The following is a 136,232-nucleotide window of genomic DNA, read 5'->3' on the forward strand; positions in this document are numbered from 1 at the left end:
GCGGTCGCAGGTTCGAACCATGCCTCTAGCATAGATGTGTGTGTCGTCCTTAGGTTAGTTAGGTTTACGTAGTTCTAAGTTCTAAAGGACTGATGACCTCAGATGTTAAGTCCCATAGTGCTCAGAGCCATTCTGGAAGAATTTTTTTCAGAAGACTTTTTAAACGAATGATATTTAATCTTTGTATGAAACACACTGTAATTAGTGCAAAGGGCCCATTTCGTCATTTCGCTATTGGAAGATTATATTCATTGTAAGCATTTGCTTTTCTTTGGCTTTTTGTCAGGTTTTGATGCGGAACCAGAACCGACCCTATTAGGTAAATGTAGGCTTTTGCTCTGACTCTTCTCAAGTAACCAACAAAATGTTGATTCGAGGAACAACTTAAAAGGAGAATGGAAACTTTGGGCCGGGATTGTCGTTCTCGGAAACACAAAGAACTCGTTTGCCCAGAGGTATGCATGCGGTCTGCTATCTGAAAAGGAATGTGCGGAATTCGTGTAAGAGGCTCAGTTAATCCTTTGAATAGCAGAATTCGTGAGCGGTCATTAGCGAGAACCGTTAGAGCCAGGTAGTCGAGGGGTCATTAATGGCACGGTTAGCATTGAGGCAGCCTTGGCGCTGTCAACTTTTCCGACGTTTTAAGTCACGCCTTAGAAACATTTCACTTAGCTAAAGGAACTTCCTGATTGTCTACCGCAGGCCAAATAGCCCTTGCCGCTAAACTGAATTCGTTTCGAACGACGAATTTCGAGATTGTTTTGAATTCTTCAGTACAAGTAATCTCATCTCCTAAAGCATAAAAGTTTCAGCTGCACTTAAATTCTGCTGAACTAATCGCGTTGTACATACAGAGTTTGTTCCTATTTTTATTGAGAGCATCAACAAGCTTATCAGTTTTAACAATAAAATTTAAATCAGTCAAATGCTCTCTTAAATTCCTTAATGACTATCCAATTTCAGGTGACTGGTACACCCATTAAAGAGTTTGCGTGAGCGTTTACTGAAATCAACTTAATGGATACTTGACACATGACACGATAGCCGTAAACGTTTGGCTCTAAAGGCTTCGGGATGTTCCAGTGAGTTTAATTCCCCACTTCAAATGACACAACACTGAAAAATACAAAATATATTTATTTACAAAATAACAAAGTCGGTGGAAATGGTAACTAGGCCATCTAGTGAATCATCTCAAACTGTCTTGTAGCGTGTTTTTAGTACCGTGTACGTTTTGTTACGAAAATTTATATTAATTTTTTATTGATTTCTTAGATGAAAACAATCGAGAGGAAGAAATGGTTGTGTGTTCATGATCTTACACGATTCATTGTCCAGCACTCGAAAATTCAAAACTGCGAAAGAGCAGATCAATAAGATAAAGTATGGTTAGCTCGGAATCTATTACATTGTAAACTCAGCTTCCAGACTCCATTACCTTACGAATATTCCATGACATATCGAATAAATATTTCTGCTAATTGCTCTTGGAAGAGTTTCTGCATTTAAAACAAAACTTTCAAAACTGTATATACTCAGCCGCAATTTGTCTTGCTCTTCCACGAACATTCAAAGAGCACAGGAACACAAAAGCGTTCTAGGAAAATCTCTGGGGAAATTAAATACCACTTCCGAAAGAACTACGACCACATATAATTTAGTTTAAATATTATGAAATGTTAATTTTGATCTTTGAATCAGACTTCGATCTGCATAATCAAATCAGCGGGAATCTAATTTCTGCAAAAGACTTTAACGTTCGTATCAGTAGCACGGTTGAACCCAATAATGACTATGAAATCGTACATGATTTAACTACACAAGGTAATGTATTTAGTAAATTATTTCAAAGCACCCACAATAAGGTGGCAATATATATTGCACATTTATCAACATGAATACCAGTCTGTATACGAGACAATAGTAGGTTGCATAATGGCGGATAATTCCTTTTATAAGAAACGTTGTAGCCGCAAGAAAGCATACGGTGGACTGCGATTTTAAACGAATTGATATCAGCGAAGCTGGTTATCTATTTATTATTTCCGTGATACTACAAGTATCAAATGTTCAAATGGCTCCAAGCACTATGAGACTTAACATCTGAGGTCATCAGTCCCCTAGACTTAGAACTACTTGAACCTAACTAACTTAAGGACATTACATACATCCATGCGCGAGTCAGGATTCGAACCTGCGACCGTAGCAGGCGCGCGGTTCCGAACTGAAGCGCCTAGAACCGCTCGGCCGCATCGGCCGGCACTACAAGTATCAAACGTATGGAAATGTATGGAAAAGTTTGGAGAAGACTTTTATCCAACAGCGAATGTCAACTAAGAAATGATAATGATTAAGATATTTACCATAAGTCTGAAAATCATTGCTTCACTTAGATACTGATTTCACACTAGCATCTAGGCTGTCTGACACTGGAAGAACGAGATCTCTTATTAGTATAAAAATACATTGTTCGACAATTGCTAAGAAACAACTGACACTTCTAAGGAACAACTGCCAATTGCTACAGAAAAACTGTAACTGCTAAGGGCCGGTCGCGGTGGTCTAGCGGTTCAGGCGCTCAGTCCGGAACCGCGGGTTCGAATCCTGCCTCGGGCATGGATGTGTGTGATGTCCTTAGGTTAGTTAGGTTCAAGTAGTTCTAAGTCTAGGGGACTGATGACCACAGATGTTAAGTCCATAGTGCTCAGAGCCATTTTTTTTAAACTGCTAAGGAATACCCGACGAACGACAGTACAAGGAAAGATAGAGGGTGGAACGAGTTAACTGCAGCGAAGCCTGTACACGAACGTTCTGAATACATTCCAGAGATCGTGCAGTACAGTGTTTGACGAAGTCTGGTGTGGAACCGATTAGTGCGACAGTCTTTGTGGCACGTCAATATGTCTGCAAGACATCATTTGGACTGCCCAAAGCTGGTCAAAGTGCCACAGTAAAGAGTGCGTCCAAAAGTGACATTTTGCAATTAAAAAAGGCCGCTGAAGGTGGAAGTGTTATGAGGAATCATGCCGTGGTATTAGACGGACAACCACACCGCACGAGTATCGATATGTACTCAGTGGCGAAAAGGAAGAGACATCTCACACACAGGCAGATCGCTGTAGACCTTCCAGGTGCTACTGGTACACTTCGCAGCAGTTGAATCAGGTTGGCTTCTATGCTCGGAAGCATGTTAAGGGTATCCCACTTCAAACACACCGTCGTTGAGAAGGTGTTCGTTGATGTACGGAGCATGTTGGTTGAGGCCAGCAACAGTGGTCCTGAGCGATTTCCTCCAACAAATTCCGCTTTATTGTGGAATATGCATGAACGTCATCTACATAGCGTATGCGTTATGGTGTGCACAGGTATTATGCACCATGGCCAAAAGTCGCTGCATACCATACCTCTGCGCAACCTACCGTTGCAGCACAGCGGTGTTGCTGGGAGATTATTCTGGACCACGTCCGTGTGTTTAGGGGTGCGGTAGGTCCCGAATTTCTGTTTATGGATGACAGTTCCCGCCCACACAGGATCTCTGATGTTTCGGACACATTGGAAGGTGAAGATATTGAATGTATGAAGTCGCCTGCTAACTCCTCAGAGCTAAACCCCGTAGAGCATGCCTGACATGCGTGGCGAACGTGTTTCTCAACGAACACCCCCTCCCCGAACCGCACAAGAACTGAAAACCGTGGAGTGGGACAATATTCTCCAGGGACTCCTCAACAATTTGGTAGCCAACACGAATAACAGACGCAAAATATACACTAGTGCCAGAGGAGGGCATATTCCTCACTGAGAGTCAGATATCGACCTTTATGTTATGAGTCGGCCCTGTGTCCAACATGTCCATTATTTATGTCCGTTATGCTGCTTTCTCATGTAGTAAAATCTGTACCATTTTTCTTCGTAAATATGCAACTCCACCCCTATTACGAATGTGCTGTGTATCATGTCGTTCAGTAACTGCCTCTATTATTCCTGTCCAACGACATCTCTGATCCTTAGCAACTGTCCAGTACTGTATAAAGCATCAAGGCTTTCTTCGAACCACAAAAGTAAATCTTCGCCTTGCAAATAATTAGGCGCTGTCTTTAATGCTTACCGATCACGTATTAGGTAAAATTTTTTGTAAACCATTTTGTATGTGATGGTGGCAGTGGGACCTTACTTGAAGGTTCAACAGTTTCAGCACCTAAGCCGAAATGATAATACTGCGTTTCATTCCATCGCAATGAGTCATTCCGCAGACAACATTCTTCTGACGGGAGGTATGGGACAAAGTAAGGAATCGATGAAACGCAGACTAACATGCAGCAGGAACCATGTGAAAGTAAACTGCTGGCACGAACTAACTGCCAGTTTTCTGTTGAATTTTAAAACTACAATTTTTTCTTGCAAGCACACAGACCAATACGATGTAGCGTTTAAGTCACTGGACTTCTGTTGTGAATAAGTGATGTTCAAACATCGCCCAAATATCCTAATTTAGGTTTTCCGTGTTTTCAACTAGACTGCTTCAGGGCACATTCGAAACCTCAGGTCAGTTTTCCTCCGCTATCCTCGAGTTGCATTTCTAACGCGTCAGAGTCTACCTTTCTAGATTTCGACGGCGTTCAATTTCGCTTTCCTTCTGTTTTAAAAGCATACCTCTTGCAATTTTTCTCCGTGTTTTCGATAGTTTATTTCTAACAAAAGCAATCTACGAGTATAAAAGTTATTTATTTAAGTACTTTGGGCCTCTTTCACAAGAAAAGTGGCTCATTTCAGTATTCGGTCAAACTGTTTTGTATTTGCACAGTATAATATATGATACCTCCTCTGGCAGAGAAGTGACTCTTCCCACTTAGTTTTGTGGCTTTACGCATCGTTTTCGTCGATTTTTTTCTCGTTAAGTGTTATTTGTCATCGATTAGGCGCTGACATGAGCAATTCCAACCATTCCCCGTCTCATTTTCAGCTGTCTTAAAGTAAATGAAGAAAGGCAGGCCTAATATGTCTTCAGCTGGTAGTTGTGAAACTGAGAGGACGCAAAGACTGACACGCCCGTGTTTTTGTATCTTATTTGTTAAAATAAATGGCGAGTTTCAAAATATATTGGTGTGGATCACATTATTCACTAAACTAGTTAATAATTTTGTATCTATATTTGAAAACAGACAGGGGAGCTGAGAATGTCGAACTAAGCAACCAAAAGATTTATTCTGGGAATCTCAGCAACAGCAGTAGAAAATATATATGAGAACATATACTTGGAATAATTTAGAAATATGTTAGAAAAAACTGTCCTTTTTATCATGAGTGACAGGAAGTACTAGTTCCAACACAGAGGCACGTTTCCGAAAACATAACTTCACTATTCCAAAATTCCTACCGAGCTGTGTGGAACAGTTGAGAGACTGGAAGCACATTCAGATGGAGAGCTATTGAACTCTTCCAAGTAGCCAACAAAAGATTTAGCTTCCCCCCAGTTTCCGTGAATCCTTCGAGGCAATTACCAGCGGCCGGCCGTGGTGGCCGAGCGGTTCTAGGCGCTACAGTCTGGGACCGCGCGACCGCTACGGTCGCAGGTTCGAATCCTGCCTCGGGCATGGATGTGTGTGATATCCTTAGGTTGGTTAGGTTTAAGTATTTCTAAGTTCTAGGGGACTGATGACCTCAGAAGTTAAGTCCCATAATGCTCAGAGCCATTTGAACCATTTGAATTACCAGGATGGTCCTTCTGAAAATGACTCAGCCGATTTCCTTCTCCACCTTTCCGAATCATGCGATTGCTGTCGTCCGCTACACACTTCGCCGCCGGCGGGCTTTTTAACCCTGTCTTCCCTGAGTATTCCTGATTTACAAGACAGTACTTCGCTTTGTCGCATTTTCTGGCTGCGCCTGTGTGTCCTTGTGGCTGCTGCCTGCGCTTGAGGGAGTAAACTTTCTCCAGCTCGTTAACGACCTGGTATTTCTCTAATCCTCTTAAACGAATTGTAGAGGAGGCCTAAGTGGCTGGCTCAAGAGTAAGTGGTTTTCCCAGGGTGGGTAGTTCCATAGACCTTGTTGAAAATAAACCTTTGAAACTCCCTGACAGAAGTAGTGGTGAGTACCCAGCGTTGCCCAGGTATGTATTTATTCCTATTCTATAACCCCTCTTTCTTCTTACCCCTCTTTTTGTCTATCTGCTCAGCCCCCTCTCTGCGCATCTCCTCTGGCATTTCTCCTCAGAGACCATCTCTTCCTGCCCCTTTGTCTCCTCCTCACACCCTTTATCTTCTCCTCCCCATCTCTTCATCACTTACTTTCCATCTCTGTGTCCATCTCCTCTCCCTTTCTTCCCTCCTCCCCACCTCTCATTTCTGTCCACCTCTTCCTCCCCCTTCCCCTCTCCCTCTCTCTGTACATCTCCTCCCCTCCTTTCTCTGTCCATTTTCCCTCTCCCCTTCACTGTGTCCATCTCCTCTTCCCTCATATCTATGTCCATATCCTATTTACTCCACTCTGTCTGTCCAGACAGCTCCCCACTTCTCTCTTCTCGTTATAGCCCCCATCCCAATAGGAGGTTGCTGGTTGCTCCAACAGTATTTCATTCGTGATAGTGAGTAATAGTTGTATCAAGTTTAGTTGAAATCGATCTCTGGGTTTCTGAGAAGCTTTCTACTCTCAGATTTACCAGAGTACACGTACCTCACACATATTTCACATATACCAGGTGATCAAAATGTCAGTATAGATATGAAAACTTAATAAACCACGGAATAATATGGATAGAGAAGTAAAAATTGACACAAATGCTTGGAATGACATGGGGTTTTATTAGAACAAAAAAAACAAAAACAAAGTATTGATAGACGCGTGAAAGATCTCTTGCGCGCGTCGTTTGGTGATGATCGTGTGCTCAGCCGTCATTTTCGTCATGCTTGGCCTCCCGGTCCCCAGACCTCAGTCCGTGCGATTATTGGCTTTGGGGTACCTGAAGTCGATCGTGATCGACTGACATCTCTGCTGAAAGACAACATCCGACGCCAATGCCTCACCTTAACTCCGGACATGCTTTACAGTGCTGTTCACAACATTATTCCTAAACTACAGCTATTGTTGAGGAAAGATGGTGGACATATTGAGCATTTCCTGTAAAGGACATCATCGTTTGCTTTGTTTTACTTTGTTATGCTAATTATCGCTATTCTGATCAGATGAAGCGCCATCTGTCGGACATTTTTTCAACTTTTGTATTTTTTTGGTTCTAATAAAACCCCATGTCATTCCAAACATGTGTGTCAATTTGTACCTCTCTATCTACATTATTCCGTGATTTATTCTGTTTTCAAATTTATACTGACTTTTTGATTACCCGGTACTTAACATATTTCTCGCATATTTGTTAACATGTATCTCCTGTATCTGTAGCGAACTTCGGTCTGCAGTTTCGTTTTATGTAGCTCAAACTCTGTGACGTCATATCTCCTGCACTGTGACATAATTCTGTAGGAACATTACATAGTATACTTGAACACTGTCTGCAAAATGTGTGGTGAATACAACCATTAGTAAAGTAGTAATAAAGTAAAATGTCAAACGTGGTGCGGCACCTTTACTCCATGAACAGCGAAAATATAGTAAATATGAACTTCTTTCCTTTCACCATACTGTGCCGGTTATCAAAGAGAAAATTTTTGGAAAGGTCTGGAATTGTCAGTAAAATTTGTTGCAAGTAACTAAATGGTCTCATTCTCAAATACGAGGGTTGGAACTTAAATAATGGCAACTACACTCCTGGAAATGGAAAAAAGAACACATTGACGCCGGTGTGTCAGACCCACCATACTTGCTCCGGACACTGCGAGAGGGCTGTACAAGCAATGATCACACGCACGGCACAGCGGACACACCAGGAACCGCGGTGTTGGCCGTCGAATGGCGCTAGCTGCGCAGCATTTGTGCACCGACGCCGTCAGTGTCAGCCAGTTTGCCGTGGCATACGGAGCTCCATCGCAGTCTTTAACACTGGTAGCATGCCGCGACAGCATGGACGTGAACCGTATGTGCAGTTGACGGACTTTGAGCGAGGGCGTATAGTGGGCATGCGGGAGGCCGGGTGGACGTACCGCCGAATTGCTCAACACGTGGGGCATGAGGTCTCCACAGTACATCGATGTTGTCGCCAGTGGTCGGCGGAAGGTGCACGTGCCCGTCGACCTGGGACCGGACCGCAGAGACGCACGGATGCACGCAAAAACCGTAGGATCCTACACAGTGCCGTAGGGGACCGCACCGCCGCTTCCCAGCAAATTAGGGACACTGTTGCTCCTGGGGTATCGGCGAGGACCATTCGCAATCGTCTCCATGAAGCTGGGCTACGGTCCCGCACACCGTTAGGCCGTCTTCCGCTCACGCTCCAACATCGTGCAGCCCGCCTCCACTCGTGTCGCGACAGGCGTGAATGGAGGGACGAATGGAGACGTGTCGTCTTCAGCGATGAGAGTCGCTTCTGCCTTGGTGCCAATGATGGTCGTATGCGTGTTTGGCGCCTTGCAGGTGAGCGCCACAATCAGGACTGCATACGACCGAGGCACACAGGGCCAACACCCGGCATCATGGTGTGTGGAGAGATCTCCTACACTGGCCGTACACCTCTGGTGATCGTCGAGGGGACACTGAATAGTGCATGGTACATCCAAACCGTCATCGAACCCATCGTTCTACCTTTCCTAGACCGGCAAGGGAACTTGCTGTTCCAACAGGACAATGCACGTCCCCATGTATCCCGTGCCACCCAACGTGGTCTAGAAGGTGTAAGTCAACTACCCTGGTCAGCAAGATCTCCGGATCTGTCCCCCATTGAACATGTTTGGGACTGGATGAAGCGTCGTCTCACGCGGTCTGCACATCCAGCACGAACGCTGATCCAACTGAGGCGCCAGGTGGAAATGGCATGGCAAGCCGTTCCACAGGACTACATCCAGCATCTCTACGATCGTCTCCATGGGAGAATAGCAGCCTGCATTGCTGCGAAAGGTGGATATACACTGTACTAGTGCCGACATTGTGCATGCTCTGTTGCCTGTGTCTATGTGCCTGTGGTTCTGTCAGTGTGATCATGTGATGTATCTGACCCCAGGAATGTGTCAATAAAGTTTCCCCTTCCTGGGACAATGAATTCACGGTGTTCTTATTTCAATTTCCAGGAGTGTATATAAAAGAGCTTCTTCATTTTGTTAGTTCGGTGTTTATTAAACTATTATCCTACACCTTGATTCTGAAACAGAACTTTTAACGTATTACCAAAGTTTTTTTGTTGGTCATTTTTGTTGTACATTTGTCGGAGGGGGGGGGGGGGTGCACAATAATGTAACAGCTTTTTTCTCGACCAATTTAGGTTGAAATAATGTAGAATTTATTGTGGAACATCGTGGAATACTTCCGCTTCACCTCCTACATAGTCATGAAGTTCCGACAGGTGGCGAATTTATGTGTAGCCTTCAAAATGGTGTCTGTAATGGAGGTGAATTCCAAGCAATGGCCCGTCATTTTCTTTCGGAGGAAAACCAGAGCATCATCTAGGCGCTTGCAGATCGTCTATGGAGTCCTGGCAATGAACAAAAGCACGGTGAGTCGTTGGGCGAGGCGCTTGTCGTCATCAAAAACCTGTCCGATCTGGGGAGTGCCGAACGGCCGAACACAACTGTGACTCCTACAGTGTTGGAACGTGCAAGACACTCTTCTTCGAGGTGATCGATGAACCACAATGAAACATCTTGTTGCTCAACTAGACGTCTCTGTTGATAGAGTCGACACTCTCGTCAACCAGTTGGGATACTCAAAGACGTGTGCCCACTAGATTCCTCGCCGCCCAACAGAAGACCCTAAAGAGTAACGAACGACCATCTGTGCTGGATTGCATACGCGTTACAAATTTGATCGTGACAGTTGTTTGTCAAACATCATCATAGGTTATGCAACATGTGTTCATCACTTCGAACCGGAAAAGAAACGGCAATCCATAGAGTGCCGCCATATCACCTGTCCTACGAAGAAAAAGTTCAAAGCCGCATTCAGAGCGGATAAAGGAATGGCGGGCGGTCCTCTGGGAGTCTGAAGGGATTTTTCTATTTGATGTCCTACCTCATGGGGCAACGATTAACTATAAAATACATTGTGCTTGCTCCAGGGAACTGAAGAAACGACTCCAGTGTGTTCGTCGCCCCAAAAATGAAAACGAACTTCTCCTTCTCCATGACAATGTAAGACCTCACACTGTGCACCCGAGAAGAGCTCACAAAACTTCATTGGACTCTTCTTCCTTACCCACCCTACAGCCCGGATCTCGCACCTTCCGACTTCCATTTGTTCGGCCCAAATGAAGGATGCACTCCACGGGAAGTAGTACGTGGATGGTGAGAAGGTTTCTGATGTTGACTCCGACGCCGACCAGTAGAGTAGTACCGTGAGAACGTACAGGCCCTCCCAGGAAAGTGGCATAAGACCGTCACATTGAACGGTGGTTATATTGAGTCAAAGGGTTTTGTAGCGAAAAGAGTGGGGAATAATATGGTATGTCGAAATTCTGAATAAAACCAACCTGCTTTCAGAGAGGAATGTGTTGCATTACTTATTGAACGCCCTCGCATAACACCCTTCTTTCACATACTCTCTATGTTCTTCTACAGTGTCATTTACCTATTTGTTTATAACATAATTGATGTAATTTCCTTACTTCCACAATATTATTTTTTTTGTGTTCGGAAATAAAGTTCTCCCGCAAAAAATAACGTACTCATAGTTACTTCTCCTCCACCGCTACGTTTTCAGAAAACGACCTGCATTGCAACTTCCTTAGATATGTTTGTATGCTTCACAAATGAAGCCATGATTTAATGAGTCGAGTTTATTGCACTGAGTCCTGTTGAGACTAGTTTTTCGTTGGTACTACTAACAATATTATTTATGACTCTGTGTAATGCCACTTGCACATTTACTGTTATTAATTTATTATTTATACTTTTACCTGCTATTTTATAGTTATTGTTGAGAAATTTTACTTCCATCTTGTTTCGATTATTTTTATTAAATCTGATCACTATATAAAGATAGTTCGTCTAGTTTTTGTCCTCTGTAATACATGTAAAGTAGTTCATTTCTAAATAAAAATGTCTAATGTGTTTCAACTTTTAATTTATTCTGCTGACGTTTACCGGTGGCTCAACCTTTCAGATTTGTGAATTTCAAATAAAGTGACAATAATGCTGTCCGGAATACCCTCAGCGAATTGCGGTGTTCTTTTGATGAAGACGGCCGCATATTTTTTCGAATGTCTGTCAGACCTAGGCCTCCCACCTCAGGTTTTGAGGTACGAAGGCGTGCTGAAAAGTATTGCCTCCGATTTGTATGTGTGTGGTGTGTGTGTGTGTGTGTGTGTGTGTGTGTGTGTGTGTGTGTGTGTGTGTGTGTGTGAGAGAGAGAGAGAGAGAGAGAGAGAGAGAGAGAGAGTGTGAAAGCTCTTAAAACCTTTTTAGATAAAACATACATTAATTTTCTACATTTTTGTTGTTCACGTCTACATATTTATTTCTCAACATAATCATCCTGGTGAGACCACATTTTTCCGAACGAGAGACCAGTTTGTTGATAATGTCACTTGAGAATATTTGACTTTGTTGACCGACCTACAACCTCATCTCTGTTTGCACCACTCCATCACTCTCAAAGTGAAGTCTTCGAAGGCATTCTTTAAATTTTGGAAACATCAAAATCGGATGGAGTCAATTCCGGAGTTTGTGGAGGACGAGCGGTGACAGTGAACCCAAAGCGTCAGATTGTTGCAGTTGACACAGCGCTGCATTTGGTCTGGCGTTGTAAAACTGGAAGAGAGGGTGCTCCATGTGTGGACGAACAAATCGAATTCATGCTTTCAATTTTCTCACGCACCGAGATAGTTACGTTGTACACCACCATGTTACACCCTACAATTCGGAGTCATCTAGCGGCAAAGGGGTGTAACTTTCGTCAGCGAAGCGGGAAAGTAGACCAAGAAATATGCATGACATGTAATTCGTCAACCGAAATTGAAACAGAAGAAACAATTCGGAGGCAACGTGACTCGTTGTGGGCCCTGCACGACGGAGTTTGTGTTTCAGAACGTTTGACTGAAACCAGGAGCCTTCTTGAAGAAGGGTAGCATTCATCTCACGCTAGGTGAGGAGAACCCTGCGTCCTAATGAGGTAACGCTACGTCACCGTGACGTAAATAAGCTAAATCGACTAAATGAGTACGTATATCGATCTTTGCAGTTGTACCGATAACGTCAAAGCTAAATGATAAATACATGTGGAAAAAACGAAGTGGCAGGAGTTGTGTGATATGCTCATCCCATCTGAATGAATTGTTGAATGTAATCCCAACTATTTGCGATGTCATTGTGTATTTAATGAACATAATTCATATCTGAGCGAAGGAGCCATAACGAAATAAAAAAAGCTTGTCATTCTTTTTAAATCCGACGAATCGTGGATAAATCGTGTAGACAGAAAAGTGAAGTAATTAATTATTTAAGCTGCAGTCCAAAGAATGTGGGATGTTATTGTGTGTTTCGTGAACGTAACGAATATCTGAATGAAGGAACCATAAGCATAACGAAACGTGGGTAAAAACGTGAAATAGGAAGAAATTAGTGTTTCGTATTTTTATACAATCCAATGGATTGTACATAATTCATGTGGGCAGAAACGTTAAACTGAGAAATTCAAATGGTACTGAATATAATTACCAATATTGCTAGAAACTAGCGTTCCATTTAATTTTGCCTTCGTGTTGTAAATCAACTAAGAAAGATAGTGAAATCTTTCAGACTATCTTCATGGATCTGCTCGAAAGTTCTCTCATCTCCGTTAGAGCCCATGTTCAGAACGACGTACACGCTAGCAACACCGGACAATGAAAGCACATAAGCAAATAACAATGCAGATTCAAGACGCACACAACAGTCGATATATACAGAATGTACACAACAGTCGATAGGACAACTCGTGAAACTCATGATGACGGGAGCCTACGTCACTATGACGTGGGCCTCTCCTCTCCTAGCGGGAGATGATTGCTACCCCTTGAAGAACTCCCCCTGAGTCATTTTGCTTTCCCCTCGACTGCCTTCACTCCTCGCGTCCGCCCAGCCGCCCCCCCCCCCCCCCTTTTTCTGTGTCCTCTCCCACCATCGGCTGCCCCCTTTTTTTTGTTTTTCCTCTCCTCCCCATCTTTTCTTTCCCTCAACCTCACCCCCCCCCCCCCCCCCCCACCACCACCATATGCCTTCGTACACTACGTGCACTGTTTTTGTGAGTGTTCAGTGTTGTGCGTCCCCCTTTTTAAGTGTTGCTAACGGCTACCATACTGTCGCTAGGTGTGCTTTTAACTGTTGCGAACAGAAACCAGACTGTTGCCGTGTTTTTTTAATTGTGCCTGTCTATTTGCTACGTGTTTTAATCAGCACTGACCCTTTGCTTTATATTCTCTTCGCAAATTTTTCGCCATGTTTGAGTTGCTAACAGTCACCGTTTTATTGCCTGCTTTTCCTGTTATGATATCTTCTCATTCTGTTTTTTGTTTTTTTGTGTAGGCTGCAGAGTGGCATATTATGCTGCTGTCCCTCCCCCCCCCCCCCCGGCCACCCCCCACCCCCCGCCATCTCCATCTGGCTCTCTGGAGGGGAGGAAGGGGTAGGGGAATAAATCGAAATCCAACGAAGGAAAAGAACTTCTTGAAGAACAAAGTTATTTTCAAGTAAAGAAAGACCACAAGAACTGGAAATGCATGCGCCAGCGTGGAATTCTGTTTAGTCCTTTTCCGGTAATCTAGTGGGCTGCTACCTTTCAATGTAGGCTGGACAGCAAGATACGCTTTATACAAGAGCTTCAAGTGATTAGCTACCTGGAGGTTGTGTTCACTCAACGAAACGGACTTTGCAATGTTTAACAGATGCAAACAAATTACATTTGTTTTCGTGAAAACTGAGTTTAGTGTTTTTGTGGGGCTTTTTCCTTTAATGACATGGGACTGTACAGAGGTGGGACAAAAGTATGAAAACACCGTGACAAATGCATGCCTGAACATAAATGTAGATGCTAGCCAAGTCTGCAGGTTCCTCTATTCTATCTGACCATGTGCGACATCCGTGTAATATTCTTAACACGTTGCAAGTATCAGACTTGGTCGGAACGGTGTTCTATGTAGTTGTGAATGCATTTTGTTGGTATTCGTAAGGTGGATGCTTCCGTACCGAAGGTAGCCGAAGTGTTTGGTGTTTCAAGAGGCACCCTGATGAAACTTTACACCGTATACAGGGAAAGTGGAAAAACATAATTTGCTGAGACACAACGCGACAAAAGTGTGTGTTGAACGATCGTAACAGATGGTCACTAAAGAGGACTGTGACGAAAAGTAAGGGGACGGCTGATGCAAATGCCTCTGCGGAACTAAATGTCGCACTCATGAACCCAGTCAGCACCGCAACAAAACTGAGCTTTATAACCAGGGAATTGCAGGACGCGCTGGATTCGAAAACCACTCGTCAGGACTGCAACGCCAGTAATAGAACTTCGCAGTGCCTCATCCATAAACACTGGACTATGCAGCTATGGAAGGAAGCCGTTCGGTCACGTGAGTCTTATTTCAGGCTGTCTGGCCGAATTTACGTCCAAAGAGTGAAATGTGGGGGCGGTTCGGTGATGATTTCAGCAGCCATATCATGGTATTACATGGTCCCCGTGATTACTCTACAAAATCGAGTTACTGCCAATGGTTATGTGACCACTCCGGCTAATCAGGCACATCTCAAGGTACCATGTTTTCTTTCCCAATGGTGATGCTGTGTTCCAAGATGACAGGGTAATTGTTCACACAGCTCGAATATTCCAAGACCGGTTTCGTGAGCATGAGGATTAGTTGTCCACTTCTCCTCTGGCTATGACAGTCACCAGGTCACAATATTATTAAGCTTTCGTGGTCTGTTTTGGAGAGAAGGGTGTGTGTTCACTATCCACTTACATCACCGTTATGTGAACTTGCCATTATTTTGCAGCAACAATGGTTCAAGATTCCTTTGAGAGCCGTACAGGACCTGTATTTATCCATTAAAAAACGACTGGCAGCTGTTTCGAAAGCCAGCGGTTTTCCTACAATTTATCATTGTAATGTGTTGTGTGCTTGATGTTTGCATATTTTTGTCCAGTTGTATTGTATGTTAACCGGGGACCTAGAAACGACGGAGAGGCTCCGTCCCCGCCGCAGTCACAGTGGTCCACAAGCCCACGACAACTACTGCAGTATACGTCACCCCTCCGCCGCCCCACACCGAACCAGGGTTATTGTGCGATTCGGCCCCCGGTGGACCCCCCCAGGTAACGTCTCACACCAGACGAGTGTAACCCCTATGTTTGCGTGATAGAGTAATGATGGTGTACGCGTACGTGGAGAACTTGTTTGCGGAGCAATCGCCGACAGAGTGTAACTGAGGCGGAATAAGAGGAACCAGCCCGCATTCGCCGAGGCAGATGGAAAAGCGCCTAAAAACCATTGACAGACTGGCCGGTTCACCGGACCTCGACTCAAATCCGCCGGGCGGATTCGTGCCGGGGCCAGGCGCTCCTTCCCGCGTTAGACTTCACGGCCAACCGGGCGGACTTTTTCCAGTTACTTTATTATTCTTTTGTTGTGTTGAAATTAGCTATGGGTGCTGTCAGAATCCATTTAGAGGTGGCGCGTGAACTGCCAGAGGTGGAGATATTCCAGTCCTGTGGCTGGACCTCAGAATATTTCGTGAAAGTAGTTTTTTTTGTCTCTTTTTTTTCCACAATTTTTACATTCTACAGCTCCGTCTAGGCCAATGTATTTTATTCCCCGAGTCGTAACACATCATCCTTTTCCTTCTTTTGTCAGTGTTTTCCACAGTTTCCTTTCTTCATCGAGGGTGCGCAGAACCTCCTAATTCCTTCTCTTATCAGTCCACTTCATTATGAACATTCTTCTGTAGCACCACATCTTAAACGCTTCAGTTCTCTTCTGCTCCGGTTTGCCCATTCTCCACTACCAGACAATACTACACTCCAAACGTATGCCAATATCTTCAGAAATTTCTTCCTCAAATTAAGATCTATGATGATAATAGTAGATTTCTCCTGGCCACTAATTCTCTATTTGCCATGCTAGTCTGCTTTTTATATCCCCCTTTCATCGTCCTTCATGGGATATTTTGCTTCCAAGGTAGCAGAGTTCTTTAATTTCGTCTACTTCGTGACCACCAATTTTGATGTTAAGTTTCTTTCTCTTCTCATACATGCTACATCTGATTACCTTTGTCCTTTGCGGTTTACTCTGATTCAGTCTTCTGTACTCATTAGACTGTTCATTCCATTCAATAGGCCATGTAATTCTTCTTTACTTTCACTAAGGATAGCAATGGCATCAGCGAATGATATCACTCACATCCTTGCATCCTAAATATTAATCCCATTCTTGAACTAGCTTTTGTTTCCGTCATTCCTTCTTCTACGAATAGACTGAACAGTAGCAGCGAAAGGCTGTATCCTTGTCTTACACCCTAAATGGTACGAACACTTCGTTCTTGAACTTCCAATCTTATTGTTCCCTCTTGTTCCTTGTACAGATTGTATACTACCCGTTTTTTCCAATAGCTTACTCCTGTTTTCTCAGAATTTCGAACATCCTGCATCATTCTACATTGTCGAATGCTTTTTCTTGGTCGAAGACTGCTATGACCCTGCCTAGATTTTTCTTCAGTTTTATTTTCAATATCAAGTGCAATGTCGGAACTGCCTCCCTGGTGTGTTTACCTTCCCTAAAACCAAACTGATCGTCATGTAATACAGCATCAATTTTCTTTTACATTATTTCCTATATTATTTTTGTCAAAAACTTGGATGCATAAGCTGTTAAACATATTGTGCGATAGTTTTTGCACTTTTTTGCCCTTGCTACCTTTGGAATTGCATGGATGATATTTTTCCGGAAGTCTGATGGAACGTCGACAGTCTTATAGATTCTACACAGCAGCTTGTATAGTCGTCTGATTGTCACTTTCCCCAATGATTTTAGAAATACCGATGGGATGTTATCGATCCCTTCTGCCTTATCGAGTCTCAAGTCTTCCAGAGCTCTATTAAATTCGGACTCTAATACTGAGTCTGTTATGTCATCCATATCGACTCCAATTTCTTTTTCTTTCAGGTCATCAGACAACTCCCTTCTGCGTTTAAGACTGGAATTTCAAATACGCTCTTACTGTTACTAACCTTGCTTCTAATTTTTCCCTAGATTGTTTTGATTTTTCAAATGCCGAGTAAGTCTTCGCGTCGATTATTTCTTTTTCGATTTCTTCACATGTGCTCTGGAGCTATTTAACCTCGGCTGTCCTGCACTTGCTGTTTATTTCATTCCTAAGCGGTTTATATTGCTGTATTTCTGTCGTTCCCTGGACATTTTTGTACTTCCTTTCCTTCGTTAATTTAAGTATTTCAACTATGAGCCAGGGTTTCCTCTCAGTTACCTTCCTTGTACCAAACTTTGTCTTTCCAACAACTGTGATTGCTCTCTTTAGAGATTTCGACTCTTCTTCAACTGATCTTCCTATTCTGTTGTTCCTTATCGCAGTATCTAAATCCTTAGCGAACTTCAGAAGCGTCTCGTTATTCCTCAGTACTTCAGTATACCACTTCCTTTCCCAATTCTCTTAAACTTCATTTAACTCTTCATCATTAGCAATTAGTGATCTAAGTCCGTATATTCCCCTGAGTACGCCTAACAATCCAATATCTGATTTCGGAATCTCTGTCTGACCATGACGTAAACCAGCTCGAACTTTCCCATGTATGTTGCTCTTTTCCAGGTATACCTCCTCCCATTATCATTCTTGAATAGAGTATTCGCTATTACCATCTGTAATTTATTTTAGAAATCAATTAGTCTTTCTCCTCTCTCGTTCCTACTACCAAAGTCATGTTATCCCGTAACGCTTTTTTCTGTTCAGCGTTCCAGTCCCCCATAACCATTAAATTTCGTCTCCCTTTAGACACTGAAATATCCGTTCAGTGTGCTCGTGAATTTTTTCTTTTCATCTGCTGCTTGCGACTTTGGCATCTACACCTAAACTACCGTTGACGGCTTTTGTTTGCCGTCGAATCTGATGGAACAGCCCTATCACTGAACTGTTCACAGTGGCTCACCTTTTGCCCTACTTTCCTATTCATAAAAAAACCCTTACTTCCGTTACACCATTTTCTGCTACTGTTGATATTACCTTGTATTCGTCTGTCGAGAAATCCTTTTTTTCCGTTTGACTTCACTGACCCTACTACGTCTAGACTGCGCCTTTGCATTTCCATTTTCAGATTTTCCAGCTTTCCTACTACTTTAAAAATTCTAATATTCTATGTCCGAGTAGTAGAATGTTATCCAGTAGTTGGTTATTCCATCTTATTCCCAGGGTCACCTTCCACTTGGTAGCTCTCCTCGGAGATCCGAATGAGGGCCTGATCCGGAATCTTTTGTCAATAGTAAGATCATCATGACAGTTTTTCAGTTGAAGGCCACACATGTCCTGTGGATACACATTGTGTCTTTAATGTAGCCGTATCCATTGCGTTCTGCATTCTCATGTCGTCGATCATTGCTGTTTCTTCTGCTGTGTAGGGGCCGTTTCCCACCCCGAGGGCAAGAGAGTGCCCTGAACCTCTGCCCTCTCCTCTGCCCTCTTTGACAAGGCCGCTGGCAGAAAGAGGTTGTCTTCTTATATTAGAAGTCTTCGGGAGCCATTGCTGATGATTTAGATTCAAAATATTAACAGTAAATGGATTCGGATCCGGGGCCAAAGATGTTTTGATTAGTATTCAAAGACACTAATCGTAGAATAGAGGTGACATAATGACTACAGTACTCGTAATAATTGACTTTGGAGTTGTGAGAAGTTTTACCATGTTTCGCGGTTCGAATAGTGGCTGGTGGCCTATATTTAGAATAATTAATAGTACAGCAGAGCAGATAATTAATCCGGGTCCGCGAACCAAAGTTACCAATTGAATTCGCACAGCACCTGATCATGAATATGTCTCACACCCTGCACATCACTATAGGATGGTCTAAGCCCGGCTTCCGATATCAGTGATTTCTACGAATGTCACTTTTCGATAACTGCGGTTTTTGGTTGGACTCACAGTTTAGGATTTCACAACTTGTATCCCTCCGGAACGTTAAAATCTGACTTCTGTGATTTATCAGAGTAGATGTTATACTGTGAAGAGTCGCAAGTAACACCAAACAGGTACAATAAAATATGTATGCTAACTGCTGTTTCCAGTAGGGTGAACTGTTAATGGATCGAATGTGATATGTTCTCGCCTGTACGCTATGAAAACCGAGTATTTCAACAGTGTGTCGTTGAAGTCATTATGCGATTTGAAAATTATTATAAATGACTGGGAAATACACAGAGAGTGAAAATTTGATTCTCTTGTTAAAGCCGTCCCATACACCTAAATTTTGTGCTCTGTAGTTATTGATAAAGACTCGATATGTGTTTCATGGACATCAATACGCAACTGAAAAGAGTGGGAAGCACAGAGCTTCTTATCTAAAGTTCTTGTCGTGAATAGTTTAAGTGGAATACTTGAAGATACACACAGAAGCTTAGCTATGACTTGAGAATAAAAAGAAATTAAACAGGCTGGTACGAAATATTATCTATTGAAGCGTATGCGTCATATTCAGATGTTCCTAACATGGTGATGGTATGTTAAAGTTGTGCCCATTTCTATTCTCCTGGGTACTTCGTATTCATTACTTAGTGATTGTGAATGACGGACGTGTAACACAGCAGAACTACATAAAATTTCACAAATGTTTTGGTTTATTCATAAGCGAATGGCAAACAATAAATAAAGATCAACATCAACCGGATGGCGGAATATAATTGGGGCACAGCAGAAGCAATCATTTCTCGTCCGACAACTGTAAGCAGTTTACGTCCTTGTATTAAAGCATGGGCTATGCAGCGTGGTTTGTTTGCTTTTATGTTTAGCAAACAATCAAATTAGCTTTTAATTCTAGATTACGAAACCCTCGTAAAATTTACGACTGCTGTTTGTACCCACTCGCGGTACCCGCCAATCTAGTATTGCCAGTACAGAGTGTAAAATAGGACATCTGGAACTTTTTCGTATTAGACATATCATTGGAAACCATATAATTGTAATTAACTAGTGCATAAACAATAAATTGTGACTTGATTTGAACGAAATTTGGAACAGTAAAAATTTAGATGGTTTACGAAGAAAGTAACATTTACCCCGTTTAGTCTTCTAGGGTTTAACAAAAAAATATTTCGTTCTCTGAGTTCAATATGACGCTGCATACAGCATGCTTACGTGAACATAATTTAATTGCAGTGCTGTATTCAGTTTGCAAACTTTCACTGATTTCGTGGAAATTTGTGCTGTGTCCATAAAATATTTAACATTTGCTACGAAGAATCAGTTATGTTGGAAAAGGACTTCCAACGATATAGCGTTTTTTACTTTTATTTCAGGGCCTTGGCAGAATCTACGGTAGACGTCTTCTACGCCAGATTTGGGTGTACACCTTTTATTGTTGTTATGATACAAACTGCTGTTACAGGGACAGAGAGCACTTGAGTGTCTCAGAAGAGACCAATGATACTATCCAGGGAAGTTTCCTTCACCAATCAGAGCGCCAGGGCTCAGGAAGGATATCCGCTCTGGACACAAGTCACTTCCGGGTGTTTACTTTTGCTGTCTTTGGGCAGGCAGTTGTCTTGTACCCTGGCCGTGGAAGCAAGGCGCTGTTTTGTTGTTGTCTAGCCAGTGTTCGTCACGGCGTGCTGTCGCAAGTTCCGGAGAGACAGTGCTGAGCGTGTTTCACATGCGGCCATTACGCTTCTGGAGTTGTTGACAGTGCATTAATAGACGCAAGAGGTAATCGACAAGGACTGCATTTCGTCAACACTATGGTGAGTATTGTCTCGATACGGAGAGTTTCCCCATTAACGGAATCCGACCGCTTTTAAATAATCAATTTGCACTGCTTTCTTATCCATTTAGTAGTTAAACATGTAATGAAAGTTTGTACTGTCGCGTTAAAGCGTCTTAATGACATTCTAGCATTAACATCGTTTTCATTTGGTGAGGTGTGCAGTTTTAAAACTTAACTCTTTTTTGGCGATTGTGAGAACGGGCCGGTTTTGTCAGCAAAAGTCTTAAACGTGAACTTAAACATTCAGGCGTTTAAGCTTATGTGGGTATGAATAATTGTGGTTTGGAACAGATACTGTAAATGTTTTTCCTTGGCTGGAGGACGTAAAAAATAAATTGTCCACGTGTGAATAGGTCTCGCGCACTGAGGGCTCTCTGCAAACTTAATTATGCGTATAAACAGTTTCATTCCGGGATCAATAATCTCGACCATTTTTGACTTATGTGGATACTGAAAGATCTTGGTCCCAGGGATCCCAAGATTTTGGAGAATGTTTTGATGTAGAGAACGACGAAATAATTTGTCGTATAATATAGAGATTAACAAAATACTCATTTCTCCCCCCCCCCCCCTCTCTTTACTTGTACTTTGAAACCTTGCTTCTTACCAAATTTCATGATACGATGTTAACGGAAAGTACCCTATAGACTTGGAGAAGTGTTTGCGAGTATCAAAGTGACACGAATGGCCGTATCTTTTGGCTGCATTGAGTCAGCTTACATTAATTACACCGTAAAGGGACTATAGACCTTGATATGTGGTTTAAATTTCAATTTCATCTACCCGTTCCTGAGGAAAGGGTTTTTGACAGACATAAACAGATGGTCAATAACTGATCCTTTGTGTTTAGATTTTACATACTGAGGTACGGAACTCTAATAAGTGACGCAGATCCCATAAATAAAAATCCCCAAGTATCTTTGTCTTTCAAAGCGGTTTAGAAGCGAAGAAAAGGGCAACAAAAACACGTGCTTTTCGTTAATGTTTTCTTTAAAAAAAATTCTCTGAAGATTGTTTAGGTTTGTAATTGAGATGCAGTGAAGTTAACGATAACTTTTTTCGTTGTGCTAGATGGTATTACCATCTACAATATTTTTCATGATGGTTGTGGTGACGGTCTGTTGCTCAGACGTCTGGGTTAGACTGGATTGTCATAGTGTGTGGGTGTGTTGGCAAAAGAAACGATGTGCCATGGGAATGTTTATGTATACTGCGAATTTCGTAGTTAAGTTTGCACCCCCATTGAAAATACCTGTTATCCTTCCATGGTTTGAATCTTTTTGCGTTTGAGTCTAGTGAAAAAGCCCATCCCATCGGGAGGGGAGGAAGGGGGCGGGCAGGTTACTACTAGTAGTAGTGTTGTATACAAATGTCGTTCTGATTTGATTAGTGATACCTTCGGCAAACAGAGATCCACTAGAAAAACAAGCAGCGGTGCGTAGGCCACAAGGATAGGCCTGAGGTCACCAGCTCAGCAAAGTAACTGCGTTTTCAATCGTGTTAAGTTGTAACTATTTACGTACAAACAATAACTGCATGTTCTATTGGAATCCACTATTACGCAGTCTTATCAGTTCCTAGGACTGAAACGACCAGAAGTCCTTAGGTGTACTAATTTGTTGTTTCTGCACTAGGTACAATAAAACGAAAATAATGCTAAAATCGTTATCGGTTGCTTGCGTGTTGTATGGAATGGAGGCGGTTAAGAAGGGACCGAATTCTATAAACAAGCCGTTATACAATTTATATCTAGCGTAGTAGATATTACATTACAGTGTATCGCGAAGTTGTGCGTTTCGTGTTAGTGCTAGTAATCAGTAAGACCTCATAGCAGCGGAAGTACTACTGCAAGTACCATCACTGTAGCAATCACCGAATATCTTCGACTTTATTTTTGGTCAGCCACACTGACAATTTGTCTGCCACCAGACGCGGTACCTATTTCGGCGCTGTTTTGCTGTCGAGATAGATGCAGAAACTTTTCAGAACTGCTTAGAAATACTGCTCTCAATCTTTCCTCCGCTACTTTCGGGTATGACGACTTGTTGAATAGACATTGTTTTGGACTAAAAGACTTGTTACAGCTGCCATCAAAGTTGAATAACTATTACTTCTTGTTTGTCCACTTCGCCGAACATGCATTTCTTCTTGTTTAATTATGTTGTATCAACAGGTTTTCCTCAATCATTGTGAAATTTGTATTTCAGATTTCAGTGGCAGCCTGAATTACTGGAATATAATTATTTTTGTTAATATTTTCTACTTTTCTTGACTCATTGGTTACCGTGGACGTAATTATAATTCCAGGTAGTCGAATAAAATAGCAGCATCCATATTCATCTTAAAACCTAGAATGAAACATACTCCTGTGATAACACGAAAAAGAATGTCCTGGGCAGACATATGGATGTAAACAACGGAACCAGATTTTTTACTTATCTGAAAGCTGCAAAGATATTTAATTCAAAACAACTTGACATATTCGCGGTTTTTTACTAGTTACTTTTAGACCATTGTCATATAATACTATGTCAACCAATGCAAAATGAATATCTTATATGAAATTTGGCTTAATGTTATTAAACATGGCATTTGTCTTGTCGTGCAGTATGACAGTGTTATTCAAGTTTATGATACATGCATCCCCACTCTGGCATACTTCCCATTGTAGATGCATCACACTATCTAGAAACATAAGTTTGTTCTCATACCCATCACCATGTATGTATCACGAGTGGGGAGGGGGTTTGGGGAGAAATCGTTCCTTCTGGGACAAAAATAAACCTTGCGCCTGCGCAGAAATGAAAAGTTTTTGCGTCCCCCAGGAACATACACCCCTAGAAATTTTGCCACTCCAAAAAAATTTTTTTAGCTATTACGTTCAGCCTACGCCCGTCAGCCATATGATACATATCGTTTACAGTGGTTGTCGAATTTCTGGATTTTTCGCGCAGGATAAGGAACCTCAACCTACAAATTGCAAGATGCAGGTATACCAACATCTTTGACCTCGCTGCGCTGGGGTATTAGGATTAACTCCTTATAGAAGAACGAACATGTGAAGATGTTTTCATTTAAAGGTCTTTGAAGCTGCCAGATAATTCGAAAAGCTGGTCCCCTCCATCTACATCTCTAACTCTGCCCAGGACGCATTCGCCTTTGTGCGCTATGATAGTATTTTCCATTCTAGCTCCCAACTTTTGCGCTACCATAATTTTGACATTAGCCTGCCATAGCTTAACTGATGTAGATTTTTGATACGGACTAAAACTGATCCAGCATAGGGCTTTTGCCTTTCGAACCACTTTGCTTAAATCGTTGCAACGAATAAGGGTTTCACAAAACAATAGGCCAACAAAAAACGTGTATTTTGCACGTAAAATCCGACTACAGCTAGATTTTGAAAGCTAGTTTGTATTTGTATCTTAAAAATGTATTTTTCATTCATTTCATTTAAGAACCAATTTTACGTGCTACATTTACATGTTAAACCATCGTATCTCGACAACGGATAAGGACTGTTGAACAAAAAGGTTTGACTTTGTAAATTCATCTACCTTCGTGCAAATTTTTAACCGATTCGTACAAGTGTTACGTATAGAAGTGCCGCGATTCAGAATCTTCCCAGGAAAACGTGTTTCCTGCATGTTTCTGCAAGTAAAATCTGAAAGATGCTCTTAGAAATGGTGCCATTAGCTGAGCGTTAATTTCAGCCCAAGTAAAGTCTCTTAAAGTAATCGGTTCCACAATCTGCCTGGGCGCCAACTCCGGTTTGTCGTTGAAACTTTGCTTCATATATTGTAACATATCTACAGTAAGAAGATTCGAATGGCTATAAAAATGGTCGCTGGTTCCGGCAAAACCAAAAGTTTTTATCCTATGTTGCTCGATCAAATAGGAACAGAGCTCCAGGATACCCCTCCAACCCAACCACGATTCTGCGTGCGGTCTTCACAGGCACTTTTCTTACAGCGCCTCCGCGCTGTAACAATATAAAAAAATTTAAATATACTCAACAGAAAAGTATTAACGCGATATACCTTAAAGCTAGGAAATGGTTAATTATCAGTCACTTGAGATGGAATTGTATTGTATACCTCCTGTCAAAATTAGTACTAAGGACACATGTCCTTAAATACACAGAATCAGCTATAACAAAAATCATAATCTTGGAGTATTGCATTGTCGTGGACAGATGTATGCGGATGAACTTAGTTCACTCCTTCCCCAAATTCTTCTAACCTTTCATTCCCTTTGGCTTTCATAACTGCAGTTCGGCTTCTGTAAAAGTTATACTAAACTCTTCCGTCCTTGTATTTTATCCCTACCACTTACAGATTTTCAAAGACTGTAGTCCAGTCAACATTGTCAAAAGCTTTTTGTAAATTACGAATTCTGTAAGCGTAGACTTGCCATAATGAAACGTTTTTCTCTGAGAAATACTGCCTCGCGTTTTTATATATATCTTTGGAAACCAAATGGATCTTCCTCGACGTTGACTTTTGTCAGTTTCTGGTCAAACGTTTGAGCAGAGAGAAAACAAGATTTCCTACAAATTACAAAACAGATTTCTGTTTGAATTTTCGCATTCAGACGAAGAATGTGAAAACGGCAGAGCGCATCTCGAATTGACCAGCGAGAGATCTGGATTTGAAGAACATTAAATTGGTTGAAAGTAAACAGGTTAATTTAGAAAAAAAAATATTCCAGGTAAAACTGGAATATATCATCACTTGCTCCTTCCTGAACAAAATTGGGAAATAAAAAAGAGAAAACCGGTAATTTATCTGACAAAATAGATTGGAAAACCATTTGAAATGCATAATTTGCTGCAGATATTTGAGCCTCATTCAAAGGCGCGTCATATGTTTCACAGTTTTATTTCTTTTCGACAAATCATTTCACAAAACATTTGATCGTTTTATAATTCCAGTTGCCTGTAAAAAAAATTAGTGTTTGATCCAGTGTTGGTGATCCAGTAACACAATTTACTAAGCTTTGGAAGACTTGTGATCAAATGAGGAAGGCATCAAAAACTTCGCTTTAAAATTTCTAAAATCATTGAGAAATTTGCAACCAAACGACTGTTTAAGATGATTAATAGTCTTTGAACATAGACGTACCACCACACTTTCCGTGTAATATCATCCACCAAATCTCGAAGATAGCGAGCACAGATAAATCTCTATCAGGAACCATCGCATAATCAACCAATCAGCCCACGCTTCCAATTTTTGGACTAGACTGCTATGCAGAAGAATGGAAAAGAAAATAGGGTTTGTTAGATGATGAGTTTGGCTTTCAGAAAGTAAAAGTTTAGACAGTTAGTTGCACTTGAAAATGCAGGTAACACTTGACAAACCTCAACATACTTCCGTAGGATTTGTCAACCTAGAGAAAGTGTTCGGCAATGAAAAATGGTGACACAAGCTCGAAATTCTATATGTAAAAGTACCAAGAAATGGAACAACAGTTACTCAGACATATATAAAATTATGGTGAGCACAGATGCACATTTTTTGTAGCAAAAAGCGTCATACGTAGTACTTCCTCAGTAAGAAATGACACTTCATATGCACGCTGTCCCCAACGAGTGCAAAGTTCGGACTAAGTAATTTAAAAATTTAAAAATTTATAAATTTCTTTTAAAATAAGATGACAATAGTGACAGAGTACAAGGAATTGTCACCGGTCCCTCCGTACGTTTCTAGGGAGGTGTGACCTGAGGTGTAAACATTCACCTGAGGCGGGAGTGCCCTGTGAGGGGATCCCCACAATGAAGGAGCGCGCCATCGGAGAAGCTGGCAATCATGGGGGATTCCTCTGCAATGGATTTCTCTTCTTCTCTCTCGACTTCTGCCCACAAACGGAAACTTGACTAGCCACCAGTGACAAAAGTACTATCGCCTGCCCCAAAGTTAATCGTAGTTTCTTGATCTGAGGACGGAAAGGATTTTTTCTCTGTCAACCCTTTCGTTATCCAGAAGGGCGTAGATGCCATAGCAGGATCGGTCAAGTCTTGTACCAGGATGTGTAACCGTACCTCGTTATTAGAAACTGAGAACGCCTTCCAGGCACAAAACTTGCTTGAGGCCACACTCCTGTACATGTTCCCTGTCCGGGTGGAGGCTCACCGCACTTTGAATTCGTCTCGTGGTGTGGTATATACTAGATCACTCGACGGATTGACTGACGAGGAGATTGTCTTTCCTCGCTGAGCACCGCGTGACGGCTGTCCATAGTCGTGAGTCAACAAAGGCCTTGTACCAACCTGGACACTTTCCTTGACCTTCGTGTTCAGCTGCCGTCGCGCATGAAAACGGGCTATGGGGTTATTTCTGTTCGCCCCTATGTCCCGACACCTACGCGCTGCTACCAGTGTCAGCGTTTTAATCACACTCGCCAGTCCTGTTCTAATACGGCTAAATGTCACTTGACGCAGGGATGCCCATGAGGGTGACTGTCCACCTCCGTCTCCTCGTTGTGTGAACTGTCAGGGTGACCATGCAGCGTCCTCCCACGACTGTCCCATCAACAAGGAAGAACGCTGTATACAGGAAATTCGGGTCAAAGAGAAAGTGTACATCTCGGCTGCTCGCAAGCTATTTGCTAGTAGGAAGCCCACGCTGCTAACAGCGCGGAAATACAGTACTGTCCTCGCCTCTCCTCGGACTACCAGGGAGGTGGCGACGCAGACATGCGATCTGACCTTCAGCACTACGGTCGTCCGTTCGGCCAGTGCTAAGATCGCCCGGTCGACGTCTCCTCTTCCTCCCGTCACCTCGCCGACACAAGCACCTTTATCAGCTTCTGCCAAGGCGAAGACCCAGAAGTCAGATGCACGGGCCTTCAAGAAGGAACCGTCCCGTGCAGACTTCCTACGTACCTCGAACTCCCAGCCATCGACCAATACTTCCACAAAACGACCGTCCAAGAAGGCTCATAGGAAGCACAGTTCTTCTCCGACACGGCGCATTTCTTCTCCTGCGCCACCGATTCCTAAGGTGGGGAAGGACAAGCACTTGCCTTCCAGTTATCGACCCATCTCGCTTACCAGCTCTCTCTCTGTAAGGTGATGGAGCGTATGGTTAACTCTCGTTTGGTTTGGCTGCTCGAATCTCGACGCCTACTTATCAATGTACAATGTGGATTTCGTAGACGGCGCTCTGCTGTTGACCATCTGGTTACCTTGTCGACCTTCATTATGAATAACTTCTTGCGGAAGCGCCCGACCGCGGCTGTGTTCTTTGATGTGGAGAAGGCTTACGACACTTGTTGGAGGACGGGCATTCTCCGCACGATGCATACATGGGGCCTTCGCGGTCGCCTGCCTCTCTTTATTCGTTCCTTTTTAATGGATCGACAGTTCAGGGTACGTGTGGGTTCTGTCCTGTCAGACACCTTTCGCCAGGAGAATGGGGTGCCACAGGGCTCCATTTTGAGCGTCGCTCTCTTCGCCATAGCGATCAATCCAATAATGGATTGCCTCCCAGATGATGTATCAGGCTCCCTTTTCGTGGACGATTTTGCCATCTATTGCAGCGCGCAGCGTACATGTTTCCTGGAGTGCTGTCTTCAGCGTTCTCTTAACCGTCTTTACTCCTGGAGTGTCGCCAATGGCTTCCGTTTTTCTGCCGAGAAGACGGTCTGTATTAACTTCTGGCGCTACAAAGAGTTTCTCCCACCGTCCTTAATACTCGGTGCCGTTGCTCTCCCATTCGTGGCGACAACAATTTTTAGGTCTTCCATTTGACAGGAAACTTAGCTGGTCTCCACATGTATCATATTTGGCTGCCCGTTCTACCCGTTCTCTAAATGTTCTCCGTGGTATGTCGTGGGGAGCGGATCGAACCGTCCTACTTCGCCTATATCGGTCGATCGTCCGCTCCAAGCTGGATTATGGGAGCTTCGCATACTTCTCTGCACGGCCGTCCATCTTACGCCGCCTCATCTCCATACAATATTGGGGTTTACGTCTTGCGATCTCAGCGTTTTATACTAGTCCCGTCGAGAGTCTTCATGCTGAAGCCGGTGAATTGCCACTCACCTACCGGCGCGATATACTGCCCTGTCGTTATGCCTGTCGGCTACTGTCAATGCCCGACCACCCATCGTATCGTTCCTTTTTTGACGACTCTCTCAACCGTCAATACGGGTTGTATGTCTCTGCCCTGCTATCCCCTGGAGTTCGCTTTCGTCACCTCCTTCAACACCTTGATTTTTCACTCCCTGCTACCTTTCGCGTGACAGTGAGCCAAACGCCACCTTGGCTCCAGGCTCAGGTTCGCGTTCACCTTGACCTCAGTTCGCTCCCAAAGGAGGTTATCCCCGTTTCAGTATGCCACTCCCGTTTTGTCGAACTTCGTTGGAAGTTCATTAATATGATCATCATTTATACAGATGGCTCTAAGACCAATGACGGTTCCTGGTGTTCTTTTATTGTCAGGGCATACAGTTTCAAATACCGGCCCCATGGCCATTGTTCGGTCTTCACAGCTGAGCTCTTTGCTGTGTACCAGGCTGTTCTTTACATCTGCCGCCACCGACATTCTGCTTATGTCATCTGCTCAGATTCCCTGAGCGCCATCCAGAGGCTCAGTGATCCGTATCCGATTCACCCTTTCGTGCACCGGGTCCAACGCTCTCTTGAGCAGCTGGTGGACGACGGGTCTCCAGTTAGCTTTATGTGGGTTCCTGGCTATGTCGGTATCCCTGGGAACGAAGCTGCAGATGCCGCGGCCAAGGCTGCGGTCCTCCAGCCTCGGACGCCTTCTTGTTGTGTCCCTTCATCAGATTGTAGCACGGTCATTTGTCGGCGCATTTTATCGCTGTGGCATGCCGATTGGGCTGCACTTACGGACAACAAGCTTCGGGCCTTGAAACCTCTTCCCGCTGCTTGGACGACCTCTTCACGCCCTTCTCGGCGGGAGGAAGTTGTTTTGGCCCGATTACGAATTGGACACGGCCGGTTCCGCCATCGCCATCTGCTGACGGCTGCGCCGGCTCCGTTTTGTCCATGTGGGTAATTGCTGACGGTACGCCACATTTTAACGTCCTGTCCGAATTTTAATACACTGAGCGTTGATCTTGGCCTGCCATGTACTCTGGATGCCATTTTAGCGGATGACCCAAGAACAGCTGCTCGCGTTCTTCGTTTTATCAACTTGACAAACTTCTCTAAGGACATTTTATTATGCTGTTTTATCCGCTGCCTGTCTTTTATAGTATTGTCCCTTTTAGTTGCCTTTTTAACTTTGGGCCTAGCGGTGCATTCCCAACGTCGTCTGGGCGCTAATGACGATTGTAGTTGTGCGCCCTAAAACCACAAAAAAATTCAATATATATTTCCCACAATGATTTTATGGGAGATGTGGCCACAGAATCCACCAATGCCGCACAGTTTTTGTGTCGTGTTGATAGTCGAACTGTCCTCTTTCCATTCAAAAATGGATCTGGTTCTGAAGAGTCTCTCTTGCTATCGTTGTATCGTTCGCTTTGTTAGAGCTTTCTTATGGAATCCCGTTGCGCATCTCCTAGGTGGTTTTTCCGGTATCCGTGCATATTCACGAGCTAGAGCACTGCTTGGTTGAATTTGGGGAATGGATCAGAGGTCATCGATCCTATCGGAATAGGGAATGACGGGGAAGGAGGTAGGCCATGCCCTGTCAAACAAATGATCCCGACATTTCCCTGAACTGATTTACGGAAAGCAAAGAAAATCCAAATCAGGATGGCCGAACGCGGGGTTGAAGAGTCGTCCTCCCGAAAGAGAGTCCAGTGTGCTACCCATGCACTTGCCAGAACACGTTCTTCCGCACTGTAGGTACTCCTCTCCGTCATCTGAAAAGAAAGAAGACATTTGTAGTATAAATATGAAATATGACCAAAAAATAGCGGGATGACAGGACTTCCGAACCTTACTGTATCTAATATTGTGGACTATGAATTTACGCTACGACCAAAAACAGTAAAATTTCCAGATCACACTTGCGCCCTCGTCTTGTAAGTGGTGAACGCTGCGGGGCCGTTTGAGATAGCTGATGGAATGAGTGGGGTTTTGTTCAGGCTAGAGTATATGGGGCAGTGTCTTCTTAAGCCTCCTAAATGTTATGGTCCGGTCGTCTGTGATCAGCTTAAGGCAGTACCTGTTGCAGCGAAACTTCTAAAAGTCTGTAAAGGAGCTTTATAAGCGACATCAGGAATTGATCGAAGTTCATTCGCATCTGAATTCTTACCTAGTGGGAGACCTAAATGTGAATAGTTTGGAGGCCGTAGAATAGAGGGCTAGGACAGTAGCATTCGTGTGGCTGTGATGGCAAGCCGCGGGCCTATGGTGCCGAATTTATTTCAAAATGGTAACTATTTTGGAATGAAGTCAACTATGAATTGAATTTTGCAGTATAGCGAGCTTTATTTTTTGCCTCCATTCATTCGTTCCCTCTTGGACAACAATTATGACGTATGTGCTCGTAAAGCTGTTAAAGTTAAGGTTGTGAAGCTCTTGAGGTATCCTTTGTCATCCTTTGTCATCCTTGGAATGACTTAAGTGTTTCGTGCAGGACAGTACATTCCAAGTGACTATCAATTCTGCAGCGTATATGGAAGCACATTGTAAAAATATTTTTTTTTGAACTCCGAAGTTTGAGTATAATTTAACACAGTTTATAAATAAAACATGTCAATAAGTCTGTTGAAATTCAGTGGGAATAGATTAACGTAGTACCAGCTTCAGTGCTGTACTCGTCTTCATGAACAAATCAGACAAAATTAATACGTTTTATAGTTAAAAACATTATGCAAAACACAGTATTTCGGAAGGATGACGTATGATCTCTAACCACGAGACTAGACTCTGGTGGAAAGCGGATGGTACATACGAGTTAAATTTTCCATTCTGATGTTAGTGGTTAGTTTAGACTAGCATGTTTGAAGATGGGCATAAAAGTGCTACTGGTAACATACCGTTAAACCAGTTAACCACAAATGCATAATACCATAAAGTGCACTTTTAATCTGAATATTATGGTACTCGGACACAACAACGTTAGTGCAACATCATCCTCAGTGTTCTATTTTAGAACCCTCCGTCTATATATCAATTAGGAGAGGATGTGACTAAGTGGGCCACCGTCAGGCGGCATCTGTATCGGAAGTTAGGAGGATCCTCACGTCTGAGTGTGTGACCATGGGTCAGCCAAGTGTGGCCAATACAGAATCTACAGAGGATGGTGGATTCCCTTCGTGAAGCATGCAGGGAAGACTGCCTCATTGTAGTGGTTTTCTTAATTGTTCTCAGTTTCTTAGGGGAGATCAGGGCAGACCAACCTGAGTTCCACGTTTCATACAACTGATGGCATATAAACGAACAAAAGTCTGGGACCCTCATTTCCAGAATCGGCATCTTGGTGGCCAGCTTGGCCAACTAGTCAGCTCGTTCATTTCCTGAAATCCCAACATGACCAGGGGTCCAAACGAAAACTAGTGGCCGCCCAGCTTGATGCTGGTCAGAGATAATATCCTAGATAGCTGTAACTAGTGAGTAAGGAGACTAGTACTCGTCTATAGCCTGAAGGCTGCTAATGGACACACTACACATTACAATAATGTCAGTGCAAGAATGAACACGGTTAAGGGCTAACTTAAGGGCCATCCTTTCAGCAGTGAAGACAATGCAGCCATTTGTTAGTGTATTTCACTGCACCATGCAAGTGTGTATGCAAAGCCTGTACATCCCTCTACTGTTGAACCATCGATAAATAACACTTCCAAAACGGATAATTCTGAAGGACAGGCGGTAAAAATCGCTGGATTAACGGAATCCTTAGGACCAAAGGAGAGAAATTGGACGTCAGGGCACAAGCCATGGGGCCAGATGCAATGCCTCCCTGCCCAGAGAAGACAGTGGAAGAAGTTGCAGCTCTGAACAGACACTGAAGTTGTCGAATGACCGTTCTCGTCTTATCACGGAATAGTCCTCCTGGAGCACCCTGCATAGACAAACGTTTAGCAGTTACACATGGCAATTATTCGGAAACTATAGTGGCAGAAGACGAAAAGAAGCGCATAAATCTCAATGTCGTTTTCTAGGTATAAAAGTTCCACATGGATTTCTCAAATTTTTTACTTCTTAAATACAATAAACTTGTCAGTCTACTGGCGGTCAATAATACCGGTTTTGTCGATGTGAACATTCCGGAACGTTGTTAATAGTGTTTGTATCTTCAATTAAGTATCCTAATCACAAAATGAAAAATCACATGGATTATCATCCGATTGTAAATGTCAGAAATGTCACTACATGTGAGAAGATAAATGTCATCAAAAATATTCACTAAATAATAATTTATTAAGCCTAGCATTAAGCTAGATATTTACTGCAGAATTCACCGCAGACAAAAACCCTTTCAACCAAGAATATTACTTGACACTAAGGTAATCTTTTAATTTCGATTTGCGTGAATAAAGATCGAACTAACGGTTAGAACTATGATACCATAGACGATGTTTGTGACAAGGCCGACAATCCTTTCGTCGTTGGAACGTGTGCCCCCACAAGATGCCATCAGCTACGAGTAGTTGGTGCTTACCTAAAATGTTTGGTCCCATTATGTAAAAGTGAGTTTACGGCTTTGAATAATCATTAGTACAGTCGTGCTCGTTGTATATACAGGGTGAAACGAAATTCGCGCACTTGGGCTTCGCAGCGCGACTCCTCACATGCCAGAGATAAAAATGTCTGTCAGGAATTTTCGTTCAGCGAGTACATCCGGTAGAAAAAGGACGTTAAAGAGTGGCAATCTGGCAACACTGTAACCGCATGTATAGTAACTACCCCGTTCACGTGATACCAGTTCTACTGTACAATTGGTGCAGTGGGCAGAGTTTTGGGTTAACACTCAAGACGTCGAGGGTTCGAATCCGGGTTGGAGTGCACTTTATTTACTAATTTCATTGTGAAGTTTCATGCTGTAATACAGAACGTTTCCTAGTTCACATGTGTCCTAAATTTACGACATTTTGTAACGCTGAACATTAGAAATACATGATCCACCCCTATTAGCTGATTGGTCATTGTGGTGGAATGTCACGCCAAGGGGTCCGGGTTCGATTCCCGGCTGGGGCAGGAGATTTTCTCTGCTCAGGGACTGGGTGTTGTGTTGCCATTATTTCATCCCCGTTTCCGACTTGCAAGTCACACAATGTGGCATTGAATCCAATTAGTATTTCCGCTGCCGAACGTCCTCGAATGGGGGGGGGGGGGGGGAGAGAAGAGAGAGAGAGACTCCTGGCCTGCAATGTCATACGCTCATTTCCATTTTCACAAATACGTGGTTAGACAGATAAGAAACACAGCTGAAACAAATGACCTGCCAGAGGATAGAATAGCTACAAAAGCATTATCAGTTTCGAGATGCTAAAGATGATAGCACAGTGCAATAACACATCTACTTGTTATTTGTACGACATGTAATATGAGCGCTCAGATGTCGTGCATTAGCGACCAGTGACAATAATAATGTCGATGTTAATGACCACATGACCTTCACAACGGAATACGTTGTCCTCAGAACAAGAGATGATCAAACCGATCTCCCTGCACGTCCAAAGACTGCGCAACGCGCCAGATCACACAGCACTGGACCCTTCGCAGCAAAGCTGCATCCACAGTAACAAGAGTAGCATGAACGCTCCCTACCAATTCTTCAACATTCTTAGGCGGAGTAGAGTACACGTGCTCGTTCAGATGTCCGCACAGGAAGAAATCACGGGATTTAGGTCAGGCGAAAGAGGTGGGCCATACAATTGTACGTCCACGTCAGATCCATTTACCTCGAAATGTTGTGTCCAAATACTGTCTCACATTAATTCCAGAGCGTGGAGGTGCACCATCATGTCGGAACCATATCCTCTGCCGAACATGTAGTGGAAAAACTTCCAGCACATCAGGCAGATAGTATGAGAGAAATGCATGATACTTTCGTGCAGTCAACCGGTCAGGCAATGTGAGGGGCCCAAACACCTGTCGCCCAGTATTCCGGCCCAGACGTTGATACCAAGCAAACTCGATAGCGACGATTGTGGGTGACGTGCGGGTTAACCTCACATAAATGGCGGGCATTGTGCATATTGACGACACCCTCATGAGTGACTGCTGCTTCATCCGACCATATTTGCAGTGTTCACGAAGTCATAGTTGTCTTCCTGTTGTTGGAGCGATTCACAGAATTGCATCCGCTGATAACGATCTGCAGAATGCGGGTGTTGCATGAAAGCATAATGATAGGGGTGTAGCTCATGGCAGTGCAGTACGTTAATGAGCATGCCTTGCGAGACACGCAGCTGTCTTGCTAAGCTACGTTTACTTCGCTGAGGTTGTTGGTGTAAGACGTCCAGAATAGTTTCCTCACTAGCTAGAGTATGGCGAGTCGGTGGAATACCTCTGTCACACAATTGTTGAAGAAAAGAACCTGACTCCCGAAGGTGTAGCTTTATCTCGATCGTGTCGACTAGGATATCTAGCTGCATATTCAAGAGTTGAAACACCAACCCGGTTATCAGATGCACCAAGGCACAAACATATCCACATATACGTCTGCCACACTGGTTTAGAGGTTTACAATGAGAAAATTCGATACGTGTACGCATGTACATTGGAATGTCACAGGAGCATTACTCCACTGGCATCTACTCCGTCTGGCGGACAGTGCATGCCGTATAAACACGTCGTCAGTCCTGCACACTGTTGCACCTAACACGCATAACCCCTCTGACAGATATTGTTCTGCATGATTCCCCCGACACCGCTAATTGTGAAATGTTCAGTTTTGAATTACACTGTTTCCCTAACAGTAACAGACCTGATGTTTCCACAATCCCATTGATTATGCATTGAAACACGTACTGAACAGCATGCGGTTAACAGACTCAATGTTGAAAGGCATAATTAATGGGACTATGGTGATAACACATACAAATAGTAACTGAGTTTGGACATTATTTTCAAAGTGTGTTGCTAGTCCCAATGGTCCTAACGAAATGTAATGGACCTCAAGGAGGCAAGAATAATAGTTGGTACTAATCTATGGGACCACTGAAGAAGGGTACAAAGAAAACAGGTCTCGCATCTAGTAGATGAGGTAGTGCGAATAAATTCACGGCCACGACGTGGAAGAGGCTTCTTTCAAAGCTGACCATTCGATCATTTCTACGATTGTAGTATGTGAGTGCAAATGTTTTCTAGAGGACCTGCTGCAGTCGCTGTTATCGATTAAGATGCCAGATACCGTACCACCTGGACTACTTACCAAATAAAAAAACGCATACTTCAACCTGGAATCGAACCTTCGACCTACTGCATGCTAACCCAAAACTTTATCCACTGCAGCAACTGTACAGCACAAGCAGTATGAGATGGCAGAGGTAGTTACCATATATGTGGTTACAGTGTTGCCAGATTGCCACTCTTTAACATCCTTTTAATTGCCACATGCACTCGGTGGACGAAAATTTGTGACGGGCATTTTTTGTCGCTGGAATGAGGAATTGCACTGCGAAGATATTGCGCGAATTTCGCTTCACCCAATATATAAAGTCCACAGGACATGCGAAGTTTGTGAATAGAGCTTCACGGTAATTACATCTTTTACGTTCAATGATAATTGTACAATATGGCGTGAAATGAATTTGAAATTATCTATTAGCTTAAATCACCAATGTTTGAATGACATATCTCTATAAAACAACTTAAAATTTATTACCTGTACGAACATGGCTTTCAGTACTTCGGTTCAAAAAGGGGTTATCTAATACGTTATCCTTGATCGCGAGTGTTCATCAGAGGTAAGGATATCAACAGGAGTGCCCCAAGCAAATGTGTTACGACAGCTGTTACTTCCTAGATACATAAATGTGGGTATTACAGGCAGCAAGCTGCAGCTGTTTGCTGATGACGCTGTGGTGTACGGGAAGGTGTGCTCCTTGAGTTACTTTAGGAAGATAAAAGATGACTTAAACAGAATTTCTAGTTGGTGTGATTAATGGCTGGCTCTAAATATAGAAAAATTTAGGCAACAGAAACACACGATGTTAGGATACAGCAATAAGCGTACCTCTTGATAGTAAAGTCGATTAAACGCCTCTGAGGTGTGGGGGGTTGATCTGTTATTCTGCACAACAGATTAATCTGAGATGTACCCTTCACCCTGTGGCTCCTGCAAGATGCAATTTGCACCCCCACACTACTACAGAAGTCAGGCGCTCCTAACGTTCTAAAAAGAAATACCTGAAAAACTTTCAGCAATAAATCTTCTGGAGTCGTCTGCTGTAAGGAAATTACACAAAAATTCACAATTTCTTACGTAACTAGTGGGATACTTGGGTACTGGAGTAGTGCTAGTTAGTGTAAGAAAAACATGAAACTAATGAAAGTTATTATTTATTTTGCAAGAATTCTGAGAAATCACAATGACACTTTGTTATGAATTGAACAAGTTATATCCTGGTTCTTTTCGGAATGTGAAGTTATCTTTCAAGGATAGGATTCACTAATGACATTTTTACATAAAGTTTAAGACGCTTGTTGCCTTGGAAGAATGGCTGAGAGGTGCGCCTACTCAACTTGAATAATTATCCTTTTAGAATCTTGTTAGGTACGGTCGAGGCTGTCATGTGTGAAATACAGTGATGTGTGCTGTTGAGGAAATATGGCGCTCGCAATAGCTGTAGCGCACAATACCGTAAGCTGCGATGACTGCTGTCTGTGCTGCTCGCTGCTCGCTGCTGACCTTCGCCAATCACTCTCTCCCTATGCCTTGAAGTAGTCAAGGATTCCTATTCGCCCCTAGTCTAACGGTTGGCGTGGTACACCGGTCACATAACCAGTACACCACAATGCCACAAAATTCGCTCGCAGGCGTTTAACTATAGCTCTGTCCGTTCACACCGCACAAGAAGTGTCGGCCAACACAGTGAACAACGCTTAATCGCAAGGACTCAATGTAGAGTTGCACTTCGATAAGCCCTTGACAGAGGTGATCTCCCAGTGAAGTACTGAGGGGAGATTTGTTCCTCTCTCAAAGAGCGACAACAGAACAGCACCTCTTCACGCCAGACGTGAAGGGGTATATCTTTCGGTCTCTTTCATTATTGTCAGCTCAAGGCGTTAGAAATATCGTCTGCCAATCAGGATTGCTCTTCTAAAACGGGAGAATGACGTTTCGTTTAAGACGACCAAACCGTAAACCTGTGGCTTTGGCGTTTGCTGTCTCGCTGTGAAAGTATCTGCGTGCTGTGTGTAAAGAATGTGTAGGTTGTACGCTCCCACACAATGTAGCGGAATTTGCTTTTAAGCCAAAAATGGGGTGTCCCCCCCTTTCCACTTGGGCGCATGCTGTCAACTACGGGCGGTCACCGGCCCACATGGGCTGGGTCGTCCTCTGAAGGGTCTGGCGCCCCTTTGTGTGGCCTCTCCTGAACTAAAAGCATCTGTGACCGTCGTGTCTGGAATGTATGTGTGCACGCCAGCCTCGAGTATTTCAACCACAGTGAGCTCACTTGTCAATTGCATATTGTTTACATGAATTCATACAACATTGATTTAATCTTATCGAGTTTGGGTTCGAATGAAGCGTCTTGATTTGCAGAACAGGATTGTGAGGTCGGAATATGTAAGCAATGAAGGTCAGGAGACCACGACGTCTTACACGCCTAAGTGTATCTCTGCAAACTCATAAAGTGGAACGAGCATGTGAGGATTGTAGTATGGAAGGCGAACGGTCGACTTCGGTTTATTTTAGGAAAGTGGGGTTCATCTGTACACGATACTGCATACAGGACACTAGTGCGATCCCTTCTTGAAGACGGCTGGAATGTTAAAGATCTGCACTAGGTCAGATTAAAGGAAGTCGTCGAATCAGTTTAGAGTTAGGCTGCTACCGGTCGGCTCAAACAGTACACAAGTGTTACGAAGATGCTTTGGGAAATCAAATGGGAATTCCTGGAGGGATGGCGACATTCTCGTCTAGGAACACTATCGATAAAGTTTAGAGAACCGCTATTTGAAGCTGACAGCATAACGATTCTACTGCTTCCAGCCTACATTTGGCGTAAGACCACGAAAATAAGTTAGTTCTCGTACGGAGTCAAATGAACAATTGTTTTCCCGGAGTTCACTTTGCGGTGGAACAGGAAAAGAAATGACTTCAGATACGGCATTGTTGGCTGGGAGACCCCATGATGAATGTTCGGCCGCCGAAATTGCAAGTCCTTTTTAGCTGACGCCACTTCGGCGACTTGCGAGTCAATGATTGACACATAAGACATCTCGAGGTAGAGAAAATCTGACCCCGCTGGGAATCGAACCCAGGACCCCGTGCGCGGGAAGCGAGGACGCCACCGCAAGACCACGAGTTACACAAGTGATATGATAGGTTGCACTCACTTCTGTATTTAACTTCCGAAAGTCTGCTTGCAAATCGCTTGTGCCAGTTCGGAGATCTAACATGTTACTGGGATTGGTTTCTGCCATTTTGTCCAACGAAATCACTCGATTACGGGAAAAGTTGTTAGAAATTCATGACTCCTTCAGAACTGCAGCCAAATTTGAGAACAAGCTGAATTGTATCGGTGCGGTACAATAATACGCAAACATCTCGTAAGTTACCTCCATTAGTTTATTCAAAAAGATTAACTCAGATTCTACACCAATCGATCATTATTGTCACTCTAGCACTGGATAATTATGGACTCACCGAGGCTCCATTGTGCCCCAAGAAAGAAATTTATTCCGCATCTGTGCCACGCTAGTTAAGCAATCTTTGCTGCATGTAGGCGGTTGCTTGTACTGGGATAGTAATTAGTTAGCATTCCGGAATTGTGACAACACAAGTGCACGCAAGAGTCCGCTGGTTGCAAGCTTCTAGCCCTTAGTGTCATGTAGGTGTTACTTAAATTGTAGAGCGACAATTAATAAATATTTGGCCCACCCTAATGAGTAATTTACTTGTTATGCCGCCTCGAACCATGTGGATGACGAACTGTTGGGATTATAAGCCAGAAAAAGTTTTCTGTAACCAACATAACAAATTACTTCGGGACTTCAGACTTCGAACAGAACGAAAGCTGGAACACAAGACGCCAGAAATTACAGAGAAAATGTAAATCATTAACATTGTCATCTCAGATGATACCAATGTCACATCCAAACTGGGATCGCTTTCTTATCACGAGATCGAGCAGAATGGGGCTGAGTGACCCAGTAGAGTAGACACTGCTTCCCCCTACCAAAGTATTCACCAAACACGTTGCATGTATCTGATTGGCTGGTGTCTTCTAGCCTCATTGCAAACACAACACTACGTGCGAAATGCTTCAACATATGTCGAATTGGCACGAAAACAAATCAACAAGTAATGAGAAAATAACTTCAGTAAAAACACAAATATAGAAAAAGATGAATCAAATAAAGGAATGACTTCTGTCTCGCTGTTAATTGTAGCACTGATTGGGAATGAGGAGGACTGGGTCAAAAGTTACAGGGTTTGCAGATTTATAAAGTTTATAGCGAAAATATGTAATTAACAAAGCAGTTTTTCATTATTTGACAGTTACTGAGAAATGTAGTTAAAATCCTTTGCAACATTACTCATAGGAATAGTTATTGAAGTTAACTCTATTTCCAAGTTTTCTCCACTTTAACAGGTAATATCAGAGGGTCGTACACGTCCGAACTGTTGGTCCATAATCCTTGGACGTGCGGTGCAGTAATTATCGGCGTCTTGGTGTTTCTCTTGATTGTAGCCACCCGTTGTGAATGCTGCAGGAAAGAGCGGTGTTTGTAGAACTACCTTCGACGCATCTACACGCAGCGACGAGACTGACATTTCATTCAATTCAAGCGTTACGTATCCTGATGTTAAAATGTTTGTTGACCGTTACCACTCAGTTTTAGATTTATAAAAAAGTCAGTAGTACGCATCAAAGAATCCGTACTACGCACAATAGTCACCTACACTCAACATCAGTTGCGGCCGATCGGCATACCGTACACTAACATTCTTCATACCAGTTCAAGACAAGGAAATGCGTTATCCTACATCTACGTAATTTTACAGCCCGCGGCACGCACTATGCAGTAAAGTGGCCATATTTTTGGAACAAGAAAACGGGACATTCAATGTTTTCTCCGTGAAGCAAGGGCAAAACAGAATCCGTAAAATTGTTTAGTCATGAATACGGTTTCGAAACTAATAACAAATGGTTACTGTACGTATATAGTAGCTCTGAATTCTCTCCAGCCAATCCTGTAGAATTATTAGTGCACGATTTATTCCTCATTGATATTTACTGATGAATGGATGTTCATTAAGTTCGCTTCACTAGACTAAATTTTGCAAAAATTTACACAAGTTTGATTGAAGTTCTTTATTAATCAACACAGATTTCAAAGTCTGGAGTGAAATAGCTTTTTCCATTTGTCCACAGACGATTCATATGAGGAAACACCCGTTCAATGGAGGCATTAGTTCCAGGTAAACAAAGAAGAAACTGATAGTTTAAGGGGGTAAAGTCATGAAATTGATCGAAAATGTCATTTCCAATTTATTTTTTATTATTAGAACTCTTGGAAAATATATTTCCAAAGTGCCTGAAATGTGATACGACCCTCCTGCCATACTACTTTCTGCAGCATCACTTCAATACTCGTTCGGTGAAAAATGATTTTTTTGTATGAATTTTCAAGCAAACTTCTACAGGTCACATGTAGAAGGTTAAGAGATATAGTTTTTGATTTTATAGACTTGTTACCCTGTTCTGTATGTTAGAAACAAAACCCAGATTTCAAATGAGTTTAACTCATATAGCGATGCCTTATACCACATTTTCATCTTGCTGCAGTTGTCAGATTTCAAACCTATGATGCAATTCTTGTATTTAATGATAGGAACGTGTGGAGGATGAAGGTATTAGAGAGAATGGGCTTTAAGATGGCCTATTTCTCTAAAGGCATCTCTAGAAAATATTTACAGCGCGTTTGTGCAGATGAAAAGTTAGTTGAAGACCTGGTAATGCAAAGAAAACAGAAAACAAAAACCTGAAGAGGAGCCTTGAAGGAAAGGTGGACTCTGAGTACAAATCTGGCGCCTTCTGAAGAGATCACGTACGAAAAAAAACTTAAGGTTGAAATTCAGATTGCATTTCTGAAAATAAAGCCTACCAGTCTTTCTCATCTATGATGGTTGGAATTCTCAAATTTTCAAATTGAGATGTAGGGCAAAGTGCTTGGAATTTTGCATGATTTCATGTAATACTTACAGAAGTATGATTAAAAATTCTTAAAACACCTTCGAAAAAATAAAGGTTACTATATGCAACGAGATTAAACAGAAAAAATTTAATCTCTCGAATAGTTTCTGAGAAAGATGCATATATTTTTGGATATAAAATATTTAAATTCCATAAAAACTTGTATATATACAATCCAAGGAACTTCACGGTAAATGTATTAATTTCTTTTGAAGCTTTACAAGAGTGACCAATATCGTCTATTATAGCACAAGGAGCCATGAGATGAATGAAATCCTAAATCTTTTGTATATACTTCTATTGGGGTACTCCTTAAGTGTTACTTAACTGCAGCCCCCAATCTCTTAATGGGTTCAAGCCACTTACTTATTCACATCCATTTTGATGTATGGACAAACTGTTCAAATTCTGATTCTGCAGTCTGACTATAAATCATCTTTATCGAGGTTACCATGAATTGTTGGACAGCGACTGTTGACATGGCAACCGTGGTTAAAACATTTAATATAACTGCCATGGTTGCACTACAGTCAGCAGTAAATTTTGGTTCAGAGGTGCATTGGATAAGTTAACCAGTACAGTACACAAATCTGAATGAATGGTTCTGGTGGAATGTATGGCAAGCAAACGCTCTCGCAACAGCTGCTAATTGCATGTCTTTATTTTCAAAATTTTCACTTTTAAAACATCAGTCAATAGGGTGCTAGAATAAGCTTTTGCATGCACCATTCTTTTGTGTTTACCACTGTGTTGTGATAAATCAGATATGTCCTCCCCCCTCCCCTCCTCGCTCTAACACCATGGCTTATACTGAAAATAGATGCACACGTGTTGCATCGAACACCTGAACCACACATTTTTTGTATGTGGGTATTCCTTGTGTAGGTCACTATTAAAAACGCACTCCCTTTTAGACGGTGGCGTATTATTAAAATAAAGCTTTTACCCTCGCAGTTTACGAAAGTTCACAGTATTTTACTATTTAACAAGTGTAGAACACAATAAGCCTACTGTCTTCTGCCGAAGTCACATTTGTAACGAATATCCATTGATTCACTAAAAATGCGTTTGCGGTTTATTATCGGCAGCATTCACATCAGACTTGAGTGATTACGATTTGTTAGATGATGGCGCAGATTAGCAGGTGTGTGGTCAGGAACTGTACTTCTTGAAGTGGAATCTTCACACGGTTTCAGGTGCATATGTATTGCATACCCATAGCACTAACAGCTGTTTGCCTTGTCAGTTTCTAGTATGTTTAAATTTTCCATCGAACTGACGCAAAACATGTTTTTGAGAACTATAGTTAAATGGGTTTCATGCCGATAAATCATAAGAGACAAAAATGGGATCTTCTGGCGCACCTTTCTACCTTAAATGACACTCAAAAAGGGACTATCCAGTAACTTGGGACGTCTGGTCACCCTAACTTACAGAGGGGCTTTCCTACCTCTTGGCTTACCTGGGCCACATTGAAGGAAGTGAGGGAAGTGTGTTGTCGAGCCGCACATAATAGACAAAGATTTCATCAGTAATTTTATATAAAAATAATCACAAATCCTGGAATTAATTTGACAGTTTACTTCGAATTACAGAAACTAATGAATCACTATCAGGTTCGATCGAAGTGATTGCAATGCTCAGGATGTTATCAAGGTGTTCATGTGCGAAATTGGTTCTATTTTTACTCTTAGTGTGCCTTAGCCTTGAAAACAACTGTTTACGAACGTACGTGCTTCCAAAATATATATATATATAACTCATGGCTGTGTAACAAGGGATACTTGTCTCTGCACAGGTATGATTTCTAGAAGTCCAACGGAGATGATCAAATATTTTAGTTGGTTGTGAGACTGTAATTGTATGCATTCCACCTGAAAATCTTCTGCCAACTTACCTATATTGTTTGTAAAGGATGTCACATAAATAAATGTTAATATTTTCAAAAATACTGAATTGGTTTTAAAAATTCCTGCTTCAACTCGAAAATTATGGTTGCGTGTTTCATCACATCTAGGATTATGTTTCAGTTCATCATACCTCCACGTAAAGGGAATTTTATGGATTTTTTTACCGATCATGTGCTGTTCACTCGAGTTTGGGACGCTTACGGTCAGCATTCATGCAGCTTGGAGATTGTGCGTCTTAGTTTCTAAGATCGAGACGCCTATGGTTGTAGTTCTATGAAAGACCTGCACTTTTACATCAACGACGACACACAATACATCACTCAAGCGCCACTGCAATCACTTGTCTGTTCTCGCACAAGGCTAGTGGTCCCTGAGGGGTGAAAATAATTGTTCAGTAGTGTTTCGGTCAAGAAACTAAATTGCTTTTAACACACCATTACTATTATCACTATTTCATAAGACTATAATGCTGCCTGCATAAGCTACTAACAATTACTTTCTCTTTTCAAATATTAGCTTTAACGAATGACAATACACACATGGTGTGAACAATGCACGTGTGATAGTAAAATTGACATATACACTACACATGTTGTTTTCAGCCAAAGACTGGTTTGATGTAGCTGTCCATGCTACACTGCACACACAAGCTTAAATATCTCAAGAAAATATCTTTAAGGTGCAAGTAGTTCTCGCAATATACCAGAAATTTTCATTATTCATTTCACAATAGTAAATTAACTGATCTACTACTAGCAGTATTATTATTATTATTATTATTATTATTATTATTATTATTATTATTATTATTATTATTATTATTATTATTTAGTAGTAGTAATTAGCAGCAAAGCATTGGCAGCCTCAAGTCTTCGGATTTCTTCCAGTCAAAAGTAAGAAGTCTAACAATCAAGTGATTTATAAACAGTAACTATAATGCACGAATATTAACTTCCATGCATTTTCATTTTAAGTGGGGGTAAAGGGTGTGGGTGAAACAAGTTTCTAGGGAGAGAGGTGGTGCTGCAGAAACATTTAGTAACAAAACCCTATCCTTAAAATATTCCTGATATGGATAGCTGGCTTTCTTTTCTGTGGAGGATTGTGAAGGTAACATCTGCAGTATACTGAATTCTTTTACCATTCTGTAAAAGGTTGTTAGAAATACATAGAACCAATTGTCATTGCCTCATTAGTTCGTGGTTTAATAAAACACAAAAATTATATATCATTTATCTTGTCATTTTAAAAATAACTGTTCAAAGAAAATTAGAAAGAAAAATAAATCTTAGTTAGGCATTAATTTTGTTGATGGTAGGTGGAGGGAAGGGATACTAGCTAATATCCTATTGCACTCATGGTAATGGCCTCAGAAAGGGTGGAAACCACTGCTTTAGGTTCTATGTTGCTGCTTTTGTTTCTCATCCTTAGATATTCACTGAATGTGGAAAAGTTGCAATGCCAAAAAATAATTAATCTTGAGTAATGAAATTTTGGGACTACATTTGCGTAGTTAACACATTTAAGTGATCAACGTGGGGATTACAGGTTAATGTAAACACGAGATAAGGCACTGCAAATGTGAAATGCTTTAAATTAATAAGACGTAACCACAGGACTGCTGAATGTAGGCATGCAATTGTACATGCATTTTGTTGTCCAGATGACAGTTTCCTGTTTGTGGGATGAAGTTCCATGCCTGGCGCACATTCTTAGCCAATATATATACGTTAATGGTGCTTGTCCATGATACTGGAGTTGCATATCCAATGATATGCCGTATGTGCATCATTGGAGACGGATCTCGTGGTCGAGCAAGCCAAGGCAACATGTTGACACTCTGTAGAGCATGTTGGGTTACATCAGTGGTATGTGGACGAGCGTTACCCTGTGGAATGCTGTTCACGAATGGCAGCACAACACGTAGATCACCAGGTTGATCTACATATTTGCAGTCAGGGTGTGTGGGACAACCACACGAGTGCACCTGCTGTCATACAAAATTGCACTGCTGACCAGGTATAGGTCCAATGTCTTCCCCCAGGGGGTCACAACTTTTTAGTATGTATGTTAGGCTACCATGGCACTCCAGCCCTTGCAGCATTAGTTCCTTTCCATGCTCTAAGCTAATACTTCCACTGTTCCTTTCCTCCTCTGCCTCTCCGTCGGATGGTTTTTCCAGTGTATATCCTTCTTGGCTCTGGTTTATGATGTAAGACTCAAGTTTCCAATTCTGGCGTTTCCACAACTTTTCATTAAATTACATGGTCCCCTTTGTTCGGTTTGACCTGCCGCCAGTTTCCAGACTTTTGGAAAAGTGCAGGTCGTTCAGGGAAGGTCGTCCAGTGTGGCGTAGGCTCCACCTTTGTGCCTTTTCATCTTTGCTTCTTTCCCTTTAATAAGGCAGTACAGTAGCCATTCCATTGTGAGGGCAAAGAGTTGTCAAGTAACTGCACAGTTGTAGCCCTCCCTGCCCATACAAGGATAACACTGTTTGTGCCTGACCTGCAAACTCCAAATGTATGCCAAGGAGTATGTTCTCATCAAGACTGGGGTACCGTTTCTCAGAGAGAAGGAAATACAAAAATGACTCTGAACAATCTAACTTATCAAGAGGTGAAGTAACAGCACGAGCAGTAGCACACAGCATCATGTATAACAGTGTCATGTGCTACAACCATGATATCGCCTCATTTGGCGATTGTACCCCATTCCATTACATCGGCTACACTGGGCCCTCAAGGCCACTCGACCATGCCTCCCCCTCCCTGCAATGGTTGAGGACACTCTTCTGCTTCCCTCACTCCTACATTGGGATCGTTCGGTTCCAAACCATTTTGACATTGGTCCATACCACCCAGCTGGACACAATTACCTTCCTCCGGCTCCCGTATCCTGGAAGGAGTCCCTACGAACATTACCTACCAAGGTTTCTCACTATTTACAACTAGAAACCAGCCAGCGACTGAAGGAGCCCCAGGCTGCTAGTTGCAGGACTTTGTGATCATCATTAACTGAAACTGATTCAGAAACTCCCTCACAATAATAAAGATTCCTTAAGCAGAGACAAGTCCTCCAAGAAGAGAGATCCCAGTTGCCCTAATGACACCAGATCCTACCTGTTTCTCTTGTGTGACTGAGGCGGAGATTATGGCAGCCCCTGACCCTGGATCGCACCACGTAAACCCAGAACCTAGGTGTGTTGATGCCTTACTCCTTCATCCAGTGGCAGCATGTTACCTCAGGGAATAACCTAACTCCTTGGTCCCTTGATGCCTAACAGTACATCCAAAACATTGTTGTAGTTTTTGCACCACCTGGCTGAGCAGTAACATCTTTAAAACACTTCCCCTGCCTTCTGCATTGCCCATCAGGAGAAGTGGTTTCCAGCAACGTGGACCGTGTCCCTTTGTGCATACTGGAGATATTATAAGAGCAATGCTAACGACAGTGTGTCTGGTGGAGTCTGCATATATGTTCTGGACGCACTATGTAGCGAACTTGTACCTCTTAATACACCTATGGAGGCTTTGGCTGTTCAGCTAAGAGCATTTCAAGACATTACCATCTGCAGTGTTTACCTCCCTCCCTGACAGAGAAGTGTCTCAGAACAAGCCTACATTTCCTAATTTGGGACTCGCATTCGGGAAGACGACAGTTCAATACCGCGTCCAGCCAGCCTGATTTAGGTTTTCCGTGATTTCCCTAAATCGTTCCAGGCAAATGCCGGGATGGTTCCTTTGAAAGGGCACCACCGACTTCCTTCCCCATCCTTCCCTAATCCAATGAGATCGATGACATCACTGTCTGGTCTCCTCCCCCAAACAACCCAACCTAACCCCCTAATTTGGGTGATTTAAATGCCTCTGGTACCGAGTGCCGCGGGTTTCGAATCCGCGCCAGACGACATGGAACTCAATGACCACTAGAATTCTCTGCAGTAGTCGCATCATAAGTCATGGCTGCGCGCGCTCCTGGCCCGAGTCTAATGTGAAGGCGCCACTACGGAGCACGTGGTCCCAGCGCCCAATAGCGAAATACCCTGTCGTGTATTTAGGTGGGTGCCTCTCACTTAGCGAGTCAGTCTGGTATTCGCGTTGAGTCACTTGATATCTCCCTTACAGACATCCTGTTTACGTTGTGTGCGCTTACTTAGTTCACGAATGGACGTTCAGTTGATTTCGTGAGGTTCTCTTGTGACACCATTGGTTAATACTTTGTCGTTGATCTTGGTGTCTTGCTCGGTTATGTCTTCGTGCTTGTCCTTCCATTCCGGATCGTCAGTCTTGTTTGGCGCGGGCCGTTCCCATTCGGTCCCACCGCGTTTTCGTTAGCAGCAACCCCATAACCATTACTGTCGCGGTTATAACAAATACCCATAACCATTTATGGTGTGCAGCAATGATGACTGGCCTCAGCAAAGACCTCATTAACTTCATGGCAAAACACTTGAATATTGGTGACTCCACACACTTCAGTGTGGTGCAGAGAACTTTGTTGGCCATTGAACGTTCCATCTGCAGCCCTTGTCTTATCTCATCCACTGGATGATTAAAGGAGGCCTTTGTTGTAGTGAACACTTCCTGATCTTCCTGTACCTTTCTCAATGTCACTCCCTTCTGCGCCTGCCCAGATGGGCTTTGAAGAGTTGACTGGGGTGCATTAGCTTCTTGTGTCGCCGGTCTCACCTTTAATGGAGGTGTAGATGAGGCAGTCTAGAGTAAAACTACAGCCATTCTTTTGGCAGCTGATTGAGCGATCTTCTGTTTCTTGACACTGCCCTGACAAGAGGACGTTGGTGATTACAAATCAGAGGCCATTGCAGATCATAATAGGATCTTCAATAATATTAGCCGCACCCATCGATAGAGCTCCTCATTCGCTTTGTGTCTGCAAGCCTGGGTCCGAAACTAATAAAAGGATGGAAGCAAGAATTCTGGGAACGGTGTTTTTCTAGGTGTGCCTGGTATTACTTGAATGGCGCTCTTTACACTGACCCAGACATGCTCACCCAACAGGTTTCTCTACATTATGCTAGAGTCTGTGTCTGAGAATAATCAGCCTGCCTTTCATGTCCTAAAACAGCAGGTGGAGCGAAGGCAGTTACCTCCTTCTACATGCCACTTGGTGTCTCACATTTCTTCATTCAGTGAATGGGAATTCGTCAGTGTCCTAGCCCACTGCCTTGATACAGCTCCAGGGACAGACTGCACCCACAACCTAATGCTCTAGCACCTATTTGCGGAAACTCAGCGTCATTTCCTTGCCATCTCTGACTGCATATGGAGTGAGGGCGGGTTCCAATCGAAATAGCGAGATAGCATCATTGTCCCAGTACTGAAGCCAGGTAAGCACCCTCTAGAGATTGACAGCACCCAATCAGTATCATCAATGTTCTCTGTAAGTTGGTTGAAAGTGTGATGAGCCACTGACTGTGTCAGCTCCTTGAGTCTCGAGGTTTTCTGGCTCACGCCCCAGGATGGTTTTCACCAAGGCTGTTTCACTAATAATAATAATCCGGTTTACCTGGAGTCTGTCATCTGAACAGCTTTTGCCCAATATCAGCACCTTATAGCAGTCTTCTTCGTCCTGAAAAGACTTATGACACCATATGGCTACACAACATTCTTGTTATCTTAAACGAGTTGGATCTCTGGGGTCGGCTCCCAGTTTTTATCCAGAACTTTTCTCGTCATATTTTCTGGGTTCCAGTTGGTACGTTCAACAGTTCTTCCCATGTCCAAGGGTATGGGGTCAAGCTGGTGTCTGAACTTAGTGTCCCATTCCTTGTAGTATACAGAAATGGTCTAGTAGCAACTGCAGGGTCCTCAGTATCATGCTACTTGTGTGCTGACGACTTCTGCCTCTACTATTGCTCCTCTAGCGTAGGTGTTGCTGATCGACTGCAAGGCGCTTTACGAAAGACGCAGGTATGGGCACTGATCCATAGTTTCCAGTTTTCAGCTGCCAAGACATGTCACACACTTTCATTGATGCTGTACCATTCACTGACAACTAGAACTTAATCACAGTGACCAACTTTTGAATCTGGTGGAGACTTTTTAGGACTGTTCTGAGATTCTCAGTTGACAGATCCCCTTCTTCGCCAGCTTAAGCGAAAATGCCGGCTGAAACTTAATACACTTCATTACCAAAGTAATGTCAGCTGGGCTGCAGATTGAATTACTCTCCTGTAGCTTTCCGAATCCCAAATATAATCCTGTGGATGATGGAGTCTGACATATGGTTCAGCCTCATCCACAGCATTGTCAATACTGGATCCGATACACCACTGCAGGTTTCGACCTGACAGGAGCCTTTTGAATTAGCCCTGTGAACAGCTTCCTTGTGGAGGCCCCCCTACGGGTCCGGGGTTTATAATAGGCCCGAGGTATTCCTGCCTGTCGTAAGAGGCGACTAAAAGGAGTCCCTCCCCCTCAAGGGGTAGTTAGCGAATGCGTCCAGAGACGGACGGTTCCACGGCCTATATTGGCAGTCGTTCTGGTTTTTCACTTCTTCGGGTTCCTTCCTTCCTTCCTTGCTTCGGTTGGTTCCTTTCATTGTTCTTCTCCATCTCACTGTCCCACTTACTCTACCCCTTGCCTCTTTCCCCTTGCCTCTTTCCCCTTGCCTCTTTCCCCTTGCCTCTTTCCCCTTGCCTCTTTCCCCTTGCCTCTTTCCCCTTGCCTCTTTCCCCTTGCCTCTTTCCCCTTGCCTCTTTCCCCTTGCCTCTTTCCCCTTGCCTCTTTCCCCTTGCCTCTTTCCCCTTGCCTCTTTCCCCTTGCCTCTTTCCCCTTGCCTCTTTCCCCTTGCCTCTTTCCCCTTGCCTCTTTCCCCTTGCCTCTTTCCCCTTGCCTCTTTCCCCTTGCCTCTTTCCCCTTGCCTCTTTCCCCTTGCCTCTTTCCCCTTGCCTCTTTCCCCTTGCCTCTTTCCCCTTGCCTCTTTCCCCTTGCCTCTTTCCCCTTGCCTCTTTCCCCTTGCCTCTTTCCCCTTGCCTCTTTCCCCTTGCCTCTTTCCCCTTGCCTCTTTCCCCTTGCCTCTTTCCCCTTGCCTCTTTCCCCTTGCCTCTTTCCCCTTGCCTCTTTCCCCTTGCCTCTTTCCCCTTGCCTCTTTCCCCTTGCCTCTTTCCCCTTGCCTCTTTCCCCTTGCCTCTTTCCCCTTGCCTCTTTCCCCTTGCCTCTTTCCCCTTGCCTCTTTCCCCTTGCCTCTTTCCCCTTGCCTCTTTCCCCTTGCCTCTTTCCCCTTGCCTCTTTCCCCTTGCCTCTTTCCCCTTGCCTCTTTCCCCTTGCCTCTTTCCCCTTGCCTCTTTCCCCTTGCCTCTTTCCCCTTGCCTCTTTCCCCTTGCCTCTTTCCCCTTGCCTCTTTCCCCTTGCCTCTTTCCCCTTGCCTCTTTCCCCTTGCCTCTTTCCCCTTGCCTCTTTCCCCTTGCCTCTTTCCCCTTGCCTCTTTCCCCTTGCCTCTTTCCCCTTGCCTCTTTCCCCTTGCCTCTTTCCCCTTGCCTCTTTCCCCTTGCCTCTTTCCCCTTGCCTCTTTCCCCTTGCCTCTTTCCCCTTGCCTCTTTCCCCTTGCCTCTTTCCCCTTGCCTCTTTCCCCTTGCCTCTTTCCCCTTGCCTCTTTCCCCTTGCCTCTTTCCCCTTGCCTCTTTCCCCTTGCCTCTTTCCCCTTGCCTCTTTCCCCACCCATGCGTTTGCACGTGTAATTCCCTGCCCTGGGTACACAAACACACGCATGTACCACCTGGTAAAGGCCAGGCCCAGGGACGGGTGATTGTTTGAGCTGACACCTTCCGACCATGCCTATTGGTCCCTCCGTACGTTTCTAGGGAGGTTTGACCTGAGGTGTAAACATGCACCTAAAGCGGGAGTGCCCTCTGAGAGGGCCCCCACAAGGAAGGAGCGCACCATCGGAGATGCTAGCAATCATGGGGGATTCATCCGCAATGGATTTCTCTTCTTCTCTCTCGACTCCTGCCCACAAACGGAAACTTGACTAGCCACCAGTGACAAAAGTACTATCGCCTGCCCCAAAGTTAATCGTAGTTTCTCGATCTAAGGATGGAAAGGATTTTTCCTCTGTCAACCCTTTAGTTATCCAGAAGGGCGTAGATGCCATAGCCGGATCAGTCAAGTCTTGTACCAGGTTGCGTATGGTACCTTGTTACTAGAAACTGAGAGCGCCTTTCAGGCACAAAAGCTGCTGTGCGGGTGGAGGCGGGTGGAGGCTCATTGAACTTTGAATTCGTCTCGTGGTGTGGTATATACTAGATCACTCGACGGATTGACTGACGAGAAGATTCTTTCCTCGCTGAGCACCGCGTGACGGCTGTCCATAGGGTCATGAGAAAGGTCAGCAATGACCTTGTGCCAACCTCTACACTTTCCTTGACCTTTGACTGTGTTCAGCTGCCGTCGCGCATCAAAGCGGCTTACGAGGTTATTTCTGTTCGCCTCTGTCCCGACACCTACGCGCTGCTACCAGTGTCAGCGTTTTAATCACTCGCCAGTCTTGTTCTAATGCGGCTAAATGTCACTTCAGGCAGGGATGCCCATGAGGGTGACTGTCCACCTCCGTCTCCTCGTTGTGTGAACTGTCAGGGTGACCATGCAGCGTCCTCTCGCGACTGTCCTATCTACAAGGACGAACGCTGTATTCAGGAAATCCGGGTCAAAGAGAAAGTGTCCACCTCGGCTGCTCGCAAGCTATTTGCAAGTAAGAAGCCCTCACTGCTCCCAGCGGGGAAATACAGTACTGTCCTCGCATCTCCTCGGACTACCAGGGAGGTGGCGACGCAGACATGCGATCTGACCTTCAGCACTACGGTCGTCCGTTCGGCCAGTGTTAAGATCGCCCGGTCGACGTCTCCTCTTCCTCCCGTCACCTCGCCGACACAAGCACCTTTATCAGCTTCTGCCAAGGCGAAGACCCAGAAGTCAGATGCATGGGCCTTCAAGAAGGAACCGTCCCATGCAGACTTCCTACGTACCTCGAACTCCCAGCCATCGACCAATACTTCCACAAAACTACCTTCCAAGAAGGCTCATAGGGAGCACAGTTCTTCTCCGCCACGGCGCATTTCTTGTCCTGCGCCACCCAGCGGTTGCCGCCCCAGGCCGTCATCCGTTTCGCCTGGCCGCACCGCTGGTAACCGAACATCTGGCAACTCACCAGCGGAGGAAGCTTCCCCTCCCGGCTATCTTAACAAGATGGCCTATGAACCTACAGAACCAATGGACGATGACTGTCCGCCTACTGCTAGGGGCGGCAGTGCTCGCTCGAAGCCAGGCGCTCAGCGGCCTTCGAGGTGACCCCTTCTTGCATCTTCTTCTCACGATGGCACTTATTCACTGGAGTATTCGCAGAATTCGCTCCAACCGAGAGGACTTAAAGCTGCTGCTCCGCTTGCATCGTCCGCTCGTCGTAGCCTTCCACGATACGAAACTACGCCCATGCGATCACATTGCCTTGGCACACTACACCTCTGTGCGTTTTTACCTACCCCCTGTGGCAGGTATTCGGGCTAACGGAGGGGTTATGTTGCTGGTCCGGGATGATATCTACTACGATCTCATCACATTGCTCACCGGCCTGCCGGCAGTTGCCGTCCGCATTACTCTCCCTACTTTTACATTTCCCATTTTACCTTTTACACTCCATCGTCTGCCGTTACCAGGGCAGATACGATGCAAATTATTGCTAAGCTACGTGCACCATCTTTGTTAACTGGAGACTTCAATGCTCACCATCCTCTTTGGGGCTCTCCAGCATTCTGTCAGAGGTTCTCCCTGTCACCAGACGTTTTCAACCAGCTCAATCTTGTCTGCCTCAATACTGGCGCCCCTACTTTTGTTTCAGACACATCTCACACCTATTCCCATTTAGACCTCTCTGTATGTACTACCCAACTTGCACGCCGGTTTGAGTTGTATGCACTTTGATACATATTCGAGCGACCACTTCCCGTGTGTTATCCATCTCCTGCATTATACCCCCTCTCTGTGCTCAACTAGTTGGAACATCTCCAAAGCAGACTGGGGGCTCTTCTCTTCGAGGGCGACCTTTCAGGATCAAACCTTCACAAGCTGCGATAGTTAGGTCGCACACCTCACGGAAGTCATTCTCACTGCTGCTGAATATTCCATTCCTCACACTACTTCTCCACGTCGCGTACCAGTCCCCTGGTGGACCGCAGCATGTAGAGACGCCTTACGTGCTCGTCGACGTGCTTTACGCACCTTTAAACGCCACCCTACAGTGGCGTATTGTATCAATTACAAACGAATACGTGCGCAGTGTCGTCGTATTTTTAAAGAAAGCAAGAAAACCAGCTGGGCTGCTTTCACAAGCTCCTTCAACAGTTTTAATCCTTCTGTTGTCTGGGGTAGCCTGCGCCGGCTATCTGCCACTAAGGTCCACTCACCAGTTTCTGGCTTGACGGTCGCGAATGACGTCCTTGTGCCCCTTAGGTTGTCTCCAATGCCTTCGGCCGCTTTTTCGCAGAGGTTTCGAACTCCGCTCATTACCACCTTGCCTTCCTCCCCCGAAAACAGCCAGAGGAGGTTAGGCCACCTAACTTCCGCTCTTCGAATCGTGAAAGTTACAATGCCCCATTCACCATGCGGGAACTCGAAAATGCACTTGCCCGGTCATGGTCCTCTGCTCCAGGGCCTGATTCTATTCATATTCCGATGCTGAAGAACCTTCCTTCAGCGGGTAAAGGTTTCCTTCTTCGTACTTACAATCGCATCTGGATTGAGAGACATGTTCCCGCATGCTGACTCGAGTCTATCGTTATACCGATTCCTAAGCCGGAGAAGGACAAGCACTTACCTTCCAGTTATAGACCCATCTCGCTTACCAGCTCTCTCTGTAAGGTGATGGAGCGTATGGTTAACTCTCGTTTGGTTTGGCTGCTCGAATCTCGACGCCTACTTACCAATGTACAATGTGGATTTCGTAGGCGCCGCTCTGCTGTTGACCATCTGGTTACCTTGTCGACCTTCATTATGAATAACTTCTTGCGGAAGCGCCCGACCGCGGCTGTGTTCTTTGATTTGGAGAAGGCTTACGACACATGTTGGAGGGCGGGCATTCTCCGCACCATGCATACATGGGGCTTTCGCGGTCGCCTGCCTCATTTTATTCGTTCCTTTCTAATGGATCGACAGTACAGGGTACGTGTGGGTTCTGTCCTGTCAGACACCTTTCGCCAGGAGAATGGGGTGCCACAGGGCTCCGTTTTGAGTGTCGCTCTCTTCGCCATAGCGATCAATCCAATAATGGATTGCCTCCCAGCTGATGTATCAGGCTCCCTTTTCGTGGACGATTTTACCATCTATTGCAGCGCGCAGCGTACATGTTTCCTGGAGCGCTGTCTTCGGCGTTCTCTTGAGCGTCTTTACTCCATGAGTGTCGCCAACGGCTTCAGTTTTTCTGCCGAGAAGACAGTCTGTATTAACTTCTGGCCCTACAAAGAGTTTCTCCCACCGTCCTTACGACTCGGCTCCGTCGCTCTCCCATTCGTGGAGACAACAATATTTTTAGGTCTTACATTTGACAGGAAACTTAGCTGGTCTCCACATGTATCATATTTGGCTGCCCGTTCTGCCCATTCTCTAAATGTCCTCCGTGTTCTTAGTGGCACGTCGTGGGGAGCGGATCGAACCGTCCTACTTCGCCTATATCGGTCGATCGTCCGCTCCAAGCTGGATTATGGGTGCTTTGTATACTCCTCTGCACGGCCGTCCATCTTACGCCGCCTCAACTCCATACAACGTCGGGGTTTACGGTTTGGGATCGGAGCGTTTTATACTAGTCCCGTCGAGAGTCTTCATGCTGAAGCCGGTGAATTGCCGCTCACCTACTGGCGCGATATACTGCTTTGTCGTTATGCCTGTCGGCTACTGTCAATGCCCGACCACCCATCGTATAGTTCCTTTTTTGACGACTCTCTCGACCGTCAATACGACCTGCTACCCCCTGGAGTTCGCTTTCGTCACCTCCTTCAACACCTTGATTTTTCACTCCTTGCAACCTTTCGCGTGGGCGAGAGCCAAACGCCACCTTGGCTCCAGGCCCAGGTTCGCGTTCACCTTGACCTCAGCTCGTTCCCAAAGGAGGTTACCCCGGTTCAGTATACCGCTCCCGTTTTGTCTAACTTCGTTCGAAGTTCATTAATATGATCTTAATTTATATAGATGGCTCTAAGGCCAATGACGGTTTCTGGTGTTCTTTTATTGTCGGGCACAATGTTTCAAATACCGGCTCCATGGCCATTGTTCGGTCTCCACAGCTGAGCTCTTTGCCCTCTACCAGGCTGTTCTTTACATCTGCCGCCACCGACATTCTGCTTATGTCATCTGCTCTGATTCTCTGAACGCCATCCAGAGCCTCAGTTATCTGTATCCGGTTCACCCTTTCGTGCACAAGATCCAACGCTCTCTTAAGCAGCTGGTGGACGACGGGTCTCCAGTTAGCTTTATGTGGGTTCCTGGCCATGTCGGTATCCCTGGGAACGAAGCTGCAGATGCCGCGGCCAAGGCTGCGGTCCTCCAGCCTCGGACGGCTTCTCGTTGTGTCCCTTCATCAGATTGTAGCACGGTCATTTGTCGGCGCATTTTATCGCTGTGGCATGCCGAATGGGCTGCACTTCCGGACAACAAGCTTCGGGCCTTGAAACCTCTTCCCGCGGCTTGGACGTCCTCCTCACGTCCTTCTGGGCTGGAGAAGGTCGTTTTGCCCCGGCTAGGAATTGGACACTGCCGGTTCAGCCATCTCCATCTGCTGACGGCTGCGCCAGCGCCGTTCTGTCCATGTGGGCAATTGCTCACGGTCGGGCACATTTTAACGTCCTGTCCGGATTTTACTACACTGCGTCTTGATCTGGGATTGCCATATACTCTCGATGCCATTTTAGCGGATGACCCAAGAACAGCTGCTCGCGTTCTTCGTTTTATCAACTTGACAAACCTGTCTAAGGACGTTTGACTATTCTTTTTTTTTAATTCCATGCCTGTTAATACATCTTTTAGTGTTGTCCCTTCTAGTTGCTGTTTTAACCTTGTACCTCGCGGTGCGTTCCTAACTTCGTCTGGGCGCTAATGACCATTGTAGTTGTGCGCCCTAAAACCACAAAAAAAAATACTTGTGGTGGCTGGGATCCCTCCATTGTAGACAGGGCGCCAACATCTTGTCAATTAAGACACACACATGCACAGCTCCCCTAAGTGTCTGAACTTAGTCTCCTCTATCCAAATCCAGAAACCCATCTGCCACAATGGTGGCCCTAATCAGGGATTATGTTCAGTAGGTGTCTGGCCCCTTCCATCTAAACGCCATCTCTTTCTTGTACTACTTGTCCTCCATGCCCAGACACGTACACTTCCTTGGTGCATCCCTCAGCCACTACTTCATCTTGACCTATCACAAGGTCTGAAAGACTCAGTTCGTCGTAAGGCTTTCTGCCACCAATTTTTCGCTATCCTTCGCACATCCCAGTATTCAGAAGTAGTCTATGCTGATGGTTCGGTGTTTGCTGGTCACGCTTATTCTCATGTCATACTGAACTGAGTTCCTTGGTGGATGGCTGTAGTGTTCCCACTGGAGAGTTGGTAGCAATCTTTCATGCACCTGGGCCGAGTTCTTTCTTATATTCAACGACTCCTTGAGCAGTCTGCAAGCTCTTTACCAGTGATAATCTTGTCATCCACAATGTGGACGCTGTGACCTTCATGTGGACACTGGGCCTCGTTGGGATCTCAAGGAATGAACTCGCTGATAGCCTGACAAAACTGGCTGGCAGTAAGCCGACATTTTGAAATCGATATTCTGGAAATGGATCTCATAGGTTTTATGCTGTCGACTTTTGGGGATCTGGAATACAGAAAGGCGCGATGTGACTTTACCATACTATAGGTGATAAAGAACACAAATGTGTAGATCCCCATGCAGCCTTTTGTAAAGGCTCTACCATCCTTCATTGGCTCCATTTCCCAAACTTGACTTATTCGTGGTCATTTCTTCCATTGCGATGATTTGCTTCACTGCCATTGTGGTACCTATTTGACGGTAGTCCACATTTTGTTGGACTGTCCCCACCTAGCTGCCTGCAACTGATTTTTAATCTCCATGACTCGCGAACCTTGGTGCTAGGAGGTGATGCCTCAGCAGTTGACTTAGTTTTACATTTTACTTGGGAAGGGGGCTTCTACTGCTCTTTCAGTCCCCCTGTGGGTTCGGGGGTAAGAATAGGCCCACGGTATTCCTGCCTGTCGTAAACCCTAACGGGTTTGACCTCCATCCTTCTAAATTTTCCGAAGAGCGAGCCGATTGGGGAAGGGCGCCTTACAAGGAGCGATGTGTCCATCATGCATTACCATCTCTAGCCAGGTTTGTCGTCATCGCTTAGCAGTCCCGCTCACCTACCATCTCTTGGGCGTGGATTTGTTCTTGGGTGCAGTTTATTGCAGTCTGCTATGCTGTGTCGCTTTATGCGCCAATGACGATATTGGACTCCATCACCTGAAATCCAGCACGGTAGCCAGTCCGTTGTGGTGGGGCCGCCATGTACCCTGTTTGTTGTAGCCCCCTGACTACACAGGGATCGCTCTGCTGATGCCAGCGCCGTTAACTCCCCACGTATGCCAAGGAGTAGATGCATATCTCCTTGGGGCATTGGGACTCCCGGCAATGGCCATCCTGCCAGGTGGTCGTTGCTGAGGCTGGGTGGCGCCCGTGGGGAGGGCCCTTGGTTGGAGTAGGTGGCATCAGGGCGGATGACACGCAATGAAGTGTGGTACATCATCTCTTGCTGGCGGCCAGCCGCCAGCAGTCTCTAAGCGTTCCAGGGCTCAATACAACGCAACTACATATGACCCCAAATCGTTCCCCTCCCTGGCTACACCATGGGAGGAACGAAAGACTAAGGATGCCAGCGAAACATACTCGCCCCGCTACCTGGTGTGTACGAGAGCTGATGGTGAATCCTTTACATCCATGAAGCCTCAGTTCTTCGTCAAGCACTTAGAGGACAAGTTCGGGGAGGTGGAGGGCTTGTCCAAAATGCGCTCGGGCTCGGTTTTGATCAAATCGGCGTCTTCCGCCCAGTCCCGCCGGTTACTCGATTGTAACAAGCTGGGGGACGTTCCGGTTACAATCACGCCCCATAAGAGTCTTAACATGGTCCAGGGCATAATATTCCATCGGGACCTTCTATTGCAGTCCGATAACGAGCTTCGCGCCAATTTAGAGCGGCGAGGTGTTCACTTCGTCCGGCGCGTACATCGTGGTCCAACGGATAAGCAGGTTGCCACCGGTACCTTCATCTTGGCCTTCGAGGGTGATACTTTACCTGAGAAGGTCAAGGTGATGGTCTATCGTTGTGACGTCAAGCCTTATATCCCTCCCCCGATGCGGTGTTTTAAGTGCTGGAAGTTCGGGCATAAGTCTTCCCGCTGTACTTCCAGCCTCACATGTCGAGATTGTGGACGCCCATCACATCCCAATACTCCATGTGCTCCGCCTCCCATCTGTGTAAACTGCGGAGAGCACCACTCGCCTTGCTCGCCGGACTGCAGGATCTTCCAGAAAGAGCGCAAAATAATGGAGTATAAGACCCTGGACTGCCTGACATACACTGAGGCCAGGCGGAAGTTCGAACGCCTCCATCCTGTTCGAATGACTGCCTCTTACGCTGCGGCTACTACTGTTATGGCCCCATTAGCTCTCCCTCAGACTGCCACCTCTCAGAGCCGGAATGCTACACCTGCCCCCTTGATGGTGGGGGGCACTTCACTCCCTGCTGCTCCTGCACTACCTGCCTCAGGAGCAGCAACCCCTCAACCATCGGGGACATCAGTCCCCACTTCTAAGCTGGGGAAGCCTCAAACTTCCCCGGATCGAATAGCACGGAAAGGGTCCCTTGGGTCCCTTGGGTCCCTTCCTTCCCAGGTTTCCGCCTCTGGGAAGGGTGACGTCAGCCAGTGGAAGAAAAGCAGACCAGCGGCTGGTCGCAGGGCTTCTCGCTCCTCCTCCGTCCCGGAGACTGACTCGCTGGAGCCCTCCCAGCCAATGAAACCCAAGGACCAGAGAGACAAGACGAAGAAGAAGACCTCTAAGGCCAAGGAACACGCGGTGGCATCCACCCCACTGCTCCCTACAGGCTCTGCGTCAGAGGATAAGGTGGAGATCCGGGCGTCCGCTGAGGACCTGGATCTCGCCGGAACCTCAGACACCATGGAAGCAGATTGTACTGGTCCTCCATCGGTGGCAGCAGGTGACCCAGTGGCGTGATCTGCCTCCTCGGCCTCTTCACGCCTTTTTCGGACATGGACAAAGCGATACTCCAGTGGAACTGCAGCGCTTTTTTCCACCATCTTGCTGAGCTTCGCCAACTCATCAGCAGTCAGCCTTTCCTCTGCATTGCCCTACAGGAAACTTGGTTTCCGGCAATGCGGACCCCTGCCCTACGTGGGTATCGGGGTTATTAAAAGAACTGGGCAGCTTATGAGAGGGTATCTGGTGGAGTCTGCGTCTACATCCTTAACTCTGTCCACAGCGAATGTGTACCTCTTCACACACCTTTAGAGGCTGTCGCTGTAAGGATGTGGACGCCTCAGCCTATTACTGTCTGCAGTTTGTATCTTCCGCCAGATGTCTCGCGTCATGTGTTGGCTGCATTGATAGCACAACTGCCTCCTCCTTTTGTGTTACTGGGCGACCTTAACGCCCATAACCCCCTATGGGGTAGCGCCGCGATTACTGGCCGGGGTAGAGATGTCGAGACTCTTCTCTCGCAGCTTGACCTCTGCCTCTTAAACACGGGAGAGCCGACACATTTCAGCGTAGTCCATGGCACATTTTCGGCCATCGACCTTTCTATCTGCAGCCCCGGACTTCCACCATCCATCCACTGGAGTGTCCATGACGACTTATGTGGTAGTGACCATTTCCCCATCTTTCTGTCACTGCCACAGCGTCACTCTTCTGAACGCCCCTCCAGATGGGCTCTGAATAAGGCTGATTGGGGCTTGTTCTCCTCTCTCGCCACTATCGCACCTCCTTCCCATGACACCATTGATGCAGTGGTTCAGTCGGTCACCACCGGCATCTTTTCTGCGGCGACATCTGCGATTCCCTGTTCATCCGGGTCCCCTCGGCGGAGGACTGTGCCTTGGTGGGCGCCCGAGATCGCAGAGGCGATTAGAGATCGCAGAGGCGATTAGAGATCGCCGGCGGGCTCTTCAACGCCATAAGCGGCACCCGTCCTTGGAGAACCTCATCGTTTTTAAACAGCTCCGTGCCCGTGCCCGACGCCTTATTCGCCAACGGAAGCAGGAGTGCTGGGAACGATATGTTTCCACCATTGGCGTCCGTACCTCTGCATCGCAGGTTTGGGCTAAGATTAGGCGACTCCATGGCTATCGGCCGCCTGTCTCTGTCCCTGGGCTTTCGCTGAATGGGGTGGTGTGTCCTGACTCCGACACGATTGCGGACCGGTTAGCAGCGCATTTTGCTCAGTGTTCCGCATCTACGAATTACCCACTGGCCTTCCGCTCCCGGAAAGAGCGGTTGGAAAGTTGGAGGCTTTCCTTTCACACGCGCCACGCGGAGTCGTACAATGCTCCTTTCAGCGACTGGGAATTCCAGAGTGCACTATCTGATTGCCCTGATACGGCTCCTGGGCCAGACCGCATCCACAGCCAGATGCTGAAACACCTCTCTGTGAATTGCCAGCGACGCCTCCTAGATGTTTTCAACCGCATCTGGGTTGAGGGTGTGTTCCCGTCTCAATGGCGAGAAAGCATCGTCCTCCCCGTGTTGAAACCTGGCAAGAACCCGCTGGAGGTGGACAGCTACCGCCCCATAAGCATCACCAACGTTCTTTGCAAGTTGCTAGAACGTATGGTGAGCCGGAGGTTGAGTTGGCTCCTCGAGTCTCGAGGCCTTCTGGCTCCGTCTCAGGGTGGGTTCTGTAAAGGCCGCTCTGCCGTCGATAATCTGGTCTCCCTAGAGTCTGCCGTCCGTACAGCCTTTGCACGCCGCCAACATCTGGTTGCCGTCTTCTTCGACATGCGGAAGGCGTACAATACGACTTGGCGATATCACATCCTGGCCACACTTCATGGGTGGGGTCTTAGGGGCCCACTCCCGATTTTTATTCAGAATTTTCTGTCTTCTCGTTCCTTCCGCGTGCAAGTTGCTGCGTTCCGTAGTTCCTCCCGGGTCCAGGAGAACGGGGTCCCACAGGGGTCTGTCCTCAGTGTCTCCCTGTTTTTAATTGCGATCAATGGGCTCGCTGAGGCGGTGGGATCGTCCGTCGCAGCTTCGTTGTATGCAGACGACTTCTGCCTCTACTACAGCTCCGCTGGCATTGCAGTTGCTGAGCGCCAGCTGCAGGACGCTATCCGCAAGGCGCAGTCGTGGGCTGTAGCGCACGGCTTCTAGTTTTCGGCCGCTAAGACCTGCGTTCTGCATTTCTGCCGGCGTCGCACGGTTCACCCTGAGCTACGCCTTTACCTTGACGGTGAACCTCTTGCTGTGGTAGAGACGCATCGGTTCTTGGGACTGGTATTTGATGCCCGGTTGACTTGGCTGCCTCATATTAGGCAGCTTAAACAAACATGCTGGCGGCATTTAAACGCTCTCCGTTGCCTTATCACACCGGATGGGGTGCCGATCGGTCCACCCTTCTCCGGCTGTATCAAGCGCTGATCCAGTCCCGCCTTGATTATGGGTGTGTGGCTTATGGTTCGGCATCGCCATCAGCATTGCAATTGCTGGATCCCATCCATCACTGCGGGATCCGACTCGCCACAGGAGCATTTCGGACAAGCCCTGTTGACAGCTTGCTTGTGGAGGCTGGTGTTCCTCCATTGCGGATCCGGCGCGACCGACTTCTGGCCGCTTATGCTGCCCACGTTTGTAGCTTGCCAGGGCATCCCAACTACCGTCTCCTGTTCCCGCACTCGATCGTCCATCTTCCAGACAGGCGGCCCCGGTCAGGGTGTACGATCGCGGTTCGCATCCGGGCTCTACTGTGTGGGATTGTGTTTTTTCCTCTCCCGCCTGTTTTCCGGGCCAATCTCCGTCTGCCCCCTTGGTGTGTGCGCCGACCATGCATTCGGCTGGATTTGGCACAGGGTCCGAAAGACTCGGTCCCTCCTCCGGCCCTCCGCCGCCGCTTTGTTTCTCTCCTTGCCGAGTTTCCCGGATCTGCCGTGGCCTATACCGACGGTTCGATGGTCTCTGGTCGCACTGGTTACGCTCTTACTCTAGAGGATCATTGTGAGCAACGGTCGCTGGCACCCGGGAACAGTGTATACACTGCCGAGTTGGTTGCCATCTATCGCGCCCTAGAGTATATCCGCTCCCGCTCAGGTGAGTCCTTTGTCATCTGTAGTGACTCCCTGAGTGGTTTACGAGCTCTTGACCAGTGCTTTCCTCGTTCCCGGCTGGTGATGGCCATCCACGAGTAGCTCCATGCTCTTGCCCGTTGCGGCCGCTCCGTGGTCTTTGTTTGGACCCCAGGTCATGTCAGCATCCCGGGCAATGAGCGGGTTGACACGCTGGCTAAACAGGCAGTGAGTTCACCGGCTCTGGAACTCGGCCTTATGGAGTGTGATCTCCTGTCGCTTTTGCGCCAGAAAGTGCTTGGTGCCTGGGGTGACGAGTGGCGCACCCTGCCCACGCCCAACAAACTTCGGGCGGTGAAGGAGACGGCCGGTGTGTGGCGCTCCTCCATGCGGGCCTTTCGGAAGGACTCTGTCGTCCTCTGCCGGCTGCGCGTTGGCCACACGTGGCTGACGCACGGCCATTTGTTGCGCCGGGAGGACCCACCGCTATGTCGCTGCGAGGCAGCTCTGACGGTGGTCCACATTTTGGTGGACTGCCCGCTTTTAACAGGACTCAGGCGGACGTTTGCGCTCCCTGATACCCTCCCTGCCCTTTTATGTGATGACGTTGGTATGGCGGACCTCGTGTTGAGTTTTATTCGGGCAGGGGGTTTTTATCGTATGATTTGAGTGTTTGTCCATTTATTTTCTGTATTGACTTGGGCCTTTGGCCTGTGGTTTTAAGCTGTGGGTTTTAATGTCATTTGGTGGTTGGCTTTTCCTTATTTTCATGGTCGGCCAACCACCTTCACACTCGGTGTGATTTTAGTTCCGTTTGTCTGGTCTTTGTCTGTATTTCTTGTATTGTGTCGTACCTTGTCCCAGTTCTCCGTTTTTAACGACTGACAGTTTTTATTTCGTGTGATTTTATCGTGGAACAAGGGACCGATGACCTTAGCAGTCTGGTCCCTTCAATCCCACACCCAACCCCAGCTCTTTCAGGAATACCACTTAACTTATTGGCCCATTGAGGGGGTGGCAGAACACTGTTACTTCTATATCCAGACCAAGTGCAGATGTCTGGGCTTGATAGTTTACCCAGTTCCTTTACTCTTCCTCCCCCTTTTATGTGGTCTATTAAACTTGTTCATATTTTGTCTATCTGTGCTTCTCTTCCTTTCTCTATGTTGCTACTATTTCCTAGGCAGTTTCTGAGTGGAGTACTTCTGGTTGTAAGGTGTCAGGCAAATCCAACACCTTACATGAAAACCCTGACATGATAAGCAAATCCAGTAGTATGTCATATAGCTCCGAATAAATCGTGACATTAAATTAACCAAAGTAATACGAGTAACGAGTGAGCAAATGGAATACCACAGACTAACACAAGAATGCCTAAATGCATGTCGTACCTTCCCACCGTGAGGCAGACGCAGTTGCGAGGGGAGAAACGAGAACAGAAGCCGAGAGCAGAACAGTGTTAAGCTAGAAGGCCCTACGATAAGGGAGGGGCTGGACACCCACGCCGCCAGACTACCTGTACGACTATACAACCCGCACGTTTTAGCGTGAGGCTTTTTCGCGTCTCAGGTACGTCAAGGACCATCCCCAGCCCATGTTAAAAGCTAGAGCCCTCCAGAACAACAGTATAGATCTCACGATAACGCTAAAAGGACCACACCAGCTGCAGGTTTTAGCGTGAGACTTTTTAGCGTCTCTGTTACTTTAAACTTTAAAAAAAAAATTGCCCCACCACGAAAAGTATAACGTTTCTCATTGGATAAACAGAATTTTTGTAGGCGGAGCTTAAGGTTAACATTGAGACTCTGATTGGTCAGATGAAAACACAGCCAGATAGTTTTTTTAAACCAACTTCGGTAAATTGTAGTAAGGAGAAGTTAGAGGAGAGTTAGATCCGAGACGGCGAGCTGGATGGCTGGTGCGCCGGCCGCTGTCGCCCTGACGCTGCCTAAACACCGACAAGGTAATGAACGCACGAGATGCCGCATTTTTGAGCGCATAAGGCTTCACTCAGAACTGCAGAAGACTCATCTGTTACACCCCCTTTTTGCGTAATACTAGTGTCGATCGTTAATTAAAACTCATGGTGTTCACATTTGCCACTTGAAGTAAAGATCTGAAACTCGATTTTTCTATTTTATATTTTTTGAGAAGCCACATCAGCCACTGTAATTTATGACAGGTTAGATAAGTAATTAAAGATAATTGAGGGTCACTGTAGACCATTTTGATAGTTTTCTCTTTTGTGAAACTTAATTTAAACCTAGATTATAGATGTGATATGGCATAGATCATCCTTCGATCGATTGTAGAACTTGGAAACCCATTTAGGGAATATTCGTTCACATTTTTGTTGAACGCAGTTGATTTTTACCATCCTGTATTAAAACATTTCCTTTTATCAATAGTGCAATTTATAAACGACGTTTTGTGAGTAGAATAAAATTTCCAATGGTAAACTTAACTGATTTTTCGACGTTATTTTACCAGCTAACTAAAAGTAGGAAAGGCTTGAACCCTTTCCACTAAATTTAGTTAGTATTAAGATTCTTTTACAGGGAGTGCAGTGGAGCTGACGCTGAGATTATTTAGTATTTGGTTATATCATCGATAGTCTCACTGAACTCTTCTGAATTCTACATGTCATGTGTGGTCTGGCGTCTCCTTACCAGCAACAGGTCCCAGGTTCAAACTAGTTAATTCCCTAAAAAACACACTCAGAGCGTCGTTGCGCGAAAGTGGTAGGGAGACACGATATAGAACAGACACCACCATGAATGTTTAGATGGTAAGTAGGAAATTTCTCCCCTTATTGCACTCTGTTTCTAGGTGCTTCAAGCTGCTACCTAGATGAACCTCGCCTTTGTTCTGTTGTCCCTTATCTAACCTTCGTTGAGCTTTGGTAGACAATGGTGGTTTCCTTCCCGTAGGTTTTGCGTGGCAGGTCATCTGATCTACAGTCATGTAGACCTGTTGAAGTGGACTGATTACCTAGTAGTATGGTCCCTTTAATCACCCATCCTACCACTATGTATAGCATGCAGACAGATAGGTTGCAGGCCCTCAACTGAATTCCTTCTAACCAACACAAGGCCATCACTGGCATGTCAGGACCAGCTTCCATCGGAAAACACGAGATCTCTGCCCTGTCCTCTGATGCCCTCTCGCTTGACATCAGTGAAGTCACAAATGGCGGTGGTTTGGGATACGTGAAACGTATGCTAAGTGGAATCTGGATCATGGCTGCCCTTTAAGTAACATATTTGTAACAGTTCGTTGTTACAACTGCTGCTCACAGCTGTTGAAGATGCAGTATGAAGCGCCAAAGCAATACGTCAACATGGTCTTCCTTCTCGGCAGAGCCTCATGGCCATCCGGTGCCATGTCTGCTTGCGACGGTACACTGTCATGACCACCCCTACCAGAGATTGTGCAATGGCTAATTTGCAGCCAAGTCATTCTGCAATATCGCAAAGGAACATCTAGCTTCTCGTAGCCCAATTTCACCATAGTGTTCAAACACAGTGAGTTGTTAGTGGCGTCTTCGTCACCTTAAAACATTCTTGACTAACATCAACTCACCACGTCCAGTCTCAAAGTTAGCTAACGTTCAAGATCGTTGCAGTATGTATATGAAGCAAGCCTGATTTGCATTGTCATAGGGGTGCTACTACTGCCACTCACACGACTGGTGCGAAATTTGAACAGATACTGTCTTTCGTGTGCACAGACACTCCTAACTTCAATTTGTCGCACAACTCCTTGTTGTTAAGATTTATCCCCGTCAGTGTATTTAGACACCACTCAACACATACCGATCAGCATTTCACTATGATTTATGGTTTCATTTAAAATGTAGTATTAGTAGTAATAGCCTTTCTTTCTATTTGCAGTCTAATTCTCCACGTTCATCGAGCGATGTTCCTGGTGATCGGTCTAGAGAAAGCGCCGTCGAAGGTGGCGATGAAAGCGGCAGAACATCTGCAGCCTTCTTGCCGACCAGTCGGTCGGAACCGGAGGACGCAGGAGCAGCCGCGAGTGCCAGAAGTCCCGCTCAGAAAGAGAAGACCTCTCCAAGTCGGCAGCCGGTGCAGCGACCGCACTCCCTGAGTCTGTCGCCGGCATTTCTGCCGCCTCTGAAGCCACACACATCGTCGCCAGTAGCGCTGCCTCTGGCGCAATCGACGCCCACTGGCTCTACGGTGTCACCACTTCCGTCAGCAACCTGGGGTTCTCCATCGCCTCAACTGCTGTCTCCGCCGATGTTGACACCTTCGTCAACAGATGGGGAGTCACTACTGCCATCTGCAGAACACTCTGCTAGGCTACAAGGAGTCCTGCCACTGTACACGCAGTTTAAGAATGTGGTGGCGGAAGCTCAAAGGGAGGCATCTGAGGGCGTGGCTGGGAGCCGCACAAAGACTCTTAGACCCCGGAGTTCTCTCTCGCCCTCTTTTCGCAAGGAGTTCTCCACAGATTACAAGGTATACATCGCGATTATCGATAGGCGCTTAGAGCTATGACATTGTAAATTCGGTAGAAAATACTCTAATAAAAAATTACGTACCACGAAGGAACTTCCCGAATGAGACAGAAATCAGTGGATGTGATATACATATACATGTACATGCACATATGCAAACAATTACTAATTAGCAAAGAGAAAGAAAGAGCTTCACCATTTGAGTGAGTCAGTAAAGTGTTAATCCACCTCTGGCCCTTACACAAGCAATTGCTCGGCCTGGTGTTGACTGATAGTTGTCTGATGTCGTCCTGAGGACACACTTCCAGATTCTATCCAATTGGCAAGTTAGATGGTCAAAATCCCGAGCTGGCTGCCCATAATGTTCCAAACGTCGTCAATTGGGGGGGGGGGGGGGGGGAGAGATCCGGCGACCTTGATGGCCAAGCTATGGTTTGACAGTAGAAACTCACGGCATGTGTGAATGGGCACTGTCTTGCTGAAATGTAAGCCCAGGATGGCTTGTAGTGAAGAGCAAAAAAAACGGGTCTATAATATCGTCGACGTACCGCTGTTCTGTAAGGATGCCGCAGATGACAAAGGTCCTGCTATGGAAATAAATGGCAATCCTGACCGTCACTCTTGGTTGTCGGGCCATACGGCGGGCGACGTCGGTTGGTATTCCATCGCTGTCTGGGGCGTCTCCAAACTCGTCTTCCGTAAGGAATCTTATTGAACGGAATAGGATTGTATTCAGTGATGAGGCCTGCTTAGAACTGAGCCCTACCGACCAGCGAAGACATTTCCACAAGATAATGTCCGTCCGCACACGGTGGTAGTGTTTTCGTGCTTGACGAATCTTACGTTGGTCAACAAGGTCGCCGGATCTCTACCCACTTGAGATGATTTGGAGCGTTATGTGCAGGATCTTTGAGAGTTCGACCGTTGAACCCGACAGTTGAACAGAATTTCCCACGACATCACTCAAGAGAACATCCAACAACTTTATCAATGCCAAGTGCAATAACTGTTTGCATAAGGGCCAGAGGTGGACCAACGCCTTACTGACCTGATTGCATTGTGTAGCTGCTCTTCTTGAATAAGTCATACACTTTTTTTCTAAAATTGTAAGCATTTGTTTGTATGGACACACACACACACACACACACACACACACACACACACACACACACACACACACACACACACACACACACACACACCTTATTTTCCTTTTCACTTGACGTATACAGGGTGAAAAGTATTTAAACCGACAAACTCTGGGAGGTTGTAGGGGACATCAAAACAAATACTTTTCCCTAATGTCATTTTTTTCCTATGGGGATTATTTAAACCGGTGGAGGCCGTATTACGATCTTCAGTTGTAGGTAACTGCTGTCCACCAGTGTAATAGTGGACTGTCTCCGTTTACTATTGGAGCGATACACCTGGAGTACACTGATATGGTTGGTGCGTACTACGTATCGCACCACAACGGACGAGCTGCACAGCGGATTTATCGACAAAAATATCCTAATCGTCGTATCCCGCATCATACATTTGCTGCTGTGTACCAACGTCTGCGTGAGACTGGGTCATTTAGCAGATTACCTGGACAGGCCGTCGCACGGTAAGAACGCTGCAAATTTGAGGAAGCTGTCTTGCGGCGTATGGAGCGGGATCCTTCACTCAGCACTTGTGCAATTGTACGTAACATGGGGACGAATCGGACGAATGTAAGATCAGTCCTTCGAGAGTAGTTGCTACGTCCATTTCACTTACAGCGTGTCCACAACCTGGAACCAGATGATTATCTGGCCAGAGCACAGTTTTCGCAGTGGTACCTGGAACAGTGTGAAATGCATCCTACATTTCCATCCTCCGTTACTTACAGATGAAGCAGCGTTTGGGAGTGATGGAGTCAACACGCACAATTTGAATGTTTGGAGTGAGGATAACCCACATGCCACAGTTACTAGCGCTCATAAAGTGAGGTTCTTCGTTAATATGTGGGTCGGTGTTGTTGGGGACTGTTTAATTGGGCCGTATCTGCTACCTAGGCCATTAAATGGCAGGCACTATTACACTTTTCTCGCCAGAGTATTCCAGAATTTCTGAAAGACGTCCCGCTCCCTACAAGACAACGTATGTGGTTCCAACATGACGGGGTGCCAGCACATTTCAGTCGCCGTGTGCGTCGATTCCTGGACCGACGGTTCCCAGAAACGTGGATTGGCAGAGATGGTCCTGTACCATGGCCTGCTCGATCCACAGATATGTCCCCTCTGGAATTTTTTGGGTGGGGAGAGATGCGCAACCTTGTTTACGCAACTCCTGTTGCATCAGAAGAGGATCTGGTTGCCCGGATAGTAGCAGTAGCAGGAGCAATTCAGGCTACTCCTGGGGTTTTTGCCTGTGTCAGACACAACATGATCCGACGGTGTAACGTTTGTTTACGTGTCAATGGAGGCATTTTTGAAAATCTGTTGTAGTTGAAATTGGGTTGTGTTACTGTGTTGTCTGTCATAAAAAATGGAAATGTTTGTTGGTTTAATTTGCCACCAGAGAAATCTTCCTCTACCGGTTTAAATACTCCTCATAGGAAAAAATATTAGGAAAAATATTTGTTTCAATGTCCCCTACAACCACCTAGAGTTTGTCGGTTTAAATACTTTTCACCCTATATAGCGGTGCAGCTAAGAAAGGGCATCTCAAATACATCGCGGTGCAGTTGTTGCTAGATTGTGGCGAATTTTCTGAAGTACACGAGTAATTTTCAACGTTCGCAGCTGCGGAATATGACACGGACTTTTTAACGGTACCGTGGAGAGTAGTTTTGCTAAATGAAACTACAGGAAACGATTCCTTACAGGATAATGTGCTACGATCATAATGACCTATGGGAGAAAATGAATTCTAAGGGAGGCACATCCACTGAAAGGTAGAGATAAAATGTGTTGGACGCTGTAGAATATGACCCCAGTATTAGCAACAGATAGGTGACCTACCAGCATTGGGTATGCTGCTATACCGATCACATACAGCGCGTGCAGGGCTTACTACCTAGGTACTCGGCTCTATAGCGACTGTTTCCTCGCCCTTTCGTAGTACAGCCACCAAAGCGCTGGGATTTCTGTCACCGTCCTGTTAACAGATGACGTTACTTTACGAGCATCAGCCTGCACAATATCCACCGGTAGGCTCCAGAGAATCCCATGATATGGCAGCCGCGAATGAAAGGCATAGATTGCCTCGTTGTGTGGGCGGGGATTATTGGCGACCGCCTCGGAGGACCGGCCATCCTTCGACGACGTCTCACAGGTAGGTATGTCTGCACTTGCTGAGGTGTCCTCGCCTGAGCTGCTCTGGTACGAAAGGTAATGGGGTTACTACATGAAAGTTCTGCAGCTCACAGCCCTGTTGAGTGTGGACTTAAAATACTAGTAGACAGAAGGATCCTGGTATGTCCTCGTGTGTAATTTCAATTATTGAAACGTACTCAGTCAAAAATCTTTTATCTCCACTTTCAAGCGGTGTGCCTCTCTTGGAACGCAGTTCCATCCAGTACATTTTTCTTCTTTATCTGCAGTTTGTTCCATTTAAGAAAAACACCCTGTGTACTTTTCCCAGTGCCACTCTAAGGAGTATTCGTGGAGGACTTCCTTAACGACATAACATTTTTGGAACTTGGCCAAGTAGCAAAAAGATAACAGCGCCACTACCAATTGTCCTACCGTCAGAACAGGATCCCGCAAATCGGACGTCCAGTGCGCAAGGGAATAAAGAAACAATAAGAATGTTCTGAGAAAAACAATGATTTTGCTGAATAGTTAATTACAGGAAAATGTTGACACCAATTTAAAATGTTTGAGTGAGAGGAGGTATTTTGCATTTTTCTCGTGCTGAAGGATAAATTTAAGTACCATTAGATGCAGCCTTGGATACAAGAGTAAAACTTTGGACTCGATCATTCTGTGTGCTGACTATATCCTCTTTATTCTATTAGAGGTTTTATTAAAGAAGTAATTGCTTGAATAATTATAATTTCATTCTGTCTACTTGCTTACTCTAAGAAACAAGAAGTCAAACAATTTATATTCGAAGAAAAATGTATTGACTTTCATCTACTTGCTCTTCATCGTAGCGGTCTCGCGGTTCCAGACTGAAGCGCCTAGAAGCGCTCGGCCACTCCGGCCGGCTCTGGCAGTGTCACATAGTAAATTCTTGAGAAAATAGTGATGCACATGCTGAATGTAAAGCAGCAAATCCTCCGCGTCCTTTTCCTTAGCGTGAGTTGCTGGGCGACGTTTGGTATAAAGAGCGCCCTGTAGTATCTTAAAGTGTGTCGTTGGATAACAGGGCTTCTTACTCATGTTAATTTGGTCAAATTGCACACCAGGGTTAAGATTCTGCTTAAACATCATGGTAAAAGTAGATCGTACGCTGAAGTGCCAAAGAAACTGGTATAGGCAAGCACATTCAAAAAACAAGTTGCAAACAGGCAGGATACGGCGCTGCTGTCGGCAACGCCTTGGTAAGGCAACACATGCCTGGCGCAGTTGTTAGATAGGTTACTGCTGCTACAATGGTAGATTATGAAGATTTAAGTGAATCTGAACGTGGTGCTACAGTCTGACATCGCTGTGGCCGAAAAAATATCCTGCAAGATCTCTTAGGTCTTGCATCGCTATACGGTTCATTATTTCTCTGTATATATTTTACTAACTGGTCAGTTTCGTATTGTTGAATACAACCGTACGGCCGTTGGGTGTATGATCGAAGGAGATCTTGGCACTAAGTTTGTGCCGGTCCCCTTCTCCATTATTCAGAGATTAATTGTGCCGACCACCTTTATTTTCAACCGTCACTTCACACATCAATTCAGCAACTGAAGTCGGCATAAGGCTCTAATTTTCTCAAGTGGTATTACACTGGTGTGGTTCATTTTTGAGGCCAAGGTTTTTTAGCTGATACTTAGGATTTCGTGCATGCTGAATTCAGACATGTAACTCAATTTGTTGCGCCAGGTCAGGTTTTATTCCCCTTTTTAACATATGGCATTTAATCATTTTTAAATACATTATATGCCACACTAAAGTTTGAAAACAGTCAGGTATTTGGATGAAGTCTAAATTATGTATACAAGATCATACATCGTTTTATGGGAGAATGGTCCTTTTTGTATGTGTTTTGGATCTGGAATATTCTTCTTGAGACACCAACAGTAGTATGCAACTTCAGATTTTTGACATGGGTGTTATCTCATGTGGATAAATTTCTTATGGGTAACTAATTTACTCTGAAGAAGATATCCTTAGTCGGTATCAAAACAAGGCCAATGTAGTAAAATTTGTGCAACCGGTTGGCTGTTTTTATCCTTCATTAGAACTTAAATACGGTTACTGAACTCCAACCTCGTTGAAGACTGAAATTTGAAGTGTCAGCTTGATTATTCACACTTAATAACTTGAAACACTGTTCACGACAATTTGCGTACATCTTATTTGGGCAGAATTATAAGTTTCTCCAGGATTTGATGAAACTGCCAAGTAAAATCCTCTACAGATACCATTGAAATACCTGTAAAACTGATATTTTGTCTAAAACTGGCATGGTGAGACCGTGGCTGTGTACAATTAATGTAGGTTAATTCTTACAGAAAAAACAGCAACCAGCCACTGTTAATACTGCTATTTATTTAGGTAAATAGCGCCGTTACCGGGTTCGAACTGGAAAGTTCACCATCAGACGGCTGTTTACATGATTTTCAAGATAATGTAAATTGTATCTTGAAAATCTTGTGAACAGCCGTCTGATGATGAACTTTCCAGTTCGAACCCGGTAACGGCGCTATTTACCTAAATAAATAGCAGTATTAATAGTGGCTGGTTGCTGTTTTCTTCTCTGTAAGAATTAACCTACATTACCTGTAAAATTATTTGTCAATTATGGCTTGTGTACTTTAAAATGTCTTTCTAGGAGTGGCGTTCAGCAAGTAATGGAACACAATTTTTTCTGAAAAGTTTGGTTTTCTTCAGGATTCCAACACACCACATTACCTTCTACCTCGCTACAAAACCCTATTTTTCAACGTAATCTCTGTCCAATGCGACGGTTCCTTATGCCACCTTACTCGGGGGGCCTGTATGCCCGCATGGTACCATTCCACTGGTCGCTGCGTCAACCTCCCCATCATCCATGTAATTTTTCTCGCGGAGCGCACCCTTAATTGGTCCAAACAGATGGAAGTAGGAAAGTGAGAGTCCTGGGCTGTAGGGTGGATGAAGAACAGTCCAATGAAGTTTTGTAAGCTCCTTTCCGGTGACTCTAGTCAGTTGACAGCTGATGAGATCACAGTTACAGGCAGTTTGTGTAAGTCAGATGTTGGCCACCGATGCATCGTATATATGGATCATAACCCCTTCAGCATCAACTAAAGCCTGAAGGTCAAGCGTTTGAGCGCCGAAACTGGTAGCTACACAATAAATGACATAAGTAGATGTTTAATTTTCTTATAAAACAGAATTATCCATTCAAAATCCCAGAACACCTTCGATATGACTATACTGACTGAGGGTACAACTTTGAACTTTTTATTCGTAGTAGAGGTGGTGTGGCGCCACTCTATGGGTTGCCGTTTCGTTCCTGGTTCGAAGTGATGAACCGATGTTTCATAGCTTGTGACGATGTTTGACAAAAAAAGGTGTCACGATCAGTTTCGTAAAGCAGGTGCAGTCATGCACAAATGGTCCTTCGTTGCTCCTTAGTTCTCCTTTTGGCGGCGAGGAATCCAGAGGGACCGAACAAAGTGCCGCGATGTTTAACAAACTCAACTCACATTCGGGAGGATGTCAGTTCGAGTCCCTAACCGGCCATCCTGATTTAGATTTTCCGTGATTTCTCTACATCGCTTCAGGTAAATGCCGGAATGGTTCCTTTGAACGGGGACGGCCCATTTCTTTGGCCATCCTTCCATAACCCGACCCTGCGCTCCGTCTCTAATGACCTCGTTGTCGACGGGACGTTAAATACTAATCTCCCTGCTGGTATCCAGTGGGCACACACCTCTGAGTATCTTAAGTAGTGGACGGACGTGTCAGCACTACCGACAGAGATGTCCAGCCGAGCAATGAGGTGTTACTGTGATCCGTCGATCACCTGGAATGTGTCTTGCACGTTCCAACATTGCTGGCATCACAGCTGTGTGCAGCCGATCGGTATGCGGGAGATCGGACAGGTTTGCGCGACCTTGTTGCGATGGTGACAGATGCTTCGCCCAACGATTCACTGTGAATTTTTGTTCACTGCCAGGTGTCAGAAGATATTGTGCAAGCGTCTACAAACATGTGCGATGCTCAGGTTTCCCCCCAAGGGAAACTCAGCGACAGCTGTCTGCTTGGAACCCAGATCCATTACAGACCCCACTTCGAAGGCTTCGCATAGCGCCACCACCTATCAGAACTTCAAGAAAGTACAGAGGCTGAAGCGGGAATATTCCACGATGTCCCACAATAAATTCAGATTTTTTCCAAGTGGCAGATAAATTGTGCACTATTTATTGAACGCCCCCTCGTATTTGTTTCATACTAAACGAAGTACTAAAATATCTAGGTTGATATACTTCCTTGTTGCTGGCCCTTACAGTCGAAACCGCGAAAACGGAAGAAGTTATCTGGAAGTAAAAAGCTCCTCACAGGAAAACATCGTCCGAAAGGGCGGCAGGCGGAGTTGGCAGCTTCAAAACCACCACCATCACCACCTCCTGCTGCTGCTGCTGCTGCTGCCGCCGCCGTTGCCGCCGCCGTCACACAATCCATAGCTTCTGACGTCAAACCGACGTCGAAGTCTACTCGCTCGCCATCGGCAGTCAAGAAAGCGCGGGCTGTCGGAGTTAGCCATCAACACCAGCCCTCTACAGTTGCCACACCTGCGACATCGTCTCGAGGACCGTCCCAGGGTGGTTCTGGGGGAAAATCTGCACCAACGCGTCGCTCCACATCGCCTCGGAAAGAGCCCCGGCGTGAGAAAAGCCGATCCAAAGATCACGAGGCTGGAGGCGAGCACCTACCGAAGCCGCTTCTACTGTCACCGTGCAAAGTGTCGCTTGCGCGACTGCCTAGCAAGAAGATACCGTCTACAGGTAAACAGTTGTGGCAATTGTGATGTACCGTATTGAGTTTGTTAGTGATGGTGTTTGGTGGTGCTAGTGTAAGTTTATCTCGCTGTGAAAACTGTACGGTATTGCGACCTGTTTAACTTTTCCCTTGAAGCAATAATTTACCAACAGCCGTATGTGTTGTAGAAATTTATTTTATGAACGTCTATGTGCTACCAGTTTCAGCATTATATTGTCATCTTCAGGCTCCATTAGTCATAGTCGTAAAATCGCAATGCACTGAAGGAGCCATATAACTGGATCCGTGATTCAATTCGTCCTGCAACAGCTCTTGGTGGCCACGCGACAAACTGTCGCAGGACGAATTGATTCACGGATCCAGTTACATGTCTCCTTCCGTGCATAGCGATTTTACGACTACGACGAGTGGAGCCTGAAGATGGCATCAATACAATGCCGAAACTGGTAGCACATAGTTCATAAAATAAACTTCTACAATACATACGGCTGTTGGTAAATTATTGCATCAAGTAGTTCATGCCAGCCGTCGTCCCACGATCCATGATGGATCAACGAAGAATTTATCTTTTATTCCACTAGTTTTTGGGCTTGGAGCCGGATGGTGTCATTGTATTACCACGCTAGTTAGATCTACTGCCATTCAGCTATCTTCTGGTGTGTTTTATTCTGGAAATGGCTTGTGCACTTCACTGCCTTTATACCGAGAATTTATCCAGTGTCACTTTGCGTTTAAATTTTTGCTACATCGTCGCCTTATGTCGAGTTCGGCACTCTGACTTTCTGAGCTGTGAAAGGAGACTGACGAATCCCACAGATATACTACGTTAAAGTAACCTTCCAGCTAGCTAATGCCACCCTGCTCTTACCTGATCAGTCGAGGATGATGTTGATTATACTGACAAAATACTGGGTGGTTATAATTAAACTGATGCTGTTCAGAGTGCTACAGTGCGTGTTGTGTACATCGTTGGTCGCTGAAACATCATATGTATGTTCATTAATCTGTGCGCTCGCAGAGTATACTGAACAAATAAGTTCCACTTTCTGCCACTAGTTGAAAATTAGGCGCTCTAAGCAGATAGCTGTTTTGACGTCAGTGTGCTGTTTCACTTGACGGCGGGTGTTGATTTATTTTGCCAAGTTACTGTTAGTCCAAAAGGATAAGGTTGAAGATTTCCGTATGAAACGCAATCGCTATTTAGAAGAAAGGCCATACACTGCTGCTAAAGTTGTGTTATAACAGCAGAAACATCAGCAGTACATTGCGTGAATATCCACTGACGGAAACAGTTGCGAAGAGGACCCTTGTCAATAAATGAGTTAAAGAACATGATCAAGAAAATTGAGGAAACATGTGTATTAGCGGTTGTAGCAGGTGGAGGCAGCCCACTGCCATGGCAGCTGTTGAAGTTGCTGTAGCTATAGAGACAGCGCAGCACATGCCTCAAATTCTGCAGCCAGTGCTCGGGCTATCACAGGAATTCTGTCTCCCTGCTTAACAGTTTAAAAACTATTGCGACGCATATTAGGTTTGCGCCCCTAAAAGATTCTGAATGTGCACCAACTGAAGCCCCAAGGTATACTTCAAAGCCCTAACTTTGCCCTTTATTTTTTTGTCACACATGGTATTCGGCTGAGTTGTATTCTGGAAGGGCAAGAGGTACGTTTTTCTCGTCATGGAGCCGTGAACGTACAGAACTGTCGCAAATGAGATTCTACTCCGCCACTTGCAGGAACATCCAGTGCACGCACCTTATGTGTGTGGTTTCATTTGCCCTTTCATTCTCGTCGTTCCTTTTAATATGTGTAAGGGCGGATAACCTCGGCGATGAGCGTACGTAAGCTCCAAACACGTACGCACAGGCGAGCGCATATATACAATTTCTCGGTCTGCTTTTCTTCGAGGTGTTGACACCTTGCGGGACTGTTAGTTGTACAGTAACATCTGTACATTATATGGACATATTGGTGTAACATGAGATTCCAGTTTTGCATGAATGCAACTGTGTCAAACACCACTATTTTCACGCACGATGGTGTGAAATCAAATGTCGCTTGCCAGGTGAAAGATTAGCTTCTAGAAACCTTCAGTAACTATCGCATCATCTGTAGACATTTAAAGATGTGACTTATGGTGCCGGCGGGGGTGTCCGAGCGGTTCTAGGCGCTACAGTCTGGAACCGCGAGACCGCTACGCTCGCAGGTTCGAATCCTGCTTCGGGCATGGGTGTGTGTGATGTCCTTAGGTTAGTTAGGTTTAAGTAGTTCTAAGTTCTAGAGGACTGATGACCTCAGAAGTCCCATAGTGCTCAGCCATTTGAGCCATTTGAACCATTTGACTTCTGGTTCTGGGGATATCTGAAAGATCGTGTCTGTCAGAATGTATCCAAACTCTTCCTGATTTGAAAATTAGCGTAGGACGACACTTCGCTCAGATTTAACTGGGTATGCTGTGACAAACTGTCGATCACTCTCTGTTATGGATGCAGCATGTTGCTGAGTCGGGAAACAATACTGAACACACGTTGTAACTTACGACTAACTGTTATCACACGTTCGATCGTTCCTATTTTCCTGTACACACACCCCATTGACTGCTTACAGCGCTATATTTTCACCTGGTGGCAGGAAGTGAAACTATATTTTGTCACCATACTCCGTGAGCCCACCGATTAATGAGCATACCATCGATATTTCAGCATCCTGTGATGCACACAGCCCACTCCGTAGCAATCTGAACCACGTCATTTTAATTACAACCACACAGTACCGTGTCAACATATCAAAGCCTACATAGGCACACACCACCACCAGTTTGAGAGGTGGGCGAAACATTATCACTGCACTCATATTTCGCAGCCCAGTAAGTCAGCTGCTGACAATGTTGTATGCCCACAGGACAATTTACTGATTATTCTGCAAAGAAAATTTTTTCCCACTATCAGAGCCTTCAACGAAGCGATTATTTAGCAGTGTGTGGAAGTAAGTTTAATGGAACATTAATCGTAATGATGGCTTTAAATTGTGTAAGATTTGGGACCTGGTGATTTTTAATACCTTCCGAGGGACAAATTCTTTTAAAAATTATTTAAAAAGCCATGTTCGACTCAATATCGTTTACTAGATGACCGGTTTCAGCGCTCTGAAGATGCCATCATCGGATCTGTGAAGGTATAACAGGTTTGAGGGAGGGTTTACACGAGTTCACTATATACATTACAATTATTACAGAGCCACATACCTGAAACGTGGATTAACATTTATAAAACCATATGGACATAATGGCACACGAGGCAGACCATCTGATAATAATCATTGTCACAACCAATAAAACATAACTGCTCTCATGGTCGTTCTTCCCATAAAATATAAAACTGAAGTCACCAGATGAAACTACCACTGCTCGCCTAACACCGGTCGGCATCATCTGTGCCCTATTCCTAGCAAGCTTATCTGCTGTGATTCCAGCGGTTCGCAACCGGTAACCAGATAGCGCTGTCCAAGCAGCGCACACACAGTCCCACGGTATACTCACTCATTACTACTAAAACACAACTTTACTATAACTGCTTGTGTGCGCAAATGTGGCTTTTTCATGGTTGTGACATTTTCTGTACATGCTATAATCACTATAAAGTCCGTCAATTACAAAGTAAAAGCATTTGAGGGGCAGACATTATCCATTAGCGCCTTACAAAATTACGTATTATAATTTACCTTTATTCATATAAGGACGTCAGGAATATGCACACAGAAAGCTGTTCATTACACGACTTAGGTACAATGATTGTGACAATGATTTTTATCAGATGGTCAGCCTCATATGCCATGATGTCCATATGGTTTTATAAATGTTAATCCACGTTTCAGGTATGTGGTTCTGTAATAATTGGAATGTATATAGGTAACTCATGTAAACCCACCCTCAAACCTATTATGTTAGACCTTCACAGATCCGATGATGGCACCTTCAGTGCTGAAACCTGTCATCTAGTAAACGATATTGAAGCGATCGTGGCTTTTCAGTTATTTTAAAAACAGAGTGGTCGCCCCACGACTCACAATGTGTTCACTCCAAAAGAAATTATTTTGCCTAATACTTCCAGCGACAACTGATTTCATTATTTTGATCACTGCAGTTTTACTCCGCAGATCATAAGATCATAACTTGCCACCTACATCTACAAACTTACTCCCCTAGCCACCGCATGGTGCATGGCGGACAGAACCTTGTACAACTACGTCATTTTATTATTTTATTTTCCACTCGTAAATAGACCGAGGGAGAACTACTGTCTACATGCCGCCGTACGAGCCACAATTTCTCTCAACTTTGTGGACTTCACGCGTTACTTACTTGGGCGCAGTACAAATAGTTCTGTAGTCACCTTCAAATGCCAGTTCCCTAAATTTTTTCAACTGTGTTTTGCGAAAATAACGTCCCCTTACCTCCAGGGATTTCCATAGTTCACGAAACATCTCCATACGATCGAAACGACCGGTAACAAATCCAGCTGCTTTCTTCTGAATTGCTTGGATATCTTCCTCTAATCCGATCTGGCGAGGATCCAAAACACTCGATCAGTACTCAAGAAGGGGTCGCTCTAGTGTTCTATACATGATCTCCTGTAAACACGAGTAACTCTTCACTATAATTCTCGAAGAGACCCCTGACAAGCATTTGCCTTTCCTACCACTATTGATGGTGCTATTTCCATACCAAGTCGCTGTTGAACGTAACTCCTAAATATTTAATCGACGTGAGCCCGTCAAGCAGCACACATTTTAGTGTCTAACACTGTGATATTTTGAATAGAGGACTCTTTCTGACCCTGTTTCACAACTGCTGCAACCCTCCCAACGTGCGGGAGATTTTAATGCACTTAATGTGATATTGGACTCTGCATCGACCTGTCTCAGTGGTTGAGATGTAGAAAGCGTTATTGAGTCTGAATAATTATGCCTTCTTAACTCTGATGGTAGCACACACCTTAGCACTGCCATGGGGTTATTCTCAGCCATAGACCTTGTTTGCCGTTATCCTGCCCTTACAGACTTCACCAACTGGGAAGTGGTCGATGACTTGTATTCAAGCGACACTTCACTTTCTGATAGTTTCATCTGAAAGGTAGCCACCACGGTGGATGCTTCGCGAAGTGGACGCTGAACAGCCAGTTAGCTGTTTATGAACACAGAGATAGTGTTTAGAACCAGGCGGATCACATGAACCGAGTGATCTACCTTGCCACCGATACATCTATCTCAAAGTCCTCAGGCTGACTTCAGATGCGACATTTCCCACCATGGTGGAACGATGAGTATCGCTCCGCAATTAAGATTAATGCATGGACTTCAGATGGTTCAAATACCAAACATCTGCTACGAGCCACGCTCCGGGTTCTGAGGGCAAAGGGAAGAAGGGAAATCAAAGAGAAAGAAGAGCTCTTGGCAAGTGCTTCTTTATTCGGTAAGGTTCCATTAGCTCTTCAAAGGTATGGGAAGGCATAAGGCAGGATATTTGTCAAATGTCAGATTACCTATAACTACTGTACTGAGGCAGGCATGTCCCCAGTCTGCACCTGGGGATATCATGCAGGCGACCGCAGAGTACTTCACTTCGGCCTCTGCCACTGAACACCTGGATTCATCTTTCCGCCATAATCGTGCATTATCGAGAAGGATGGCGATTGTTCCTCTTCCAACAACACAAAGGACTAAAATAGCCACTTTTCTATGTGGGAGCCTCAGTGTGCGTTGCCTCGGCTCAAGAAGACTGCACCAGCCAGACTGAATCCCATACAGCACTGTGCAGTGCCTCAAACAGGATGCGAAGGAAACCCTCCTATCACTTTTTAATACAATTTGGTTGACTGAGCAGGTTCCCGACTCATCGAACGAGGCGATTTTAGTACCCCCTTCTGAAACCAGGGAACTGCACGTTGCCCGGTAATTACCGTAGCGTGGTCCTCACTAGCTGCTTAGAAAAAATCAAGAGGGCAAAATCAAGAGGGCTGTATTACACTGTTCGTAAAAAGCGCCAACATACATGTAGGGTGCCATCAGATACTCATAAAAATGCATGATAAGACATGTTCCTCAGCAGTCAGTGGATTCTGGTACTGGATAATAATAGAAAGCTCTAGGTTGAGGGAAGGGCATATCCACTTTAAACTGACAGTTTAGATATTCAGCGACCGGAACTGAACTGCGCAAGTGAAACATTCCGTAGCATATGTGGCGTGCACTAATGCAAACGAGATAAGCTTTGGTATCCGATGTACTGAAGGGAGGGTGAATTATCTGCATGGCCAACAGTGGAGCCTAAAAAACAAGATCACTGAACAACATCGCAAATGTATGTCCCGAGGCCCATCTTGACACAAATCGGGCAATTGTGGGAGACTATTTCGCTGGAAAATTTCGCGAAATATATCCGCTCTCCTTGAGAAATAAACATTAATTTAAGAAACAGTCCCTTCATGAAACCCATGTAGCTTTATTTACAGATCTGTTAAAGATTGTGGGTGCAGTTAATAAGGAGGAAGGAAGGAAGGAAGATTAGTGTTTAGTCCCATCGACCACAGAGAAATTACAGATAGAACATAAGTTTAAATTCGGGAAGGATGATCAAAGAAATCTGTCGTGCCGTTTCGAAGCAAACATCCCGGCTTTTTCCTTGCACAATTTACGGAAATCAGGGACAACCTAAATGTGGTTGGTCGAACGGTGATGTGAACCGTTATCTTCGCGAATGAGAGTAACCGCTACGTCACTTCAGTGTACAGCGAACAGGAAGATTCTGCCATCTTCAAAACCGAAAGGATGTAGAGCCCGTACAGCTGGATAATAATAATAATAATAATAATAATAATAATAATAATAATAATAATAATAATAATAATAGACATGGAACACTTCTGGAGCAACATACGGTCAAACCCGGTACAACATAACAGGCATGCACGGTGGATAGAAGCAGAAACACACACATACAAGATGATACCACAAATGCCTGAAGTGATAATTTTGCAACATGAAGTCACCAAAACAATTAATTCTACTTACAATTTGGAAATATATCGTAAAAATTAGAGATTTGTTGTGCACAACTGACTTGGAATCAAGTACCCAAAATTAAGTTTTTGAAGTTTTTCTCGATGGCGAGTTAAGATTTTTGAAAACGGTAAAATGGCACTTGTAGTTAAATGCCTGTGGAATCTACATTTAAAAATTAGCAGTTTACTGACGTTAGCTATTTAGATTTCCGCTGCTGGCGGCAAAGGAATGATCAAAAACACGTTTTTCGGTTTTTCTCAGGAACCGTCCGTGAATTGTTCCCCCCAATATCCCCTTAAGGCGTACCGTAGACCCCCATCTAATGCAAGAGGAATCAACCAATTTGATCCATTAGCCTAAGCAGGAGGAAACGTGTAATATCCAAACTATGACCCTGTAGCCTGGGATAGTGACAGAAAGACTATCCAATCAGCGATAAATAAACCACTGTATTTTCGTCTGATTTATTGCAGAGTAAACAGTTTTGGATTTCTATTATGCCATCATCAGGCCCTATGAACAACATAGTGACAGCAATGAAACACCTGAGGGTACCTAAAATTGTGGATACCAAACTTCTTATGAATTATACATTATCCTTTTACAGAATTACGTTGAGGAGCCTGTAGCTAAATGTAGCAATTTGGCAAAGTAAAAGAACTACATCACCATAGCAATGTGTGTAGTTCTAGATACATTACATACTATAATAAATAAAAATATGAGCAAATTAATACCGTCACCCTAAAACGCAGACCAATGGGAGCAGCGAATCAGAAATATAACCAAATGAGTGACAATGAGACATAATTATGCAGTTCCAAATAAGTCATCTCTAAAGGAAAATAGACCTTGTAGTATGTAGCAGACAACTAGTGTCAAATGTAGTGTATGGTGTCGAAGTAAAGATAATCCTGATCGGATACAAACACTATATTCGAGCAAAACAACGTACTGGTGTGATAACAGCCGGTCGAGAAAACCAAAGGCATAAAGCAAATAATGCGGCTTCTCAATTCGGTGAACATTTGCTTGTGTGTACGACGCAACGTCGAACAGCCAGCGACACTGCCCAGCATGTTGTTGCGTATCTAATGGTTACTCTCAGCTGTGATTCACTGCTTTTATTGGCCCAGAGTTTGGGGTGATAGTTTCATTTTATTCATATATTATTTTATTTCTTTTGGTAATATATTTGGAATCTAAGCATATTGCTATGATGTATTACTACTTCTAAATCTTACTATACCAGACAGTTGCATTAAGGAGCCTACAACTAATTGTAATTATGTGTAATTCATATGAAGTTTGGCACCAACAATTTTATGCGCCCTCAAATGTTTCATTGCTGTTTCTATGTCGTTCATAGTATGATAATGGCAGAATGGAATGACGAAATCGGTTGCCTCTGGAATAAATCAGAGACGGAATTAAAGATGTTAGTTTATTCATTGCTGGTTAAGTCTATCGGCTGTCTTCCTGTTAGTTTCACTTCATCCATCCTTAATACGAAAAAAAGTCGATCCTTCTATTGGGTATACAAAGGGTCTCTAGCCCGAGGGCTACTCAACACTTGACTCTATCACCAATAGAAACAGAGGTATGGGCCCAAAAATATCTAATTTTTGTATGTGGCGTTTTGGAACATATTGATAGCTTCATAAAAAGATTCGTAACCTTTCCAAACAAACAGTTCGTAGTAATAGACGGCAAACCGAGTAAAACTGAAGAGATATCAGGTGTTCCACAGGGGCCTCTGCTGTTCCTGATCTATATAAATGACCTGGGTGACAATCTGAGCAGTTCTCTTAGGTTGTTCGCAGATGTTGCTGTAATTTACCGTCTGTAAGGTCATCCGAACACCAGTATCAGTTGCAAAGCGATTTAGAAAAGATTGCTGTATGGTGTGGCAGGTGGCAGTTGACGCTAAATAACGAAAAGTATGAGGTGATCCAAACGAGTTCCAAAAGAAATCCGTTGGAATTCGATTACTCGATAAATACAATTCTCAAGGCTGTCAATTCAACTAAGTACCTGGGTGTTAAAATTACAAGCAACTTCAGTTGGAAAGGCCACATACATAATATTGTGTGGAAGGCGAGCCAAAGGCTGTTTCATTTGCAGGACACTTAGAAGATGCAACAAGTCCACTAAAGACAGCTTACACTACACTCGTTCGTCCTCTGTTAGAATATTGCTGCGCGGTGTGGGATCCTTACCAGGTGGAATTGACGGAGGACATCGAAAGGGTGCAAAAAAGGGCTCGTTTTGTATTATCGCGTAATAGGGCAGAGAGTGTAGCAGATTGATACGTGAGTTGGGATGGAAGTCATTAAAGTAAAGACGTTTTTCGTCGCGGCGAGATCTATTTACGAAATTTCAGTCACCAACTTTCTCTTCCGAATGCAAAAATATTTTGTTGAGCCCAACCTACATAGGTAGGAATAATCATTAAAATAAAATAAGAGAAATCAGAGCTCAAACAGAAAGGTTTAGGTGTTCGTTTTTACCACGCGCTGCTCGGAAGTGGAATGGTAGAGAGATCGTATGATTGTGGTTCGATGAACCCTCTGCCAAGTACATAAATGTGAATTGCAGAGTAATCATGTAGATGTATGCCTTCTCCACCTCTGAAGATAATATGGATTAGTGCATTCGCAGTTTCACTTTGTGTACCTTTGAAGTACTTCATCTCATCTCAAATTGTTTCAGCACATCTCCCTCCTTGCTAATCGTCAATGTCTAAGGTGGCACCTTTCCGTAAAGCGAAGCACCTTACGATCTGTCAAAACTATTCTATGGTTTCCCAGTAGATAACCCTCAAACGTATGACACACTACGGACAAACGCCTCCTGCTTAGCCACACAGTGATTGCGCAGTCCTAACGTCAACGTTCCATATGCAAATGGCAAAGTTTGTTGGCCTGACCCTCATTCCTTTCCATTAATTGGTTCATAACTGGATGTGTGAAAGCCACTGTGGAGAAATCATTTCTAAAAGACAAGAAGGCCGAACCTGGACCTCTATCGCTTCTTGTTTCTCAGACTAAAAAATTATACAATTGTTCTGATCTTTACTCATTCGGGTGCTATGCCTTCCACACTGACATGTGTTAAATATTTTTTCATTTTACTTAGTTCGTACCTCCTTCATTCACAGCGACTAATACCCGCCCAACAAATTACAATGATTTTGACATGTCAGTGTGACTAACAGTACATCAGTGAATATTCAGTATCTCAAACGCTTGCAGGCCTAGGTCATTATGCACTGCCTGTACAAACCTTTGTTTAGACCGAACAGCACAACATACAATTAGTAACATAAGAGACCATGGAGCAACACAGTATACATCCTGGATTCCTGTGATAATCTGACATTCCAATAGCCGCTCTTTACGTTCATAGACGACAATGAAATCCCTGAAGCTATTTGTCAGTATACACGGGCCTATCACTCTCTTATGACCCCACATTAGCTTCCGGACATCTAAAAGACACTTTCATATTTTTTCTACTTGAATAATGGGTTAATATATTCACTACTGGTTCTTACACAAACCACGCTCACAAAAAAATATGGTTCAAGTGGCTCTGAGTACTATGGGACTTCTCAGGTAATCAGTCCCCTAGAACTTAGAACTAATTAAACCTAACGAACCTAAGGCCATCACACACATCCACGTCCGAAGTAGGATTTGAATCTGCGACCGTAGCGGTCGCGCAGTTCCAGACTGTAGCGCCTACAACTGCTCGGCTACCCACGCTAACATCTAATTGACTTTGGTTTGCCCTTCTTCTCTCCGCGCAAAAAGCATAGGGTACGTCTTAGCAGTAAACGTCTCGTGAAGCTTTGTATTCAACTGACTTTCAAATTCCTTCACCATCCCAGACGTATTTGGAAACACCTAACTATTTCTTAGTAACATCTCATTGAACATTTCGGGGATCAGATAACATAACCATATCCTCAACTCCCTGAACTATTTTATCTCTCTTCCGCTTTAGCTTTTCAACACCCAGGTTCTGCTACCTGTTTCCCCCCTAAATCTCTGTACTGTAACTAATCTAGGCCCTGGCTCATCTTACATTGCTTTTGGGTGTTGAGCTTCCAAGGTTCTCCTGTTCTTGCCCCCTTATGCTCCAGATACATTTTTATATAACACACACCAAAATTTACATCACAGCATTACAAATTCAAAAAATCTACCCCTATAATTCTGTGAATGCTTAGCTTCTGGAACATGGGCTCTGACAAAAATTTCACATTCCACAAGTAACGTTACTTAAAGCCTGACAGCTTTGCGTGACTTCCCTGTGGAACTGAATGTTTTGAATTTCTATACAGGCTGTAGTCAGGTGCATTTGGAGTGAAAAGAATGTAAAATGTTCTTGAGAAATTTCCAAAACTCTTAATCACTTTCGGCTAATAATCAGCTCTCCAAACTATCGACTAATACTCTTACAATTGGATTAACATTAGCTGCAGTGGGTACTGTTTCCTCTTTTTTATCGATCTCTGGCATAACCAGTGATTTTTTTTTCCCACTGTTACTCTTCCTACAGTCAAACATTCAAAGTCCCTAAGTTTCTGTCGTGAAGCGGTAATTCACAAAGGTGTTGGGCTACGCCACACTCAGCATGAGGATCTAAAAGCATTGCATTTTCATTATCCAGCCTTAAGGACAAATCATATTGTGAATTTCCATCAAATACGAATTTATAGATAACGTTGCTTTCCTCCAGAGGCACCCTTTCACTTCCTACCTAACTTGCTGGGTCGTGGTCTCTTACCTGCAATTTGGAAGTGCTTTCACACTTCATTCTGCTTTGGTGCACAAAGTTCCCAAACATGCCAGCTCAATTGTTACTCTTTAGTGTTACCACTGCAGTCTGCTTCCGTTCTTCAAACAGGCACACAATCCCGAACGTATGATCGCCACGAAGTTGATCTAGAAGTGCTGATGACTTCAACTACTGGTGTTCTGACTCCACGTGGGACTGACTCTCTGTAAAGTCGAGTGCCTTGCCCCCCCTCTTAGAGGTTAACGCTCTATCCACTAAGACCGAATTCACTACAAAAGCCCGACAACTACTCCAACAGGCTAGTCAGCAGGCCTACAACCCTCAACGGCCTCTGCCGAAAGGCCAGTTCTGTCACATTCTGTACTTGGTTGAGACGCAATCTGTCAATGTTATCTGCCTATTTCATGCTAAATACTAGACATCAAACCTCATTGTCAATATTGGGGAGAAGGGGATTCTGGCACGTTCTGCATTGTTGCCAGATGTACCAAAGATGGTGACTATCACGTCATCAAAGATAACGGTGTGTAGACTTGGCAACAACACATTACATCATCCAAAATGGCGGCCATGACCCCATTCAAGACGGCCGCTTTTGATGGGAAGATAGGTCAGTTAAGCAACCGCCACTAACCTAAACCCCCCTGCCCAGAAAAATGGCGGGACGTTCAAATTCCAACAGGATAATGCACCACATCAATTACCTCTACTAACCTAAGAAAATCGTGAGAAGATGTCACTTGGACTACCTCCACTAACCTAAGTCTTCTGACCACCACCTCTTCCTAGGAACTGGCGCAAAGTTTGAATTTTTGTGGTAAATAAAGGTCAATTGCGCTCTCTCTACTAACCCAAGAAAATGATGGGAAAGAAAGGTCAACTTCACTAACATAAGTCACCCGACCGCCACCTTTTCCTCAGAACTGGTGGGAAAAGGACCCAGCCTCTACTGGGCTGCTGGAGAGAGGAAGGAGTGTACTTTATTTTGGAACAATTTATTTACGGACCGGTTTAGAGAGACAGTATATTTATTACACTGATACAAAACACACGCTCTGACATGCTTGGTCCAGCCACACAGCCTACATACCTGCAAACCACTAAAAGACTCTGAAAACATGCTTACTAAGCAACTGTCTAAATCATGCACCAGTTTATATTTAAAAATTTGAGGCACTACGGCCATCCAGTGTGTGTTCGCCACGAGGCCCAAGACTTAGTACACAGTACCACCAGCAGAGATCGCTCTCATCAATGACATAATCCAAGATGGTCACTGATGGGAGTACTGTTATCCAAGATCACGGGAAATCGTGTGTTAGCCACGAGGCCCAAGTGGTCTAGTGCACAGGTCTACCACCGGAGGACACTGTCGTCCATTCCATAATATAATCCAAGAACCCCCTGCAGTTCCGGGGTAAGAATAGGCCCAAGGTATTCCTGCCTGTTGTAAGAGGTGACTAAAAGGAGTTTCAACTTTTTCGGCCTTCCATGCGATGGTCCCTCTTGGGGTTTGACCTCCGTTTTTCAAAATTCTAAAGAAGTACAAGTCTTTTGGGGAAGGACCCCTTACGTCGTGTATCACTGGTCGTCAGTGCACTAAGACCTTGGCACTCAGCATTGTAACGGCGTTGTAACTGCACCCACTATTCCTCAAATTGGGCCTAAACGCCTGATGGGTTGCACAAGTTAAGCCCATAGTGCGTCCCCATCTGCACCTACGATCATGATGGACTTTCCATGGCACCCGAAATCCAGTACGGTAGCCAGACCATTGTGGTGGAGTCATGTACCCTCTAGGTTGTAGCCCCCTGACAACAAAGGGATCGTACTGCCGATACTTGAGCTGCACCCTCCCCACATCAGCCAAGGAGTAGATGCCCGTCTCCTTGGGTATCAGGACTCCTGGCAACGGTCACCCTGTCAGGTGGCCCTTGCTGAGGCTGGGTGGCGCCCGTGGGGAGAGCCTCTGGTCGGAGTGGGTGGTATCGGGCAGACGTTTTGCAGATGAAACGTCAACATGTATCAGGTCGATCTGCGGTCGAGTCTTTTAAAAAGAAAGGTACTGTCTCTGGTTCTGGTTCTCCTGCCCTTTCCCCCTTGGCCACTCTCTGGGAGGAAGGACAGGCCCGCCGGCTTGGGGGCGAAGTACTTCCCCCGCTATTTAGTCTGTTCTCGAACCGATCGGGGGACGTTCGCCACCTCCAAGCCCATGTTCTTTGTCCAGCATATCGAGGACATCTATGGGGAAATCAAGGCTCTCAGTAAAATGCTTTCAGGGTCCGTTCTTATAAAGACTACCTCTGCCACAGAGTCGGTGGCGCTCCAGGTGTGCGACCGACTAGGGGACATCCCAGTGTCCATTGTCCCGCATCTGGCACTGAATAGGACGCAGGGGGTTATTTTTCTTTGGGACCTCCTGCTGCAATCTGATGAGGAGCTCAGGGCCAACCTGGAGCGCCGCGGCGTGTATTTCGTCCGGCGAGTCCAGTGCGGCCCCAAAGACTGTCGCATCGACACCGGGGCCTTTATCCTCGCCTTCGAGGGGGACGTTCTCCGTGAGAAGGTAATGTGCTACCGGTGCGACGTGCGACCTTACGTCCCTCCTCCTATGCGCTGCTTTCGGTGTTTGCGCTTCGGGCACATGTCATCACGGTGTGAGGCTGAGCCCCTTTGTGGCGATTGTTGACATCCTCTTCGTGAGGAACATACATGCACCCTACGGTGTGCCAATTGTCCTGGCCTCCACTCGCCTAGATCTTTAGACTGCCCCACGTATCAATTCAAGAATTAAAAACTTCAGACCATCTCTCTTATTCTGAGGCCAGGAAGAAGTATGCCGCCTCCATCCCGTAACGTTGACAACTTTGTTTGCCTCAGTCGTGTCCAATCCTTCCACAGTATCCTCACCCCTACTCTGTGCCACCTCCACCTCCTCAACCCATCCGGGGTCTATGCCTCCACCTCCCAAATGCTTTCCTTTCCAACTCCTCCTCCATCGTGGCCACTGCCCCCTCTGCCCCAGGGCCCACCCATCCTCCCTCGCTCCCCATCCTCCCTCGCTCCCCATCCTCCCTCGCTACCCATCCTCCCTCGCTACCCATCCTCCCTCGCTCCCCATCCTCCCTCGCTACCCATCCTCCCTCGCTACCCATCCTCCCTCGCTACCACTCCCATATTGTCTGACATCTTACTCCAGGAGAACGGAGTGCCTCAGGGCTCCGTCTTGAGCGTAGCCCTTCTTGCCATAACGATCAATCCAATTATGGATTGCATTCCACCTAATGTCTCAGGCTCTCTTTTTGTCGGGATCTACTGCAGTGCCCAGAGAACATGCCTTCTGGAGCGCTGCCTTCAGCGTTGTCATGACAGCCTATACTCATGCTGTGGCTAATGGCTTCCGGTTCTCTGAAGAGAAGATGGTTTGCATCAACTTTTGGCGATATAAAGCATTCCGTCCGCCATCCTTACATCTGGGTCCCGTTGTTCTCCCATTCATGGAAGCAACTAAGTTTCTAGGGCTCACTCTTGACACAAAACTTTGTTGGTCTCTGTACGTCTCTTATTTGGCTGCCCATTGTACACCATCCCTTAATGTCCTAAGAGTTCTTAGTGGTTCATCTTGGGGAGCGGATCGCACTGTCCTCCTTCACTTCTATCGGTCCATAGCCCGATCAAAGCTGGATTATGGGAGCCTCGTCTACTCGTCTGCTCGGCCATCCCTCTTACGCCGTCTCAACTCCATCCACCATCGGGGGTTATGTCTTGCGACCGGAGCATTCTACACTAGTCCCATCGAGAGTCTTTATGATGAAGCTGCCGAATTACCATTGACCTACCAGCGCGGCGTACTGCTTTGTCGGTATGCCTGCCGGCTGTTGTCAATGCCCAACCAGCCCTCTTATCAGTCCTTCTTCGCCTATTCTCTCGACCGTCAGTATGGGTTGTACGTGTCTGCCCTGCTGCCCCTTGGAGTTCGCTTTCGTCGCCTGCTTCGACAATTGGATTTTGCCCTCCCTGAGAGGGTGAGAGCCCGACGCCACCTTGCCTCCAGCCTCCGGTTCATATTCATCTCGACCTCAGCTCGCTCCCAAAGGAAGGGTACTCCGGCTGCAGTGTATTGCTCACGGTTTGTCGAACTTTGTACGCGACTTGCCAGTCACACCTTTATTTACACTGATGGCTCCATGACTGACGATGGTGTCAGCTGTGCCTTTGTTGTCGGGGCCGTCACCTTTAAATACCGGCTCCTTGACCAGTGTTTTGCTCTCCATCAGGCCGTTAAGCATGCCCGCCGCCACCGCCATTCGTCGTATGTACTCTGCTCTGATACACTCAGTGCTCTTCAGAGCCTTGGAGCTCCATCTCCGGTCCATCCCTTGGTGCAACGAATCCAGCAGTCCCTCCATTCTTCTGCTGATGATGGCTCTCCTGTCAGCTTTCTGTGGGTTCCTGGCCATGTAGGAGTGCCAGGGAATGAGGCTGCTGATGCTGCAGCCAAGGCTGCAGTCCTCCTGCCTCGGCCAGCCTCCCGTTGTCTCGTCATCTGACATTAGTGGGGTTGTTTGTAAGAGGCTTGTGTCATTGTGGTGGGACACTTGGTCATCACTTCAAGGAAACAAGCTCTGGGCCATAAAGCCGTTCCCAACTGCTTGGACAACCTCCTCCCGACGATCTCAGCCACCGCTACCTGCTCTCCGGTGACACAGCCCCGCAGTGCCCTTGTGGTCATGCATTGACAGTGCACCATGTTTTACTGTCGCATCCCCGTTTTAGTCAGTCTCGTGTTGTCCTGTCTCTGCCATCTACTTTACAGGATTTTTAGTTGATGATGCAGGAGCAGCTGCTAGTGTTCGTTTTATTACTTTGACTGGCTTGTCCAAGGACATCTAACGCTTTCACTTATTTTATCTGTATCTTTGTAAGAACTTTCTGGTGGTTTCCCCCCCCCCCCCCCCTTGAGTTTTACTAGATTCTGTGTGCTCTTATAATTGTTACTGGGCGCTAATGACCTCAGTAGTTGAGCGCCCTTAAAGCCCAAACAAAAAAAAGTAATCCAAGGTGTTGGGGGAAATGGTAGGAAACAGTGTGGTTGCTATGGGTTCTGGAGAGAGAGAGAGAGAGAGAGAGAGAGAGAGAGAGAGAGAGAGAGAGAGAGAGAGAGAGAGAGAGAGAGAGAGAGAGAGAGAGGAAGGAAGGAGTGTGCTTCATTTATTTCAGACCTGTAAACTACTCCTAAATAAATCTCTGCAGACACGCAAACTACTCCCAATTTACCAAAATAATTTCAGTACAGACATGCAGACTACTACTAAATTATGCAGTACATTGATGTGCAGACACTCAGTAGTCGTAAACTGTCCAAATAACGCATAGTGCAGCCTATAGACCTGCTTGCAAAATAATACAACAGTCATGCAAACAATGTGTGCAGACACCAACCACCACCTCCTGTCCATTGGACAGCACAGGAGGCTATCGCACATGCTCCCAGAAGTGACACACAGATGACCACTCGGGTCCCTCATGCATGAGGCAGCGCCATCCCCATGCATGCATGCATGCTACTGGAGAAATTCCTCTCAAAAAGATGTGTTCACCTAGACACTATTGTTGATGCTACAAGATGGGAGCAAAGATCTATTTACAGAGTGCAGATGCTCCAAGGTGGGCCACGCACACTCTAGTGTTTGGCGGTGCTGGAGTGAACCCTCCCTCTACCTGCAGGCCAGCGAAGAGCTAAGTGAAGAGCGATGCTGCAGAAATAGAATAGCACAACCTGCATTCTCCCTAGCGATTCTAATGGACCATGCATGATGTGTGGCTGAGGCATTGCTGAATGTAGTTACATACCATCGGAAGCACATCTAGCAAAATTCTCAGTGTTATACTGTAGCCACATGGCTATATCAAATAACCAAGTCGAACTCTAGTAAATTGCGTAGTGTCCTAGAAATACTTACCGTGTGCTTTTGTGGGAGATTTTGTGATGTCTCAACTTGTATGCACAGAAATTCTCGCCCTAACAGAACCTGTTTACGAAAATAGCGCAGAATAACATCGAATTCAGTCTTCTCAACAGTTCTAACATGGCACCCCAACCATCATGTATTACCCCTCTTGCTTTCAATATACACAAATGTTCTCACCGCTATGTTGAGACTCGTGTATCCCTGGACAAAGAATGTCTCGTGATTTAGTTCAGCATTATGATTGGCTCTGACCGAATTTACCCGCCGATTTACTGATGCCACCGGCATCGAAGCGCCATCCACATTTTCATTTTCTTTCTGCAGACGAGACTTCAGTGGTAAAAAACTATTTTACAATGATCACCATATTTCACTGCCAACTAACCCTCGCAATGTGTTCTACATATCGTCAAATACGGAAAGACTCGTACTCAATTACACTGTTCTCCCACCGAGGACAGGAGCTTGAATATTAGAATGTGAAACTGATCTCTGACCCATCAATATATCACCACATACCCTGTGCCTTGTCGATGTAGTAAACATACCAAATCGCCCCTTTTACATCATTCATACTTACACTGCGAAGACAGACAGCACTGTATATTATCATCCCAGGACTAGATATACCCCTGTGGTCAGCTGTCATCCATGCCCGATAGATGACCAGAACGCCTTGAACAGACCGATCTAACTCTCAGAACATTTCTACAAATTCAGGCTCGTTCCCCTCGGTACAAATGCGCTACTGTGTCTGGTCTGAACCTGATTGCTTTCTTTTTTCTACACACATCTCCAGACTCTAGGATAAGAACAACGCATGTATTTTTGCATGTTTTGCACACAGCAGTAGCCTACCGATCATTTGGCACAACATAATTCTGAGGATATAGATTGGCAATTATGTCCCCACAAAGCCAAAACATTAGCGCTTATCCCATCTGCGAAGATATTTATGTGAGAACTAGAAACAAATAGAGGAAAACATTACCACTCGCGAATGCCAATGTCTGTGATGTAACAGATTCAAATCGTCCCTACAATTTACAAAGTCAACTAAGGTGTTGCTCATGTCTAGAAAAAACAGCAAACGTCTTTCACCTGCTAGATGCACACACCACAATCGATGTTCCCTCAGCTAAATAAAGGCGCGAAATGTGAAGAAGCAGTCTACAGAACAATTCACATAGGAGGGAATAACAGTCCAGTGCAAACACACCTCCATATTCAATCTTCTCAATTTTCCACTTGATCACAAAGCCGTCCAACACACAATAGATATTAGTTCGCTATTCGGTCGACTAGAGGACAACATAGTTAAATCATCTACATTCCTGTACTCCAACAGGACTATCCATTCTGACAGCTCCTACCGTTACTGGGAAACGTGAATAATTCCCACCACAGGCCACGCATACACGGAATTATCCTCCTAAGAAATTGGTCGCATTTATATTTTATCCCTGTAGTTGCAACTAAATGTTACAATCGCAGCCTCAATTGAACGACATTCAACAATCAGCGAAGTATCTGAAATAAATCCTGTTGATGGCTGCGGCTTTGGAAATGGAAATATCTGTACCATTCTTATGACTTCACATAATCTTCTCTCTGATATCACAGTATTCCATAGTCATCTCCATTGCACATGTCGGAACATAAACACATACTTCATAAGCCAGATGCTCAAGGTGAACATATCACACATTTACTACTACTAAGTATATTACTTGGCCAATAAAAGATTCCAGACTATAGAAATAATAATACTGAGAGAAAATCAACCGGGGGTGGACATGTCTCATAGGTTTTTCTTGCGAGTTTACCGCTGTGTCTTAGAGAGCCATAATTCGACAGATGTAAAAACCAGATGTAAAAACTGCTGTATGTTACTGTCACAAGCAGTCCTGGTTCTACAGTTGCATACAAATATCAATGTTAAGCTATACCCGCTTTACAAATCGAGGTATGACATTACCTCTGAATGAGGTGCTTTTTGTCCAAACAAATACTGTGACTGCGATTGCAGGAGTATATAGTATCAGGCCAACAGTGCACGTATACGTCGCCGACGGAGCAACCTCGTAATAAAATTATCTAATTTAGAAAGTGATTCAGCTAAGGAACGTGGTATGAAACCGGTATATGCGAATCCCTCATGCCTTCGCACCTAGATATTTCTAAAATATTTGTAGCCGGTCTGTTTCAATCCAATCGGTGCCTCCCGACTTCTGGGAGCCTGTGCAATAGCCTCCTGTGCAGTCCATAGAAAAGGGGCAGTGGCTGGTGTCTGCATAGATTGTTTGCATGTCTGTTGCATTATTTTGCGAGCAGGTCTATAGGCTGTGTTATTTGGACAGATAGAGTACTTAGCGTGTTTACACCAATGTGCTGCATTATTTAGGAGTAGTCTGCATGTCTGAACTGAAATTATTTAGGTAAATTAGGAGTTGTTTGCGTTTACGCAGAGCATTATTTAGTAGTAGTTTACAGATCTGTGGGCTGTGTGGCGTGACCTCAAGCATGTGTTTTGTATCAGTGTGATAAATAGACTCCATCCCTAAATAAAGTACACTCCTTCCTTACTATCAATGGCCGTTGTGGGTGAGCGGTTCAAGGCACTTCAGTCTGGAACCGTGCGACTGCTACAGTCGCAAGTTCGAATCCTGCCTCATTCATGGATGTGTGTGATGTCCTTAGGTTCTAGGGGACTGATGACCTCAGATGTTAAGTCCCATAGTGCTCAGAGCCATTTGAACCATTTTTTTCCTTACTGTCTCCAGCAACCCAGTGCAGGCCAGGTCATTCTCATGCCATTTTCTGCCTCCATACTACCCTCTTCCATTAGCCCCCTGGTGGAAGTACTGTGTACTAGGTTAATTGGACTCCAGACCCCCTAGCAACCACACTTCCCCCGATTCCCCCAACATCTTCGATTAAATCACGAAGTGGACAACAGTGCCCTCTGGCGGTGGTACTGTGTGCTAGACCACTTTGGCCCTTTGGCGAACACGGTTTCCCGTGATCTTGGATAACGGTACTTATGCCATCAGTGGACATCTCGGATTACGTCATGGATGAGAGTGCCCTATGCTGGTGGTACTGTGTACTAAATCAGTCGGGCTCTGGGTCTCGTGGCGAACATACTGGACAGTTGTAGTGTCTCAAATTGTTTAAATAACGGCTGGTGCTTGATTTAGACAGTTGACAATTAGCAAGCATGTTTACAGAGTCTTTTAGTGGTTTGCAGGTCTGTAGGCTGTGTGGCGTGACCCCAAGCATGTCTGGGCGTGTGTTTTGTATCAGTATAATAAATATACTACCTTTCGAAATCCGCCCCTAAATAAATTGTTACAAAATAAAGTACACTCCTTCCTTTCTCCAGCAGCCCAGAACAGGCTGGGTCCTTTTCCCTCCAATTCCTAAGAAGAGGTGGTTAGGTGATGTCGGTTGGTTTAGATGATCTTTCTTTCCCGCCATTTTCTTAGTTTAGTAGAGCTAACCATGGTGTGATGCATTATCCTGTTGGAATTCGAACTTCCCTTCATTTTTCTGGGGGTGTGGAGGGGGTTAAGTTAATGGAGGTTGCCCAATTGACCCATCTTTCCACCAAACTCTGCCACTTTGAATGACATCAGTCACCATCTTGGATGAAGTCATGCACTGTTGCGAAGTCTACACACCACCATCTTTGATGACGTCATCACCGTCGTCTTGAATACATCTGGAAATAATGCCAAGTGTGGCAGAATCCCCCTTGTCCCAATACTGTTGGCTCTGGCTTATCTAGCACTGAGAGATTGTGTAGTTTAATGAATCAAATGGATTATGCTGATTGTCGGTGGTGCCCTCAGCATTGCGTTTACTCTACCCAGTGCACCACTATGGCGTTCGCCTACCGACAGGAGCTTTTAGGAAAAGTCTAGTGACCATCATCCTGGTGGAGGCCGGAGGCCCTCCATTGTATGTTAGGCATGCACAACTACTGGCCAGTTACGCAGCACATGTACATAGTTCTCCAGCAAATCCGAATCACCGCCTCCTTTTCCCACCTACAGTGGTTCATTTTCCACATTGGCGGTCCAGGTCAGGGCTTAAAATTGCAGTTGACGTCCGATCCTTCCTATCTGAATTGAAGTCTTTGCCTTTGACTACACTCAGTCAAATTGCATACACCTCTATGGTGCACATCTAGGCCGCAGCTTTGCCTAGGCCTTTCACATGGCCCAAAGGACTCTGTTAACCTCACAGCTCTCTGCTGCCACTTCCTCTAGATTATTGGCAAATACCGAAGCCACAAAGTGATTGACACTGACGGCTTGGTGGCTAGTGCTCATGTGGGCTTCGCGCGTGTCCATGGAGGACATACTGAATAGAATTCCTTCCCTGATGGCTGCAGTGTTTTCACTGCAAAGCTGGTGACTCCATCTCGTGCTCTTGAGCACACCTGTTCCTGACCTGGGAGTCGTTTTTTCTGTGTACTGACTCCTTCAATAGCCTAAAAGCTATAGACTGGTGCTACCCTCGTCATCCTTTAGTAGCGACCATCCAGAGTCCATCAACGCTCTGGAACGCTCCAGTCGTTCAGTGGTGTTTGTGTACCCCAGGACATGTCCGAATCCCAGGCAACGAACTTGCTTACAGGCTACACGGAAACCGCTTCTAGAGATGGGAATCTCTGAACCTGACCTGCGTTCTGGCTTACGCCGCAGAGTTTTTCGGCATTGGGAGGCGGAATGGCATAATAGTACACACAACAAACTGCGTGTCATTAAGGAGACTACGAATGTGTGGCAGTCCTCCATGCGGGCCTCTCACAGGGATACTTTGGTTATCTGCCAGCTCCGCATTGGCCCCGCTTGGGCGACCCACGTTTTCCTCCTGCGCCATGAAGACTCGCCTCAGTATCAGTTGAGTGGCCCATATTCAGGTGCACTGTCCCACTTTGACTGCCCTGCGACGAAATCTTTGGTTACCGGACTCGTTGCCGCTAATTTTGTGTGACAACTCTTCATCGGTTGATTTAGTTTTAAGTTTTATTCATGAGAGATGGTTTTATCATTTTATCTAAGTCTTAACGCATGTCCTTTGTCCCTTTCTGTTCTCCACTCTAATCCTTTTAGGGTGGATGGTTTAACGTTTTGCAGAGTGGCTGGTTTTTCCTCCTTGTTCTCGTGCTCGGCCAGCCACGGTCATCTGCTTTCTTGCTTGTACTCTTTCTACCTGTTTCTTGCTTCTCTCTGTGGTTTTCTTTTCATGTTTTTGTCGATAGTAATGTTAGTTGTCCTCCTGTCGTTCTTCTGGTTCTTCCTTTTGTTATTGTATGTCCCCCTTCTTTCCCCTTCTTTCCCCTTCTTTCCCCTTCTTTCCCCTTCTTTTTCCCCTTCTGTTTCCCCTTCTGTTTCCCCTTCTGTTTCCCCCTTCTGTTTCCCCCTTCTGTTTCCCCCTTCTGTTTCCCCCTTCTGTTTCCCCCTTCTGTTTCCCCCTTCTGTTTCCCCCTTCTGTTTCCCCCTTCTGTTTCCCCCTTCTGTTTCCCCCTTCTGTTTCCCCCTTCTGTTTCCCCCTTCTGTTTCCCCCTTCTGTTTCCCCCTTCTGTTTCCCCCTTCTGTTTCCCCCTTCTGTTTCCCCCTTCTGTTTCCCCCTTCTGTTTCCCCCTTCTGTTTCCCCCTTCTGTTTCCCCCTTCTGTTTCCCCCTTCTGTTTCCCCCTTCTGTTTCCCCCTTCTGTTTCCCCCTTCTGTTTCCCCCTTCTGTTTCCCCCTTCTGTTTCCCCCTTCTGTTTCCCCCTTCTGTTTCCCCCTTCTGTTTCCCCCTTCTGTTTCCCCCTTCTGTTTCCCCCTTCTGTTTCCCCCTTCTGTTTCCCCCTTCTGTTTCCCCCTTCTGTTTCCCCCTTCTGTTTCCCCCTTCTGTTTCCCCCTTCTGTTTCCCCCTTCTGTTTCCCCCTTCTGTTTCCCCCTTCTGTTTCCCCCTTCTGTTTCCCCCTTCTGTTTCCCCCTTCTGTTTCCCCCTTCTGTTTCCCCCTTCTGTTTCCCCCTTCTGTTTCCCCCTTCTGTTTCCCCCTTCTGTTTCCCCCTTCTGTTTCCCCCTTCTGTTTCCCCCTTCTGTTTCCCCCTTCTGTTTCCCCCTTCTGTTTCCCCCTTCTGTTTCCCCCTTCTGTTTCCCCCTTCTGTTTCCCCCTTCTGTTTCCCCCTTCTGTTTCCCCCTTCTGTTTCCCCCTTCTGTTTCCCCCTTCTGTTTCCCCCTTCTGTTTCCCCCTTCTGTTTCCCCCTTCTGTTTCCCCCTTCTGTTTCCCCCTTCTGTTTCCCCCTTCTGTTTCCCCCTTCTGTTTCCCCCTTCTGTTTCCCCCTTCTGTTTCCCCCTTCTGTTTCCCCCTTCTGTTTCCCCCTTCTGTTTCCCCCTTCTGTTTCCCCCTTCTGTTTCCCCCTTCTGTTTCCCCCTTCTGTTTCCCCCTTCTGTTTCCCCCTTCTGTTTCCCCCTTCTGTTTCCCCCTTCTGTTTCCCCCTTCTGTTTCCCCCTTCTGTTTCCCCCTTCTGTTTCCCCCTTCTGTTTCCCCCTTCTGTTTCCCCCTTCTGTTTCCCCCTTCTGTTTCCCCCTTCTGTTTCCCCCTTCTGTTTCCCCCTTCTGTTTCCCCCTTCTGTTTCCCCCGCCCCTCTATTAAGATAACCAACCAACCAATCAACCCTACCGATCTTCAACGAAAGACATTTCACCGGCTGCAATATGTTAGAAACGTTATCGTTACCACTGCAGAACGTTCCATTCCTTTGCTCTCTGGGATCAAGATCCGTTCCCCAATTTCCAACCTGGCAGCAGCAGACGGTGACATCGTGGACCCTACTGCTGTCTGAAACACCTTTCGAGCGTCTCCCATTATCACGCTGCCTTCCTCCATCACAAACGAGCAGAGGCGGCTCGGGTGATACTAGTCTCCTCTCAGAATAGTGAGCGCTACAATGCCGCCTTTACTGAGGGAGGCAGATTGTGCTCTTACTTCATCCTGATCTTCCACCCCAGGCCCAGACGAAGTTAATTCAGATGTTGCAGCACTTTTCTCTTGCAGACAATCACTTTCTGCTTCATATATACAACCGCATCTGGGAAGAGGGCACGTTTCTCAGACGCTGGCGTGAAGTCAGTCATACCCACACCCAAGCCCAGTAAGGACACAAAACTTCCTTCCAGCTACCGCCCCATTTCTCTTATCAGCTGTGTTTACAAGGTGATGGAACATGATTCATGCCCAACTGGTATGGTGGCTCGAGTCTCGCAATTTAATAATTGCACAGTCGATTCCGAGTGCGCTGTTCTACAGTTGTTCATCTCATTAGTTTGTTCACTTTTATCATGAATGGTTTTCTGCTGAAATTCCAGATTGTGGCCGCGTTTTTTCGATTCGGAGATTCTCCGTAATCTGTATACATGAGCATGGCCCATTTCCTTCAAGAATTTTTAAAAGAATGAGTTTTCACGGTATTTGCGAGTTTTGCGTTGTCGGACATCTTTATCCAGAAAAACGATGTGCCTCAGGGCTCCATCGTGCGAGTCGTCCTCTTTCCTATCGCCATTAACCCTGTAAGTGGTCTCCCGCCGGCCATATCTGGCTCCCTTTTCGCTGACGATTTTGTCGCCTATTGCAGTTCTCCACGGACTTGTCTCGTTAAGCTGCGACTTCAGCGATATCTCGATCATCTTTGCTCATGGACCATCAACAATGGCATTCGTCTTCCACTGACAAAACGTTTGTACGAATTTCTGGCGGCGCTATTGGTTTCTTCCAACGTCTTTGTCTTTAGCTTGATGTTCTTCCGTTTGTTGAAACTACGAAATTCCTGGGACTCCTGATCTATAGGAAACTTTCTTGGTTCTCCCACGTGCCTTGCTTGGCAGCTCACGATATGCGGCCCCTCAATGTCGTGTGTCTAAAATGATACTTCCCTCCTCAGTTTGTACCGGTCCCTTGTCCGTTCGAAGCTAACTACGGATGCTTCGTTTATGCATTTGCGCGTCCGTCCGTCTTAGGCCGTCTCAATAGTATCACAATCGTGGCCTTCCTTTGGCCACTATCTGTAAGCAGAAACTGCCGAACTACCGCTGTCCAACCGCCGTGACTTTCTCCTCGGCAGATATGCATGCCCTTTGCCTGCAATGGGTGGCCTACCACTCTGTCTCCTCCCCGACGATTCCTTTGGTCGGCAGTATGGGGCGCTTCACTCTTCCCAGTTATCTCCTGGAGGTCACTTTCGGCTCTTTGTCCGGCAGTTTAACTTCTACCTGAAACTCTCCCGATGGGTGTGAACTCTTCGCCTTGAGCGCCGGCATGTGTTCATCTTGGCCTCCATTCGCTTCCTAAGGACACTACGCCAGCCTCGCTCTATCGCCTTCAGTTTCACGACCTTTGCATGGAACTTCACGATAGGACTAATGGCTGTTGGACTGCCCGAGGTGTCCGGTGCGCCTTCATAATTGACACCGACGTTTTTCGGTATCGGCTTCGGGAAACTGGTCAGTATTTGCAGCATAGCTAGTCGCCCTGTATCAAGCCATGCAGTGGCTCCGGCGACAAAGGGTTTCCAATTGCATCATCTGCCCCGACTCGTAGTGCCCTTCAAAGCTTCTATGAGCTGTACACCGTCCTTTCCTTAACACAGTGTGTCCAGAAAAGCTGTCACTTGCTCACTCTTGATGGAGCCGTTGTGATTTTTTATGTGGGTTGCTGGTCACGTCGGTCTGACAGGAAACAAGGCCGCTGACGCTGCTACCAAGGCTGCAGTTCTCGTACCTCACCCCGCTTGTTCTTGCATTCCCTCCGGTGTGTGTGTGTGTGTGTGTGTGTGTGTGTGTGTGTGTGTGTGTGTGTGTGTGTGTGTGTGTGTGTGTGTAAGCCCCTTCTACGACCTCTTCCATCCGTGGTCTAGGGGTAGCGTCTTTGATTCATAATCAAAACGTCTTCGGGCCCGAGTTCGATCCCCACCACTGATAATCAGCATTGGCTGCCGAAGACTTCCGGCATAAGAAGTCAGCCTCATTCTGCCAACGGCCTTGTCAAAGAGGGCGGAGGAGCGGATAGAGGTTCAGGGCACTCTCTTGTCCTAGGGGTGGGAAATTGCCCCTAAAGGCGGACGAATCAGCAATGATCAACGACATGAGGATGCAGAAGGCAATGGAAACCACTGCATTAAAGACACGTAACGTGTATCCACAGGACATGTGGCCTATAGTTGAAGTAGTGTCATGATGATCTCTCCATTGGCAAAAGATTCCGGAATAGTCCCCCATTCGGATCTCCGGGAGGGGACTGCCAAGGGAGAGGTTACCATGAGAAAAAGGTTGAATAATCAACGAAAGGATAATGTTCTACGAGTCGGGGCGTCGAATGTCAGAAGCTTGAACGTGGTAGGGAAACTAGAAAATCTGAAAAGGGAAATGCAAAGGCTCAATCTAGATATAGTAGGGGTCAGTGAAGTGGAAGGAAGACAAGGATTTCTGGTCAGATGAGTATCGGGTAATATCAACAGCAGTAGAAAATGGTATAACAGGTGTAGGATTCGTTATGAATAGGAAGGTAGGGCAGAGAGTCTGTTACAGTATGTTGTATGACAACGTCGAAATTTTGGCAACTACATCATTCTTTTAGGACTCGATAGTGAAGGAGTCAATTGAAATTCGCTTGACGACGAATTTAATAAATATAGTGGTTTCAGTCTTGATAAAGCATGGAATCCGGCACTTGCTGTAATAAACTCACAAATACGTCTTCACAGTGAAGCTCACAATGATACATCTGTATGCCAACACAGATCGACTGCAGTCATAAATACAACTCGCGCATTGTGCACGTCTCTGGTGCATTTGCATCTGTGGCCGCATGCGCAGTCGCTCGGTACACGAGTATAAAGCGACGAAGCGAGCACTGGAGCGGCAGCCTTCGGCTCACTCTGAAGGTGGCTGAACGTTATACGGCCGAAATATTAGATTTCTTGCGGCTGCACGCCCGAAACGTAATGGAACAGTCTTTGCGCAGCCAAAACCTGAAGATTAACAAAATTAAATTTGTTTTAGTATATTAAAAGCAATGACGTAGCACAAGAATGTCACATGGCTGTCAAAAATGTTATTGCAACGAGAGTATGAAGCAATTGGGAGAACACTACTGTATCCTAGCTGCAGATTCAATCACTGATAAAAATGCGACCCACCACATGTTTTAGTCGGAGGACGACACTATCACTAGAAATAGGATTAACGGTACTGTGGCAACGGCACGTGATCTTTGCAAGCATCAACGGGTATCTAACAGCAGTGCTGATGCCGTGGCGGTAAGATGACCTTAAGTGCAGGATCAGAATCTCGCTCGCCAGGACTTGGACACAGAAATGTTCCGCACACCGTCTTAAGTCAGACCTCAGAGTCTAAAACCAGCGACCTTTCACCTTCCACATCCAAACCAAGTGCGTTCTTCACGTGTCCGTGCTTCAGACTTGGCTGTTTTTGCTGTTCCGGCTACAACCGCCAATCAGTAAAAGAACTACTGTTTCCCACCAATAGCCTGGAAACAGCCATTTGTAATCAGTACGCACCACAGAATGTCTTAAGACGCGGGCCAGTCACTGTGCATTCTCCTCGCTAGTTTTCTCTAGAAATTCCCGTCACGGCAGTATCCGATGAGTGAATGAGAGCGTTTTTGCACCCGGCTGTATTTCCAGAAGCCCGTCGGAAACTCAGCGAGGCTTCTCCTCTCACCTCGTAGGCGCAGACATTGAGACTTGTAATTTCTCACAATAAATTATTGGGTGGCAGCCAGCATTTGATACAATCGCCTCTAGTCGTCTGCAGACCCAAACCGTGGGTTGCGAACCCAAACCGTGGGTTGCGAACCCTCTCAGGTGTCACGCGTAAGCTGGAACAGTCTCTGAAAGCCGTTTGTTCCCCCTATCCCGTTGCTTTGAGTTCTGTACGAACTGAGCGGTTCTCACACATTCTTACAGAACTGCAAGCTTCTAGTGACAACCACTGAAGTTTTACACAATAAATTTCCCAGCAATAAATAAAGTGATGAGACTTATAGCAAGATGAAATTAAAGTGTCCTGCCTATTGTCAGTCGTAACAAGAGGAAATGGATTTAGCACGTAAACTGGAGGAGGCAAGCCAGACGGCTAGTAACCTTTAACTTGACTAAAATGAGACAGCCGCTGAAAGGACACATATTGAGATATCAAGGAAAGTGTTAATTCAGTGAAGTGTAGAGGGAAAAATTGTAGAGTTAGTGTAGCGACCCTTTTTTTTCTGTCCCGAATTCCGTATCTTGCACGAAAGTAGGAATGTTAATTTATCTATACATTTACTGGTATTGAGGAGTTTCGTTTTATCCTGGCTAGTTCTTAAATTAACCCCAATGAGTCACTACACTTATTGTCTTCCCAGTTTTGAAGGAAAAAACCATAAGTAAATTAATACTAGTGTTTTCAATAGATTCTCGTTAACTTGTTTGTTACTAGTCTACAGTTTATTCTTGGTGAAAATCACGTAACCTAATTATTTATGAACCTAAATTGAAGTAAAGTTCAAGACGAATAGTAAGTTTCAAATTAACATGTTATTTTATTTAACAATAATTATTAATAAATCATTTCATTCACACGATCGCATTCAAAGGGGTTCTTTGAATAAGTATCTAATCTAGAATCCCGTCAATATCAGAGATACTAAAAAATGTTCTGTCACTTTCGATAAAAAGATTGTTCCCGTTTAATATCCATAAACTGTCACGAACTATGATTACTAGTCGGGTGAAGTAAAGCTTTTCAACTACCACAATGCAAAGTCCGAATCTGTCCATAAATCGTTAATTCCGTAAAGTATTTAAATCTTCACACGAAGTGACGTTAGTCAGAGATTATTGATCACCTTCCCGTTCCTCTAATATGACAAAAGTTCTAATTCTGATCTGAAATTAATGCTTCCCAAAAAACAATCTCGTCGCGATTTATTCTTGGGCCCTGGTTTAATAAAGCTCCTATTGTTGCTTCCTAAAGCTGTACGTCCTAATTGACTTCGAACAGACTAGAAGATAAAGACTGGAGTATCATAATTGCGTTGTATGTCTATTTGTACTTTAGTAAACGCTGTCTTTGGTGTTAGCCCTACGTTCTGTGACTATAATATTGATTTCCTCATATATAAAAATAACTAATAATTTAACCATTTCTATCGTTTTCCCCCTCCCATGCTTCCAAAATTTATGATTAAAATTCTTTTCTTTTTCTATTTTTTTTACTATAGATTTCCCTCTTTGTCTCTCATTTCTATTTCGTAAATTACTACTTGTGGAGGGGCTTGGGACACTTTCTGAATTTATATTTCGAGGGCATGGGAGCTAATTTGGGAGCTATTTTGGTTTATTAACACCGAGAGGCGTTGTAGGTGTTACAGTAGACAATGGTTGGAACAGAATAACGAGGCTCAGATGGGTGTAGGCGGCAGCAGTTACCCAGCTATGTTGAGGATTGTACAGGGTACAATACAGTGGAGAGCTGTCTTCAGACTGAACAACAGTAATCTATATTGGAATTCGTGAATCATAACCTCCGCTCGTTGATCTGACAGCAAATCATTCACCCAATGGAGTAACTGTTAAGGTTTATTTCGTAGCATATTATGCGACGTGAAACGCCACAGAAATTGCCTTCATATTTTCTGGTTCAGGGAAATGTAGTTTTATGCCCAGAATTCAGTGATCGACTAAAGCATCCACACATTATGTAAAGTTCTCGGTGTTCAAGGCGCGGCAGTGTTAAAGAGCCGCAGCATATCCACCACATTCTAGTCAGGTTAAGGTAAAGCTGACCACAGTCTGACGGCTGATTTATTCACTGTAATGTTTTGCTAGGTACAGTCTTGTTGGCGGCGGCCTCGTCTTGCCTTACTCGTAGTTTTTGAACTGACCTGTATAATCAGTTCTAGGGCGGCCTATAGTTCCACGTGGACTCCAAATCACAGTGTACGTACTTACACAGCTCTCAAAACATGAGCGGAAGAAGCTATAAAGTGAAGAAAAGGACCGTTTGATCTGTAATCTGACATCCGTTTCGCCAGCAAGCCGCAGCAGCTTCAGGAAACCTGAGACGTCGGATGTCTAGCCTATTCGTGAGGAGGAGCGTTGGGGACGACGCTGGAGGCATAATTTCATTTCTTGCTTTGCCATTCTTAATACGCCATCGACAGGCGTGCGTTCGGCGTATAAGCATTAACGCGGAATCCCGTGCTAAACTGAGCTGAAGACCACGTCTCTGTTGACGAAATAATAGTGAATCCATATTTCTACTGACTCCTTTACTATGCTTTCTATACCTACCGGTACATCTATACTCAGAAACTCACCTTACGCTGGAGACGGAGGGTACTTTGGTTACGTCATTCACTCACTTCCCGCATGTTCCAGCGGGAATGGTGCATAGGGCGAACTATTGCCTGTAAGCTTCCGTCCCAGCTCGAATCTCTCTTAAGTTGTGTTCAAGGTGGAATATACCTAGGAGGAAGCAACGCATCTCTTGTCGCAACTGCCACTGTAGTTGGGTGAGCATCTTAAAGACGATTTCGTACTTACTAAACGGACCTGTTACGCAAAGTGCTGTCCTCCTTTGGATCTTTTCTGTTTGGTGTATCAATTCAATCTTTCCCTAATAGTCGCTGACTCGACAGAGGTATGTTCTTCGCTGATGCTTTACATTGCCACCACTGATTTATCTGTGGCCCAGATGTAAATAACTAATGTACACATCAGAGACATTTTGTTGTTGTGGTCTTCAGTCCTGAGACTGGTTTGATGCAGCTCTCCATGCTACTCTATCCTGTGCAAGCTTCATCTCCCAGTACCTACTGCAGCCTACATCCCTCTGAATCTGCTTAGTTTATCCATCTCTTGGTCTCCCTCTACGATTTTTATCCTCCACGCTGCCCTCCAATGCTAAACTTGTGATCCCTTGATGCCGCAGAACGTGTCCTACCAACCGGTCCCTTCTCGTCAAGTTGTGCCACAAACTCCTCTTCTCCCCAATTCTATTCAATACCACCTCATTAGTTATGTGATCTACCCATCTAATCTTCAGCATTCTTCTGTAGCACCACATTTCGAAAGCTTCTGTTCTCTTCTTGTCCAAACTATTTATCGTCCATGTTTCACTTTCATACATGGCTACACTCCATGCAAATACTTTCAGAAACGACTTCCTGACATTTAAATCTATACTCGATGTTAACAAATTTCTCTTCTTCAAAAACGCTTTCCTTGCCATATCAGAGACATACATTACTAGATTGTCAGTCACTGGCGCCACTGAAGCCAGCATTATAGAACTGCAAAATGGCGGCGAGGTGAAGTACGTGTGAAGAGCTTTTTGTCGATAAAACAGTCGTAAGAAATGGGGATTAACTTCAGAGTTATGACAGATTGGTCAACACATGCGACGTGTTGGGCTGTAAGTTTCCGTACAGGAGACGTAAGCTTCAAGGAAAGGAACATTTCTTAGTGTAAGCAAAGCTACAAGCACCTTACGTATTTCTTTTGTACTGCATGTAATCGTAAAAAATTAAAATTCGTCTTACCTGAAACATCGACAATGCTCAGGTAATGTATATACATTGTATGGGGTTTAATAAATCTATTAATAGACGCAGCTTACCGATACGTATTTAGTCAGTTTCGATCAACTTCGGTTTTTATTCATATAGCAGACTTGGTATGAAAATGCTCCTATAAATAGAAGCTGCTATTTGTCGTTGGTAACAAATGTCTGTATTCGAGTGTTCTTAAGAGGTGCGTTTGGCAGCAGTGCGGTATAGGGCATCTTGTCACGGTTTCTCGCGGATCTCCCCCCCCCCCCCCCCCCCCCCCCCGCCCTCCGAGTTGAGAGTCCTCCCTCGGGCATGGATGTGTGTGTTGTCCTTAAAGTAAGTTATAGTGTGCAAGCCTAGGAACCGATGACCTCAGCAGTTTGCTCCCACAGTCCTTACCACCAATTTCCAACTTTTTTTTTTCGTCCCTCAAGAAAGCTACATGTGTACTTAAAACGTAACATAACACATTTTACAATGTATGTGTTAAACTTAATTAGTACGCAAATATTTTCTCAACTGCAGAGTATGTTTAGACCATTTTCGTTTCGAAAAATTGTAGTACTATACAGATTTCTTGACGCCGCGATCTTACCGCACCAAACATCAGGCTTCAGTAAAAGACGTCCGTGTGCAGCATCAAGTGCTGTGTAACGTACAATATTACGTATCCATCATCTAGCACACCATCTGCTTATTCCTTGTGTTATTTCTTGGTTTCTGGCAACATACGTAAATGAACTAACATCACCACATCCAAAAAAGGGGACGAGGGAAGTAGTGTTCTTGGAGGCAAACAGGGACATTCCACTGGAAAGTAACCGCTACGAAACTCGGTGAAAAGTCGTAGTATCCATTACCTCCAGTCAGGAAAGCTGAGAACTTTCCGTCGGTCTTACATGAGGGTCTGTTTTCACATAAACTTGCTGATTTTCTTCACCCAACCCAGTTGTTAATACGAATGTTTGTATTAATACTTCGCATTTGTTTCCAGAATCATTTATCACTCTCAAGTGCCGCGTAAAGGAGATGGTTTTAAAACTCCAAGAATAGTCTGTCCTAGTGTTGTAATACGAAATCATAAATGTAGCAGGCGGCTTCTGGAGTTCTGCTCGTGCGGAGGCTGCTGTTACCGAAACATCGCTGAGAGACACAGTGAGTGCATCGCCAACGGAGGGGCAGCGAGGCATCCCATTGACTGAAGAACTGGTTAAGAAACGAAGAGGTCGGCCTCCGCGGAAGAGCTCGGTGTCAACTGAGGGACAGGTAAAGAAACGTAAAGATCACCAGCCACTGAAAGCTGCCACACTTAGTAAAACTTCGACTGGAGGAGTGGCAAAGAAACGTAAAGATAACCAGCCACTGAAAGCTGCCACACTTAGTAAAACTTCGACTGGAGGAGTGGCAAAGAAACGTCTAGATAACCAGCCACTGAAAGCTGCCACACTTAATAAAACTTCGACTGGAGGAGTGGCAAAGAAACGTAAAGATAACCGTCCACTGAAAGCCGCCACACTTAGTAAAACTTCGACTGGAGGAGTGGCAAAGAAATGTAAAGATCGCCTCCCACTGAAAGCTGCCATCCTTGACACATCAACTGCAGGAGTGACGAAGAAACGTAGAGGTCAGTCTGCTTTGAAAGCCGCCATTTTAGCTACGATGTCCGAAGGTAGAAAAACATCCTCCATGAAACGGTCTGTCAAGTGCTCTGTAGAACAAAAAGCTCTTAGTGAAACTAAGAAAACTCGGAAGAAAACAGAGTTGTCCATACCCACAAATATCCCTGTGACATCTGACCTGGCTTTCTGCCTTCAAAGAGCTCAGAAACAGACAGCTCCATTTTTGGCTCAGAAGCCGAAGCGGAAAAGTACTACCAAGGGAAAAGCACCTTTTTTGCATAAACAGACGTCTAATTCAGTTCAAACATCAGAGCATCGGAAGAAGGCCTCTGATCTGCGTCAGACCAATAAGGACAAAGCCCAGAGGTTGATCTTGAAACTTCGTAAGGAGAGAATGAGAAAAACTTCGGTAACTACCATTCCTCTGAAGACAGTTTCAGCACTGGAATCAACTTCGCAGTCTAAGAGACAAAGCGCTAGTGGATTGCCACATAGTAGCTTAGAAGGTTCATCAGAAGGGACATGGATTGTTGCTGAAAACAACATTCAGCAGTGGACTGGCACGGGGCCGGATAAAGTGGGAGAAACGACTCCGGAACGTCGATCAAGGCGTTCTGCAGCTATGCTGGCTCGTCAGGCAATTGTGGCAGCTTTCGAAGAAGAAGCAGAAGAAGAAGAAGCAGCAGCCATGGACCGTTCAAAGAAGCAGCATGTAAAGACATCACCAGAGTGGAAAATCTCCAGTGGGCCCAGAAATCCGATCTGCTGGGTGACGTACACTTCGAAAAGCAATGAGAACAGCAAGAAAGCTCTTGTGAGGAAGCGTATTCTTCAGCAGCAGGACAATGAAGGACCCTCACGAACTGGTACTTCAGATGATGATTCCGTCACATTCGTCTTAGATGATTTGGTGCAAACAGTAGACTCTATGAACTCTGCTCTTCAGGAAATTAAGCTAAATTCAAGTGAGAACGCGGAGTGTTCACATCTTCCCAGCACGGCTCCACTTCTGGTCGAGCTAACATCTTCAGTGCAAGAGCCACAGCCCACAACAGATAACGGGGAAACTGATGGCGGCAGCACCACAACCGCTACAAACCAGTCGAAAATAGAGATTCAGAACCTGGCAGGGATACAGGTGAGTCACTTCCATCATGCTTGACTCCTCCTAAACCAAATTGGCCTCTCCTTTTACCCTCTGACCTTCCCCTGTCGCCTCTCCCCCTCCCCCTACCTTCTCTGGCCTTCCTCTCCCCCCCTCCTCCCATACCCCTCTCCGCTCCCCCCCCCCCCCCCCTACTGCAACAGTGTGCATTATGGCTCTCATGCCTGTGCATGGCTCATGGGGCCATTTCAGGGGCTGCCACTGCAGATATTTTTAGTCATAAGTTTAGTTTCGAATAAATCTAAAATGGTATTTCTTTCTAAACACAGAACCAGTTTCAGATGGACTGCGGTTTACACCAACTCAGTTTCATGCTCTTTCCTTCCTTGTCTTAAAATTTAGAACACCAGTAGTCAACTTTTATCTACCGCCCACTTCTGTATCTCAGTAAGTAGTAAAATTTCCTAACTGGTTGGTGCTTCCTCAGTAGTAATGATATATGTAGTAGGGAAGTAACCTTACCTTTCGAAGTTTATGAAGCACATAATGATAAATATTTGCAAAGTATTTCTTCCAAATTCTATGAAAACATTTTTCAAACCCCCTACTGTCACCACAGAAGCAGTAACATCCACTATTTGGAGGTAAGAACCGTGCTGACTATCTCTGGTGAACGGTGTGTGTTCAAAGGTTGTAAACACTCTCCAAACATAGCCCAAGCGCAAGTGCAGCAATTCCTTCTGATTAAAAATATAATTAACAGCCACTGGACTCGCATTCGGAAGGACGACGGTTCAATCCCGTCTCCAGCCATCCTGATTTAGGTTTTCCGTGATTTCCCTAAATCGCTTAAGGCAAATGCCGGGATGATTCCTTTGAAAGAGCACGGCCGATTTCCTTCCCTAACCCGAGCTTGCGCTCCGTCTCTAATGACCTCGTTGTCGACGGGACGTTAAACACTAACCACCACCACCTCCACCACCACCACCACCACCTAACTAAAAGCAAATTTTTAGATATTCTATCCAGAAACTATTTAAAAGAAAGGATGGAAGATTCCTTTTAGTTACATACACAATAGAGTACTAGCTTTTTTTTTCTAAAGTAGTGTCTTTTCTGTCAATTTCAATGCGTTAAATTCAGCAGTGTAGTGTTTTTTCTAACGTACTGTTATGTATTTCTTGACATCTGTGTATGTCTGTTAATGGATCCCTTCACCTTTTCTAAGAGAGGTACTCACAAAACTTCTTAATTAAATTTTTGTTTAATTGTAGGTACACGCCTGCAAACCACACACACATTGAAATACCCGCATTACAGAACCGTAGCTTGCAGTTGTAAGAGCAAAACAAAAAGGAACAGACCGTCTTCACTTTACCAAAGGGCGTATGACATTGTTTATTATTGTCTAGATGCTTGCTGCGATGAGGGTATTTCAGTCTCTAGCACGACTGCAGATGTAATATGTAACTTCATTTTCTTGATATGAGGATTTAAATTTGACTATCCTTCATCAAGGCTTCATAAAGAGATTTATTGAGAATTATAAATGAGCTACACACACAGTTTGAAGACTATTATTTGCAAATGATTTACTACGTAATTTCCTCTGTTGACAGACATCACCCGTCGTTGTTAAAGAGCCTAGGAGGCGTCAAAGCAGTGGATCGCAGTCTGTTGGTGATGCTGCTGTAGCAGCTTCCCCTGAAGTAATAACTGCCGATGTTGGGTCAGCATCGGGACAAGGGCCAGAAGCGGAGGATCTTCCACGAGGTCGATGTTCGTCGTTGGGAAGTGGCTCTACTTGGCCCAGTCCATACACTGGGTCACGGGGTCGATCCAGAAGTTCCAGTCCGCCTACTGCAACACGAAGTTATCTCCGTTCTAATCCTACAGACTACGGATGCGCAAATCCCCCAAACTCGGACAGAAAGGGCGCTCAATTCAATTCCAAGCACTGGAAAAAGCATATGATATTACCTAGTGAACAGCACCAGCAGGAAATGTCCTACGAGGACCAGAGGGAGACAGAAAACAGAGAAACGCAGAGCGCCATCACCGAACACGTCGTAACCCACGTGGTAGGGCGTAACGTTCCCAGTAACACAGCTGGAGACGGATATGCTACGAGTCGAGTACAACAAACATCCGAAAATCAGTGTGACCCTGCTGGTGACAATTTGCCCGAACAGCGCAAATCCCCATCTTACACACTGCCTTCATATTCATCGAAATATCATAGACCATGGAGATGGTGTAAGACTGAAGACACTGAAGACAATGACACTTGCATGCCTATTGATTTGTCTTTACCGACGGTTAGTGGTAAATTTTCCGTCCCAGAAGTAATACACCGAGAACATGCTGATGACACAACCGGAGACGTTTTTCCAGTTCAAGAAACAACTGAGAACAGAAGGGAGCCTGCTGATGATTGTAATTTGTCTGTTGGGCACAGAGGCGTTCAGACATTTCCATCATGGTCGCTAAAATCCGATACGTCATGGTCAGTTCGCAAGATGGGAAGACAGTCAAACATCGGGGAAGTATCCACCGCTATTGAACGGTCTCCGTTGACTACACGCAGTGAGTCTTCAATTTCCGAGATACACCGAGTGCACTCCGATAGCACAACTGGAGACGTAAGTTCTCCTCTGATACCGGTGCCACGAAGAGTCGAGAAGCGGTGCGAATCTACTGGTGTCAATTTGTCTCTCCGGCACAGAAGGGTTGAGGCACTGTCTTCATGGTCGTTAAAATTAAATTCGTCATGGTCAGAAACCGAGATGGAAATCCAAGAAGACAGCGGGGAAGGTGTAACTGTTCCCGAAGCGCCTGTGGCGACGACACGTAATGAGTCTTTAGTCCCAGAGATGTTACACCGACAGCAAGAAAGTTCCAGTCTTCTTAAGCCGTCTACGTCCTCAAGTCTGTCGCTCGCTAAAGAGAGAGCCTCATCAGACGATGATCCGGAGCTACTGTAAGACAGTTGCGGGCCAGATTCTACACCCACAGAATCGCAAAGTCTCTTTGTCTCCCTTGCATCCAGTTCAGATAACACAGCAGAATGACAAAAATCTCTTGTTGACGTACATAATCTAGAGAATGATTCAAAAAGTATTTCTTCCATATGCCTCGATCTAGACAGTGCGGTAACCAGTGCTGCTAAATTTAAAACGTCACGAGCAATCTCTACGTATCTCTATTATCCTCACAGGATATTTCACCTTATATATGGTCAAGGAATAGTCTCCATTGCTCCTCGAATGCATCTGGAAAGAGTACCGAATAAATTAAGTCAGAAATATTGAAGTATGTGGACAAATGGATTGTCAGTGCTGACGCTGTGGATAGTTCGGAGCAATATAGTAGCATATGCCTTATCGTTACTGCTGCTGCGCAGGAACTGCAAGAGGTACAAGAGTCAACTCTTCGTTTCAATTACGCTCGCACAAGACAAGGTGATATCCGTAAGTAAATCCTCATTTTTCCCGCCGTAACAGTCGAGATAACGTTCAGAGTGCTATTGCTCGTGGTCTCCTATAACAAAGTTCAGAACAGTATCGTTGAGTTACATGGTTGAATTGATATACAGTACATCGACAAAAATAGCTATGTTTATAATGCAGATGCAACGGCTAACGACAGAGACATTCCTTCAGAAAATGTCACACGTGTCGTCCCATGCTAAGACCACTATGCAATATGAGTTGTGCATTGTCAGAAGAGATCACGTGTTTCGGCTTTCGTGCAGCTACAGTACTGCTACGGTGCGGATAACAGGTGCAACGCGTTGTGTGAGTGAAATGACGCAGTAAGTCCAAAGCTAAAATATGCGGCCACCCGGGGAAGAGGGCAAAACGTCTGAACTGCCCACAGATAGGCTGTGAATTCTGGTAGTACACGAACCAAAGGCAATGTCGTGTCGAGTGGTAGTGAAATGCTGCAAAGAATTTTACCAGTGCCATGCGGACGCGGGTGATGCTGTCGGGAAGAAAGGCCACGAAACAAACTGCAGATGGCAGTGTCCAACCAACCTTTTCGGCAAGCTGAAAAGACATCTGCGGAAAGAGGCTCTCCAATCCTGCGAACACACACACAGCGGCTCTCGAATGATTCCGTGGCCAACGAGCAGATTTCTATCCACATGGCCATGATCGACCAGTAGGACGTACCGACGGCATGTTCAGAGACATGGTGACTGTGTTTATGAATATCATGTACCTGTGTCACTTTGAAGTGTAGTGCAGCATTCAATAAAATGCCATAATAGTTCTATAATAATGTGTACTGCTTTTCTAAGTCCCCTAGTAGTAACTGAATGGTGGCATAGGACGATGAGACATGTGGTCCCCCAGTGTTACAAATTTCGGAAAACGCTGAATACCTTCGGTTTTATTTTTCAGAGAAATAAGTTTTTATGCGTCGGTGACCTCTAGTGTGCTTGATATACATTTTTTTGTGGCAAAAGTCGAACTTGACTATATCGTATAGATCATCTCTAAGGATGAACAATCGAGAAAGTTTCCAATGAAACCTCTGCCTCTTATGGCATCAGTAAGGGTGCCGCAATTTTCCTCACGATACGCAAAATCTATGAAATCAAATGTCACAGTCCCCTAAGCCAGAAAGAACTCCCCAGATATCTGAAAACCCTAGTCCATTTCTCCGCTTTCTGTTTGGTGCAGTTGATTCTCTGGCCCGTGGAAATCAAAGTTTCATCAAAGAGCTCTAAGCTTTCGTGGGTTAACATTCTTCTATACTTCGTCGGGCATGGTCCTATCTACTTTGCGGTATGAAATGTTAAGATTCAGAATTACGCCGTAGCGAAGTAGTTGTAGCCTCGAACTAGTGTCATTAGGGCGAAAAGATGTATTTATCGGTATCCAGAGGAGGTAGGAAAACTTGCACCAAAATATTAAATTCGACAGTGTTCCAAGGTGTTTCCATCGTTTGTCACGTGAGGGTACGTCCAGTATTTCCAAAACCCATTTGCCACACTAACGCTTATTGTCGATAGTGCGATAGCATGAGGCTTCTGTTGCTGTTGCCTTCAGTCTAAAGACTGATTTGATACAGCTCCCCATCCCGCTCTATCTTCAGCAAGCCTTTTCATCTGCTAATAACTACTGCAACCTACATCCTTCTGAATCTACATACTGTAATCATGTCTTGGTCAGCCTCTACGATTTTTACCCAGTACTAAATTGGTGATCCCTTTATGTGCCAGAAAGTGTCCTATCAACCGAATCCTCTTTGTACTCAAATTGCGCCACAAATTTCTTGTCTCTCCAATTCTTTTCAGACCTCCTCACTAGTTACGTCGTCTTTCTATCCAATCTTCAGCATTCTTCTGTAGCATCACATTCCTAACTTTTATTCTGTTCGTGTCTGAACTGTTTGTCGTCGACGTGCTACTTCGATACATGGCTACATTCCATACAAGTACTTTAAGAAAAAGACTTTCTGTCACCTGAATCTATATTCGAAGTTAATAAAATTTCCTTCTTCAGTATGAGGTATAAAGCGAAATTTGTGACTACACTAAGAATTTCGTCCTAGAGAGGACGCTGTATGTTATCTCGGATGGAGAGTCATCGGCAGACCATTAACGGTCTAGCAGCAGCTGTTGATATCTCCGTCTCACCTTCTGTGTATGCAGACGACTTCTGCATTTTATACTGCACCACCAGTACTGGTGTTGCTGAACGGCGCCTACAGGGAGCCATCCACAAGGCACAGTCATGCACTCCAGCCCACGACTTCCAATTTTCACCCGCAAAGTCGCGTGTCGTGGACTTCTGTCGGCGTCGTACCGTTCATCCGGAACCAGCACTTTGCCTTAATGACGATTCACTCACATATCGATTCCTAGGACTGCTTTTCGACGCTCGATTGACTTGGTTCGCTCATCGTCGTCAAGTTAAACAGAAGTGCTTGCAGCACCTCAATGCCCTCCGTTGCCTGACTAACACCAGTTGCGGTGCAGATCGCTCTATGCTGCTGCAGCTCTACAGAGCCCTTGTCCAATCCCGAATTGGCTATGGGAGTGTGGTGTATGGTTCTGCGGCTCCTTCAGCGTTGAATTTGCTGGACCCTGTACATCACTGCGGGGTTTGACTAGACACAGAAGCTTTTAGGCCAAGTCCGGTGACCAGCGTACTGGTGGAGGCTGGTTCCCTCTATTACAGATCAGACATGCAACTGCTCGCCAGTTATGCGGCACACATTCGTAGTTCCCTTGAGCATCCGAATTATCGTATCCATCTGCCGAATCGGCGGCCCAGGTCGGGGCTAACGATTGCGCTTCGCGTGCGGTCGCTTCTCTCCGAGCTGGAGACCTTCCCTTTACCACCTGTACCTGCGGTCCGTTCATGTACACCTCCATGGTGTACGCCTCGGCCCCAGGTTCGTCTGGATCTTTCACGTGGCCCTAAGGACTAAATTAACCCTGTGGCTCTCCGCTGTCACTTCCTTTAGATTCTTGACGTGTTCTGGGGTTCTGAAGTGGTTTACACCGACGGTTTGATGACTGATGGTCGCGTTGGCTTTGCCTAAGTGCACGGCAGCATTCCTTACCCGATGGCTGCTGTGTATTCAACGCAGAGCTGGTGGCCTTTTCTCGTGCACTTCGGTATCTACGTTCATGCCCTTGGGAGTCTTTCCTTTTATGTACTGACTCCTTGAGCAGCCTGACCCTTGTCATCATTTGGTAGGGTCCGTCCAGGAGTCCATCTATGCCTTGGAACGCTCCAGTCGTTCAGTGGTGTTAGTCTGGACCCCTGGTCAGTTCGGAATCCCAGGAAATGAACTTGCTGACAGGCTACACGGAAACCACTTCTGGAGATGGGAATCTCCGCTACTGACCCGCGTTTATTACGCCGTAAGATTTCTCAGCTTTATGAGACGGAATGGCAAAATCTCAGTACGCACAACAAACTGCGAGCCATTAAGGGGACCACGATGAGGGCGTCTCACAGGGACTCTGTTTTTCTCTGCAGGCTCTGCATTGGCCATGGAAGGGCGACACACGGCTACCTCCTGTGCCATGAAGACCCACCTCGGTGCGGCGCCCGGTTGACAGTGGCGCATATTCTTCTGCTATGTCCTTCTCTGGTTGCCCTGCGACTTCATCTTCAGTTGCCGGACTCGTTGTCATTCATTTTAGCAGACAACGCTTCATCGGGTGATTTGGTTTTACGTTTCATCCGTGAGGGTGGGTTTTATCATTTGATCTGAGTTTTAGTGCCTGTCATTTGTCCCTCTGTGTACTTAACCCTAGTGGTTTTAGGGTGAAGGTTTCAATGTGTTGCAGGGTGGCAGGCTTTTCCTTTTTATTTTCGTGGTCGGCCAGTCACTGTAATCTGCTTCCTTGTTTTACTGTCTTCTGTTTCTCGAATCGCTGTTGTTCACTTGTCTTTTTAGTGTTCATTGCCTTTCCTTCGTTCTTGTGGTCTTTCCTTTCTTTCCGTTTTGTGTTATGTCTCGACTATTTCTCACTCTCGTGGCATTGTTTTATTAGGTAGAATGGACCGATGATCTCGTAGTTCGGTCCCTTTGCCCTTCTTTCAAACCAACTAACCAATCACCGGCAGATGTAGAAGTAATTTCCGGTGTGCCTGAGGGAAGAGACACTCGCTGTTCATCTTATTAATAATCTTGCAGACACTGTTAATAGCAACCACAGCGTATTCGCAGATGATGCGATTATCTACTGTGAAGTATTGTCTGAAGAAACAAAAGACTAAACCCCGTCCGAACAGGCCTTGGAAGGCCCAACGGTACCTATCGGCCGCCATGTAATCCTCGGCCCACGGCATCACTGGATGCGAACATGGAGGGACATGCGGTCAGCACACCGCTCTCCCGGCCGTATGTCAGTTAACGAGACCGGAGCAGCTACTTCTCAATCAAGTCAGTCCTCAATCAAGTAACTCCTCAGTTAGCCTCACAAAGGCTGAATACACACCGTTTGCCAACTGCGCTTGGCAGACCAGATGGTTACCCATGCTAGTGCTAGTCCATCCCGAAAGCCCTTAACTTGGGTGATCTGACGGGAAACTTCTGCAAAGATTCTCAACATGCTTTAAAAGTTCAGAAATGTATGATTCTGCACTTCACACAGGAAAAAATGTGCTCTATGACTGCCAAATAAATGAGTAAATAGGAATGAGATTTTCACTCTGCAGCGGAGTGTGTGCTGGTATGAAACTTCCTGGCAGATTAAAACTGTCTCTCGGACCGAAACTCGAACTCGGGACCTTTGCCTTTCGCGGCCAAGTGCTCTACCGACTGAGCTGCCCAAGAATGACTCACGCCCCGTCCTCACAGCTTTACTTCTGCCAGTACCTCGTCTCTTACCTTCCAAACTTTACAGAAGCTCTGCAAGGTTCGCAGGAGAGCTTTTATAAAGTTTGGAAGGTAAGAGACGAGGCACTGGCAGAAGTAAAGCTGTGAGGACAGGGCGTCAGTAGCGCTTGGGTAGCTCAGTCGGTAGAGCACTTGCCCGCGAAAGGCAAAGGTCCCGAGTTCGAGTCTCGATCCAGCACACAGTTTTAATCTGCCAGGAAGTTTCAAATGAGTAAATGTTTGAATCAGTCAGTTCCTAAATAAAAACTGAGTAACATTTTGTAGAGATATGAAATAAAACACACACATGCTCATTCGCAAGTAAAGCAGGTGGCAGACCTAGATTAATTAGGACGCCAGGGCCAATGAGTCTACAAAGAAGATCCCTTATAAAAAAAACTGGTACGACTAAATCTAGAATGTTGCTTACGTGTGTGGGACCCGTACCAAATAGGACTAAGAGGAGATGCTGAACGTCCAGTGCTTGACAGTTGGTGCGGAACAGCTCACAGCTGCTTCGTACCACCCGATCAATGACAGTGAAAGGCCGATGAAGGTGGAAATATGAGAGAGCCTGCCGGTGGTCGCAAACGAGCCACAAGAGGATGGATACGTAGCCTCAATGACGAAAGGAACACACCCCTCACTCCTAGGCAGATCGTCGGAAACATTGCAACAGCTACCGGTACATACACACTCCGCTAGTCACCAAGCGGTGTGTGGCTGAAGGCACTATTCGCGCCAAAGTCATATTTACCTCTGTGTTCCACTCGCGGATCGCGCGAGGGAAAAAACTGACGGAACGCGTCAGTACGAGCTCTAATTTCCCTTATCTTTGAATGGTAATCATTGCGCGATATGAAAGTTGGTGGTAATAATATATGCTCTACATCCTTCTACATCTACATGACTACTCTGCAATTCACATTTAAGTGCTTGGCAGAGGGTTCATCGAACCACAATCATACTATCTCTCTACTATTCCACTCCCGAACAGCGAGCGGGAAAAACGAACACCTAAACCTTTCTGTTCGAGCTCTGATTTCTCTTATTTTATTTTGATGATTACTCCTACCTATGTAGGTTGGGCTCAACAAAATATTTTCGCATTCGGAAGAGAAAGTTGGTGACTGAAATTTCGTAAAAAGGTCTCGCCGCGACGAAAAACGTCTATGCTGTAATGACTTCCATCCCAACTCGTGTATCATATCTACCACACTCTCTCCCCTATAACGCGATAATACAAAACGAGCTGCCCTTTATTGCACCCTTTCTATGTCCTCCGTCAATCCCACCTGGTAAGGATCCCACACAGCGCAGCAATATTCTAACAGAGGACGAACGAGTGTAGTGTAAGCTGTCTCTTTAGTGGACTTGTTGCATCTTCTAAGTGTCCTGCCAATGAAACGCAACCTTTGGCTCGCCTTCCCGACAATATTATCTATGTGGTCCTTCCAACTGAAGTTGTTAGTAATTTTAACACCCAGGTACTTAGTTGAATTGACAGCCTTGAGAATTGTACTGTTTATCGAGTAATCGAATTCCAACGGATTTCTTTTGGAACTCATGTGGATCACCTCATACTTTTCGTTATTTAGCGTCAACTGCCACCTGACACACCATACAGCAATCTCTTCTAAATCGGTTTGCAACTGATACTGGTCTTCGGATGACCTTACTAGACGGTAAATTACAGCATCATCTGTGAACAATCTAAGAGAACTGCTCAGATTGTCACCCACGTCATTTATATAGATCAGGAACAGCAGAGGTCTCAGGACGCTTCCCTGGGGAACACCTGATATCACTTCAGTTTTACTCGATGATTTGCCGTCTATTACTACGAACTGCGACCTTCCTGACAGGAAATCACGAATCCAGTCTCACAACTGAGGCGATACCACATAGGTCCGAAGCTTGATTAAAAGTCGCTTGTGAGGAACGGTGTCAAAAGCTTTCTGGAAATCTAGAAATACGGAATCAACTTGAGATCCCCTGTCGATAGCGGCCATTACATCCTTGGCGAAGATCGGATTTTGGAATTCAGTGAGCAGCCCCTTTCGTTTAGCGCGTCGTCTATCTGCAATGTATCCCACTTCAAACTTTCTAAGAGATTTGTAACGCTCTCGCGATGACTAAATGTACCAGTCTCCAATCCAGCCGCTCTTTGCACCTTCTCAATCTCTTGAATGAGACCCAACTGTTAAGGGTCCCATACAGACAAACAATACTCTAAGATTGGACGATCTAAAGTATTGTAAGAAATTTCCTTTGTTGAAGGACAGCATCACTTCAGGATTCTACCAATAAACTGCAATCTAGGGTTCGCCTTATCAGTTACTTGTGTAATTCGATCATTCCGTTTGGGGTCGTTCCGAATAGTCACACCCAGGTACTTGACGGATGTTACCGCTTCCAAAGACTGGGAATTTATTTTGTATTCGTACATTAATAGGGAGTTTTGCTTTGTTATACGCGGTAGGTTACACTTATTAACATTGAGAGGTAGCTGCCATTCATTACCCTACTCATTTACTTTCTGCAAATCCTCACTGATTTGTTCACAACTTTCGTGTGATACTACTTTCCTGTAGACTACAGCATCATCGGTAAACAGTCTAATGTCCCTGTCAATACCGCCAACCAGATCGTTTATGTAAATCGTAAAAAGCAGCGAACCTGTTAAGCGTAATATCAGGCGTGTCCCAGGGCAGTCTGTTTCTGTAGAGTCCCTATTGACGACAAGTTACGGCTCTGTCAGTCAGAAAACTTTCTATCCAGTGTCATCTGATACACCGTAAGCGCTCACTTTTTGGAGCAAGCGACAGTGCGGAACTGAGTCGGATTCCTTCCGAAAGTCGAGAAATATGGCATCAACCTTGGAGCCGGTATCTAGTCTTTTGTACAGCATGCACAAAGAGGCCCAGATGTCTCGCTTGACCGCTGTTAACTAAAACCTCGCCGGTTTCTGCAGATGAGCTTCTCATAGTCTAGAAAGGTCTTTATGCCTGAACACAAAATATGTTCCATGATTCTACAACAAATCGGCGTCAGTGAAATTGGCCGGTAATTATGTGCATCCGATTTTCTACCCTTTTTTATAGATTGCTGTGACCTGAGCTTTCTTCTAGTCCTGTGGAACTATCCGCTGTTCCAGGGATCTGATAGATGATGGACAAGAATGATGCTATATTTCTAGCACAGTCAACAAAAATCTAACGGTGATACCGTCTGGGCCAGATGCCTTCCTGGCATCTAAGGATGTTAACTGTTTTACAATTCCAGGTGCAGTAAACACTGTCAGCCATCCTTGCGTTTGTTCGATAATTGAAATGGGGAATGGTGCAGCAGACCTCTATCGTAAACGAGTTTTTGAAGGCAAGGTTTAAAATTTCGGCCTTCTGTTTATCATACGTTACATTACCCGTACTGTCAGCAAGAGAATGTACTGAATTATTGGTAGCGTACATAAATTTTACGTACGACCAAAATTTTTTTGGGTTTATTTTTAGAATCTGCAGATAAAATATTGCTTGCAAATTCGTTAAAAGAATCTCTCATTGGCCTTTTGACAGCTGCTTTCATTTCACATAACTTGTCAGCGGGGCAGCGATTACGTTTAAAACGACTGTGCAAAATTTTCTGCTTTCTCAGCAAGTTCATAATGTTTCTTGAACCAAGGTGGATCCTTTCCCTCCCTTATATTTTTGCTAGGCACATTTCTCTAGCACGTGGTGGACTATACCTTTAAATTCCGACCAAAGATGCTCAATATCATTGTCACCAGGTGAATGCTTGGACCTGACTATGAAGATATTCATTAATGAAACTTTTATTTGCTTTCCCAAACAAGAAAACTACGCTGTTTCTTTGGTTTTGCTGCAACTTCCACTGACATAAAACCACAACGAAATTATGGTCGCTAATACCTTCTTCTAGGTTAACTTCCTCAAAAAGATCAGGTCTGTTTGTCGCCAAGATACCTAATATGTTCCCATCTCGAGTTAGTTTTCTAACCAATTGCTCAAGGTTGTATCTTGAGAGCGCTCCTACAATAACTTCACACGAGTCTTTGCTTCTGCCACTTGGGATAAATGTGGAATTTTCCCAATCAATGGACACCAGATTAAAGTCCCCACCTATAACTAATGCAGGCTTTGGATATTTATTTCCTATGTACTCAAGACTTTCCCCGAAACGTTCTGCGACGTTTGTTGCGGATGCTGGTGGTCTCTAAAAAATCCTGATACGATGGTCACTCCTTGTCTGATTGACAGCTTAATCCAGACTGTTTCACAGTCCGACCAAGTATCGATCTCAACTGCGTTAAAAGCTTTTAACTCCAATGAACATACAACCTCCCATATCATCACTCTTATCCTTCCTAAACATTGTCCAATCAGAGTTCAACATTTCACTGCTATTTATGTCTGGTTTCAACCAGCTTTCGGTATCTAATATGATATTGGCATTACTACTGTTTATTTCGGAGAGTAACTCGGGGATCTTGCTGCAGACACGTCGACAATTTACTAACATGAAATGTAGCATGTTTAAATCCTTTGGAATGACCTGTTTAGGCAAACTAACCATTTTTACAGTTGGCGTACCCACATCAGTGTCATGAACTGGTAATACTTCAGGCCAACGGTTGTTTCCTGTGGTGAAATCTGAAAAGCCTCCATGTGCACGCCACAAGTACTGTGCTACCCATGTAGCTGCTTCCTGTTTGTAGTGCACCCCTGATCTATCGAGGGGCGTCCTACAACCTCCCCCCCCCCCCCCCCAATAGCATAGGTCGAGGAATCTACAACCATTTTCGTAACAGTCGACGTAGCCTCTGGTTTAGATTCTCCACTCGACTCCAAACGACCCCAGTCCGCCCTGGGTACGATGCTGCAAACCGTCATCTTGGCTTCCACCCCTCGATAGATGGAGGCCGCCTTCGTCAATTTAGCCAGCCGTCGAAAGGACCCACGGATTTCCTCCGAACCCCGATGACTGGCATCGTTGGTGCCGACATGTGCAGCAATCTGCACCAGAATGAGTTCGCAGCTATTGAATCAAACTGGCTTGTATCTTTGGAAGTCTGTTAAATGCGCCTCACTCCACTCACGGCACCGTCGAGAAACACACCACAGAAAGTTAATGAACGTCATTGGTATGGCCTAGACGTCATGGTCTGGGTAGGCATTATACACAATGCTGAACACTGCTGCATAGGCTCTTTCAGAGCGGTGTCGTTACAGCACAGTGGTAGGGAGATAATTCTGGACCAGTTCCGTCTATCTCGACTTACTGTTTATGGACGACAATGTCCACCCATGAAGGACTTTAGAGAGGGGAGGGACAATATCCCCCAAGGAGTCAACATTTTGGTATCCAGCATGAGTAACAGGTGCAAAAGGTGCAATAGTACCCGAGGAGTGCATTTTCCTTCATATCGTCCTTTGTTGTCAGTCTGGCCTGTGTAAAACATGAACGCCATTTGCGTACGACGGCATTTAAGACTTCAAACGCAGAGTGGTAGCTGGAGACAGTCATATGGGGCATTCCATTTCGGTAATTATTAGGAAATTAATTACCCGAGATCCACAGGGTGTGTCAAGAATACCACATTCCAGGCATTACTTTCACCACTGGAAAACGCAATGGCCGACGGCCTTCATTTAATGACCGAGAGCAGCGGTGTTTGCGTAGAGTTGTCAGTGCTGACAAACAAGCAACACTGCTAGAAATAAACGCAGAAATCAATATGGAAAGCACGACAAACGCATTCATCTGGATAGTGCGGTGGTAGTTTGGGTTAATGGGCTGCGGCATGCAACCAGGCCACCATTGATAGCAATGGGTTTGAAGAACTTCCTGGACAGTGCGAGTGAATGATTTGGCCACCCAGATTGTCCCACATGAATCCCATCGAACATAATCGAAAGGTCAGTTTGTGTACAAAATCTTGCACTGGCAACAAATTCCCAATTATGGATGGCTATAGAGGCAGAATGGTTAAATATTTTTGCAGGGAACTTTAAAACGATTGTAGTCCATGCCACGTCGAGTTACTGCCTTAAGCCAGGCAAAGAGGGGTAATCCATGACCTTTTATCAAGTATGTGCGAAGGGTGTGAACAGTGTCAGATGCTAAGAGGTCGCTGTGAAGAACGCTGATGCTGCATACATGTGTTACACAGCGTTAGGAGCTCCTGACAGTTTGAATGGGGGTGTCATTGTGGGTCTACATACGGCTAGGTGGTCGAATAGTGTATTATCCAGATTTGTGGGGCATTGGGGTGTGATGGTGTCTCGATGACGGACTGCATGGGAACGTGATGGCAGGCATACTCGTCCAGGTTCCAGTTGACCATGTCTGACGACCCCGAGGCTGATGGTCGTATTGTGAACTAAGCACGCTGCAACCCCTTCACATCTGCATTGCCGTTCGAGAATAAGTAATGCGTTCCTTGCAACACTGTGTCATCCTGCATCATTGGTCAGACTAGCAACAGCTGGACTAGGGAATTAAAATTCGACACATAGGCTGCCATTAACAGTACATCAAGAACGACTGCCTTTGGTGTGGTGCCACTACCAGGGAACATGGAACGCTGACAAATGGCGATACATTGTGTTCAGTGATGAATCGTGGTTCTGCACAGTCTTGGATGGCTCACCGGTGTGGCGGTGACACAGGGAGAGGTCCCATTCATCCATTTTTCTTGTTTTTTTTTTTGTTTTTGAGAGACACAGCTGTGATACTCCTGTACTCCTTTTAGAGAATCAAGTATGATTTCAGATCACGGCTGATACGCCTGAGGGAACTCTGACACTTTGGTGCCAATTTTAAAGAAGGGTACTCGTTCATACCTTGCATGACTATGAGCTGTCTGCATGTTGTTGAACTCCTGGGGGCAGCAAGATCTCCAGATCTGTCCCCAATAGAAGCTATGTGCGACTGGCTCAAATGTCAGCCCCATCTATCTGTATCCAATATATCAAAGACCAGCTGAAACAGTTGTGGGCCTACATGCATCAGGAAAGGATAGAATGGGCTTCACACCCTATCCAACTGAATTAGTACATGCACCCTGGACAGAGGGGTGTAACGTCATATTAAGTGGTTTCACTCTGCCAAGCACTGTTAATTTGGCTTGATACTGTAATAACTGAAATATCATACACCCCTCAACTCGTAAAGGTCCCCTTGGCCTTGCGGATGCTTGACTCTTTCGTCTGGCAATGTAAGCTTACCAGACAAAAAATTAGTCACCCCTAGACAAAACACTACAAGCGTCATTTAATGCATTGTAATTCCGCCTCTGGAGTCGATCACCTGGGTTCTGTTAGTGAGGGAGTCCGCAAGGTTGTGCAGGTACATCGCATCCAGGTTAAGCTACTCGCTGCCTACAAGCTATCGATCAGTGCTACCCTCGCCATCCTCTGGTAACGTCCATCCAGGAATCCATCTATGCCCTGAAACGGTCCCACCGTTCAGTGGTGTTTGTGTAGTCCCCAGGACACGTCGGAATCCTCGGCAACGAACTTGCCAACTGGCTGGCCAAACAGGCGGCGCGGAAATCGCTTCTGGAGATGGGCATCTCCAAAGTTGACCTGCATTCTGTCTTACGCCGCAACGTCCTCCTGGCTTTGGTAGATGGAATGTCATAACAGTAAGGACAACAAACTGCTTGTCATTAAGGAGACGACGAATGTGTGGAAGTCTTCCATGCAGTCTTCTAGCAGGGAATCAGTTGTCCTCTGCCGGCTCCGCATTGGCCATACATGGCTAACACATGGTTACCTACGGCATCGTGAGGACCGAACTCTGTGTCGCTGTGGCTCCCAGATGACAGTCGTCCACCTCTTGCTGGACTACCCACTTTTAGCCGCTCTGCAGCGGACTTCAAACGTTTCCTGCACACTGCCTTCGGTGTTGGGCGACTATGCCTTAACAACGAACCGATGACCTCGTAGTTTGGTCCCTTCCCCCCTATTTTAATCCAACCAACCCACTTGCTGAGGATTTGTTCGCATAATTTCACCAAATTACGTAGATGCTGACGTAAGCGTTATATCCGCTGTCCAACACATCTCACAGTTTTTCTGTAGGGTTAAAGTCAGTTGATTTTGCAGGCAAATCGAGATACTAGGCTGGGGGATTGATAAGTAAACCAGTAACATGTTCCTCCAGCCCAATTAACACTGCTGTTGTCATTATGTGCCTGTGTGAGGAACCGCCTCTTGCGAGGTGGCATACTCAGGATGTTTCTGGCGCAATATTCTTTCGCTAACACATTGGAATAGTTCTTTATTCACTGCCTGCAGCAATTACCAATCGTGCTTGGAAGCGATTTTGGTTCACATATCGTGAAACACGTCTCTGGTCTGTCAGAATCTTGCCCCGACTACAATTCTGGCGACGTGTTTCGTGGACATGAGTTAAACTGTCCGCTGCGAAACACCAACAAATCCTGGAACGTTACATACCGTATAGCCATGAGCATGGACAAACAAGATTGCCCTGTGTCCTAAAAATGTACCCATGTTTACGTAGAATATAGTCTTGAAACCCAAAGGCCTCAATGGGGACCACTGCCTTTTGCTCACGTAGTCAGTGCGTGAGCAATTGAGGATGACTCGATCGCTGCGCCATCTGTGAAAACTAAGAAGTTATCTGTGCGTACCCACAAGGGTGGCTTATATTTTGTCCGGTGGACTTGTATATGACACACACTTCGAAGTTGTGTCGATACTCTCTAGACGATTGCGAACTTTAACGTACGAGATCATTTTACTGTTATACCTGCCCTTTCTTTCAGAAATAATATTAAATCTTACGTACTACGTCAAGATCCGCCAGATGGAGACGAAACAGTCCAAACTAGGAGCAACAAAATATTTTTACATAATACTTTTGGTGGTATGTGTAAATGGTCGTTACGACAGAGTATTATGCAAGTGGAGGTCTTCAAGGGAGTGGCCTGAAAATAGTCTCATAAAAGAAATGTTACGGCTGCAGTGCATCACGAAGAGCTCGAATGGCTAAAGCCGAATAAAAATGGTTTTTAACCACGGAGAGGCCTATTTTATCACACACTACAAACGTTTATCTGTAACGCACTGCATTTGTGTACGATACATGTTTGACGGTTAACAAGTGTAAAGCACAAGTTGCTGAAGAAACAGTACCTTCTGGTACATAAATAGGCCTACATAACTTATAAATTCGAAATTATTTGATAAAAAAGTTAAATATTTGCCTAACATTGTTTGAATATATACAGTTCTTGGGATCTCTGCTTGTTAATCCCTTGTAGCTAAAGTGAAATGAATTGGCAGAATCAGTTCACTACATTTCGAACGTCTTCAACCAAACAATGTTCTTTCGCAACAATAGCCATAATACTGTTGTGGAACAATGTCAGCATTTTGTATTGTAGTGCAGGGCAGCTAACACTAAGTGGCATATCCTCTGGCAACTGTGACAGGATGTGGCAGTCTATTATTCGCCACGACGACAGTCGTCTTTCTGCAGGCTTGATATGTTGTTAAACTTGTTTAAAAAGTAAATAATTGAAACCCTCAGATACCGACAGATGCTGTTAATATACCTCGATGGGGACAGCTGAAAAATGCGTGCCCCGACCGCGACTCGAACCCGAGACCTCCTGCTTACATGGAAGAAGCTCTCTCCATCTGAGCCACCGAGGCCACAGATGAACAGCGCGACTGCAGGGAATTATCCCTTGCACGCTTCCTGTGATTCCCAAATGTCCACAATCTGCGTACCTAATATTCCTAATAGATATTTGCCCATCCACTCATTACTCGCTCACACTAAGGTGACGATTCTCACGGGAAGCGTGCAAGAAGCAGGTCCCTTCTTATACAGAGGAGTGATCTGAGCTTTTTCCAGGCACTTGGGACTTTGCTCTGGGCGGGAGATTAGCGATAAATGTAAGCTAAGTAAGAGGCCAAAGCCGTAGAGTACTCTTTGAGAAACCGAACTGGAATTCCATCCGAACCTGGTAACTCACTTGTTTTCAACTTCTTCAGTTGTTTCTCTACGCCAGCGGTGCTTATGACTGTGGTCGACACGGGAGTCTGTTCGATGGTCAAAAGACGGTATGTCTGTACGATTATCCTGGGTGAATGATTTCTTGAACATGAAATTTACAATTTCGGCTTGCTATCTTCAACTGCCCCACCAGCGTGGTCAACACGTGACGGGATGGAAGCCGTAGACCCACTCCCGATTTTACATACACGAGACCAGTTTTCTCGGGTTCCCTGAAATTTTTTTTGCTAAGGTATGACATGGTAGAAGCTGTATGTTTCGCGCATAGATCTTTCCATGCACTCATAAATCTCTTCTAACCTCTGCCTGTCGCAATTTGTGCGTTCTCTTTTGAGCCGAGTGTGCTACAGCCTCTGCTTCCTCAGCATTTTCCAAATCTCTGTATTAGACAATGGTGGGTCTTTCCCGTCCACAGTCCACTTTTTAGGCGCATAATTCTCCAGACTACGATTTATAATTGGCTTAAACTTTGCCCACAATTCCTCAACGTCCATGTTACTGGAATTGTGATGTAACTTCACTGTCTGAAATGATAATAACGGCTTATCTGCCCTTTCTAGTAGACAGCCTGATTTATTAACTTTCGTAACCTTAGTTGCTGTGCTGACATCGTGATCGCCAATCCCCGTTTCTAGACTGGTGTTTTCGATAAGGTCCGGCCTATTTGTAGCTACAAGGTCTAAGATATTTCCATTGTTTGTGGGCTACCAAACTAGTTATTCAAGACAAGTTTCCAGAAAACTTGTCCAAAATAATTTCCCCTTGCCTGCCTGTACCCCCTGAAATGAATCCATAGACATGCCAAATCTATACTCCGTAGGTTAAATTGCCTCCAACTAGTAATGCATGATCTGGGTATTTACGTGCTGCTGATCATAGACATTCTTTAAAAGACTCGAGAACTGTCACAGCAGAATCAGGTGGCCTGTAAAAACACCCAACTATTAACTTGGTTTCAACTAGACCAATTATATGGGACCATATAACTTCAGTCACTCTGTTTCGACCAAAAGAGAGAGAATATTTTTGTCAACTGCAATGAACGCTCCTCTTCTTACGACCTGTAACTTCCGATGTACGTTCCACGACCCGCTAAATATCTGAGAACTTCCCACTTACGGTTTCAGCCATCTGTCGGTCCTGAGAATAATTTGAGTGAGAAATTTCCTAGAGGACTGTAAATTTGGGAACTTTAAGAATACTTCTACTGTTTACTGATAAAATTTTGACAGTCGAAGTTTCTTTATTCCTTCCTTCGCTGCGTGTTAACTGGCGAGTGTCAATCAGAATACCTCAAACTACCGCCTAGTCTAAAAACCCTCATGTGCACTCAACAAGTACTCTTCTACCCTAGTAGCTGCTTCCTTTGTGTAGTACCCCCATGACCTTCAAGGAGCGTCCTAAAAATCCTCACCCGATAGCGCAGGTCCAGTAATCTGCAGCCAAGACCGTCACAGAGACGACGAAGCCTTCGGCTGAGACACTCCACTCGGCAGGACCCCGTTCAACTCGGAGAACAATGCTGCAAACTGCGAGCTCTGGTTGCAAACCACACGTGAGGCCAGAAGCTTTCACCACTTCCGCCAGTCACCACAAATGTACTAAACCACCCAGAGAAGCAAACCAGAACGTAATACGTTTTTCTCCTTTTACGTCTCTATCCTAAATTTGCAGAGTTCTGGCTATCCTGTAACCTCGATTAATTTGTTTTTTAGATAATCTTAATGAATCCAATACTAAATCAAGATTCTTGGATAATTAAATTGTATACTTCCCTAGACAAAGAGTTCCGATGACAGCAGGGACTATGCACACATCTCTTGCTAGGAAAAACAATTCTGTTAAGCGGCCGGCACGGTAGCTCAGCGTGTTCGGTCAGAGGGTTACGTGCCCTCTGTAATAAAAAAAACTGAGTCAATCGATCAACAACGAACATAAAATGGATGTCTTACGACGTCCGCCCCGAGCAGATGCAACGAACACATGCGAACAAAATGAGATTAAAAAAAAAAAAAAGCCCTAGTGCGCTCCTTCCTGGACTCGGTAGGCGCGCCGGCCCCGGATCGAATCCGCCCGGCGGATTAATGACGATGGCTGGTGTGCCGGCCAGCCTGGATGTGATTTTTAGGCGGTTTTCCACATCCTACTAGGTTAATACCGGGCTGGTCCCCACTTCCCGCTTGTTACACGCCTCACAGAAATTTTACACACATTCACACTAATTCCCGATTTGCACTAGACGAAGGCGGCTGGGGGTACACTAATTCCATTCTTGGGGGGGGGGGGGGGGGGTATGGGGTGGCGGCAGGAAGGGCATCCGGCCACCCCTTAAAATTAACCATGCCAATTCCGTACTTAACTCTGCCGACCCTGCTCACAATGTGGGATAAAGGCTGTAGCGAAAGAGAGAGAGAGAGAGAGAGAGAGAGAGAGAGAGAGAGAGAGAGAGAGAGAGAGAGAGAGAGAGAGAATGAGAATGTAGCTCTTTCTAAAGTATACACAAGCCACAAATCTACCTACCGATTATTTATTTATTTTTATTCTCAACACACGTAATGTAATAGCTCTCCAGTTCCTCAATTAACAATCGTTGCAATGCTCCGATATAATTTACGGCTAAGCCAGCAACATATCCATAGTTTCTGACTTCTGTCATTGTTTCTTGTTATGTTGTTGTGGTATTCAGTCCTGAGACTGGTTTGATGCAGCTCTCCGTGCTACTCTATCCTATGCAAGCTTCATCTCCCAGTAACTACTGCAACCTACATCCTTCTGAATCTGCTTAGTGTACTCATATCTTGGCCTCCCTCTGCGATTTTTACCTTCCACGCTGCCCTCCAATGCTAAATTGGTGAGCCCTTGATGCCTCAGAACATGTCCTACCAACCGATACGGCCTTCATTTAACTATATAGTAAAGCTGCATGCCCTCGGGAAAAATTACGGCTGTAGTTTCCTCTTGCTTTCAGCCGTTCGCACTACGTAAATACCTATCGTTTCATTCACAATGAAGAAATATTGTAAAGACTATCATCAGTCGCTTTAACTATGCTCATATGTTTTTCTTTATTAGTTGCTGATTTAAAGTATGCTGCAATTATCTCATCATAACGGACAATTCTCAAGCAAAGAATATCTGATATTTTTCGTCAAAATCTAACATTCAACAACTACTACACTTTGTTCATCATATGAATAAACCTGATGTAAACAAACACAAACGCTATGATTGGTCAACAGCCGTAGCATGTGTAAGCTGGAGTTGTTACACTCTTGGAATTAGATCCAACTCACGTATTAGATATCTTATTACAATGTAAAGCTAAATGAAATTTTAAGATATTTTAATGTAGGACAGCCACCAACGTTTTCTTGATCATATTTCAGCAATGTAGTTTTTATTTCAAAAATAGTGTACAGCCGCAGTCTCGACACTGTTGTGCTCTGATTGACGGGCTGGATACGTATTGTGAAAATGTCTGACACTGCTTCGTGCTCCGTAGTGAAACAAGCGCATGGAACACCGTCAGAAAGTGGCGAGAAACCTATCATTGTTAGTGTTTTTTACAAGTTTTCAGAGCATATCAGCTCCGAATTTTTTGAGAAACTAATTTCCTAAAGTTAAGGAATTTTTGAATACGGTATGCTTAGCTGAATCAGTAGCGCTATAGAATGGCAATCCAGAATTAATCCCTTTATCGAGGATTCAAATATTGCTTAGTTTATTGTTTTCGTTGAATTTGGCTTTACTACGCCTTCTCAATGTAAAATTCATCATACATATGCTAATTAACACATCTAATCGATGTTTTAATTAAAGGTGCTTGTTTCTAGTTATATATTGCATGCAAAATTTAGTTTCCATTGCAATTGTGAATTCTTATTTATCGATATTTTACAAAAATTAATAACGGTTGTTTAAATTAAGAAAAAATACAAATTAAATTTTTAGAACAAAAATGAAAATTACTCTCTTTATTTGGCCTATGTCTAATGTTTCATAGTACAGATGTGATCTCACACGGGCCAGAGTGATAAACGTCTTGGGAACCTGGAGAACAGTCATTTTCACAGCATGGAGCACACCATTCAAATGTTGCATTTTTACGGTTGCACCATACCATTGCAATATGACTTCAACAAAATTGTTCTGGGGCCAAGTTACGGGATTGTCCGCGAGAAATAACGAGACATTTAAGTTGCCAAACGTGGAACTAGTGCGCAAAGCTCTGCTGGACATCACTGTCAAACGTTGGCGCGATACAGAATGGCACGTCTTAAAAGAAGAGAAAATGTGGCACTTGGTTGGCTTCGTGGATTCTGTCGTTGATAGACTCGTTAAACAATGTGGCAGATGACAGTTGCTGTAATGGTTATCCTCAGATTCGTATACGGAAGGAACTGAGAGACTGTAAGACGACTGACAGTAAGTTAATACCTGCAGTGGATTCAATATTTGACTATACGGTGAAATCCGTGCAGTGTGTTTTTGCGTCACATCTCTTGCAGAAATACTGACCTGTTTTTAAGTTACGAATTTTCACCACCGTTGTTTTTAATTACAATATTATTTTAGCTAAGAACGAGACAGTCACTTTTCCCTTCTGGTTACCGAAGAAGCGTGCGGTATCGTTAAGTTTTGCCAAATGTTATTTCACCCTCTTTAAACATTAATGATACTCGAAGCGTCATTATTTCTCCGCTCCTTTCTTTTTGCGTCTTAGCTGGAAGTATTCATATTCCTGCAGATTAGCTGGATTAGGTGGATTAGCTGGACCAGCTGGCTTGCCTGTGCTAATTTAAATAAGCCGGTAAAGCTGTTGTTCCGTAAAATCGCTCAGTTCATTTGCGCGTAAAACGCAGTATAAAACGTATACTTAATATCGTACTTGACTGTACTCGAGACAGCTTGCCTTTTACTCCATGTGAAATGAAATACAAGAAGATTCCAGGAAGCGCGGAAGAATACATGGTGTAATTTCTATCATCAAGTTTATTCTTATGACGAAAACAAGTAGCATCTTTCCTTTAATATAATACTTATGTAGGTTATTTTATTCTTCAGTTTTTGTTATTCTTTTTTATTTCAAATTATAAACTCTCTTTTCTTCTCTTGGGGCTTTGATCAATAGTTAGGGTAAGTTAAATTTATTTCCAATCAAAATGTGTGAACTCCAAATTTATTTTTGATCACCTTAGGCCGGGGTGGCCGAGCGGTTCTAGGCGCTTTAGTCTGGAACCGCGCGACCGCTACAATCGCATGTTTGAATCCTGCCTCAGGCATGGATGTGTGTGATGTCCTTAGGTTGGTTAGGTTGGTTAGGTTTAAGTAGTTCTAAGTTCTAGGGGACTGATGACCTCAGAAGTTAAGTCCCATAGTGCTCAGAGCCAAGCCATTTGTGACGAAACTAGTAAGAGATACAGACTGCGCGCCAAAATCGGCAGTCTGCGTTAAGAGCTCTTCCTGTCTTGTTCGATGGTAGCCATGCTCTCGGTTACGAGTCGTTAGTGACATGAGTGTTTCATTATTAATAGGAATAAAAGTGATATTACGGCATTCTGAATGTTAATTTCGAGTAAATATACCCCAAAGTAGATAGACAGCAATTTCAGATAATTAGCTTATACCGGCAGAGAGATACAATGCGCCAATGAAGAATCGGCACGGGACGACATTTACGAGAGCTGCACCGCGCACAGGTAGGAGGAAATCCGACGACACGACCCACCAAGGCGGGTCAAGGAAGGGCCGACTTACACTCGCAAATTCCGGGTGGAAATGCTGACCAGTTATACTGTAAGTCACATGCACCTCCCTCTACGCACTCGCGGCTAAGCTGAGTAATGACAGTATCAGTTTACAAGCGAGGGGATCTTGCAAGGTCCACGTCCTGTGATGAAAGGTGGACGTCAAACAGCTTGTCGCCCACTCGTCGTTTCTCAGTCCTTCAATATCTTCCATCAGATGCTCACGACATAGCTCGCGAACAGCAGACCAGCTTCGCCATTTTCGAGATATTGTTTTTCGGACGCTGGACAATAGCAATCTACCCTTTGTCAAAGTAGCTCGCATCAGTGGATTTACCTGTTTGTGGCCCGTATCTTCACTAGACTTATTCCCCATCTGTCCCTGCGCTGCTTACTCTTTCCTTGTAGCGTCATGTGACAGCAACGTCACCAGGCGGCATTCAGTCTTACGGTGGGCAGTGGCCATAAATAATGTTGTAGCTCATCAGTATATGTATCTACTGGGCAGTCAGAAACAGTATGAAAATACTGTCAGGGTGTTGCAGAGTAGGTAGTGCTGAGAAATAATTGAGAAAAAATCGATACATAGCGCCATTTCCGAGTCAGCCAGTCAAGCCGCTGTGTGTGTTAAGTCTGAAACCTCCCCTTAGAAAAATTATAAATGACTGGGCTAGTAAACTTATACGTTTAGAAC

General features: G+C 45.0%; 1 protein-coding gene across 2 annotated transcripts; it reads left to right on the plus strand.

Annotated features, from left to right (window-relative positions):
* Nucleotides 1-20,680: 20,680 nt before the first annotated feature.
* Nucleotides 20,681-115,162, plus strand: LOC126278584 (mucin-5AC-like). Of its 2 annotated transcripts, none has more exons than XM_049978795.1 (5): nt 20,681-21,017; nt 67,496-68,086; nt 75,709-76,204; nt 109,735-111,401; nt 112,988-115,162. In XM_049978795.1, exons 1-5 carry the CDS (start codon nt 21,015-21,017, stop codon nt 114,350-114,352), a joined length of 4,122 nt encoding a protein of 1,373 aa, XP_049834752.1. In that variant the 5' UTR covers nt 20,681-21,014; the 3' UTR covers nt 114,353-115,162. The 2 variants fall into 2 exon arrangements, with proteins under 2 accessions (XP_049834752.1, XP_049834753.1); XM_049978796.1 differs by having other exon boundaries at nt 20,753-21,017; nt 109,738-111,401.
* Nucleotides 115,163-136,232: the final 21,070 nt, after the last annotated feature.

Source organism: Schistocerca gregaria, chromosome 6 (genome assembly GCF_023897955.1).
Source record: "Schistocerca gregaria isolate iqSchGreg1 chromosome 6, iqSchGreg1.2, whole genome shotgun sequence".
NCBI classification, from domain to species: Eukaryota; Metazoa; Arthropoda; class Insecta; order Orthoptera; family Acrididae; genus Schistocerca; species Schistocerca gregaria.

What these genes read in the sequence shown, in the direction of transcription:
- LOC126278584 (XM_049978795.1), top strand. An exon ending in AGTTCTCCACAGATTACAAG is followed by an intron (nt 68,087 to 75,708) that starts GTATACATCGCG and finishes TGGCCCTTACAG; the next exon opens with TCGAAACCGCGAAAACGGAA. An exon ending in CAAGAAGATACCGTCTACAG is followed by an intron (nt 76,205 to 109,734) that starts GTAAACAGTTGT and finishes TCATAAATGTAG; the next exon opens with CAGGCGGCTTCTGGAGTTCT.